Below are 116,163 nucleotides of genomic sequence, written 5' to 3' on the forward strand. Positions count from 1 at the left end.
CGTTGTTCTCCGCCTTGATTAGTCCCGAAATAAAATAGATGTAACCCATAAACCGTAAGAAATTGGTCAATCGATTATTCTTTTCAAATTCAACTACGATTGGTCCATTTCTTATGTCTTAAGGCTTAGGCTGCGGTTCGATTCACGCTCCAACGCTTTTGGCAGAGAGAAGATGCTTCTCTCTACTTTTGGAATACTTTCATCCTTGCCGTTAATCGAATATTAAATAAAGACAAATGATGATGGATTCCGTTGTGAGCCACGGACTGAGGTGGACGTCTGTGGCTCAGTACTCTGATAGTGTTGCATCATCTTTTGTCGCACAAATTTTTTGTTACTCAATCTTAAGCACAGGCTGTATCGTTTCTGGTGGAAACGGAAGCCTTTATTAGAAGAAGAAGAAGACAAATAATGATCACGAGCGCTGCAAGCGTAAATCGAACTGCAGCCCTATTGTGTTTCGAGAACTTACCATCGTTATTCTCGCTCACGCTCGCTATTAACGTCTCTAGAGAAATTTTTCGTCGTTGTCGACGTCGACGTCCCCTTTCTTCTTCTTCTTTTTCGTTTGGATGATCCTGGTCCTCTGTGCGCAGGGATATACTTGGCCGGTCTTTTGAATTTATTTGAATGACGCAATATTAAACCGTAAGTAGTGAGCAGAACAGTTGGCCACAAACGTCCACCTAATTCCGTAGCTCGCACACGAATCGTATCATCTAGAATTTTCCCGCGATGTAGCTGCGAGGGCGACTCGAGCTGGTTTCAGCGCCTCTGGAAAGTGGACATTGAACTACCATCTAGAGAGACCAATGAGAAGCACGTTTTTCGTCCTACGTGTGTTTCTCATTGGTCTCTCTAGTTTGTAGTTCAATGTGCACTTTCCAGCGGCGCTGAAACCAGTTCTAGTGCTACGTGTAATTCACGGTAGTCGCCGGCGCAAAATCCAAGAGTTTGCACTTTACACTTTTAGTCGGCGGTTAGTGGCATTTGGCGTCGTGTGCGGTGTGCGGCGCCGGTGAGTGTTGGTTAAAATTTTCAACGGTGAGACGTTGCACGCCAGGATGGGTCCCGTATTTTGCATCGTCTACGTCGCGCTGTTGTCCGCGTACACGAGCGCGAACGTGGACACGAGCACGCGGCGAACGAAAGGCGGTCAGGTGGTGCATCTGAACGAGGATAACTGGGATCGCATGCTCGTGGGAGAGTGGATGGTTAAGTTGTAAGTGCTGACACCGTGCACGTCGACATCGTGGTTGATGGCGTGTCAAAAAGTACACGAATTTGATTGTCGAATTTGACGAGGGTTAAAATTCCTGTCGAGGAAAACACAGGCAGGACGCGGAGAGTCACGCGAGTTAGATTCAACTCGACGAGATATACGTGTATTTTGTATTTCGATAGCATTGTGGAAAGCTTGTACATTTAAACCAAATTGTACAGTTTAACGATTATTATAACATATATGTTTTTTAAAAATTTGTTTTTAATGATATGATAATTTATTACAATTGAATGTATTGTGTTATTTATTAGTTATGCACCGTGGTGTCCGGCTTGTAAAGCACTTGAACCAGTCTGGGAGGATCTTGCATTATCCAAGAAGGATCTAAATATCAATGTTGGAAAGATAGATGTGACAGATTCTCCAGGTCTTAGTGGCAGATTTTTGGTTACAGCTTTGCCTACGATATATCAGTAAGTTTGCCATATTAATAGTTTATATTTTGTTGTACACATAAAATACATAATAAATACACAATTATTTTCTAAAATTTGCAAACCAAAGAAGAAATTTGTATTGAATAGCTACATATCTTAGAATTTATTTTTTGTTTTCCAGTGTCAACAATGGGATATTCAGACAGTATAAGAGCCCGAGAGATAAAGCCTCCTTGATTGAATTTGTATCCAAAAAAACATGGATGAAAGTGGATCCGATATCTAATTGGAAAAGTCCAACTTCATTCCACATGTCATTTTTAAGTCAATTTTTCAAACTGGCCCAAATGTTACGTGTAAGTATTTGTGTGTGTATGATATATATATATATATATATATATATATATATATGTGTGTGTAAAATAAAATTATATTTTTGTAACAAAAATTTCAATACAACATTGTTGTTTTCAGAATATCCACAATCAACTTTTGGAAGATATTGGAGTACCTGTATGGGGTAGTTACTTGATTTTTGCTGTTGCAACGGTTATTTTGGGCACAATATTAGGATTGGTAAGAATTATATGTTTTATGGATTAGATTAGAACATTTATTGATCCCTTTCAGATTACAAAGTCTTGAGTTTCTTTGCATCATATATCAACAATTGTTGTAATATAATCTGTTACTACTCTATTTTATAATTATCTGAATATTAACTTACATACTAACCACATTCTTCGCACTTAAAGGCTATCCTATCCTACTTATATACACATGCACGCCACTCGCTTTCTAATTACACTATCTTTTATCCTATCCTTGGGCTTCCGTTTCCCTCATCCTTCCATCTCTTTCTTTTTTTCTCCCTCATTTATCTCTCTAACTTTCTCATTTTCATTCTCACTCTTTTATTCCCATTCTCTCCTTTTTCTCCTTTCCTTTTTCTCAATTATTTTGTTCTCCTTTTCTTCATTACTTCCTCCAACTATTTTTCTCTCTCCCCTTCCTCTTCCAAAATCTTCCCAACCACCTCCTGCCATGTCTCCTTTTCCCCTTTCATTCTTTTTGTACATCTTTCCCATATATGTTCCCACGTTTCCTCCTCCATCCCGCATCTCCTGCATTTTCTCTTCTCTCTTGTTCAATACAATTCTTTTAATTTGTTTCCTATTCTACATATTATTATTCTTCTCCATCTTTCTTTCGTCCATCCCTTTTTTAAATATTCTGATCATTCTGATACTCCTTCCTTTTTAATCACCTTGTACCATTTATTGTATACCTCGACTCTCTTATTCTTTTTCATCTTTTTCTTCTCTGTCTCATTTTTCCATTACTTCATATACTACCAATCCTGCTCTCTCATTCTCCTCTCTCTTAAAAATTCCTTTTTATCTTGTTCCTGTCTTCCTATTACCCTCTCTTTTTCTCACCTTTCATTTCCCCCCAGTATTTTCTTGCAACCCCCCTCCCCTTCCCTCTTCCAACGTTTTTCCCATGTCCTTCTATCCACTCTTTCTCTCATCATCCATCTCTCCACCTTCTCTCTTACCATATAACCCAGCATCATCCTCCAATTTAACCCCATAGTCCACTTAATCTCTCATGCCCCTCCTCCACCTCTCTTCTTTCTATTCATCCCCACACTTCCGTTCCAATGATATGTTTTATATTATGTAATATATAAAATTTATATGGCTAAGGTGATTGTTAACTGTACTTGTAATTGTAGCTCATTGTGTGCGTGATCGACTTCCTCTTTCCACAAAAACCGTCGCAGCAACAAGGCAAGAAGAAGAAGACCGGTGGCGCAACGGATGGCGCTGGTCAGGAGAAAAATTCAGACGAGGATGAAATTGCCGAAAATATCGGGGACGATTTGATAGACGAAGAGGAGTCTGAAATGCCTCCAGAACTAGAACTGGAACAAGAGGAATCCGAGGCGAAGGAATCTGAAGCAAAGGGATCTGAAACGAAGGAAGCTGAGGCGAAGGAAGTAGAAGCGAGTGAGAAAGATAAAGATACCAAGGCTGATACCAGTAGTCCGAATGTTCGCAAGCGTAAGCCACGTAAGGCTGATTAGATATATTAAATTCGTTTAAATGTAAATATTCAAACTTGAATTAATTGCGACTAACCCTTGGTGGTGTACTCCCAAAGTCATTCCTGTGCATTGTAATGCGCCAAATGCGACATGATACTGTCTCGCATCTCAAAATATGGATAAGTGATGTGGATCGTCCAAGAGAATGATTGAAAGAAGTATAGGCGCCGCCTGCCGTCTCTTGGCTATGTTTAAAAATTTCAGTGAATGAAAATTTCAGATTGTCATTGCCTGTAAAACGTTTTCTTATCTACAAATACATTTTGAAAATATGGAAATGGGACACTTCAGGTATTATTCAGTAAAATTTTACAGTAGAATCTTGCAGGCGTTCCTGCTGTCGAATGTTCTCAGGGTGCTTAAACCTCTCGTTGAAGCAATGAGAAAATATAAACGTGTTAAAAGGACCCTATCAAGATCACGACAGATACATTTAACAGAGTAGCAAGTCGATTATACACGATAGTTGAAAGTCTTCGAAATGACTAAAAAAAACTTTTTTGAAGTTACGAAATTTACTTTTAGTGTGTGTTTTCTACAAAATATTTGTAAACTTTTTTTTTTGAAAGAATAGATCTAAAAGATACTTGATATTATTTTTTAAATTATTTATATTTCATATAGTGATGAAAGAAAGGCAGAAATGTTGAAGTCATATGTATGATAGTAACATCACATTTAAGTCTCTAATCTTTAGAAATTGGGAAAAGAGCTGTAATAGCATTTATTACCTTCTTTAAGGTTACACGTTGCAAGACCATTTATAAATCTATTAATTATAGTTGATATATAAAAATATTACGAAAGTCTATTTACAATTTTTTTTTTTTCAATCATTTTTGAATGAAATATTTTAAAATAGTAAAAAATGAATTGAAACCTACTTAAGAGTAATGATTACTTTTATAAGATTTATATATGCACACATATTTTTCAAATATAAATATATATATATAGGTATATATATATATATATTTATAGTATTTTGCAATTATAGTCATTTAACATAATCACGCATTTATTTATATAAAAAGGAAAATCATAAGTCTTTTCACTAATAGTCTAATTGAGATATTAATATATTAATAGCTGATGTTTATTATTGTCAGTTATTAGGGATTGTGGTCATTGCATGTATATTGTTTCTGGCAGCTTTTACACAAAATATTTTATATACTGATTTTCTGTGAATCTGATTGCTCTTTCTCGCTCTCTTAATAAATTATAGTATAATTATTAATGCTACTCATGAAAATTAATTAAATTAATTTAATTTGGAAAGTGAACAGTATTATCTTTCGCAATAAAACTTAAATTGCATTTTTATAAAGGCCTACTTTTAACTTGCTACGTTTGAGTTTAATTTTGCTGACATTTATATAATGTAAAAATAGATTGAATTAGAAAGAACATGACTATTTTAAAAAAATTTCTTCCATTTTATTGCAAGCACATGCTATACGTAGAATATGAATAAATGAAACCTTTGTCTTTAAAAGAGCATGATTATCCAATATTGTTTACATTTTCATTGTTTGTATATACATATATTTGAAGATGATTTTCAGTGAATTATTTATTTTTACTATACTGCAATGTCTTCCGCATATTATTTTTAATCATATAATACATCAGATTAAAATTTCCCTAATAACAATGACATTACATATATAAATACAGAACTCTCGTTATTTAATATTATTTTATTTTGATAATCTGATTAATGTAAAACTATTTTATAAACAACCTGTTCTATATTCAAGTCGATTTTTCTGCTTTACTGATACACGGTTTATATATTTAGGCTTTTAATTATTCCTCTGATAAATAGGATATTATCAATTATTAATATTAAGAAGAAATCAGCGTGAAGCTAATAAAAATAATAAACTCTGTAATATTTACTGCCTGATAAAGTTTTAATAAATACAATTTAAATCAATGATACACACAATTTTTATAGATCTTTTTATCCTTAATATCCTTATCGTATTTATACATTAAAACGTAATCGTGACTGTAATAGTAATGTAATTTAAATATTAAATAATATATGTGTGTTTATTGATATAAATTAAAAAGGAACGAATATTCCAATAAAATACATATATTTCGCAAATTCATATTATTAAATAAAAATAAAATATTAGAAATATTACACAATCTTTCCCAAAAGATTGTGATTTGTTTTAAAAAATTATTAAAATAGAAATTTAAATATATATACTTTTTTTATGTTTATTAATACCTTATGTATTCTTATAATAATACGTATACCTTATAATAATATTTCTCTTTTCGCAAAATATAAAAAAAATGAATTATATTTATTTTTGTTAAAAAAAAAATAATTTCATAATAAATGCTATATAACATTATTTGCGCTCGCGCACGCATGTCTAATGTGTTCCAAAAGTCATTGAAAAAAGAATTATAATTTTTGTGAGTGCATCCATGATATGAAGACAGAGAGAGAGAGAGAGAAATTCAAAGACAATTATGTACTGCATATTGCTCAGTTTGTGAACGCACATTTTGGTCAACTATCATTTGCACTACAAGGAGCATCATGCTTCTCGCGTCCCACGCTTAGCAGTGACATTTCTATATATGGTTAAGAAGTGCCTTGGATTGTGAATACGGATTGCGAAGTTAAAAAAATCAAGTTATCACCGAATTAAGAAACAAAATTTCCGTTCTTAACGCCGAACATTTAAAGTAGAAGAATAAAAATTCTAACAAATTGGTATTTTTTCATTATATTTATTTTGTATTTAATGTTAACGTTCACACTGTATGGCACATTCTCATTTTGCATTGTAACTTTTTGTACCTCTTTTATGACATACCGGTAAGAAAATAATGGATGCACAAAGTATTCACGAGTGTCTTTTCAATTGACAGCGATATGGAGTCTGTAATTCAACAGAAAGTCATAGAAGTTGCCAATCATGTTGAGCAGCAGTTAGACGCAGAATTGGAGAAGTTAGACAATTTGGATATCAACGATTATGAAAAGATACGCACACACAGACTGAATGAGCTCAAACGAATGCAAAAACAGAAGCAGGATTGGCTGGCTTCGGTAATGTGCCTCTGGCATGTTTATGCTTGCATTAGAATATTTAATACTAGAATTCTAAATATTGCATCAGGAACATGTATACAAATTTATGTCTGAAAATATTGTACAACTGTTGTACAAAGTATTGTATAACAACACACATTTTTTAATACATGTGTAACTGCATACTGCTACAGGGTCACGGAGAATATGCTGAGTTGTACGACGAGAAAGAATTCTTTGAAGTATCGAAAAAGTCTGAGAATATAGTTTGCTTATTCTACAAAGATGATTCTCCACGAAGTAAAATAGTGGATCATCATTTAAAGATTCTTGCGAAAAAACACATCGAAGCGAGATTCTGTAAGCTGAACGTCGAGAGATGTCCCTTTTTAACAGGTATTATTGCATGAGATGTCTTTCTCAAATATATTTTGATAGTGGCATACTTAAATTTGATAATATTTATTTGTGTATTACAGAACGATTACGGATCAGAGTTATACCTACAATTGCCTTAATTGTGAATGGTAAAACCAAGGATTATATTGTGGGTTTTACCGAATTAGGAAACTGTGATGATTTTTCCACACAAACATTGCAATGCCGTCTTGCACAATCTGGCGTGATCAATTATGACGATGATGTGCAATCGTCAGAAACTGGTAAAAAACCCTTTAATATATTTGGACCTTCGAAACCCAAGACCATCAAGGGACGTACCTCAGATGACTCTGATGACGACTGAGATTGCATCTAGATACAACAATTTATTTGTATATTCATTTTTCTCATGTATTAAATTTGAATTATATTCTTAGTCTCGTTTCATATTAGTGAGCTTTTTTACAATAAAGATATGATAAATTTTATATTTTAATACTTGGAATGTATCTAATTTTTTAGCATAATAGTTAAATTGTCTATACTAACATATTTTAAATTATATTTACATTAAAATATCAATAAATGCGTCTAATTGAAATTATAGAAATCGAAGAAAAATATTCTCGTAACATTTATATAATTTAAAATAAATTATATAGTAATATCGTAAAAATATATATTACCTTTCATAATTTGAGATAAATTATTTTCATGTGCTGAAAATAAATACACACATACATATAGGAAAGAAATAGAAGATTCATCTTATGCCTTGATAATCAATTTGTATATTTAAAATATTATAAAATAACATACACGGTCTGTCTCAAAAATTTCCGAATTTTCTTTAAAATTATTTCTTATATGTAATTTCATTTATTAATTATTCAAAGTACATTCCATCGAAAATAATTTTTAGAAGTCTTTCGCTAAATCTTTGTAGCAATTGTACATTTTTTTTGGAAATATCTCTGGTAATCTTTTTATAAGAAAAATAATCTCGATTAAAATTTTCTGTCATCATTTTCGAGATCGTTAAAATATTATACTTTATTTTTAACTTCGGTAGAAAATAATCAGAGAAAGCTGTATCAAATAAATAATAGATGGTAGATGACCAAGTATTAAGACATCTTTTGGAATCAATATATTCGGTTTGTTCCATTACTTTTCTCAAAAACGTACTTTCACTTTTGTCGTTACAGCAAATAAATAATACAACGTTGAGGAATACAGCTGTACAGAGTCAGAAATAAAGTTTCATAGAAAATAATTCCATACTATTTTAATAGATAACTTTATATAACTTATAGAAAAAAGTTCAGAAATTTTTGAAGCAGATTGTGTGTATAAGTCATAACATCCGTTTAATTTTAGTATATTTACAATAACAATTTCACACAAATGAGAGACAATACGACTTTTTGGATCTTATAATAGAAAGCAAAATGGAAATAACTTTATGGAGCTATACAATAAAATAGAGAAATAGTAACTCCGTGTATTGTGTATAAACTGTCATATATTTGCAATTGTATCATGAAACATGAGAGATTGCTGTACAAGTTATCAAGAATATCACAGTAGTAATGTAATGATAAGTCATACACAGTTGACTAATTTTAAAATATTCCGAAATATTTGTAGCATATTATATATAATAAAAAAAAAACTAACACACAATGGAAAAAGCATTATAAATTTTGGTTTACTTTAAAAGAAGGTATATGTATTCAAATATTATCATCTAAAACATAACAAAAATCTTTAATCTATTATCTTATATTTGAATGAGAAAAAAATAATCTAATTAAATTTTTTAAGTTTTGAAAAATTTATTAGTCATAAAAGACTTAGAAGTCAATAAATTAGACTTATTAGTCATAAAAGACTTAGAAGTCAGTTAAATCGTTGCATCGGGATATGTCGAATAATGTACAATAGTAAACTAAACATATTTGCAGTAATGTCATGTATGAACAGAATTAAAGTATCATTATAAAAAATGTTTTAATCTGTGATATCATGAACGTTACTTATGAAAATATCACAAGACACAAATATCTCGTTTACAATATATGTATTTCATAGTACTGCAAAATAACATACGGCATGACTATATTTACAAGAATTTTATATGAAATGTCATTATCTTTTGTGAGCACATATATGAGTGTACGTAAGAACTATATTAGATTTAAAGATGTTTCATCACTGCTTATCTAATACATGGAATCGAATTAGGCTAATATAATACTTATAGGGCAATGGTAAATTTATTAACAAAAATACTTGCGTTACAGCTATAATGCAAATTTATACTTTTCTGAAACAACAAAGTAATGTTTTGATAATTCAAAAAACTTAACTTGAATTTTTGCTTATTGAAACTTTAAAATTATGAATATATTTGAATATAATTCAAAAAAATAATCAATAGTGTAAATGTATATATTGACAGTATCATAAACATAAATATTAATTTATTTTTCTTATTGAAAATATAAATCCGATTAACTGAATGATGAAATGCATAAAATGCATGTGTTTCAGATCACTATACAGGTATTCATATCTGAGAAAATCACATAAGCATGTGTCGTCTACCTTTAATACGGTTAACTAAATTACAAATCTTAAGTGCTGGCCCGAGTTTTAGCCCCATATACTTCATCATCATGTCGCTATTGAGAAGAAGTAGAGCCTTGCCATCAATTTCCTAAAAATTGTCATTATTAATTTGATAATAAAACAAGTTAAATGTCTGTTTATATTTAACTCACATGTTTCCTAAACAAATCTGCATGTTGTCCCAATGCAGGGTCTGTAATAGCAATATAATTTATTACATCTTCAATAGTCCAATCCGCCGGCTCTGTCGAAGGAATACGATTTCCAGAGGTTTCAGATTGAGTAGTGGACGTTGCTGCTTCCAATTCTGTACATAAATGTCATAAATACGTTTCTTAATCAGCATGTCTGTTTAATTAGTAGGTTTATTTAATCATCAATTTATTTTATATATTCAAGCTTTGTAGAAATAGTGCAAAATTCTTTTACATGTTACATTATCCTGAGCAATAGAACAATAATTATATCCATATATTCTTAAGGAGATTCTTCAGTCTTTTCATATAATATAAAAATTTGATCAAAAATCCTTATGAGTTTTAAATAATTTTTTTATAAACAAAATATAAGAAAATTATAAATATTCTTGCAATTCGCAGTTTTACTTATACAAAATAAAGCTTTGTGAAAAATATGAAATATTTACCGGGAACAGATTTGCGAGCTTGCTTTGCAAGTGGAGGGGATGTCTCTGTAGGAGAATTATTTGTACTTTGCACAGTAGTTTGCGGTATTTGTTGTTGCTGAGTTAAATTTAAATTTCGTTGACTATCCGATGACCATCTTCGTTTCTCTCCTGCAGAATTATTCGCTTCTTCATTATTGGTGGATTGTGGTTGTTGTAACAATGGCGTATTAAGACATTTGCTGCAAGGTTCTTTCCTTCGGATTAGCATGTATTCACATGTACGGAGGTCCTCGAGTTGCTGCTTAATGTATGCATAGAAGTCTTCCTCTTCCAGGAAAACGGGTAACCTGACGACGGTAGGCTTCTTCAAAGTTCCCAAACTCAAATTTATGGTTTCGCCTTTGCCATTTCTCAGTAAAGTCAATATTTGCCTGGGATTCAGAGCAGCCATTAAAAATGCTTGGAAGATGTCTCTTGCAACAGTTGTCATAGGACCAGTGCCAAATTGCGCTGGCATCGCTTTCACCTTTCTATTATCAAAATATGGCCCACAGTGACATTTATGATTGACATAAAGCGTAACTGCAATGTAAAATCAAGTTGTCATTTAAAGTTTATTGTGTGAATCTTATTATATTTTGTAGAAGATACAGCACATCACTTGCGCTTTATGTAAAATTATAATTTACTGACCGTTTTCAAGTGGCTTGGTATTGGCTGTGCTAGTGTCAGGTTCTGTAGCTGGCTGTAATGATGAGTTGGAACCTGCGGGGCTTACTAATGCAACTGCACGTTCTGGAGTGTTCTCAGTTGTGCTGGTATTGTTTCCAGATACTGCCATCACTAACATAACATTACTGCCAGACCTGCCGGATCTAAATTTGTTGGAACCCGCTGTATAGATTAAAATTGAGAATGTTATTAAAATGTCGATTACACGTATTTAAATACTATATAACATTGATATATATATATATATATATATATATATATATATAATAAACCCCAAAAAATTGTCAAAGAGTGGATCGATGGATCATTGGACGGGGCCTTTGATGCAGAATATCAGGTTACTGGGAAGGATCAGACTGTGTAACTGACATCTCACATCTGCCGATCGATCCACTTTTCGACAATTTGTGTATATATATATATATACACTGATCTGCAACAACTATATGATTACTTTAGAAATTATAAAATAATTTTTGCATGTACATTTTTGTCTTGGCGGCTGTAATGGATGTCCACTTTTGAAGCACCATCCGGCAGGGAAAATATCTCGGGAGTCATAACGGCACCAGTAATCAAAAGCACCGCGCCAACCATCAAACGTAATGTGTATCATGTCGTCGTTAACTGCGCCGACGGTCGCGGTGCATATAAGTTGTGGATTCTTCTTATCAATTGCTTCTAACTTATGTCCGACCTCAAACAAATTAGAGCGCGGCGTCTTTGGTTCACGTTTGAATACTTTTGCCGGTGCCATTTCGGCGCCATTTAAAGTTTTTAGGAGGAACATTGGCCAACTTGAAGCATTCATTCGGAAGCCTAGCGGTGGCTGAAGCATCCCGCCTGATTTTTCACAGTGGCCTATCGGATGTATCTCGTTACTGTCGACCAATCGCCAAAAATCGTTCTTATTATCAGAGCCGTCTAATCTTAATCTTAACCGCGGTCCAAGAACACCTACTACCGTGGCGATACAAGTTGACGTCAAGTTTCGTGGGTCTAGCGCTTCCAATTTCATATTGATTTTAAATTCGTTCGTTGGCGGGACTTCATGCTGAAATAAAAATAATGCATGATACGCAATGTAAGATCAGTATCCTGCAAGCACTGAATCTATATGTACACTCTAGTAGGATTAAATAAAACTTGTATAATTGTACAACAGGCCAAATTATATATCGCACTGTACCTGTTTAAAGCACTCGTTTGGAGCCGCCGTGCTATTTGTTTCTTTTAAATAAAGATCCCAATCAAAGGTCTGATAGGTTTCGTACTGAAACGATCCGGTAGACGTTGACGGTGGATTGGATACAGTCGTGTGATTATTCGTGTTGGTGTAAGATTGTGTTGTCGATGGTACATTATTATTGCTTGGTAATCCAGACGGAGCTGGAGACGGAGCGGGAGACGGCGATGATGGATCCCTGTTGTCTACACAAATCAAACGTTTGTTCGAATTGCCACAAAAAGTTCGTACAGATCTATATAAAAATAAAAACTATACAATCAACTTACTCTTCTTCGTGTCCGCTTGCGTTTCCTTCTTCTGATACGCATTCAAGCAGAACGAGGAGCAGAAATCCTTTGTAGGAGCATCCTTCTGCTCCAATCTGAACGGCGTACCTCTGATCACGCTGTCGCACTGTACACAAGCGCCCCGTGCATACGTCTTGCGAGACTCGGACAGGCATGTCTCCGAGCAGAACTCCTTCTTGCCGTTCTGCGTGGGTAGGACATACTTCAGGGGTAGCTTGGTCTCGCCGCACCACGTACACGGGGAGTGCTTCACCTTCGGAGGTCGCCCTGGACCTGCAACACGCAAAAGGCATTGGCAATTCACCCGTTCTATTGCGACGACGTTTTCTGACAATATTCGTCGTCGAGAGGCATCACGACCGAGTGACAGAAATTCGCGGGAAGACGGGGGCGGCGATGACGAGGCGGGAAGATAGACGAGAGACGGCGTATTATTCTCTCAAGCTCGTATAAGGTTAATCCTGCGAATGTTTTCGCGTACCTCGCACTTTAATCTGCGTAGCCGACATCCCACCGTCGACCGGCGCGGGTAACTATCGACGTGAAATTGCCGCTAGCCGCCCAGCTAGCGCAACCGTACGATCGGGCCCATGGTTCGTGGCTCTGTGTGGAAATAATTTCGGCGCCACGAAACCGCCGCGGGGTTACGAGGTTGAACGTAGCCTCAATCGCGCGGCGGCGAAGCCGAATTGATCACTGAATTGTCCACTCGCGCGACGGAACGGCCGTTCGTGGAGCTTCCTCGCTTCAACCGCAATTCGTTCCGTCGGGGCAGCGCGCGGTGTAGCTCGACAGTCAAAATAATCTACATATCGCGCATTAAAAATTGTTGTGTCAATCCGCCATATTGCTTCAATTTCGCCGCGCGCCGCGCCGCGCAATTCGTGTATATACATACAAGCACAGTGTAGTATGTATGTATACACGTATACACAGTGACGCTACTCTGTTAGAACTTTTGATAGTTTGATGTAAAGCCCGTTCTGCGATGAAACTTAAGACTTAAGATTTTAAGCTTTTAAATCTTAAACCGTTAAGACTCAAGCCGTTACATCGTAGTGTCTGCAATTAATTAAACGTTGTAAGATTGTAACTTTAAGCTTTAACGACCAAGCAGCCAATCAGAAAGCAGAAGCGGCAATGGAAGGCAGTGCGATGATTGGTTCTTATATCGCGCTCGATTTTAAGCCGTTAACTTTTGGCATTGAAGTTTCGTCAATTCGCTTGAGAATTAAAGTTAAGGCTAAAGTAAAAGGCGGGAACGCCTTACGAACGGAAATGACATCACGAATTAACGCCCTAAAGCTTAAATCTTAAGTTTCATTGTAGAAATGGGCTTAAGAGAATCGAAAGTCTGTTCAATTTTTATACAGATAGATTAATTAATCTCTGTAAAAATAATCTTTTGTTCTCAGTTTTCTGATTAATATTTTTCATTAAACAATTAATGAACAGTTTTTACTGAACCTGAAAACTATATTCACTGAATACTTTGATTACTGAATACTTTTATTTATTAATAGCTTTAATAATCTAGGCTGCGTTCCGATATTCACTGCAAGTACTGAAAATCTATAATATACGTTACGTGCACTATAGATTTTCAGCACTGGCAGTGGCTAGTGAATATCGGAACGCAGCCTCTTAGTAACTTTAGTTCTGGTTATTTTTAGGTGACTCGATGCGCATGCGCTCTTCTTGTTTGCGCCAGTTATTAACACCTTTAAAGTCTGTTCAAATTTGCGCGGGCAGCGTAGCCAACGTGCGTACGAATGGGAAAATCAGCCAACCACGTGTCGGATAAACAGAATGCATGCTCGTGTGTCTCATGGCTGCAATTTTGAAGTTTGGGTTAGCGGTAGCGAGCGGCCGGCAAATTGCTTCGAGAGGTATTTAAAGACGATTACAACGCGTGACGTTACGTCGCGCGTAGAAGTACTTGAGATACGTTGATCCGCGTTATTTTGATTAGCGGACACGTCAAGTGTGTTATTGGCAACACGATGCGATACACGATGGATATAAATGGAAACGGTTCGCGTGTCAGGTTATGTTGTACATTGCTCGTTTGTTGCAGGCTTAAGAAGTACGTGTCAATTCACCGGGATGTCCCAGTTAGACAATGTGCCCGATGTGGATATCGACGGTCACGGGAGATTCAAGTATATCTTGATCGATGTGCAGGACGACGTCGGTAAAACGAGCAAGAAGATCGTCAGGGGATACGCGAGAGCGCAGTGGCACTGTGAGTCCGTAAATACGTTCATTATATACATATATTTTAGTTGCATCAACAAACAATTGTTGCACGTCAGGGATATGGGTGATGTTGAAAGTAAAATCGAGTAATTAATTTTAAAAAGTGTCCAGAAAAACGATGATAATAAAAATAATTCGTAATTTCTTTATAGCCATTTTAATAATTATAAACTTTAGCTATAAATATTATTGTGTATATATTATATAAAGTTTGAAAGTAATTTTGATCAAAATTTGATTAACGTAATCGGTGATTAATTTATAGCATAAATACTTGTTCCAAATTTTGATTTACATAGCTTATCGTTCTAAACTTAGTGTCTTTGCATGTATTAAACTATAAAAGATTCGTAGGTTCTATTTACGTTAACAGAATATTGTAGATATTTTTTAAGTTAACTATGATTAAGTTAATCAAAAATTAACTTTTTTTTTTAATTAGCACCCTCTTAACAGCTTATGCAACACTTATAGAGAACATTTGTTGAAAAACTCATATGAACTTTTCGGACAATCTAATACTTATATATGTATTTATTATTTACAATGCTAAAGATACAATCTGTACATCTTTACATATTTTCATTGTGGATAGAGAAGCGATTTGACATGTTAATATCTCATTTGGAAATGATTGCTATGATTTATTTTTTTATTAGTTGCATTGTAGTTTGTAATTTTTTGTGGGATTGGCCAGTCAATACAATAATTACTTGCAAACAAAAGAATAATAATTGTGCAAAGTGTTTCATTATCACTAATGATGCATTAATGATAAATGCGATGGATTTGAAGTTGTAAAGAGATATGAAAATAAAAAAATGTTTTCGATATAGCAGATAATGCTTAGATAAATGCTCAGATATGCATAGATAATTAATTTCTTTTAGTTAAGTTTTAATATACTTTCATTTCTCAATACATGTTTTAAAATATTTTATCTTGGTCATAGTTATAAGGTCAAAACTTGTTATTAAGAATCTTGATTAGGAATTCAAGATTCTTAAAAAGAAATTAAATTTACAATTATCGAGAGATATACAATTTAACTTTTATCTAGTGATAGTGGGATAATTTGTACATCGATTGTTATAATAAAAAATAGATCTTTATCTCACTCTGAAAAAATATCTTCGATATTTTTAATTCAGTACATATTACGTCTTTTTCATATAGATGGTTGTAGAGATAAGTTCTCAGTTTATGTACATACAAAAATGAAAAAATGTCTATCCTTTCATATGTTTTCGAAATGAACGCAGAGTCTGTTTGCAAGTGATTAAGGATGGCAGTAGGAGACTTTTCATATAGGTATTAAATGAGTAGGAAGATATAAACGCAAACAGTTTCAAGCGACTTCCATTCACGAAGCTTCAGATATATGTATAGTTAGCGATGACATTCTCGTAGCTTATATAAGAATATATTATATATTATATATGTATGTCTTAATATTATCCAACCGTGTAAATATACAGGAATATATATTTCTTGAGAGACTTTCTTCTTTTCACATGGTAAAAGTACTAGATGAAAAAATTTGTAAACAAATCATAATTTTTCAGTGAAATTTAATTTCTCCTTTCATGCCAAGAAATGATTTATGTATGATACATTGAGTTAGCAACTTTACACACTTGATTACAACAAAGACATTCATCAGAATGTACCTCTTTTCCTCGATAAAATCAAAATCCTGTTAGGATCTGTGCAATGTGCGATAATATGCGAATGCTTGGCGCACAATTTTTCGATCTCCCACGAAAATCCCACAATATCTTAATTAATCTCACTTCTATAAAATTTCCTCTACAAAATGAAAAGCGCAATATTTGTTCATTGTTTTCCCAAGATTGCATATAATTTGACCATTTCCGAATTTACATTTCATTTTCTTAAAAAAAAAAACAAAAAACCAGATATCCACATCTACGTGTACAACGATTCTAATGACAATTGACGACAGGGTTCACTATACATTATCTTATCCTCTTTTCTCTTATTTGATGTAGTCGCGTCACGAGATTTTTCTGTGAGAAAACAGTAAGGATCACAACGATGCAAAGTAAAATGTTATATCAAGTCAATTGTCACTGACTGCCACCAGATTTCCGTTCGTTTACTAAGACGCCCTTCTGAAACAGCACCAAGCACGTTGAATGCTGACGCTGAGTCTGCAGGTCTTGTGATTGGAATTCTTGATGGCCTTCGCATCGCTACTTTTCCTGACAGACGGCCGCGACACCGCGTCGCCTCGTTGCGCCCGCTCTCAGGTGCTGTCACTCTCCTCGCAGTGCTCTATCAGGTCCACGTCGGTCACCCTCGACTCCTTCTGCTCCTTAATAGCCTCCAGCTTGTTCTCCTTATTCCGATGACTGCTACCACTGTCGGATTTCTCCGTGATCTCGTTCGTGCTGTTTCCAAATTCCTTCGACGCCTCTCGGGTAGGGGACGGGAATCCCACGAGATCCATATCCGTGTTACTGTGCATCAGCGTGAATGGCAGCTTCAAAGATACTTCACCGCCCATCGCCGAGATGAACAATTTAACCTTAAAGAAAAAACGAAATCTTCATAAAACATTTTTTTAATATAATAACCTGTAGTAATCCCAGGCTACATCCCAAAACATTGCTTTCGAGGAAAATTTTATTAAAAACATAATTTAACGCAAATTATAGATTATAATTATTGCTTTTTAATAAATTTTCTTGAAAACAATGTTTTGAAATGTGCATCTAAATTAAATAGAGATAAATCAATGAAAAAAATATATATATCTTATTTGTTCTTAAAATAATATTGCATCAAATTTGACAATCTGTGTTGTCGAGAATGTACAAACTGTGCATTATCTATATTGATTTTTATCTGAAACGAAATATCAAATCAAAGAATTTTCTCTAGAATAATGTTTTTATATCGAAAGAATAGTCTTTTTGAATTTTTTCTACAATGGTTTCAAAAATTTAGTTTTCAAAAATAAGCATATCTGACGATCTTCATTATATTTCCTCCTTTTTTATATTTAAAAAATTACCTTCACGTAATAAGATACGTAAATTGTATAAACGTTTCTATCATCAGGCCCGTTCCGAGGGTTAGTAACCGTTGACGCCAGGCTCGCTCCGGTTTTCGTGTAGCTGTCCTCTAAGGCGATCCAATTTTTAGTCGTGCCCTTAACAAGCCTGAGAGTGTAAGTCTTTCTCAAATTACCACCTGGACCCAGAGGACAGTCCTCTTGCGACGACATAAGGGCCACAACGTTTTTGAATTTGCCGTTGCTGAACATACAAACGTCCACGTGTTGCACGACGAATACCTGTAAAGCAAACATTTCATCACATGCGGATAACTTTTAAATTATCTGTAACTGCGAACATAATTTATTTGATTTGATTTATCTGTAAAACATCAGTGGAGTTTTACTTCATAATTATATTATTACATATATATAAATTCACAAATGTAATATTTCATTTAAAAAATCAACTCTCAATTTTCCTCTTTATATCAAAATAAACTAGCAGTGATGTATATTAAAAAAACTATCTCTTGAAAAGATCGCGGCATCTTGCCGCTGTAATAAGAATATCTCTAAAAAGCACATGTGATTCTGCAAAATCACATACGTGTAAGCTAAAGCTTCGGAGGTGCTCTATAAAGTTGGTGATCAGAACATTTTAAAACGACAGTGTCAAAAAGATCATTCCTGTTTTTTTTTTTTTAGCGATTCTCTTTCCGATCATTTTGTCCAGTAGATTTATATGTACATGTAGATTATAGATACATCTTATCAAACATTAAAATCAATTGTTGTTTGGTTGATGTCCGTTATTGTATTCATGTATTGGCCACGAATTTAAATTTTACGAAATATAACTCATATAACTTATTGATGTATACATATAGATTGTAGATACAGCTTATCATTCACTAAAATCAATTGTTATTCGGTTGATGTCCGTTATATCCATATATTGACCATGAACTTCAATTTGATTACGAAATGTAACTCATATAACTTACAGGTGGTCAAGGAGTGTCGGTTTGTTTGCCTAACTGTTGGAACAGAGTTAACATGGGGTTGCGCCCGTCCTTTCTGGCTGGTGGGCAGAATATCGGTAGGGCGTACCGTGCTCCTATTTTCAAACAACGTTCTCCATTGCTGTTAATGAAGTAGAGTTCAAAAGCGCTTGATGCGAGCGCAATTTCCTGTCTCACGGCGTAACCTTTGGCATCCCAGGTTGATTTCTCCTCGAGAGAGATTTCTATTCGTTTTGCGAGCGTTGTCTCGCAAGGAGGGAATGTCGGACAGATCAACGCTGTCGGATTATCGTAGCCAGATTCAATGCCAGTATCGTCGCCTCTTTGTCCTTTGCCCCTTGCATGTGTGCGAAACAAATTGAATTATAGATTCAACGGCGCGACGTTCCTCCCCGTGGTTTTGCAAATAACATCATATGGAAATGGCTCCTGTCGATTTCTGTCCGTTACCGGGAAAATCGCCGATATTGTTTGTACGTTGTTGTCTTTATTTCATGAGATGGCAAGGTATGTACATTAAAGAATCGACAGAATATTGTTATTCATTTATCGACATCAATGTCATGATTACCCTCAATGGACATTTCGATTCAATAGAATCTCTGTTTAATTTATTTTGCTGCTCTTTTAACGTTTTGAGAGAAGAGAAATTAGCCACTCGAGGTTCTCAACATTTTGTTTTTCGAAAAAGTTAGCTTACAATTTTGTTCCTAATTCTCAGTTGTTTCATCTAGTTGAATTATGACGACGCTTATTGGCTTACTCATTCATGTATAGAATATTTAATTAGACATCGGATAGGATGCTATGAATTCTTGAGCGTGCAGTCAGACGCGTGTAACCACAATTCTCGTTACGCTTGCTAGACTTGTTTCTGCAGATGTAGCGCACGTTTTAGTAAAAAGAGTGATTTTTGCGAGAGTCTAAACTACCGTGTAGAAGAAGACAATAAGCTCAGCAGACGACGACGAGCAGATAACGACGATTACTTTGCGACATTTCAGAAGTAATTTTTACGTGGCAGTTCAAAGTATCGGTCTACGGCGTTTTAGTTCACCCTTGTCATCTGTAATACTCCTTACTAAATTTCTAAATTAACTTTGTTACGGTATATATTACTAATGCTTGTCTTCTGTTTTAATTGTTCGTTGATGCATATGTATACTGCTTATTATTGCCCGAGGGCAGCCGGTCTCCTTGAACTTCCCCTTCGAAATTGACAATTTGAATTAATCAATATTCTGCAGGCCAACAATTGCTACTTGAGCCTCCGCTTTCCTGACAGGCTTTTCCCTTAAGCCTCGATTAGCGACATGCGGTTTGTGTCAATTGTAGAATCTGCCGAATTATTTCATTGCGTCCTACGACCACGGATTTTTGTGACACTGCATTTTTTTTTCACTAGTAAATATATAAATGACAGAAATTTAAAAAAAAGCAACAGCAAAATTTGTATTGGCTGTGTACCTATTTTTTTAGGGCTCTATGTAAATATAAATTATATATTTTTATTTTTTTTGTAAAATATAAATATGTAGATTTGCGTATATAAGGGTAAATATTGTAAACGATGATACTAAATAAATCTCCGTATGAGATAAAATACGAGAAAATAAAACGTTTTTTTTTTAAACGATACTAGAATCGAATCATGCTTTAATCTCCATCCAAATCTAGATTCTGCATTTTTTTCCCTTTCTAAATAGATTAACGTGTACTAGGGCGAGTTGAACATAAAGCGGAATTACTGAGCGTTTCTGTTTCTCTCTAATATTAACCGTGGTTTTATTACACAAGTTCCACTTACGTAATCGTATTTGTATACTAAGAGAGCTGGATTAAGTTCGTTAATTTCGCTTTAAGGTGCGAAACTGCAGACACCTAGATCGCGGGGGAACCGTAAAAGGAGCCTGAAAGTGAAGCATTGAAACTGGAATATGTATGCTAGGGATTTGTCGAGTTCTCTTGCACAGAATATCTGCGAATTATTAAATATTTTTAAATTCAATACTCCCTTGCGAATCTTATTGAATAATTTAAGTAAGTTCGTAAATATATTTTATTCGTAAATAGAGTATACATCGCGTGCATAAAAAGAAATAATTGTTTGACAATTTTTTGTTACAAAACATTCTAACAGAATTATAAATATAAACCCATTTTTTTATATTTAGAAACGTATCAATCAAGAAAGCTGAAAGCAATTGTTATAACGATTTATTTAATTTTAGTATACTAAAATTTCATACAACTCTATGGTTCAGTTTATTTTCCGCAATTTTTTTCTACTGCAATAATCAGACCGAATTTCTTGAAATCGAAGGCAATAAAAAATTTGTTAATCGTTTATAATTCATAAAAGTATGAATTCAAATTCGGAATATTACCGTCATTCGAATAGAATCAAATTCGCATACAAGTGTAATGTTTATTTGTGCAATAATATTTTGCATACTTTCCCCTCGTGTGTCTCAACGAGACACATGTAAATTTTATGCTAAAACGCGGCTGCTGTGCAAATATTTACTCCCTTCAGAAATTAGATCGGTTACGAAGTTTCACTTTGTGGTAGCCCATCGCCGATGCACGTTAGTAGTTCAGTAGTTTAGCGTAAGTGCAAATGCTATACGAACGTAAAAGGCCAAGTAATCAAATAGTCATGACGTAAGAATATTAGATATAGAGTACAACGATTTCTACCTTGCTCTCCTTATTTCTACCTTACAAGGTAACAAAACACATAGTTTTATTTATTCAATAAACTGGTACTATAACTTGCGCGAGTCTGTGTAGAAGAATTTTTATTCATTTTTACTTAATTTTAATTTTATATTGACTGCTTTATTAATTTTTATATATTACAGCTTCTGTGTTAGAAAAACTTTTTTTTTTTACTAAATAAAGAACATTATAGCATTATTATTTAAAACAGAAAACTAAACTTTAAAAATTTTAGATAACGAAGAATTGAAAATAATGTAGCAATATTTTTTTAACAAACTTAGGTTTGTATAAAATTGATATTTGAAAAAATTAAAAATGTTGCTTGTCATTTTCCGAGATAAAATAGCGTTGAATTTACTGTACACCTTTCTCCATTGCTATTTTAGCTTACAATTTTCTTTTTATTCTTCCCGAATGATTTACCCTTGGTTGAGAATATTAACAAAGTTTGAGATGTCACTTTGTTTAAAAAAACCAAGTTTCTCTAATCAATTATGTTCTCTTTTAGTTTTTGCGTCGTAGCGAGGTAGAACTGCATTATATTATCGCATAGCGTTTAACTCTCCGGGAGATGATTCACGCTATTATAACAGCCACTAGATATTGAAAGAAATCCAGAAAATAAGAAGGCAGCAGAGAGAAAAAAATGTTTGACATTATTCAATTTAATTTGTTCTGTTTGGTGCATTTAAACTTGCTCGATAAATTATTATTACGAGAGTAAAGTAATTCGAGTAAGTTATTCGAGGGATTGCCGCGTAATATGATCGTAGTAATAAATATTACATTTATATCATTCTGATGATATCTTTGATTTTATGCATATCACATATGTTTTAAAAGAAAGAAGTTTGGGAAACAATTTTGTTATAATTTACACATAATTTATTGTTCGCAGATGCATAAGGCACTACTGAATTATCGAAAATTAATTCATTGAACATTGGATAGATTACTTTTTTTTAGATACTTTTTCTCGAAAAGTCGATTTGTTACGAAAAAGTTATTTATTTGTCATAAGTTTGAACATGTTACGCGAGTCACCAATGTTCTTATTAAGACGCTGAGGTAGTTTCATTGAGCCCGTGGGATATGAATGTTCTAACGAGCTTATTAAATTTACAGTCCAACGAAGGCGATAGTTAACTTGAAAGCTGGGAGTGGTACTACTATATATATCTCTCTGATAATTAATAAATGAGACCGTATAGCGGAGCCAAAAATATATCCATCTTATTAGACTTGTTCAAATTTAATTAATTAAAATTTGTAAACACATTTACAAATTAATGTTGCAATTTGGCGCGAAAGATTCGGACTAAAATGATATAGGTTCACAAGTTTTATGAGAATTTGAAAAAAAAAAAACAAGATGAAGAAGAATGCAAAAAAAATTAAGCAGGTAGAAGTTTGTAAAAATGACTGAATATTTTATTATGGTTCCTTTTCTTCAAGAGATTTTTATAGAAACTCGCGGCAGAACGTTCCACATGCATAAAGCAATTAAAAAATCTTCATTTTAAGATGTCTCTCGGTGAACTAATCTCGACTTTCTCCGGAACTTGACTTGTTGTAGTGTAGAATAAATTTTGGATTAAATAGGGAGAAAATAACTTCAGGACAATTTTTTATAATATCCTTCCTGTTTAAAGTTTCCGTCACGGTTCATCGCCGAGCGTAATGGAAACGCCACCGATTGATCCCTTTACGGGCGGTTAAGCCTATTTTCCTTCAGTTCCGTAACGCAGGAGATCGCGATCTATTTTTTTGCGAGCCGCTTATACTTTTGCATCCCGGCATCAGACGGTTGCGTGCACGGAAAGTCGCGGCAAGAAAAAAAGAACAAACGGAAAGAATAAATGGATGGGAAACACGTGTGTCTGATAGGAAGAGAGACCGATAGACGCTCCAGGTCATGAATACCCAAGTATGTGTATTTGGATCCCTAAGGAGCATTGGAAAAGGAATAATAATTGGTGGGATTCACGATCCGGTGCTCTTTGAAATGTCGATTGCTATATGTCGAATCACGAGTGGGAATTCGTTAACAACGGAAGTAGAGAGTACAATTTTCCATCTAATTCACGATCGCGTAGGTTGTTATAGACTATTGGTGGTCACGATCGCGTAGGTCGTTATAGACTATTGGTGGTCACATTATAGAGAGGCAAACGCTTTTCAGTTAAATCCTGACTGATTTAATTAAGAGTCAAGGATTGACTCACAGGATATTAATCCTTGATTATTTGCAAATAATTGAGTTTTTTTTAGTGAAAAATTTCGTGAACCAATTCTTCATGTGACGAATAATTCTTTTTTTTTTTTTCATATAGCTCAATATTGTTTCAATTGAAAAGGATTGTTTTTTTAAATATTTTTGTAGCTAAACAATTAAAGTTGTAAAGCGAAAAATAGTGCACGATTTTGAAAGTAGTGACAGAAAAATTCATTCTCTGATTTTTCTTTCAGTGTTACGCTTCTACATGCGTGTAATACCAAATTTTATCCTGAATTTTATCTCGAATCTAATCCGATTTGTACATGATATACATTTATCAAAAAATTATTTCTGTAGCGGTAATCTCTGTAGCGGTGAAATAGCTATAATATGAATTATTTTGCAATGAAAAGCAAACGGTAATGGAGACCCTCTTTATTAAAGTTGATAAAAAAACTCTCATTTTTATCGTTTCATATACCGCGATTAAATGAACGTTTTATAATTGCAGTATATTAAATCAATAAGATAGAAGTTTTTTTTTCATGTGCTCATATTTAATCGATTAAAAAATATTGAAATATAGAATATATTTTTTCTGTGTCACACTGCATTTAATTCCTTATTTAGAATAGCAGTTTTGATTAAATTCCCGTGAATTCCTAAAGCGTATAATATTGAAAATGAATATGACTGTGTATGTAGTAACAAGTATCGATTATATCCTTAATAGCATACATATACTATATATATAAGTTATACCTTTATTCTCCTTACTGATTTGTTGCTATTGTTGCTAACATTGACATGGACATTGATCGAGTCTCCATGTTCGTAGATCGCATGGTCTAATCTTGCTTCCAATCTGACGCGACCGTCACTTAATAAAAACGGCTTTTCTACTGCCGCATGTGGTCCCACGTTTTCTGCGAAAATAAGAGCGAAATCCTATATGTCATGTGTTCTGATTTGGGCTTCGTGACGAGATCCATTTACTGACTGACAGAATAAGATACTATCTTAGTAGCTCCTCATCAAACTCGAGATATGTGCTAATTCAAAAATTTCTGAAGTTAAACTCTATCTCATCTCGACGATTTCAATTTCGGATTACTGTGACATACAGTGTTGTAATGTCGCATTGAAAATCAGAGATTTACAGCACATTAAAGCACATTGAGAAACTTAGAAAATAACACAGCATATGTAGGTACAGATAGCAATAACTGTAGCTTAAAGCTTAATGACAAGTAAACTACGTTATTGTAACGCGTCGTAACGTGTTACGCTAATCGCGACCAACCATCATCCTCGATGATCTCATTTTCCGCTAACGCCACTCTTGCGTTGGATCCTTGAATTCTCGAGTCAGTCGATGGCTCTTGAGAGGGAGGCACACTGTACATAGTCGTCGAGGGTAAGGGCGGCTTCGTGGCTCGCTGGATCACTCGAATGCCCATCCTGACGGTGGTTTTACGGTGCAATCGTTCGTCCGCCCGTTCCGCTAAAATCCGCCGCACAAAATGTTAACGATGCATATAACGATGGCACATAAAGGTGAAAGCTAACGATGCTAAACACGAGTCGACTTATGAATTCATCGTTGCAAATAATCGAGTAAATCTTTCGGGAAAAAGATCTTGCTCTGTTGAATCTGATGCTTATACAAATTATCAAATTTTCATTTGTAAGAATATTTTTTTTTTTTTTTTTTAGATTCAAGAGCTATTTTCTTTCTCAGAATTATGCGATTGGCTTAAATTCCGACATTAATAAAGATTACTTTTTATTTTTGGACAGAAATTGCACGTAAATATGACGAACTTTAAAAATCTAATAACAAAATAAGAACTGTTTGAGCTGGCTTTATATAATGCTTGGAACAGAAATAGATTTTAAAATCTCTTATGGGGAATTTAAGTAAATATATGCTTATTTTTTCCATGCTTCAAATCTTACAATTGTAAGCAGAAAATATACATGTTATTCAATAGAGATCCTTTGAATTCTTATTCTTGCTTAAGCATATGTTTGAGAAATGAGAAAATACATTCATTCTTCTTTCGTAAATACATTCATTCTTACTTCGTTCACGAACGTTCGTAATTACATTTCGAGTTGCGGTGCACCATTGTCTTTCAAAGTGCATACACGTTGTCGGAACCGAGAAAATAAAGCCCAAGAAAATCGGCAAGCTTTTTCCACTCACCAACGTAAACTCTGACGTCGTAGCTGTTACCTATAGGCGGGCCATTGTATTCCTTAGCTGGTACCAGTTGCACGGATGGCGGGGCGATCGAGGGAATTTCTATAGTGAATGCGTGTGCGTTGGATCCTAGTCTTTTGATTAGTGCTTCCTGTAAAAAAAAAAAAAAAGATCTCGGCTTAATATATTTTAGTTTCTTTTGCTCCTTCCATTTTCTTCTTGCTTCTTCCAATATAGTCCATGGATAGTCGCTAGAAAAATTGAGTGGTGCTCCTTGACATGATAATTTTTATGGAGATTTTTCGTCGAGATAGAATCGATGGTAAGAAAATATTTTTACTCAATTTTACAGACATGAACAACCACCAACTGCTTAGAGAAATATTTTGATTACGCGTATCTGTTACGTTAAATGCACATAGGAAGAAAATTGTAGCAGAGAACTGTATGTATCCGTACTGTTATTGAAAAGAATTTTTATTTAAGTTACCAACGATTTTTTTTGGGAATGATTTTGACATACTTTATTTTAATAATCTTTTAATAAAGATAGGACTATTTCTCAAATCTTTGTTCGTGTATGTATTTATATTAAACATAGTTGTGGAGATTTATCGATAATCAGGAATTTTGAGACTTTGTGCGGAATATAGATTACATAATATATTGCATGTTCCATAATGTATGTTATATGAAAAGTTGAGCGAGAGGCGTATGCTACACATACATATATATAGCCAGTTTTCATTAAAAAAATTTTTAGTGAGAGTAAAAAGATATAAAAATAAAGCACCAAAAAAACTTTCAGCAAAGTATATATTTGAAGTAACACGCATGTGAGAAAATAAATATTGATATTTTTTTCTACATTGATATATATATATATATATATATATATATATATTCAATATAAATTTTATTAAATTTATACGAAATATCATGTACGCGATTTTCACGATGCGACGTACTGTCGCTTTCATTATTTTTTAATGAATGGAAAACTGAGTTTACATCGGAAATGTATACACAAACGTCGATTTAGTCTGCGGAATTATTATGAAAACTAAACATTATTGATTAGACATTTACGGAATATTTAATAAAAATGAATAATAATGCTGTCGGAAGCTTTTGCGGGTTTGTAAATGTGAACACTGTGGAATACTGTTTATACTTTAATATTTACTGAATTATAAAATGAGAAAAATCTGGAAATTGACAAGTCTTCAGCCATATAAAATTTTTGTTCATATTTTGAATAATATTTTTGCGAATCAGTTTCGGATAATAAAAAGTAAAACAACACTTTAAAAGTTTTGTATTTTTTGTATATGTTTATATAATATTTTAAATATACATTTTATTTTAAATTATATAATTAATTTTTACATAGAAGATGTATATATATGTACAAGATGAGCCAAAGAAACGGGAAAATTTTGAAGAGAAATAAAAACTTATAAATTTTATTTAATTAATTTTAATTATTTATTATTAAATATAGAACATAATATACCATTTACAAATTATACCAATACATTTTAGAAATGACATCCTTTAAATGACCGTTTCTTGAGTGCGTGACTTCCACAATCTCTCTCTGAAATTTCTCATGATTTTTTATAACTTCGAAATATTGATAAATTTAAAACAAATATTTTTAAAGAAATTGCGAACATTACAGTTAGAATGTTACAAGAAATGATGAGAGACTTCAGAGAGAGATTGTGAAAGTGCATGCACTCAAGAAGTTGTTATTTGAAGGATGTCATTTTCAAGATGTAATGATCATCAAGCGACGCGACAGTGTTGCAACACCAAGTCTATATAGTAAGTCTATATAATTTATAAATGGTATATTATATTCTATGTTTTAATATAATTAAAATTAATTGAATGAAGTTTCTCTTTTTTATTTTACTTCTTTAAATTTTCCCATTAAAAAAGGTTGAGATAATCAGTAATACTAAATATTTTTAGTTACAATTTACACATTTGAGCCTGAAAATTTCATTAATAAAATTTCAGATTTTGAATAATCTAAATGTTTTACAAACTAAATGTACATAACAATAAATTCTGTGTAGAAATCGAATGTACTGGTAAATTGGACACGACATAAATCCATAAATATATTGTTGCTGTTATAATGTTTGTTTCATATGGGATGATTAATTGAACATATCTAAGAGCGTAATCTGCTCGCTATAACATTACCATATTTTACTCTGGCAATTTTGATTTTATTAAATTGACACGAGGGACCTATAAATTTTATGAAGAACATGTTTTCTGGGATTTAATTGACGTAGAAGTAATCACTTTCAAGTGCCACGCGATAACAATTTCTTCTTTTTGTCGCTTCGATCGAGGAGTCTTACGTTTGTTCTTTCAATCCCTAAGGGATATCCATTAGCGCGAGTAATTACATAGTGCAAATTCCCAAGCGTAGCAATTACCAATATAATTAGTCTTTTTTTTTTTTGGAAAAGCGATAGGTATTTTGTAACTTTATCGTATGCTCATGGTAATTAAGAAATTTAAAGAGAAGATGTTCTATCGCATTCTTAAATTGCGTGTAACAGCAACGTATACTTAGAAGTTTGAAGTTGACTTTTTCTTAACAGAAATATTGAGGAGCACCAGTATTGAGTTTAAATAAATGTACGGAACGAATAAGAAAATAAACGTTTTCCAGGAATTACAAATAACCAATAAGACTTTAATCATTATTTTACCTGAAATAATTTCTACTTCAATAAACTCAGCTGTACTGAATACAGTTGTCAACACAGTAAAACTATTTAATGTTGACAATTGGCTATCTCTGATTTTTCCCGACCGTTTTGAGGAAACATCCGCTTTAAATTCGTCGTAGACTACTCCATTAACACGGTAACTATGAGCTATTGTACTGTCTCGCCTTCATATTCCTCGAATTACACGACTTGCGAAAATATATGTCGCGCACAGCATGTACATTTGTTTTCGCTTTAAATCCTTGGTTCAGTCTCTGTGTCCTTCGGTACACTGTGTGTTGTGGAGCATCTCAGGAGCACCTGTGCGCGCAAGGCTAATACCGAGCTGTCGGAATAGGAGGCGACCCCCACGGTACTTTCCTGTCCCATCGGCTCAAGGATTCACGGCGGTGAATCGGCGCTGTGTATGCGCACAGGCGCGTGAAAATAAAACGGGGGATACTGTTCTCCGCAAGGAGAGATGCGGGTCAGGGTCAATTCCCGTCGAGTTCCCTCATTTCGCCTGATTTTGCATTTGATAGAATTTAGGACCTTCTCGCCCCTCCTCATAATACTCTCATTTCGAGTTGAAACGCGAGACTGTGCTATTGTGAAGAAAACTCGATGTAAAAGTACGCGTATATACATATCAGGATCCTCAGAATACCAAAGGAAATATGAGCCATGAGATTTAGATTCGAGATTTCGAGAATCTGACTTTCTTCGGAAGAATGTAGGAATTCGGAATATTTGTCTTTATATTATTGGAGCAGAAATCTTTTTTATTGATTGTATTATTTTTGGAGAATTTTATGCGGGAAGGGAAGAAATATATGGATATAAATAATTTATATCGTCAATTATTTGAAAAGTCATTTCATAAGATTTTGCTACTGAATAAAATTCTTCTAGAAACATTTTAAGAATTATATTATCACTTGTAGTGGTGTAGAAAGTTGTGCGTTTGCTTTTTATGCCGACGATCCGGGTTTAAATCCGGATTTAATCCGACTGAGAACATCAGATTTTTATTCAATCGCTATACCTCTCGGAAGGCAATAGCAAACACAGCGTGTGTACCTTTGCTAATCATCATGGAGCATGCGTGAGCATGCATCAAATGGAAACCGCGATCTTCACTCTCGAAGGACTGACTAGAGAGAGAGAGAGAGAGAAAGAGAGAGAGAATTGTTATGAAAAGCGTTTTCAATTCCGGTTTACCATTTTCAAAATGTAAGAATATGCAATTTTTCTGCACATTGCAACAGATAATATGACTTCAAAAAAATGTCTAGATAAATAATAAATACAAGCAATAATACATATAAAAATATTTAGAGTTAATATATGATTAAATGCATGTTATAACTTTAGGAGGCGATTCTTTTGATCATTTGAAAGTCTAAAAGTCTTAATAAATAAAGATCCTAAAATTACTAGTTTCCAAGATGCAGGATATTGAAATTTATAAAAAAATCATATTTTCTATTTAAAAATATCTCAGGCATATTTGATTTAAAACCATAAAACTTGAATAAACGATTTATCTAGTGGATACATATTAGATATTATTAGATTTATCTAATGGATACTTATTATTCTGAGATTAAGAAAATGTGATTTATTTTTAAAAACTTCAACATTATGCATCTTGAAAACGAATGGTTTTAGAGAATCTATGTTTATTAAGATCTAGTTTATTATTTTTGAGTCTTAATGTAACTAAATCACCTCTTAAAATTATAAAACTTAAAATACATCCTATATCGCTATTACTCCAAATTGTTTACTGAAATAATATATTGTGAAGCATTTGTGAATGTTAATGTCGATATGTCCTGATGAATATTATACACTATATTAGCATAGGTAATTATATCGGGTTTGAATAGATTATGTCGTAGAATGATGTGTCGTTATGCGTAATTATACGTTACGGTGTACCGCGATACACGTGTTAATGCTTCCAGTAAATGCTGCTATTGAAATATTCGAGTCACGTACATTAATGAACATTGTACTTGGTCATGCGTTTTCCCTGATAGTCGAAATTCGAGCGATCCTCTTATATCATGACCTATTTCAACAGGAATTCCTCTCGCAGCATATGCATACAAGTCCACAATGCATATTGATTCGACGTATCTTTCCTCGTCGAGGAGTTTCGATTTTGTACCGTATAGAGATAGCCTCGCACAAGTTCTTTTCCGAAAGATCACGACCATTGTGTCAAAAGTCATGCACGCTTTATTAGAATGCGGAGTTAAAAATATCAGTAATTATTGATAATTTTGTGCGGCGTAACGTCTTTGTTATTTCATCATAATTATGAGAGCTCGAAACTCTTTTATGAAAGTAACGTAGAAATGAACGAAAGTAAGTGCTTGAAACACATAAACGTTTTACGAAATAGAATATTAATTATATTTTGTCTCACCGCTCTGAAAAATTGTTATTATTTCTCGCCGCGGCCGGTTATTGCGAAAATGTATTTGTCATTATATTTATATTTATTATTGCGATATTAATTTGTATTTTTTTCCTGTTGTATCTCGTTGGGATTCAGCCAGAGAACAGCATTCGATGATAAAAACGGGGAAAAAAATAGACGTTGACACGTACCGTATTTTTCACGAATATTTTTTTCTGTCGCAGAATGCGGCTAACTGCAATTTATTCCTTTGGCCTGCCGTCTGTCGTGCAGAGGGAAAAACGGTGATGTACACGTGAAACTCGTGGCACTTTGACGTTCAGCGTAACCCGAAAAGTTTTTTTCTCTCTTTTCTTAATTGAAATTCTATAAAACGCGCAACATTTGCACGCATCAGCACAATTTTATGCACAGCTTTCGAGTGCACTGACACGAGATATGTATGTATATAGCTTTCGTTCTCGATAAGCCTAACGCGATCAGTCCTTAAAACTCCATCTCGTTGATTGCCTCAGTGTAACGTGCGTGACAGCGTTTTCCATCAAGTGGCTGGAACACACTCGTGCGTATTTTCCGATATTTCGTGCACTTTTATTCCCGATGCATTTCTCGAGGCGGCAAGGCAATTTCCATGCACGTCGCGTTTATCTTCAAATCGATCCCGGAATTGAGATCGCGCTTATTGTCGAATGCTCACGTAGAAAGAGATGAGGGCGCGATAAATAATTTTCACATGACAGCCTGTGAAACCTCCTGTCGTTAGGTCAAGGCCGCGAGAATGATTTGTAGGTGTATTCGAGGAGCTTCGAGGAGGATTTCAGATTTTCCACGGCGAAACGCGTTTTCCACTCTCCTTCGAGAGCTCTTTAACGAAAATTCAATCGTAGCATTCTTTTGACATTATCGATCGACCCCTGATAATATGCAATTTTGTCACGGATTGCTTTTGTCCGTGAATAACCGTAAACCTTTTTAAAGAGTATATTGCGGAATATATTATGCTATATTTAGAGATTTTCGATTTTCCCTTGATGAGAAAATATCGAGGAAGATTGTCGACATCAGCATTTATTGCAGCTTTCCAATTTTTGACATCGTGTATTTTTGCAACCCCACGTCACTAATTCAGTTTCTTACTAATTAAAATATAAATTTTACTTTTATTGGAAGAACAATAGTTATCTATAAAAATATAACATAGTATTAAAAATAGCAGTGTTATATCGTATTTATATACGCATTGAAAATTGTATTATGGAAATTAGATATATGTATAGCTTTCGATTTGATCATTACCGAAATTTTGAAACTTTAACCGAGAACAAAAACAAAACGTCGATTTTATAGGTGCGATAAATATTACGTAAGATAAGAAATATATACGACACTAACAAGAAAATTACATATTTATGTGTATCTTATTTGTCAAAGTATTTCTCTTTACAATGTATTGCGTGGCCGATATTGTGAAGATAACTGTGATGATATCGTACTTTTTCTAAATATAACTTGAAATTTTCTCATGTTTTTGCCTATGGAAATACTGAGAAAAAATATATTTTTCAATATCTTGCGTTGCGTGACAGTTCACACGATTGCATACATCTCGTTTTACCAAAGCTTTTTATACCGTGTGTTTCTTTGTTTTTTGTTAATCGGATAATAATTTTAAACCAATTTATTCTGCGCGCATTTGTATCTGCACTTCAAACGATTTTCTCGTGTAAATGTGGAATATTATGAACATCGAATGATTAACGTGATCCGTCGAGGCGAACTTTTATTAAATTATTTTCACGGTGCATCGAAAATTAATTTGAAAATTATATAGAAAAAAAAATGAAAAAGAAATATATATTTATACGTGTGACGATTTTAATTTTTACAGTTGCGAGATTTTCTGACAGCATATTTGCGAATTTGTCTCTTATTGAATATCTGAATCATATTTTTACGAAGAGTACGAATATTTTTAGCTTGTTAATTACGCATTGTAACGGAGCGTATTAGAGGCGTAATTATTTTAATATGAAATAAGATTAGCTTAGATCTTTTAAAGAGGTACTTTAATTACGTCGTGTGATATTAATACATTTATAATGAAATATCTTTTTATATCTATTAAATTTATAGTTACCGGATTTTATTTTAGCATTGACGTTGTTTGCATATTTGCAGCAGTTACATAAGATTATTAAAATTTGATATTTATATCAAATATTAATTTTTCGATGATCATATTGCCGTTTGGCCTGAAATATAGAATTATTCAGTCAAATCTGATAGAAATCTGACTTTCTCTAATTTGACAAGAGAAATGTGTTACGTTTTTTAACGCCTTGATAAAAATCTGGAAAGAGATTTTCGCCGGTTGATCTTTTTTGGTTTCGCTCGTGAAAAGAATTTTTCACATGGCTCTGACATTGATTGCGTTATGGGTCTTTCAGTTTCACAAAGAATTTTTGGTCTCCTTCAACATCCTACCCTCGTCAAGATCCCCAGAAAGTATCTATGGAGTCGATACAAACGTGACACGTTTGCGATAGGTTCTTATTGATAAAGAGCAATCAAAGAACCTATTTTGTCGCACCGTATTACTTTGATATACCTATCGCTGTTGAGAGATGAAATGAAAGCCTTATCTCCTCTCTGTCCCTTTCATGCCGTATTAATATTAATTACTGCAAGACAATGAGACGCTTAAAGTTTGAATAGGGTTGCTTAATTGGGATAGTTTTCGTTTGAAAATGTAATTTAGATACAGATCAGAAATTCTACAATCACGTTTCTCGCTCCTTCTTCTTTATCATCGTCGAAATTTTTTGAAGGAGTTAAGAATTAATAAATTTTCAAAGATTAATTATGAGGATATTGTTAAAATCTCACTTGCGATTTGCTATATCAATATCACGTATTTTATCGACCCTACGATATATAAATCATTTAATACGATAATAATTTAATACGATGTTATTTATTAACCAGCGTTCAATAAATAATAAGTTTCGATTGTTTTAATATGTACTGAGTTTAGTTGTTAATTGTCTACCAGAAGAATTATGAAAATTAAATAGAGTTTTATTTCTATTTTTTTGCGCTTTAGAAATATTTGTTAAGAATCAATCAATGTGATTTCAAAAGGAATCTATTTGTTTTGACAACAAATAGATTGATGTTTGTGTCCTTTATTTTTCGTTTTGTCACTTTGTGCATTTTTTTTCAATCGAATTCTGCAACGATTGCTTGTTCAGACGTGTGCCGCGCTGTCGTAAGGTTAGTTTAAAAGCATAAAATTATTTTTGTTTCCCCGTGCGTTAAATCAGAATACATTGTAGAATAACATGGTGCAATCAGCGATGCCTTTGTATCCGTATCCAAAGTTTTATAATCGCGTAGCATTGATTCTCGCTCACTGGCCGGGGCTGGTGACGCGTACGATTTGTGTGCCTATAAAAATCAGACGCGGCGAGGAAATAAGTGACATAGCTTTTGAAGTTGGCAAGATTTAATAGACGGTTCGCAAAAATAGTTTTCCGTGCCCGATGCAGAGACGTGATTTACGCGGCTAAACATTCTGAATATATGTACATATATACTGTGACATATTCGATATTGTGTGTTTTAATTCGTTTGTAGTATTTACTGACATTTTTTCAGATACATAGTCAATTATTTATATATAATTTAGGTGTAATTTTTGATATAATTTGATAATAGGTTTTTTATTAAGTGTAATTTTGACGAATTAAATTTTTCATGATCTGCACAATAGATAGTACATTTACGTCTGTTATTTGCTGCCACGAATAGAAATATAAGAGTCTTTTTGCCATTTCAAGCTCCGAATATGTCAAAATCAAATCAATCAGATTTAATTTAGAACGCACGAAGGTAATTATTAGAGAGTTTTCATTTGCATGATGAAGTATGATGAAGATATAATGGGATTTGCATGGTCGGAAATTCATTTATCATTTCACCGTCTTCATCCTTCTTGCGAGGTGCTTAGAGAGATTATCAATATCTACTAATACCAAGACATCGCCTGATTGCGTCCAATGTCCTGCTCGAAATGCACCGCTTCGAGATTGCGGCGCGGCGCGTCGCAAAATGCAGGGTACTTGAAATTCTCGTGTAGCGAGTCGCGTGTTCGTGCATATTTCTTCATTGAGCGTACAGTCGACGTACAGTGTCGTTATATCGATATCGTAATTATTATATCGTTGGACGACCTAAACTAATTATAGAGTTCCACCAATCACAGTTTCTATACACGCGATAGGATACAGTTTAATCAAGAGAAGCATAAATTCCACTATAACCTAAATCCTTGAAGCATATTGGGTTATATTTCATGTCGTGCAGTTAAGACACGCTATGAATACATCTGTGCTCGTAACGATGATGCGAGAGTTTCAACACGTGTGTACGAATAGCGGACACTAAAATCGCACGAGAATTGTCGCAACTCACGTCGAGCTGGTATTGAAATTATTTTCTTTTTAATTATTGCCTCGCATTGACTAGCTCGCATCTTTAGGTGCGAGATCTTTCAAAATGATATATTGCGAAGTAAATGAAAAATGACGAATTTAAAAAAAAAGATTATTTTTGATATAATAAATATTTAACGAGAACGAGAGCGTAATTTTTTTAGAGTAATCTAGAGTATTTGTGGATATCATAATTTTATGATATCATAATCTATTTTATTATATCCGTTTATATTCATTTTATTATTTTGTACCAACCTGCAGTGGGCTTTTGCTCTCCAGATGATGAGCTCCCACGTAGGATGGATATAGCTGGGCCAGACACATCATCGCCTCGTTACAAAATTTTAGGCCCATTACTTCCTCATCTTCTCTTCCATAACGGAAAGTCAACGTCACCTGACCGAATACCTGTAAAAATAACAATTTAGTTTTTAGGATAATATATGTATCTTATACATTCTGATGGATTTACAATCTTGGTAATAACTTAAATGATTTTATTCTGGAAAAACTTTTACTTTACGTTCTGATTCAGACATTTTAATTGTTACATTAATGTTAAAACGTCATTGTGTATATAAAATAGATTTGAATGTATCGGGAATATTTAGAGATATATTGTCTCGTCAAAAAAGAGTAAGTGAGCTTGCCAAGATTTCGATAATAAATATAGTTTAGCTCGTAATTCCACTTTTTTCTTTTGACTGATTCCGAGAATTGGAATTGTATTCGTACTCCAGCTTTAATTTCCCATCGAACGATACGTCATTGAGAAACTTTCCAGTAGATTTAACACTATAAGCAAGGATTCTCTATGAGTTCAAAGATCTTATTTCGGTCACTGAACTTGATATTTCAAAAAATTCGATAGTCTTAGTTCGAGCAATTTCTTTCATAAATATGTATTGACGTTGTAAACGTTATACAGTTTTGAAAACAGTTTGTACAAAGTACACCAAATTTACAAATTCTGTAGGTGACTGTGTCTTTTCTTCAAAATAAAATGACATTTCTTAAGAATAAATATTTTATTATTATATTTTTAAGAATAAATTTTATATAATTTGTCTTGTTTCATCTTACCTTCTTATCGCGCACATAGTCGGGATCAACCAAAAGGACACCTAGAAGTTTGTTGTCGTTTTTGGCTTCACTGACGATAATATCTCTGCTGGCTAGATAAAGTGTCAACTTATTATTCGGCGAGGATTTCTTGTACACCCTGCAAGTCACAAAATATTCTATATTCTGTCAGAAAAAGATAAATTTGAAGGATAGAATATTAAAATTTATATAATTCTTTTATTTAATAAAAAAATCAGAAAGGGCTCAATGCTGCGATGGAGTATAAAACTTATTGTAAATGCAAATTTACTTATCGAATTCGTAGTTTGCACATTCAAAAACAAAAAAACATCTATATTTTCTTTTCTATCTAAACAATGTTTGATGACAGTTAATCCTTTCGCTATTGTGCTGATTGTGAGTGAACTGAATGTGAAGCTATATCGCTGTACGCACAGTTACGGCCACGACTAAAATGTACGAACGTTTTTTCGATGAAACAAATGCAAAATAATTGAGGACATTCCTGATAACGACAAAATATCGAGACACCGATTATATTTTCTATAAGAGCACAAAAAAAGAACTATTGAAATGACGTTTCGTCTTAAAGTATCATTTAGAGGAAAGCCATTATAGCAGCATGTATTGCCAGATGCCAGAGGATTACAAATTTATTTACGCTATGCAGTTTTTGTAAAATACAACGATCTAAAGTATAGATATAGCATTAGGAATGCAGAAAGGCTAACGCGATATTTTTGAGATAGACATTGTGATCCCTTAATCTACCGAAGCTTTCGGCAGAGAGATTCATCATACCCTAGTCTGTTGTCTCAGCATTGGAGTCTTTGCACCTGTCCGAGACAATTTATCAGTTAATTCATCTCTCGAAGTTGCTTCTGGCTCGGAGCAGTTACTAGCGATTACAATACGGATTGGTGTAGGTCCGATCCGCTTTATTCCATTTATCATTTATCAAGCGAGCTATCAATTCACCGGGATTTCGCTTGCCCTGCCTGCCTGCGTGTCGCTTGATATCAACTGCATTCATTTGTTACAATGGCACATCATCAAATGCGCGCTATGCGTTCGTGTAAGTTGAGTAAATATGCTTATTTAAATGCGATCGACTGTAATACTACATCAAGATACGTTTGTGTTTGATCCCGGCAACTTTTTCACGGAGATAATGTGACAAAGCGAACACACACGCACGCGTTATTGTCCTCTCATTATTTAATACGCGACGGCAATTAACAATGGCTCTACTGATCATCGGCCATTTATCCGCGAACAATCGTTCAAACGCAACAAGTAATTAAAATAAATGATCCGTACTCGTGGGAATTGTGCATCTGCATTTGTTTCGCATAATCAGAGTCGACTATTACGATATTCAACGACTTTTGTGCTGATTAGCAACATCGAATTGAATAACGATCATTGGCATTATGGCATTTCGGCCGGTTGATAATAGTTAGCTAAAACTCTTATCTCAAAGACCCTGACGACCTCGCGTTTGTGTCAATATGCATTCGAGAATGGCAACTAAAACCACAATCTCTCACGAGGCTTAATGAAATTTCTGCCATAATGCCGCGTGTGTATGCGTATATGTTTGATATTGGTAAAATTTATAGTGGTCCTTAGTTACTGATTAGATTGCGCAAAATCTTTAGCTTTTACCAATTTATTGTCAATCTTTCTTGATACACACAAAATAGAAAATGTTGAAAAAAAAATGAATTGGTAGAATTTAGCTTTAATTCTAAATTACAATTTGTGCTTAAAGTTCATATAATTGTTTAAACAGGGATTGACAGAAACGGGACGATTAACCATCAGCGATCGATACTCTACGATTGCATATGCGATCATTATCTTATGGTGCACGTATCATCAAGCGCCTCTGACTCTTTCTAACGAAGTGAGATGTTAATTATTGCAAATGTTCTTTAGAATGCGTCTTATGGTATCGGCAACGCTTTTTAATTAAACTTGACAACAGAATTCACTGCACTATGGTTGATCCCGTTGTTTCCGCGGAAACCTTGTTTTTAAATTAAACGCGAGGTCTGAAACCACCGCGTGCGTATTAATCAAACTCACGTTGCGATTATACGTATACTTATCGTAGAAGTGTTTGAAAGATGCTGTTACAGCGCATTAAAGCAGGATTTACGATGACCTAACTGTGTATCACGGAGATTCTGTTAGATGTTTTTTTTTTTTCAGTCAGAATTCTTTTTTATGCTTTTTTCTTGCATAAGCGTGGAATTGCTTTCCGCTAATATTATTTAATAAATAATGTTAAGCGACAGCAGAATTTACTATATTTCTAAAAGAAGATCGTAAATCATCTTTTAAATTTTTTAATTTAAAAAATATGTTCAATATTAAAATTAAAGTTTATATTAAATTTTAATAAAAATTTCTTTTAAAGTATTTTGTTACATTATTTTTTTATATCGGTATATTTAAGATTTTAAAATGAGAAATTTTTTTAAAATTAATATTAAATTCACAAAGTTTAGTTAAACATATTTTTAAATTAAAAAGACATACATAGGATTTAGCTCTGTGTCATCATTATATTGTCGATAACACTGAACGTACATAGAGAACAACGAAAAGGAAGATTTTTATTTCGTCTGTTTTAGATTGCTTTTTCACATGTGTTTCAATAGCACAATGACACGCAGTTGAAAAATAAAAACACGCTAAAAGCAAAATAAAATATGAACGAACAAGTTGTACGATTAAACAGTTAAATAATAAAAGCGTTTGAAAAGTATGATAAAATACAACTTCAAAATAATGTATATAATAAAGAAACAGCATAAAGATGAAATATATGAATATATGAAATAAAGAATCGAAAGTTTGCCTTGGATTCTCAGCTAAATATCTTTTTCTATTTTATTTAAAACAAAAGCCTATTTGCTTTGTATCGTTTACTTTCTGTACTATCAGTGTTTGTTTCGTCTGAAATGATAGTTCAATCTGAAAGATTTTAAAAGACAAAACTAAAGATTCAATATACAATGTATATTATACATATATTGTTACTGTCTTAGAAATGTAATATATTTAATAAATATAATAAGGTATTTTAATAAATATGAGGCAATTTGTTTCTAATACTTATTTATGTTTGATATGTGAGTGAAATATTATAACTTAATGATATGTCATATGTATAACATATGACATAAATATTTTTATCTATTTCTATTGGCGAGAATTATTTCAAGAAAATTCCCCTTTTCGTTACTGTGTAAATTTGAGGTATCATCCCTCTAGACTTTCTTAAGCGAATTATCCCGACCCTGAAGATCCAATAATACTTTTCCTTTTCCCACCGAGCAGACTACAAATACGTCCGGAATAATCGGATCAAGGATTTCTCACGACTTTAATTATTCAATTTTCCCGGTTCTAGTCATGTCGTATTACGCGATACATAAAGCGTGTTTTGACTTGCATTAAATTTATGTTAGAGTTATATTAATAATATTAAAACTAAATTATTAACTATCAAGTATTAACTATCAAGTATTATATTATCACAATGAATTTTTTAGGCACGATGTGAACTTGTTAAATAGCTTGCGCGTTATTTACTTCGTTATTTATAATAATTATATTTGAGAAATTTTCGTCACAATTTCGTCACTAAATTAAAATCTTAAACACTAATGTAAACGTCAGTTAAAGATGAGGTATTTTTTTTATTATATTTATAAATAAAGAAAAATTATATGAAGAATGTGTGTAAAACATATGATACAACAAATAATAGTATTTTTTTAATACTTTATATATATTTTGTTAGAAGCACAAAAATGAGACATAACATAAAAAAATTACGATACATATTTTGATAATTACGTTTGTATGACATTCTAATAACATATTACCTTTGGCTGCTGATTGCGGCATCCGATATGTGGTCCGGACTCGTATCGATTTTTCTGAAACACACACGAAACGAGTGGTGCTACTTATCGGAAGACTGCATTTATTTTTAGCACGGGCAAATGATACATATATGAGAGCTACGTAAAGTTGCGAAATATTTCTTGACAGAAAAGACATAAATTTAGTATCTAGACGCAATATGATTTATTTACCGTTCCAAATCACTGGCATTTACATCGGGGATTATGGGAAAGTAATCTCATTTGTTGACATTTCACTTGCCAACAATAGTATCGTGCCGGCTTGTTTATTCCTCCCACGTTTCTCGGTTGTTGGGAACTGGGAAAGTGCGGCACGTGCCATAGCGATCTACCACTACGTCACGTTTTTTTACAAGGGTATATTTATATTTGTGTTTGGATTTGTATTGCTGTTGGCGCAGACAGAAAGCAATTTATTTTAAATACTTTAAATTCAGTACGAAGAAATAATTTATGTAACATCTCGATTCACGTGGGAAAGAAACGTTTTCTTCTGGATCGGAAAGAATATTTTTCCAGTTTTTTTTTTGGTTGAGACTTTAACACTTATATAATTTCCTATGCGCTTTTTACTTCTGCAAAAGTTACAACTCCTTATATTGCTTCGAAAAGATCTAAACTAGTTTTATGTAGTTCAATCAAGCAGCTGACTTCTTAATTTTATATTTTTCGCAAAAACAGTTTCACGTGTGAAAATCGTTGAAAATCGTTGCGAAATTGTTTTAACGAGACAACGCATGCGTAATTTTAATTAATAAGTTAAAACGTGCGGTTACACCGTAAGCGAGTTATGCGGGTTTGTAATTTGTCGCCGTTTTAATTGTAGGTTGCCATGACAGTTTTGCGTCGTGCAAGATAGCTTCCCGGTTTTGTGCCGCTTTGCATGAAAACGAAATAAACATGCGCGGGTTTGTGCGTCGGGCGTGGAGGATTTGTTCTCAACAAAATTTTTATATTTATAGCTTAATCTCTTGGTTACACCGGTGAAAAATATAATCCAAGCGTAGTAGAAAAATTCGGTCAGTCAAATGTTATTGGAAATTATTTCAATAAATTTCTTATCAAACCCACAATTTTATTTGGTTAATTAAAATTTAAAAATATCTAATATATAATGAAAATATTCTTGGCATTTGGGAAATCAAATAAATTTAATATTTATAAAATTTTATTATAAAATATTTATTTAAAATTAATTAAATTTCACATTAATATTAATTTTTAAAGTTTAATCGTTGAGATCAACTCAAATAAAAAATTAGATGCCATGCGAGAAAAGAAATTTGCAATGGATTAACACGCTTCACTAAAAATATTCGGTCGTTAATGGTAGAGCTTCTTCTTTTCGCCAAAATGCTGCAATGTAAGCAATTTGTGAAGGATATACCTAAGTACCATCTGTTGATAGCTTTAGACGTTCTTAGATAACTTCGATCGCGTCGCAATTAAGTAGATCGCGGGGCGTGACGCTGATACTTCTACGTGATTGTAATTTATCGCAGCGGTAATTGCATTACAGGGAATTGTACACGATGTACTATACACATTATCCGACCTTGAGAATGATAGATTGCCTGTCAGCTGTAACATTCTTCGTTGCATCACTGTACTGATTTGCGCGACGCCGCTATCTTTTGCTGTTTAATAGGCATGTGCTAAAATTGATTTGCCATAAGATGTTATAAGAATCTAATTTTTTTAACAAAATCAAACTACATGTTTTTTACATTTCACCAACGAATACTTGTACACAGTAAAAAATATTTTAAAAAAATATATGTATATTTATGTTCAAAGGCAGTCCTGTTAAAATTTGTGTTGAATTTTTAATATACCCACGTACATGATCATTTGACATAATGTAATTGAGTTATTTGAACATTTCGTATTAAGTTGATGTTTTTTTATAATGCATTCTACGCGGGACAGACAAAGAGAATGCTTAAAAGGAGACTAAAAGAGCATTACGTTAGCAACATTAAACTGAATTTGTCCAGGCATACTGTTATTTCTCAACATATTTTAGGTCTCAATCATATTAGGTTTCGTTTGATTGGGGCAATGTTAGAGTTCTGGATTTCAAATCCAATTACCCTAAAAGATTAATTTCTGAAATGATACATATAAAAGAACAATCGAATGGATCTAACAAGGATACGGAACTGCTCGACGAATTGATATTTTGATATACTTGACAAATACAATACTTACTTAAGGGAAAGTTCTTTTTAGAGAAAGTTAAAATATTTTGTTTATCTCACATAACGATAGTTTATGAATATTTACCACCCACGCTATTATTCGGTTTTTGGACCGCTCACTTATGTTCGAAAAATCATACGAGAAGGAATATCGCGTATTGTTTCAGCGAGTTTGCTCTTCTTTATATCTGCAGTTCACAGCAAGTGTACATTTTTGGGAATTATTAATTTAAAAAGAACGCACAACCAATTTATTTTTCCGAGAATTTTTTTAGATAAACGAATTAGATTTTAACGGGATATATTTTGGTGAATAAAAATGGACCTGTACTTTTGAGTACATTTTATGTTAAATTAATACAAAATGAATTTTTGAATGGACTATTTAGGACACGTAAAATGTGTTCAATTTAATATAAATTTTTCAACTGTGTGCATTCGAATTATGAAGATTAATTAATCGCAGCAATTATCTATGTAATTATTTTGCAATATTGTTTTTTTATTGAAGCTAATTGGAACGTTGTACATAATTGATTGCACTTTGACAAAGAATAGCTGAGAGAAATTAAAATTGCAGAAATTACTTTTATAACATCTTTTTATTTAATAAATTTAACTGCGCGTGCAAGCCATATATGTGTGTGTGTGTGAGTATATATATATATATATGTATATGTATCTTTCCAATATGCTAAAGAATAAATATTCTATTCTATATGAGCAAGCCATATGTGTGTGTGTGTGTGTGTGTGTGAGTATATATATATATATATATGTATATGTATCTTTCCATTAACCCAATTAAAAATTTTATCTACATTTAGAAAAAATTTTTTACGTCCGATAAAATGTGAGACTCTTACAGTAATGTTGCTAAGCACATTACTATTAGCACATTAAATAATTCTCTCAGTAATCTCTCGCGCTTCAAAATATCGAAGCTGGAGCGCTTCGCAAAATCGTAACTGATTTTAACATATCCCATCTTGCATTCCTGTTATGTAAATGTTCGATTGGCCCCGAATAGCACAACAGCGCATAAAACAGCAGTGTGCAATGGAAAACACCGATTGAAATGCGCATATCGCGAACAATAAACAGAAAAAGCCGTAACCTGGCGTTAAGATCGCATAAATCGCCAGCATATAAACATTTAAAATGGCATACGTTGCAATCCGGCCCGGAAATGCATTTTCAATTCTGTTTTACGATGGATGTGCTACGAGTTAATTACGCAAAATTCAAACGCCGAGCTTCCCTTTCACGTAAAATGATAAACGCAGAGATTTTGATGGATGTTTGGTTTTAAACGAAACTAACGCGGATCTTAACAAACTGTTTTCGCTATCAAATACTTAATAAAATGTTGTTTGAAATACATCTGTTTAAAGTATATCACTGTTTTGTCAGATTCATAAGATCTATTATTATGGAATAAAGAAACGATTCCTCAACGTCAGTTCTTTTGTGCATTCCGAATTTTACGTAAACGCATCTTATTATCCATTTGTATTAATTATTATAATAATAATATAAATATAATGAGATTATAATGACAGTATTATAATAATAAAATTCGTTCTCTCGAATTCTTTTGGCTATGAAAGGAGATATTTTGATGATCATATCATATTATATTATATATTACAAGTACTATAATAAATATTCATAAATAATGCCTTTGCGAGCCGACGCGAGCCTCAATTTCTTTAAATTTATAATAAATGTGTTTCATAGTAATAATTAATAAATAAATATCTTTAAGTAATAAGTATTACTATATTATAATAAATATATAAAATATACATGTTATTATAATAAATTTTTTATCATTGATTAATATATTGCTTCGCGCGTTTAGCAAAAATGCATAGCAAGTAAGTACTTAGTACACCGTATTCGGTATGCGTATGTGCATACTCAAATTACCACAAGTTTCAACCTTATCAATCGTGGTGTTCGAATTGAATGCGAACCGCGTCAATCGCGGGGCACGATTGCACCGCACGTTCGAATTTCAGGATGCATCGAGACGTTAACGTTGGTCGTTTCGCACCGCGGTGCCCATTATTGAGCGTCGTTTTACGAGAACTGCGTGGCTTGACGTGCGTTGCAGTTCTCGCGGTCCAGGTGCTAGGCAAACGGAAACGAACGCCTCGTCGTATGCTATTGTGAGGGCTTGAAATCTAAAGCGGAGCGGACGGAATAAAATTTTTTCGTCGTCGTTGAAAGCGTGGCTTTGATGTCGCGGAGCCAGCGCGGGGTATGCACCAAATACTTATATGAATGACGCATCGATGAAGAAACACGGCTTTATATGCGCATGTCGAGTAAAATAAAATATGGATTTCAGTTGACTTACTTTTTATAATAATTAAATAAATTATTGACAATTTGTCAACAAATTTTTATGAAGTAATGACAAAAATTTGAAGAGATCTCTTGTGTCTCTATTCTTTTTGACACGTTACACAGAATGCATATTGCACGCGTTCAGCATGACAGACCGTTTAAAAACCACATCAATGCAGTTATACGTGGCAATGTCAATGTTACTTTTGCGCCTTGTCAAAAATAAATCTCATTGTTCTTCATCGTTGTACGTACATATATGTGCAAACGTGGAATGAATAGAAATTTCAAGAGGTCAAGGTTCAATTTTCGCGATGATGATACGATCTGAATCACGGTTGGCATGCCGGAAATGGGAAATAAATCCCATGAGCTGAAAGCTGCCCACGTCTCCCTGCGGGCCTGATCAAATGGCCGATATTCTTATCGCGTCCACGTGATATTTTGTTGATGCTCCGTTGGCCTCCGTGGATTACAGTTTATTTAAGCGCCGGCATGTAACGCGATGAGACCCAGCTAAGCTACCATCGCGTGGCACGGATAAGGTTCTCGGTTAAAGTGTTGGTTGCGATCTAGCGAGGCTGTTGCGAATGCGAGGCCCCAGACAGTCATCTATTTTGTTATTATAATGAAACGGTCTCTGGTTATCGCAGCGAGAAAATAATTTTCTTCAACCGGGAAAATAATTTTCCTCTGTTGCGAGTTTTCATCTCACGGCTCTCTTATTAAACGCACTTTGAAATTTTGTAAATTGCTCGATAAAACGAACAGGAAGGGTCGATGCTAGTAATACTTTTACTAGAATAATTATACTTCCAGAACAATCACCGTTAATATTTATTCATAGAGATTATCTTTTTGAAGAATCTCGATGTAATTAATCTTAGCCTTTCCTTGAAGATTTATAGAATCTTGACAAAAGCTATTAACACAAAATAATGAAAAATGAAAATTAAAAGTTGTAAAAACAATTTTAATTTTAAAATAAAAATTTTCTAACTTTTTTTGTGTATATTAAAATTTTTTTCACAGATCTGATGTTGTTTGATAGCACTTCTAGAGTTCTTCCATTAAGAAAAGTGTCATGATCGATCTTGATTAAAAAATAAAAAAAAAGACAAAGTTACTACCAATTTTCTTATGTGAAAACACAAAGTTTTTATCTTGTTATCAACCCATATCTTCGTCTTTATCTTTTAATTAGCGAAATTCCTTCTGGAACGTATCAGGAATTCTAAAACCCTCTGTGGAAGGAGAATTTTAGCTATTTAGAACTTGGTCGACTGTATCATCAGTATTCTGAAAATTCTGGACTGATAACTTTACAGAGGCAAATGTCCATGCACTGTCACTCGGGATTCATTGTTTCGCGTTCAAATGACGTGCAATCGTAACGCGAATCGATGAACGCATCACATTGAACCGCGGTGCATGGGACAATCTTCCTCGTAAATGGATCGGGCAGCGATGCACGTTACGATTCAACATCATCGAGAGGCTCGTATTGATATCTTGATACGCGTTACATACAAGCTCTATTGTGATATTATTTGCTCGATTAGTACGATCGTTTTGTGCCGTTTGCACTTTATGCGATTACAATTTCATATTGCATTTTTCTCAACGATTTGATTCGATCCTTAGAATAATAAAAAGTACGCATTCTGAAGCGTCTGATTCATCGCTCGATATTCAAACAAGCCATAATAGATAATAGAAATGTAATTGAAAGTATTCGACAAATTCCTTTGTAATGCATATTTTATAACGAATATAACGGATAATAAACGTAATGTATTTCCAAATCAATATATACGAGTACCGTGTCTCTTGATATTATATTATTGCTATATGTTAAAGGACGTTAATAAATTGGTGTAATATATTTATCTAAATACACTAATGGAAAACTATTTAGTATTTGTGACTATAATTACAAAATAAATAATTACAATTATAGTTATAAAATAATTTTAATAGTTAAGAGCTCTATACTTATATTATTAATGGAGAATTATATTATTAATTTAGTTATTAATACTATTAGTAATAATAACATGATATTTATAATTCTACCAATTATAAAAAAATTGTACTCTAAATAAATGATAATTTCAAATATTAATATATAATATACATTAGTAAAATATCAAGGATGATAACTGAGGAATAAATATAGGAAAGGTAAATAAAATAAAGATTAATAGATTTTTTAGATTTTTTCTTAACATTCGCTTAAGTAAAAAATATATAAAAGAAAAAATATAAAGAAACAATTATTTTCACGATATAGTGCATGAATGAATAAACTTGATAGGATTGTGATAATCGTATATGTTGAAGCAGCTATAATTTGCATAGTTAAAATAACTATAACTATACTTATATAGAGCACCGAAAATGACTAAAAATTGTAGTTAAATTATGAATAATAATTGCAATCATTTTTTTCTCTCAGTGTTATCGTAAATTAAAATTTACACAAAAACAGCATATAAATATAAGTTGTGGCTGGCTTAAATTTGAATTTATCGTTTCGCAATACATAAAATTAACGTAGCGCAAAATCACCTTGAACTAATCTTAAAATTAAACTAAATTAATTAAACTTACGGAAACGCGATATAAATGTTTGAGGAATTATGATCATATGCGATTTTGATTGTAAGCCACATTATGTCATTCTCAATCGGATTTAGTCCAAGTTTAAATCTCTTCAATTTTATTAAAGCTTACTCTTCTTAACAGTAAGGTACTCAGTAGAAAAAATTAGAAGGTAGTCCTCAGTTTTTATTCCGTTTGATCCTGTGCAATCATGAAATCCTTTTTATATTACGTTCAAAGCAGCTTTAAAAAAGCTTTCAATGACATAAGAAAATAATATTTAAAAAATTATCCGGTTACAAGATTGATGACGTAACACACTGAATTCACTTGTAAAAATCATTAACATTCCTATTTTATCTCTTTGCAAAAATTTTACAATCAATTTCTTGATGAAATACAAACCGTAATAATAAAAGCGGCAGGCTGTGAACTCTCAAACCTACGATTAGCTTCTTTGGAAGTTGATGAAGTATTGAAATATTGCCAGTAGATGAAAGCAATTTTAATGACTCGTGGAACACCTCAGGATATCACGAATATGCCAATCATCATAGCGCCCTTTCTGTTCTTCAAAAAATACCTCGGCATAACCTCCTATATTATATTATTCAGGTTAATGAAGTAGTAGACTGCTTGAAAATTAATTAGCTTGATAAAAGCTTTCAGCATCGGGAGGGAGTCTCAAGTTTCAATAACTCGTCAGGGTCTTAAATTTTACATTACTTTCTGCATTTCTGAAAAAAAAAAATTTTAAGCACAATATCTACGTGACTTATAAAAAATTTTATAATATTTATAAATTTTTATTGTTAGCTAATGTGACGTAATGCTAATTTCATAGATGTATAAATTTATAAAATTGAAAACAAAATAACCTTTTATTAATGCAAGTAGGATGTACATACGGCGTTTGATGCCGTGCGTACAAAGTTTTGAATAATTGTATAATCACACAAATAAATAATCGTGTTATTTGTTTTTTAATATGATTATTTAAGCGTTAACTTTAGTTGATGTCGAGTGTGCTTAAATAATATCAGAATTGATTTACTTTGAAATCTAGGCGTTAATTGTAATCGGAGCAAACCTTTCGTTATACAACATTTTTCAAAGGCTGTGCAAGAGTTTTGAATTGCAAATAATAAATTGAAATCCATTTTGAACGAGTTTCTGACAGTGTGCTATTTGATACGTTGAAACGCACATCGATATGCGACGTACGTTATTTCGTATTTCTTTGTCGCTCTCTTTCTCTCTTTGCCTATCCTCTTTTCGCTTTTTCAGTCTCATTGTTTTGTTTCGTTCGTCATAGTGTCGTAGTGCAAAATCGCTTATTGCATGGCCCCTATTATTTGTTTTTAATATAAACACGTATAGCAAAACAGTCAAAATTGATATATATATATATATATATATATACTCGTGGAATATGTTGTAAGTATATGAAAGAGAGTAAAGAGAGTAAAGAATAAACCGACCGCGAAGGAATGTCTGGCAAAATTCATTGAGTAAAAGCGGTGACATTGCCGAAGCAATTTTCTTTTGTGAATGTGATGGCGAGGCCGTTCTTTCTTCGTTGTTACGACTAAGGGAAGTGCTCGGTGGCTCAGACGTACTTTCGCCGAGCTTCGAATTTATTATGTACCTTTCTATAGCGCCGTCGTTGATGTAATTAAGATCTATGAGATCTCTCGATTATACACTCGCTTTCTCCGAATACTTGGAGAATACGCTTTTATACTAGAGTTACTGTTCATTTTATGCGTTCCTCTATATAACGGATATCCTAAGGAATATGGACAATGATAAAGCGATTTTTTAAATCAAATTTTAAAAGCACGATTTGTTAAAGCACGATTTATGAAACATATACACACTGTTAAATCTGTAGTGTCAAATTTAATCCTATTTAAGTTATTTACTTTATTTAAGTCGCCAATGCTTCTACTTAATATACAGTTATTTTTAACTAAAACAATATAGTTATTTTTGTAATAAAACTAATGGAATTTAATCCAAATTTGGGTTAAATTCCATCGTTTGAATTGTTTTGAATTATTCAACTCTTAAATAATTCTTAAATAAATAACTTAAATAAGGTTAAATTTGACACTATAGATTTAACAGTGCACACACACACACACACACACACATACACACACGCACGTACGGAAGCATCTACATTCTTAGTATAAAATTCTTAAAATAATCTTTGATTTTTATAAAATTAATATTAAATTTTGTTACTGCTTGTTCAACACGCTGCCTGAGTATGTTATTCAAAAATGCACTTCTTTATCTAGTTTGCATTCGACGGAGGAACACCCTGTTTTGTATTAACTCTCGCGATCTCGTAGAACGCGAAATGCATAATTCCAGCCGGTTGCCTTCTTTTTTTTAGAAAAAAATCGGCTTTATCTCACCTGCTGCATATGTTTTGCATACGTGTAGGGATAAAACTGGAATATTCGTGTTTACGTCTATGTTCGTTAGTCAACACGATAAAAAAAGTATATACATTAACACTTTATTGTCTGTGCAAAGCAGCGTACGTCAAACGCGCTCGTAGATGCTTTCATCAGTTTTTTTTTCAGTTCATTAAAAGTCATAATAGTACGTCAACAACTTCGTCCCTTGTCTTCTGTTTAAAAATGAATGACCGTAATTCTACGTTATTCGTTAAGTCAGTTTTTTAACTTTATATATTTTGAGAATTTATTAATTTATCGATGAGTTACGGGTAAATTGCAGTATTAAAGATACATCAGGATTGTGTAAACACTTGGCAGTTGATTGTTTAGCTGTGTAAGTGTGTGTATTGTCGCGTTATTTCCATACCGTGTAAATTCATACATAATTGAGGAAGATTGTTACGTCAAATATATCAGTTTTTAAGCTTTATATATTTTGAGAATTTATTAATTTATCGATAAGTTACGGATAAATTGCGATATTAAAGATACGAGTATATCAGGATTATATAAACACTTAGCAGTTGATTGTTTAGCTATGTGAGTGTGTGTTATTTCAGTATCGTGTAAATTTATATATAATTGAAGACTATTGTTACGTCGAACACACACAATTTTGTTTAGAATGGTGGTTTATTATAGGATCTTGTGCAGTATATAAGACAATTTAACCGATATTAATAAAGTTCCGCTCCTCATATTTAATTATGCACAGTTATTAAGTTTCATTAAGCGCATTGCATATCTTTGTACGTATAATATTTAGTGAATAAAGATAAAAATAAAAATACTTTATATATTTATGAATTTAATACGTGTTTTAAACAAGTTTAATAACTCTCCTGTGGATATACGGCAAATTTTCATTCTCGAGATATTATATTATTCTGTTAAAGTTGTTAAATTGTTAGAGTATTTTATAGGAAAATATTCGATATTTGAACACATTCATTTATTGCGCAATAAATAATGTCCTTCCGAATGTATCGGAAACGTTTTTCTTTCTGCATTTCTCATCTTATTATTTTTATTGATTACGACTGTCGACCGGCTGCACCAATCGTTGTCATTTGTTGTCAATTTTCGTAATTTACACGACATTCTGCACAGGAAGGAAAAAAAATACAACTCGTAATTTTTTACACATAGGTTATTTTCTTGAGATATTGCATTGCTATTCGACAAACACATGCACTATTTTATCCAATTTGTCCGTTATCCATTTTTTCTTTAAGCGACATATTATAAATAGCATTGCTAAAATATAATTATACGAAATAATACTTGCTATTATGTGACAACAATATAGTTTTATAAAACAGTGTATTTTTTCTCTGTTTATGAAATGATTTCTTGATTCAAAATGCAATTGCATTATACTACTTAATCAAATTTTCAGTTATATATTATTGCACGCTACGTGTTTGCAATAATATAATATGAAAGAATATGCTATAACAATACGCTTGAATATAACAATATTGTATTTGCTATTATTGATTTTTCTCTAAAATTATTTGCTCGATAGTCACGCCATTTTAATAAATAAATCTATTACATACATATACTATATTGATCTACAATTATTTTAGAAAGTTTTTGTTTTTGTAACGTATCTCAATAAATGATCAATAACTTACTAACTTTGTTGACGTATCTTCTATGGAATCTTATGACGGATCTTATGAAGATAGCAATTTCTTATTTATTACCTTCTGATATATGAACCTTTTTGATATATGAACCTCTTTTATATCGTAGCCGGTATCAAATTATTTTCATCTTCGTCAAATACAATTGTTGCGATAAAATAAAAGGATGAGAAGAAGATATTGGAAAAGATTGCAATACAAACGATCGATGTAGCCGCGTCTATTCACGAAGTGAGATTTGATGTTGTATATTTCTCTAGACATTATCCGGAGATCGGACGTAACGCGTTCCGTCGTGAATATATATCCATGGTGAATTGTACACATTCTAGCATCATTTGATAGCTTTAAATCTTGTGCGATCACTTCGCGTGTCCACTTTTATTTCGCGCATAACACATAATTTATTGTATAAAAAAAAATACCATATATTTATATGTGACATAATTATACGGCACGTTTGAAAAGAAGCCTTTTTCTCGATAAGTATAAAGATAAAGATACAGGGATAAAGCTACATTCTTGTGTAATTTACGAATACAGTATCTAGTAACTGCAAATGGTACAATATCGTGTTTCAAGCGTTGCTGGTGATGAGATTTTTCGTGAAAATAGAAGGATCTTATCGCCTTGACCGCGTGCTATTTCTTTTACAGCGCGTACAATTCTTGCGCTACATTTCTGTCGCCTGCAGCTTTTCCGCTGCCGACTGTTAAAACATTCCAAATAATTAGTTTTGCTACTGTTAAATAGAATTACACGCCGATGAACATATTTATAAATTCGAGAAAAATGCGAATTCTCCTTATAATTCCTAAACGATTCTTATGAGAATGTCGGATATTTCCTCTTTCAAAGTAAATATTTGTAATTAAGATGGCACGATGTTGCAACGTAAACATCATTTCATATTAATACAATTAACCACATAATAAATTAAGATAATACTCTTGAGATACGGATTATTATTATTATTTCGTGATTGTATAATATAATCGTATTACCCCTCCGCCCACGCGGATAGCAACATGGTAAACACTCCTCCGATTTGCGCCGCGGAGGATTGAAAATGCACAACCGTGGAGAGACGTGGGAAGAATTCTAAAGAGGGCTTTGAAGTTTCGATCTCAAATCGCGAGATAAAAAATGAACCCGTTACGGGTGTTGCCTTTGACCTCGCGTTACACGCCGTGGGCGTATCAAGCTCAACGTACTGTCGCATTAGTGTTCCGGATATTTTGCCGGTACACTTGCATTGCGCGCGAACACGTCACGCCGTAAATATCGACGCAGAAATCGGACGCGGTATATAAATACATAAGGGAGCGAGAGAAAGATGCGGGGAAAAAGTACACGGATAAAGGAACATCTCGAGGGGAGTTCCCTCGCTATTTCATATTTCACAAGCGCGAAGAGGAATTCGCATTGAAACGCTCTTACGATGTTTTCTCTTTCTCGAGCGGTGTTGATCTTGCAGATCTCGAGTTTCTAGCAAACACAGAAATTTGGTATTTTTCTTGGAACCGCTAATTATGCCCATTGCAGAGAGTAATTACGAACTTACGTCTGACGGACTTTTACGGCGCAGCTTTTCTTACGTCATATACCAGTTGCTGTCTGTCTTCAGAAGAAAAAGAGACGTGAGAGACGTGCGCGGAAAATTGTGTTCACGTACGAAAACGTACAATTTGTAACATTTTATATCTTTGCGTAACATTTTGCGTAATATAAAGATACATCTTGTGATTACTTGCATTCTAAGGGTGCGCATAAGAAAGAAGTCAGGAATTCACGTCAATAATACATTACGTGATGTTCCACGAATTTTCTTGCAATTTTCCGCGTCGCGTTTATTAAATTCTTTTCGTAACAGAGACGCGACTTTGCAGTATGATAATACAACATAGAAAAGAATAAGTGTATACATAACGAAAGTAAAGATACAATATGAATAATAGATATAGAATAATATATACAATGGTAAAGTTGTAGAAATTCAAGGTTGCAGTTGTTGTATCTTCTTACGCTCACATACAGGTATCTTTTGAAAACCTTGCCTTCCATTCGATTGCTCTTTCCGCCATCGTCAAATCTCCTAGCGGCAACGCTCGAGGTTCCACATGTACTTATACTTGTGTCGCGGTTTCTCATTTCAACCATCTCTTCGGATGCATGCACGCTCGAATTGTCGCAGGCATTTTAGATATTTCGCTCTTGCAAATAAAAGTTTGCGGTTACACACGATCTCATTTGACAGTTATTACGATGTTGCGAAAGATCGTTGATCCGAGTCGAAAGTACGGAATACTTTATCCCAAATACATATTTATGACTAGTAATAATGAAATTTGTGTCACATAAATTCAAAAATAAGGCATGAAAGATGTTCGATATCTCTAACGGCTCTTCTGCTTAGTGATATTTGAAAGATAATTCTGTTTCATTAAATATTCTTATTACTTGAATTCGCTTTTGATCATTAGCGTTTAAATATACTAACGTGTAAAGAAACTTGCTGTTATAAATTCCGATTTCCTCTTGTTCTATTAAGTAGTTAAAAATAGAATGCGTGTTTTTGTTAGCCGTAACGAGTTTTCTCTTTCAACCCCTGTGTTTTCTCCTTTATTAGTGATACTACTGTACTCGTCGGCGTCGGCGTTGAATTACGCGCAATGTATAAATCTGCATACATTTTGACGTTTGTTGTCGCCGCTTCATTTCAAGCGTTTAGCGTAAGACTAATGAAACTGGTGGGGGCTTCGTTAAATATTAAAATTAACGACTCGGTAATAAACAAATATTATTAGCAGTAATGATGTTGAGAACATTATTCAACTAACTTGTATATTCCACCGATAATTATTTCGCGCTTATTAATGCCGGCGTCAGTGATTGAATATGAATTCATCTCTCTGTATCTTTTAATATTAAAAGTATTACCTTCATTTATAAATGTACTAATATTAACTAATATTAACTCAGTGAGAATATTTCACAAAATTTTTAATGAAGATGTAGATCATAATAGCTTGTTTCCAGTATCGACATTAAAATTACGATGATATTATTTTATTTATTATTTTATTTTCTTTCGCGCTGTTATCGCTCTTCTGCTTTCAATAATTACATTCCATCAATGTTTTCTCTTAACGTTTACACGATACACCATAATGAAAATCTCGAGATTATAGTTAATTTTGTAATGTGTGGTGGATTACAGATTTATTAATATACCGCGAGACGAGGTAAATCTGATTTGACGTTGTGGCGTTAACGCCGTCGTGTTTGTCGCATACCAAGTTGAATTCCGTTTTATCGATTGCGTAAGCGATATCCATCTCTTCGAAACTAGAATTTTTGCAGATCCGTAAATCGTTCCGACGCTCCCAATTTAGATGCGTATTTCACTAGTTTCCCGTATTTATTACGCCGATATCACGGGATGTGCAGATATCGTCGACTCTTCCGATATAACTGTGGCTGATCGTTGACAGAAACGCGCGAAATTGCGTGCCGTTTCAGTACGTTCAACGCTTTAAATTTCAATTTATACTCGGCCAAAGCTTCATGCCGCGCATGAATTAATTAGCTTGTTATAATTAACTAACAGTTTATTCTATATTTCGAAAATACATTAAATAAACTCGCTAAAGGCAGTAAGTTGAACATTAATTTAACCCGTTTTGTTGGCAAAGTAATTCCGTTGGAGAAATGCGGATTTTATTGATACCTGCTTTCTACTTGCATACTACATATCCTGCATAATAATTTTTCTATTTATCATTTCTCTGTGAAATTGCAATAACACGTTTTATATTTTCCTTTCTTCATTTGATCAATGAGCAATAGTACTTGTAATTTTTCATCAGTCTTTTGTGGAAAATATTTATTTAATTTGATTATCTTGACCTGTCTTAATTTAACATTATTAAATAAAAAGAAATACACGATATATCATATTTAGTCAATCCAATGTCATTTCGAAAGGTAGACTGATTTTCACGAATATTGTAATACAACGATTTTATAATAATACACACATATACACACACACGTTAAACGTTCTCGTAATTATTTACTTCCTATAAATTAATTATTGTTAACTATACATTATATTTATTCCTCATTTCCATTTAGCTCGAGATCGAGTTTCGAGAGAGTTAAACAGTGATTATCTTTTTGTATTAAGACTCAACATGAATATATCTGCATGCGAGATACAATGAATGTGTTAATCCGGACGTTCGTATTCAGGACTTGCTGCCATTAAATACATTAAATTTGCAACTGACTAAATGAAAACATTATTTTACATTACTCGTTTTTGTCACTCTTTCTTCCTTACCTAATATTTGATAATCTTTATAAACATTTTATAATGAAGCGTATTGGAATAACAAATAGAATGCATAGAAAGTTCTTGAAGAAAAAATATTAAAAATTGAAAAAGAAATAAAATCGATAATTTATTTGTTGGTTGATTTCTTGATTTGTCCTGTATAAATATTGAACGAAGAGAATTTTTGTTTGTTAATATGTTTCTATGATAGAGATGTGATATTGCCATACGCGAGAGTCCATTAGTCTATTTCGGTCATTAAATCACGTAACGTTCTGCTTGGTAGCTGTAAATTTCGCGACTAAGACCATTGAACATTGAGAATTAATTAATCTGATAACACGCACTAGTACATAGGTACGTGAACGTATTAAGGATTTTCAGGCCCTGTAGACCTCACGCTGCGATACTATCTCCGAACCTCTCGAATTTCCCAAGATGACTATTAAATACAAAATCGCTTGTAGAATCTAGTAATGAAATTCGATCTTTATGATGTTTGAACATTATTGCTTTACACGGTAGAAATTCTATATTAATTTGAAGCAATTTTATATTTTTAGTAGATATTGCATTTCAAATTTTTCAGTATTAAATAATTTGATTTTTTATAAGATTTAGATATTAGTGTTTAGATATTACAATAGGTGATGTAACATATATATTTGTTTTTAAATGTACTAACTCTTTAAATTAAATTTTATGTATGCGATTTAAATCAACATTAATTACATTTTCATGCAGTTTGGATCATGTTTATTATCGATATTTATTTATAATATTAAATGATAAATATTTAACGAAATTAATTGTAATATAAATTGTTATCTAATGTAATTAGAATGATTGATATCTTTGTTACATTTAATTGAATATGAGTTGCGCATTATAGACTTAACGTGCCCTGAATTTGCGTGTAACTCGATCGCATCTAATTAGTCATATTGACATATTGCCGAGTTCTGTCAGTCCTATATTTGTACGATCGTATAACATGCCGTATCTCGAGAAGATTGACTGCTGTAATTTCCCAAAGTTTCGTCGTGGGAAAATATCGCTGTGTGGAGAAAGTTCGCGATGGCGCGTGTCTTTTTCTTAAAAGCTTTCTTTAGTCTGCTGTTTGTCGTGACGTTCTAATCAATCTAACATTCCACACACCCGACAAATAAATAATGCTGTGCTATTGAACAGATCATAGTCATTAAATTACCATGATTATTGAATCTTGGAAACTTTTTCGTTGTTTTAACATTCAGGAAATAAAAGATTTAAATGCGCTCGTCGTTTTCATTGACGAGGTAGTCCGTCAATAGTGCGATTAACATTAAGAAGCATCGAGACATTTCCGGTTTGGTCTGATATCATTGTCAATTCACTGAAGAATCGCGTGCTTACCTGTCAGCTCGCGTGTCAGTCTGCTGCATTTGCGGTTGCATCTGTATTTGTAATTCTTGCGCTTGATCCGATTTCGCCTCCACCCGATGATCATCCTCTTCTACCTTCTCGCTCGTCGTCCTCTCGTTTTTCGCGTCGCAGCTCTCCACCGCAATGTTCCTACGTTCCACCTGTGTAAGAAAATCCGAGAGAACATCGATAGAATTACTTCCCATTTAATTTCCTGACACGAGTACAGAATGTTAAGAAAATTAACTGAATTTGTGCTGACTTCTAATTTTAGACTTCCAATTTTAGACTCATGCCAAGTTTTAGCAATTGCAACATAATAAGTTTTTGAATACTTGTTACATATATAGGTATATGTTTTGTATACATAGAAAATACTTTTAAATAAATTTGCATTCTTTTATAAAATATTATTATAAAATTTAATTATAAAATTAAAAAAAAACAGAAATTTTTATTATTTTTGTCGACGATTTTTGAAGTTGTTTAAACGGTTATAGGAATTTATATTACTTCCGGATCTTAGTGATGGAAATGACGGAAAAGATTAGCAGAAGAGAAAACAAAAATACGAAACAGTCGTTATATTTTTTTAATATTAAATCTTTAATTTATAAGCTATACATTCAGTCCATTACTAAATTATTAAAATTTTATGCGACTTCCATGTTTATTTTTCATCTTGGCATCTCAGGCTTTCCCATTTTATTTCGTATTTTTGCCTTCCCCTTTAACGAATCTCGCGATATTGGTATTGACGCGATAACGTCGCATTTCTAACAGTCGTGATTTGCAATTTCCTCGTTATTTCATTTGCATTCACCGGCAGAATTAATTACAATACTTACCGTGTTGGGATACAGCTCCTTTCGTTGCTCCTCGTCGTTGGACTGAATCACGGTGGCTTCCGGTGTGACATGGCTGCCGTTTCCCGCCATCTCTTCGCCCTTTCTGGTTTCAGCGCGGCCACATCAGAGGCCCAGCAAGCAATACACGATCACACACACAACTCTCTTGATTTCGTTCACATGCACCACCCACACACGCTGCGGCTTTGACCGAAGCCTTACTGTTTGTGTTTTCGCTCAGACGGCGTGATACCGCATTTTTATCAGAATTGCCTTTCGCTGCTTTCACGGAGCATGGTTTCGTGCTGGCTCATTTCGTACGTTTTGAATTTCCTTCATGGAATTCGTTAGATTTGGGAGAAGATATCGGCGATCTTCGCATGGCAGGAAATAGGAATATCCTGGACACTCGAGTCGATGAAAGGGCATGTGTCAAGGTCCTATTAAGACTGATCGTTATGCACGCGTTCTGTTAAAGTTCCGTTACGTAAAGTCTGTGCAAGAAAGAGAGAGAAAGAGAGAGTATTGGATTGAATTAGATAATAGTGGGAAGATGCTCTTTCTAAGAAAAACCTATATTGCTTTCTCTTTTATCCAAGTATTATGCGAAATTTATGAAATATTTTAAAACTAATAATAAATTTCGAAATAGAATGACGGAAGAAATGAAAAATTGAAACCTTTATAAATATATTTTTGTCAATATATTTTAATCAATTTGTTTGCCAATAAAATCTAATTAATTGGACTTAAACATAGCAATTCTCTTTATTTCCACAATTACTCGTTGTAAAAATTTCTTTAGTATTTCATTATTTTTAGCTGAAACTAATTAAGCTGAAACTAATTAATACAATACATTTTTGCTCAACCAGTCACATTTATATAAGGATTTAAAATAATACAAAGAGTGACGAAATTAAAATCGAAAAGCAAATTAAAATTGTTAAATTTGATAAATTATTACTGTTTTATGAATATTGAAAGTTGACTATATATTTTCTGTATTATTTTTTGCCACATTACTTCATGTACACGTGAGAAACTGTATATTGAATCTTCATTTATATAACATTTTTATTAACGCCTGCTTTCAAGATGAATTAATTCTGATATAAAAATTAAAAACTAATGGTTGGTAGAACGCACGCCGCAAAGGCTATATAAAATTAGCCGATAGTATTCGAAACTTAAGAAAGTTGAGCGAAGAAATTTCTCGACTTTTAGTGACGGTTAATGGGAACTTCCTTTTCTTGTTCGAACAGTGGAGTAATGAGACTCCGCCGCAATTCTTTGCGCCCAATAATTCTCTTCGCAGATAAGTGCTGATGGAAGAATTCTAATATATTTATGCTATGCACTATATACGTCTTTTAGAGATTGTTCTACTGACTGTAATATTCGCAGATATGATTTTTTAAATTCTCTTTCTAAATATATGTACATATTTTTCGTTTATATAATTTTAATTTGTACTTAATTTTTAATTATATAAAAAAAGTTTTATTTATAATTCAGGACATTTTCAGAATTATTTTGCTAGTTATTATCTGTTACAAATTAATGATATCCGTTTTGATAATTTTCAGGAAGCAAATATAGCGCAATATATTGCTACAGTTATTGACATAAAAACGATAAGACATTTAATTATATTAATAAGGATGAATAACGTGTTGAAATCGAAAGGATCTCCGATGAATTATACTGCTATTCGATACATATTGATTAAAGATTTTCACGCGATAACCGACATCGGTCGACATTGAAACTCGTGTTCAGGTCGAGAAAATCCATTAGCATTCAGCGTCAGTGTTTGAAGATGTCTACTAATGATAATACTAACTACGAACTACACAGTGAAAAGTTTTCAACGAATTGAACTGCATGTAGAGTTACTTATACTAGATAAAGCTTCTAATTTTATCTAACTACCCCTTGTGACTTATCACCGTAATCTGTGTATTGATAGTAATTGAAGACACATGCCGTGGTTAATAGGATCGATAATAACGTAAGATAACGACAGCAATATGTCATGGCTTCGGTTAGCCATGGAAAATCAGATGCGCAATGATTATGATATTGCGCAGTTTGAATGATACTACAATAATGTCAAAATATATTCAATTAATAATATATATGCAATAGAAATTTAGCGTGCAACATGTATAAAAATATTAAAACATTTTTATTTTATAATGAAATAATAGCTGAAGAGAGAAAATAAAATAATATTTAGATTAAAAAGTATATTTTAAATTTACGTGTATAAAATATAATTAAAAAAAAACTGCTTGAAAATCATAAAATGCTAAAAAGACAACTTGTGGAAACTTATGAGAAAAAAATATATAAATGCGTAGTCTGTTATTTGAACGGTTTCGAAACAAAATGTAGTACTCGTGGAAAATGTATTAGAAAACTGATGGTGGCGACCAGTTCAGCGTGAAATTATTCAGACTGTTTTGAGAGCGAAATTAATTTTAATCCAGTTCAATTTGCAAAAGTAATATATAGAAATTACACAGCATATGAAATGAATAGTACATTTTGCAGCAAGTCGAACAAATGACGGGAAACTATAAGTAATGAGAAACTATTTTCTCATCGTGTAATTCATTTCCGTTTATTTTCTCGGCTCATCCATTTTAATGTATTTCGATATTTCGGTGGGAAACGCGCTGGAGACATTTTCTACTTTTATATTATTCATTTTTTTTTCCAGTAGCAAACGCGTTCTCCCTCTTTGCTTTTTATCACGCGTTCTGTATATACCTTCCTTCCCCTCATATGATTTATATCAGCATCTACGAGAAGTCGGAGAAGGAAAATTTGCGCGGTCGGCATAATACCCGAAGCCCGTGAAAGTCATGTGGAATAATTTGGCGCCTAGGTAGTACGTTACGACGAGTCTCGGCAGGTGTGAAATTGTGCCTTTGTACATATCCCTTTACATTAGGAATTCCGTCTGATCCGGATTTCGCGGTATTTCGCACTTAATACCCGAGTACAGTTTCGACAATTAGATTATTTCAATTGTATTTATCGTTTTTTTGGGAGAATCCTTTCATGTACGTAACATCTAATTGTAAATTTACGGAGAAATAAAAAAAAAAGATGCTTGCACGAAAGATGCGTCTTATATGAAGGTACACCGGCACGCTCATGTTGGTCTAGAGTTTATGAAAATTATCAGGTTACATTAAACACACAAAGTTTGTTTAATTAAAATCGTGCAATACCGCGATGGACGAGGATGAAATGTTATAGCTTTTGCAACGCTCGGCAAAAAGCCTTAAAGCCGATCGAGTTTCTCGAACTGCTTTTTAGCATTACTTGTCCTTTACAGCGTGTTTCAACAGTATTATTAGGAAACGAAACTGCGTAGTGCACAGTAGAGCACGGTAGAGAGGTTCTGTGAACTGAAAGGAATTAGCATTTTATTCACGTGATGAATGATTTCGACGTCGGGTTTTCATCACGCACATGCTTTTCGAAATAGGACGAAATATCCGAAAGAAACGTGACGGAAAGTATACCCGGTATACTATACACTCGAAGAAGTGGACTGGCCTGGCGATATCGGAGAAGCAATCGATCGATGCCAGTAATAATCCACTTCGTTCGAAATCGCATAAATAAATGGGCCCCTACAGGGGGGCGGGCGTTCGCGGGAGAGCTTGTTAGATTTGAGCTTTATACGAACTCTTTAATTTTGCGCTATATATCCACTCCGCGGGGACTGCACCGACCTTAATTACTAGTTTATTCATTAGCGACAGTTGTCGAGTTTCGACGAGCATGCGGATATAGTCGTCGCTCGTAGATCTCGCGCTCTGCTGCGAATAATGTCACGGCTGCGCCGCGGCGTTCGAGAGTTTCGAACTCGTTTAAACAACTTTTCCATTGTCGTGCCACACACCGGTGTGCGCGACGTGGAGCGCGGAAATATTTTTACGCGATTATAGCTTAGGTAGCTCGCGCGCCGGAGACGCGGCTGCCACTCAATATGATTGGTGCTTTGCGCGGCGAGCGACAACTTCTGCGGCAAAACAATCATGCGAATCGATTGTATTCGTGTCGATGTTTGCGGCTAACAATAAGCTGGTGAAACGACCGATCGAGAGAAGATAATAAATATTATATCCTGGGTAAGGAAGTCGCGCGAAAAGGGTATCTCTTTCGGGATAAGCGTGGTCGTCGTATAAAGGCCATCGAATTCGAAAAATAATAAGGGCTAAATAATGAAGTGACTCCGTGTGATTTCTTTTAAATTTTAGGGGTGTATTTTACGGGTGGTCAATTTTTTTGCGTTATCTGCAAGGTCGACGCTAATTAAATCTTTGATTGGCAAGAAAATGTCCTCTGGTATTCGTAAAAAAAAGTCTGCTCTTGAAATATCGAGGGAAAGTTTTATTGCTCGTTCACGTTCGCCGCGGAACTCCGTGCATTAAGTACCTACATCATTCCGACTACGCAATTGGACTCCATCGCAAAATCCATCTTCATCGTACCGGTTGCCCCTGGACGCATTATGGAGCGCCATTGACTTCGAAATAGCAGCAGTAAAAATAACGCGGCGTACGTTCGAGAACCGAGAGCTCCACGAACATGCGTATATTGTATTTCGAGAAAGACAAAACGTTTTCAGTTTCGATACCGAAAGGCATTAGAACTTGATTGTTTTGGTCGATCGGGGTTTACAAACGGGGAGACCAGTTTAGTTCAGAACAATGTATCATTACGAAATTTGAATAAATAAAATCTACGAAAATAGATAAGATGCAAGTTTCTCATTGTAAGATGTAAATTTTCTTTGTTCTTTATGAACAATTTTATTTGTTGTTTTATTCGACTACTACTCGAGCTGATTGATTCGATTGATTAATTGTCGATTAAAATTTATAAACGGAAACTACTTAGATTGTTAAGAAAAATGTATCTTTATGAGACATTTGAATTATTTGCATAAATTGAGCTTAGAAATATTATTAGATATAAATTTTTAAAGCTTGCTTTGTATGAGGGAGGAAAGTTTATTTGTTTTACACGTAACTGCTCGATTTGATCGATACGATATTAATTGTGTAATGAAAATGTTACCCTCTCGCTCCTCTCCATACCTAAGGTAAACAGCATGAATACGTTGTGGCAATACACAATGACCTAGATTAGAAATTCGTCGATCGGCACGATATACGGTCTCGAAAAGTATTTCTTTAAGTTTCCCAGGGGTTTACCAATGTCACGAGCGCATTACGAGATGGTTGCCGTGAACGATGATTTACGATCGCAATAAAGCAAGAAAATCGGCCGAGGTTGCGCCACAAGTGTATTGTTGAATTCGCCACGTTGATCAAGCTTAAAAGATTAAGTTGCACAAAGTTGTATTATATTCTGTTCCGATTATAGATCGAATTTGCGCGGAAATTGCGTGTTTTTCCACGTGTAAAACGAGGTAACTTTAATTCTTACCGTAAAATATTAATATTCAATATTCAGTATTCCGCAACGTTTATTTGGACAACCGATTATATATTATTTATGCAACGTATACGTTATTAAATGTATCGTATGCGATAGTTGCCAGTGTGAAATTCGTCGTTTATAATCGTCGTTAACAAGTGTATTAAAAAAAGTTAACATTGCCTCGTTAACTTTTCAATCACAATTGTGTAAATTTCCATAACGTTATTTAATACCTTCTTTTTATTGCGTAGTAAAAATAACAGCAGCGTTGTATTTTACTCAAAATTGAACTTGTTAAATGTGAAAGAGAGAAAGATTTTCAGAAGAGCGTACGTATTTACACCACGAGTGTAGATATGATTCCACAACAGCTTGCCAGGACAATTACGGACTATAAAAAGTGATTACTCATCAGCCTCATTATTTATGTAACAGGGTCAGTTTGGAGGGGTGACATTAGCAAAGCGCGTTCGTTATATTTTTCGCTTTATGTAAGAATGGAGCCAAGTGATAAAACCGGACGCAATGCGTAACAGAAATTCGATCAATATTTTCTCGTAATAACGGCAATCACGGCGTTTTCTTCGCATATGAACTACCGCAAGCGAAGTAACTTGCGCAGCGTATACAAACTCATATCCACATCGTTATTTACATTGTATAAACTAGTAATAGACGGGGTAAGGCACGTAATACGCTGATGGAAATAATAAAGTGAAGACGGTAAAAAAAAGTGGGACATCGTAGCGGCTTTGATGGCAGTGACACAAGGCAATGTCACGTTGCAATCAAGATGTTAAATATCTAATCCTAACATCGCAAAGGACACCCGATCCTATCGATCCTCGGTTAATTGCCGTTTCATCTACCTGTCCCAACAAGCGCTGCTTAATCACGAGCAAAAGATTTATTTTCTCTTCTCAGAGGGTTTCTACGAATGGAAATACAAGAAGTGTATCTACCGAAAGTTTCCCCTCCGCTTTCCCTTCGATATAATCCTTTCTTTTCTTGAAATAACTTCGAGACGAGAGCAAGAAGTTTCGCGGTAGAGATTTGCTATTCCCTTGTATGGCACACAGCACAAAAGAGACGGTTTTCATGGCTGACATTTGGTCGCCACGACGTAGGAAAGAACAATAAATCGGACTTCGAAGATCAGACAAAGGGCACGGGAACGGGACTATTGCTCGTTCACCGTCGGTGCGCCGTATGTGCGCACGTTCCACATACACAGCGTGTAATTCCGCTCGTGTAATCTGCTTCGTTCGATCGTATTATCCTTCCAGTGTGGACTATCGACTTTAAGATAACGGATCCACCCGAAGCCGAACTAATATTGTCTCATAATTTTTTCCTGCGTCGACTACGATCTATATTTTTATATTGTCCGAATTTACCGCAGGTAAACCAAGTGATACAATTTATAGATAAAGCTATACTGTATTTAAATAAACCTACATGAACGGGGAAATTTTTAATGAACATGTGTATGCAAACACGATTTTAATTAGCGCAATTGACTCGACGTAATCTTATGGACTATCTGACTATGTAATTTAATAAATATTTTTTTAATTATAAGTATGAAGAGATTTTATAGAGATTTGTACTAACAACGGATCACCTTTAACTCAAGTAGGGAGAAACTTTTGTTTTAGTTAACTGAAACTCACTTAAAACCTAATTAAAGAAAATTTCGTTTAAACTTTTGTGTAAACTATTTGTAATACGACAGCTTTCGATAGTTTTACGAAATGTTTAAAAAAAAACAAAGTTTTTTTGTGACAAAGTTTCCTTTCCGAGTTCCTTATATTTTCCTATATATATTATGCATTCCCGTACCGTAAGTGCTGCACTCGAAAATTTTGATATATTTTTTAAGTACATCCTAAACTCTACGCGCGAGTGCATTTTCCAATCTTCTGCTGTATCTAAAAACAGTAAGCGCTTTATCGCGGAGTGCTTTAACGCTTTAAAGCTTTGTTTACACCTGCACGACCTAGTCAGATTACGATGTTCCGCAATGTAAACTATACACGGTGCAACAGCCCGCATTGTTGATGGTGAGATTGACTTTATAATCTCCTGCGTTATCGCGTAATTATAGTAACTGTCGAGCGGTGAATTTATATAGCGGCATGCTGCGCCAAGAATCGGCTTGAAACGTCATTGATCGGAATAGTAGACGTTATTAATGATGCAAAACACACAGTATTTCCTACATTCTATACTATCGCATTCCGTGAACTCAGCCTTTGTACACAATTTTTTTTTATTTAATCGCTCGCGGTAAAATCGAGAGAAATTCAACTCCGACTCGAAAAACGCGACGAACGTGCGTTTGGATAGCGTTCGTGATAGCGTTCCTCTCGTCAATTGGCACATGAAATTGAGGAAGTTCGTGGAATGAGTTAAAATTAGGCTGGAATTAGATAAACCCAGCCCTTGGGAATTTATCGAGAAACGGACGACGTGCATACAACGTGAAATTAGCTTTGACCGTGTATTCAATTCGGTAAATAACGGCATCAGATTGCACAAACGAGACGCAAAGCGCGCACATCGTCCAGTCAAGCATCAAAGTGCACTTGCTCCAGCGGCGGTAATCATATATAAATTATACGAAATCATTATTATGCGTTCATTATTGCTGATCGACTGGTTATCCCTTGGTGACTGCAATATTAAAGGAAAATGTCTTCTCCGGAAATACACCCTTTTCGTAGTATCACAAATAGGTCAGATGAGCACGGCTATTTTGAATTTAGCTCCACTAAATCTACCTTCACATTAATTGAATAATTGTCTATATCACTTTGGAGAAACAAAGAGATATCGATAAATTTAACTGAAATTCTCGAGAGTACAAGGATCACGAACTTCTTGAGGTTCACAGGTTTAAGTATTGTGAGTATCATGTCTTCGCGTAAAAAATTAAACGAAAAAAACAGCGCTAAAATTTTTCTGACATGTGCGTGTTAGAGTTTTATTTGTTTGTTTCCTAATTATAATATCGATGGAAATATTACCCTTAATTTTAATAAATCGAAGATCATCACTAAAATGAATTTAACGTTTCGAACACGGAGCTTTGGATGGATAAAAGATACGACCACACGTCGTTCAATGCTAATCGCACGTACATACGTACGAGCTTTCGACTCGAATGCTATTGCTTTGCTGATTCACCGTTCTACAGTTACAAGTCGCTTTCCGAAGGTTTCGCCACGCTAAACGTTAACCGATTTAATTAAATTACTTGATACTTTGTTCGCGCGAAACGGGGGCTACTTATATAGCTCGCGATTAAGAATTAATTATAACATCACCGACCGCGTGGAAAGCGTCGTCCGTCCGACTGTCGCATGTACGAATGCTTAATGGCCATTCCATTTGAATAAAACCTATTTTCGTCCGTATATACGTTTCGTGGATGCGGTCGGGCAAAAATGGCGAATTAATGAGAAAATATGCGCCGTGTGTGATATATAGCGAGCGAATCAATTTCGATTATCCGCTCGGCGCCGATAATAACGCGCAGTATTATATGCGCGCGCGAGTTGTTTTTACTTACGAACACGGCCTACGACGTGAGCATCGAGGTATCACCTGCTATGACTGTCAACTCGGCGAATCACCGTACGTAGTGTACTAAAGACAGGCCATAAACGCGAAAACACCGTTTACGATCGTATCGATCTTCCCCGGGTTAAGAGGAGTCGGGATAAGCGGTCTTTCCCATTTACCTTCCTTCATTCGCGGTACCGCCTGAGATCCAGCAAATTGTTCCCGAAGCTCTTTAAGAATTCAAGTGCGTCACATGCCCACGCTTGAATCGCAGACTGACAGTTCGTTATATTCTCAGACAATCCTCTTCGGTATATACACCGTTCAACATATAATATCCAACGCGTTTCTGCGTTGTTTAAATGAGAATATCGATATAACCAGTTTAGAGCTTCGGCGCTATAAACCCGCAAAGCCGGTCTGTATATTTATTCAGGACGAAGGAAGAGCGAGGAGATCTTAGCGATAAGAGGCCTTTCTCCTTCTCCCGTATCTCTACAGCCCTGACAATAGCGGCTCTCACCCAGATATTATACCGGCTTCCCAATTCTCCCTGATACTTAAACTTTTCGCGATCAATTTTCTTCGTTTTCTCTCTCTCTCTCTCTCTTTCGAGGCGACGAGATCGTGGAAACGACGATCTTACCGCGCGCGCGAGAGATATCGTTCTCCGTTTCACTCGGGGATCATTACAAGCAGTGCGAAGCGAGGACCGTTTCGGAGTCGGCTTAGGCCGTGAGAGAAGTAGTAGAGCTCGACGCTACGCCCGACGTCCGTCGTGTAGCACGGCTCGCCGTTTACTGGCGCGCTTGACGCCAGGCGTCGCGACGCGTATAGGGCGCAACGCTAATCGGCGCCGCGTCTCTCCGCGATGTTGGCGGTTGACGGCGGCGGCGGCGATGCGTGGAAACGCGTAAACTTTTGCATGTATCCCGCCGATGGATTTATCATCGACGAAGCCACCGGAAGAACGCCGGAGCCCTGACTACGGTGCACCGTCGTCGTCGGACAAATGGATTCTCGTCAACCCCTCCCTCCCCCTCCCCCAACAGCCACGCCGGAACGATCACATTAGCGAGGTAGGCGCGTTTGTTGTGGCAGGTGATTAATTGTACATTGCTTTTCATCAATCCAACATCCCCCATATGCCGTGTGATTCCGCGTCGTTCATCCGTTATTGTAGCGATCTCTATTAAAAGAAATTTTGTTACATTTTAATTAATAAATGTAACGCTTATTCTTGCGCTACGACCATTGGAATATTAAATTCAATACGCAATTTCTCTATACATTTATTTCAGCGTGAAACATCACTGTACTGTTGGCTCGCGTGTTTAATATTTCATGAAGGAATATTAATTATTTTCGTTATAAATCACGTTTTGTTACAAATCATGGTCTATATGTGCGCTGTACCAACTAATTTTAGTTACATGTGAATAATACGATCATAAATAATGTATTGTTAATTGATGCATTATTAATGCGATATATGTATCGTTGCTAAAAACCTGCTAATAACTTTTTCCTATATTAGTATAAAAATGGTTCGTATATACATACGTACAATTTGAAATCAATATCAAGAAACAATTTTAAAAAATTTATATTGAAAGCAAAAAAATAATTTTACTGATCACTTGCGAATATTATGTATGTAAACATATATATGTAGAGTTAGAGCTCTGTATATACGTTCATTTTTCTGAAATAAAAATTTTTAAAATTTTATATTTATATAATAAATATAAATATTTTGAATATTTTGAAAAAAAAAACAATCCTTGAATATTTTGAATAAGTAATACTTTAAAAATAGTTTAGAAAAGAAGGAACCTTGAATATTTTGGATAAATAATCTTTTGCATAGCTTGAGAGCAAAAACTTAATTATATCTGTTTAAGATTTTTTCTATAATATATTTCAAAATTTTGCAACAAGAGAGAGAAAGAGAGAGAAAGAGTGTTTTAGTGATAAATTCTGAGATTTTTGGTTTCCAAAGTTACAGCCACGTGTAAAGTTCGAGGTCACGCATGGCGGATCGCGTGCCGAACAATAATATCACCGTTACAGTCGGAGAGTATCGTGTTAGCAGCAAATCGGATTTTCGGTTTTTCGAATTCTTTTCTGTATCAGTGAAGCGGAGTTATTTCTAGATACCTACGTATTTATTGATCCGTAAGAGCATTAAGTATTTTAGAGCTTTTGAGCCTTCCGTAAATGGAATATTTAAAAAGTATATTGTATGAGAATCTGTTGTATGTACTATTATGATAATGTGTATATTTTGAATATACCAGTATATTATGAACTTCTATCTTCTCTGATTGTGAGTTAAAAATTCTTTAATTTTCAATTTGAAGTTGACACCTTTTTTATTTTTGATTAAATCACCGATAGCGATTGCATTTAATTTTCAGTACGAAATATCACGATTTAATGAGTTTATTTAATGAGTTAATTGGCTGTGTTAAAACTCGAATTTATTAAATAAAATTTTAATTTAATTAAAATGGGCTAATAAATTCAAAAACACGATTTTGTATGTATTGAAACTCAGATTATACTTATTTTGCGAGAAATTTTTCAAATAAATTTGCCCATTTATTATCTTAATGTTTTAATATTTTCTTAGCATTATTTTTTCCACAAGATAAACTTTGAATTCGTCAGAGACAATTTCAAGGAGTTCCTTGTTCAATATTATTCCTGTGTTTCAAATGATACATTTATCACTGTTTATTGATTTTCATTAAAATTATTAAAAATTTTTAATATTTAAATATGAACAAAAAATATATGTTAAATATATCCTGTGTGCGTTTTTTATTAGTAATAATAGGATAAATATTTAAATTTTTACCGTTAATTAAACTTACTGCAATAATAACTTAAAATCATCAAGCGATTCAATAAAATCAAAAAACAATAATGTTTAATGAAATGTAAATGTAACGTTGTTGCTCAGCTTGCGAAAATTGTTTTTATTTTTCGTCGCGTGTAGCTAGCATAACAGTATTATTCCAGTGGTCTACTTCACGCTATACTAGCTATATTGAATACGGAAAATAAAGGAAGAACGAAACACCGCTATACAGACGATGTGCATCGTCAAAGGTCATCGATGAAAGAAGTCGTGCGTTTACACTGTATACATACATCCACTGTAAATAACTAGAGTAAGTGAGGCATAAAATTGGCACAATACAGATGCTCGGACATCGTAGCGATAAAGAAGAAGAATCTGACTCGGATGCTATTCACGTGTATGCATAAAACTTGCTCAAGAGCTTCTATTCTTGTTCTGCTCTTACTCGCGATCTGTGATAACGAAGATCCATGAATATAAATATTACATATGAAAAATCTAAACGAAGAAATTAAAGATGTTGGAATCACTTTAAGAATTAGCATATAACAATTAAAACTCGATCAATGCGTCGACGGCCCAAATTTGACACGTCGTGAATGCGTCTAAATAATGTATACGCAGCACCCCGCTCTCAGAATTGTGACATTGACATGAACGACGGTAGACACTGGTATCGGCGTTTCGAGCATACGTCGAACTATTAATCGATTATTGAGATACAAGGCGCAATGTCAGTTTCAAAGCAAGGCGTAGTTTGCTTATCAATTAGATGATGAAAATTATCACGATCACATGAGAAACATTTCGGCAGAAATTATTGAATTATTGAAGCATAAAATATTGAAAAATTATTTTGCAATTCATTTATCATCCAGAATTATTAAAAAAAAGTAATATGAGTCCTTGAAGGACGTTAAAACTGTTTGATAGTATCTAATTGTAATAGTCTGTTAATTTTTTGTGTATAAAGATTCAATATTTTCTTAATGTACATATAATTTCTGTAATATATGTATAATGTACACATAATTAGTCATTACTGCTTCTGTAATTTCTGTTAACCGACGAGTTCTATAACTCTCGCTCGCTTTCTAATTCACGAAATTCTGCCTCCGTGAAACTCTTCCATTAAGTAGCTTTTTTTTGTTACATCTTGAATTGGAATACTGCTTTAAAGTAGATAAGCCAATTTAGCGAAAGTTTCTAGCAACTCGCTAGACAGTCTTGTGAAACTTCAACACCTCTTTACGGTGAATTTATAGCTGTCAATGTCGAACGCTTTATGTCCCTTTGTGAATTTGATTATCACTATTTACATAAAGTTTGTTGAAAATATTATTATGTGACTTTGTGAGAAAATCGAGTGCAATATGGAAAGAGACGACTTCGGAAATTTGACAATTGGAATCTCCGTGCTTGTCGAGGACTGTGTTGTGAGATGATATATTATAGACGAGCGTTTGGAAAGTGGACTATATGTTTGTCGATTGCGCGACTAACTTGCGGAAGGACAAAGGTGGCGACTATCGATGGAACGTCAATCTTCGGTCGAATTTCACGGTTCTAGTTCACACTATCTTCCCGCAATTTAGAATTCGTTTCGTATCTTTCCTTTGAGACGAACATTTCACTGCGGGCCTCTCTATGCATTGGAAACCTCGAAACTTGCTGAGTCGATGGAGTTGAGCACATTTTCGTTCTATAGTAAAGTAACGAGCGCTTTGGGAATCTTCTTTTCTTTCTTCAGCTAGAAGACGTTTATTGCGGACCTTTTGACCCGTTCCTTTTTAGTTAGAAGATTTTTGATAATATAATTCGAATTAGCATATTTAATACTGAACTCGAGTTTTTGCAAATATTGGCGAGATTAAAGAAGTTTCTAAATGAATATTAGGATTGCGTGTGCACGTGCTCTTTTGATAAAGTTTTTTATATCGTATATCTCAGGCAGATATTCAATTATTAATGCATTTTATTAAACGAGGATAATAATATGATTTAATGAAACTTCGATTGGACATTAAAATATCTCGGAAAGAGCTTAAGTAAAAACTCGAAAAAGCTGAAAGTTTTCTCTGCTTTTTCCCCATGCTTACTGATTAGTATCGTACATTTGCCTTTTCTGAGATTCCGTGCTTCTTTGTCTCTGCAGTGCATTAGGAAATTGAAATCGGTATCTACTATTGAACGACTTGTATTCTTTATTACTGCGATTATGATAAGGCCAATCGCGATATTTTTCTTCTTTCATGGCTTCATATTGCAGCCGAATGAATAATGTCGACATTTTATGGCCCAGAAGTTTTCAATTAATTGCAGACTATGTTTCTGGTATCTTTTCACACGAATTCAACGAAAATCCATATCTGAATTGTGGCTTGCCGTATTGAGTGAATCATTTATTTGTAGTAAACATTTCAGTGAAATATAAATTATATATAAATGTTAAACATTATAATAACTACATTCAAAAAAATGTTTGCCTAGAATCAAACTAATGAACATACGATATATGACATTCAAATTCTTTAATAAATTACGATAAAAATCTAAGTTCAATTTAAATAATTTTTAAACTACATTTATTATATATCTTTTTAATTTTTTAAATTTATTTTAAGTGTCATATCCTTTTCATATGCTACTTTATAAAAAAAGAAAATATTTTTTCTTGAAATTGAAAATATATGATACTGATGATAAATAATATTGTTTTAAACTGTTTTAAAATTTTCCAATACGAAATTAATGGAAAAGTACATGTATATGCATGCACATGCAAATTTTTTTCTTTTTGTTGATTTCGTTACAATACAGTTATTTCCACCTGTATAACCTTGTCCGTTAGCATGTAGTCTCGATTATCGATTATCGATGGATGTATGAATAAAATCTAGCATCAATTTTCTCAATTTTATTATTTGTTTTTTTGTTTTTTAATCGCCTACGCCACCTCGACGATTGCTATTTATTATATTTACTGCACAATTTTGCATAGATATTGTATGGTCTTAATAACTGCATTAATACAATTTTTTTGCTTCATTGATTCAAACTTTATTATATTATAATTTATATGATGTGTTACATGATAAAGAAACTTATGGCATCTAATTAAAAAGATTGTGTAATTTGTGTAAAATACGATAAATGCTATTTTTAACAGTGCTCTTGAATTATTTCTGCTCGAAGATCAGTTGATAAATATTACAAAGAGTCTTAAAATATGTATAATATTCGCGATATCTTACGACAGAGATGAGCTTTAAAATATAATATTCGTGACATTTTAAGACGAAACTTGAGTGACATTATAAGTATAGAAGATGAGAGACAGGTTTTTTGTAAATCTTCTATTATCCTAATAAAATTGTCATCATACTCAGAAAAATTTTATTATATCTTGCAGAACACTTTTATCGCTACGTTCCCATTTTAAGCCCTGACAATCACGATAATTACTTTGTGAGTATTTGCATTGCAAATAACTGTCAAATACGTCGCGTCTCGTGAAGTTTATTAAATTTTTTGCAATGTATTTAAAATCATTCCCTAATAGATGAAAATGAGAAGGAATCGTGGTTATTATAAGCTACACCGCGTGATAGAATTTTACGCTGCGGCCAATTAATTTTTCCGTCGCGTCTGCGAGACATAATATACCGTTCTTGTGGTTTTAATCACCCGCTTTTTGCATTCTCATGTTTCCGCAGGAACTAACAAATGAGCACCTTCTAGATATATGAGCAAATCATATGGAATGTTGGAAATTTATTTTCGAGATTAATTGAGTTCTGTCAGCGCAATCAACATTTTTAAATCAAGTCTTTTCAGTTCAGATGAAGCGTGACCCCTCATATCATAATAGTACGTGAAATAGTTTTTTTTTTGCCAGAATATATAATCTTGACAATTCTTATCTCAATGAGAGATAATTTAAGAAAATTAGTGCGCATCATATATTTATCAAATGTTACTCAAATTTTCATTATTAATCTTTTTATTCTAATTGTGTTTTATTCTAATTGTGTTTTATTTTAAAGTGAATTGGAAACATAATTGATTTCAAATGAATTAAGAGTTTGAAGATAATTTCTCGCAATAATATAATTTTTTAATAAAATATAATTTACGAAAAAAATGTTTTAACCTTTAAATATTATTGTAATATTATGGAAAAATTGCATGTGTTTCATTTTTTGCTAAGAAATGGCATTAATATAAATTAAAAAAAAAACAGAACTGTTTTCTATTCAACCCAATAAATTTTTAATATTTATGTAATAGATTTATTTTAATTAAGATATATAAATTTCTAACATAACATTTATACAGATTTATTTAATTTTGGAGTCTTTCGAGAGCAATTAATAGCAGTACGCGACAATGAATATGCAGTTGGAATTCTAAATATTTCGTGGATTATACATATATAAATATTGATGAAAGATATAATTTCATTGCACGAACTTCGCGTATTGTTTTTATTCCGTTTTTATTTATTTATGCGCTTTCTTTTTTAATTGCCATTTTATTTTATCCTTCGCGAATAGTGGGCAGCACTAATTGCTTGTGTGTCGTTACTCGGCGTTTCACTAGGCTATGATTTACGATCGCGATTCACATTTTGCGGAGAGAGGCATGCATCATCGTCGATGATACGTCTTAATTTCTCGTGTCGGCGATTAGAACAGATCTGGCACAAAGTCATTTGTTCAGCTTACATGGAGTGGCCGGAAGGTCGTTGTTGCCTCAAATAATCGGCACTGTTTCAACGAAACTCTTTTCGGTACGAAAAGTTAATTCTATCGAATGTTAAATATTGGTTAAATGGGATGATTAGAGAAAACGTTTAAAATTTTTGAGTGCTGATTTATCTCGTACGAGTTTTATCAAGTAACGTGGCACGAGAGAATTTCTTATTTTTTTAATGATATCAATTCAAATACGGTAATTTGGAATGTAAACTCAACTGTAGGTAAACTCACTTATCTCTGATGAACTTTTACATCCTAGCCTTCAGTTAACTTCCTCATTAGACATTAATCATCAATTGTCAGCTTTACAGCGTAATTTCCAAATTCTAAAGATTAAAATCTCTAAATTTTTATATCTTTTGAACTCGTTTAAGTCTTAATTGTACAATTTATAGTTTATAATTATTATACAAGAATTGTGCTGAAGTAATAATACGCAACACGAATTGTGATCGCAAAATTGTTATTCTTAGGTAAGCCCGTGCTAATAATAAACTTTCCACGTCACGGCGCTGCATTAATCGCGTCACCGTTATCCTCTCGTTTGTTTTTATTACAAACTCCTACGATCGTATAGTATGGGGAGTCGCGTGTCTCGGACCTCTCGTTGCAATAACGAGCGCAAATCGGTGTCATAAATCTGCAGAGACGAGGCGTTAAAATTTGAATAACGAAATCGCCCTGCCTGATCCTTAGTAAATCACCCCTGTCGTCGATAATCATCATTTTAATATCTGATTTAAATTTTAGTGAGCCTGACAGCATCACTTTTTTCGTGATTCTATGAATTAATTACAGTTTCTTCTGTCTTTAAAAAATTTTTTTAGATTTTCTTAATTAACGTGTAATATATATTCCGATTTAATATTCCAGTTAAAAAAATTTTTTATGCAAATTTAATATTAAAAGTTTAAATTTATGGAAATCTTCTGTTTGATATATCATTGGTTTTACTTTTTTTATTCTTATCTTCTGAAACTTTGCAACGATTTTGCAAAATATTTTTAAATCGTCAGCATTAGCATTACTATTCGATTTCTCGGAGTTATTTGCAAACATTGCAATAACGTAAGTGTGAAATGTGATTATTTCAATAATCGCATTATGGCATGTGTAATAAGCATTTAAATACGTTTGGCTTATATACTGTAATATGTCTATTATAATTTTCATGTATGTGAAATTGTACAGTTGTTAGGGATTAGATCACATTGCAGAGGGGAGAGAGAGAGATAGATAGATAGAGAGATGGAGAGAGAGAGAGGGAGAGAGAGGGAGGAGGACAGAGAGTAATTAATTCGAGCTTTTTGACCTGTTTGCTTTTTCATGACACGCTACGTATCTTTTGGGAAAAACTACCTTCAAATATTCACGCTGGGATATTTTATGCACGATGCAACGGATATTTCTGCCAATCGCTCCACGCGTCGTTCTGTAGCCATAATCGGTGTAAACTGGCTCTCTGTGGCTCCAGAACTTTCCGCCAGAAATTCACTGCAAGCTGATTAACTCTACTGCTGTACAGGAAGTCCATACATTTCTCTTTCTCTCTCCCTCTCTCGTATGTTGTACGCATGTCGTATCAACCACATCCACATCGTATTTACTCTGCGTTATACCGTGTTTCGCACTTAGTGCGTTACCGGTTCATGCTTTTAGTACCTACTGAGGGGTACTGTGCTTTGTCATCGATTTCTATTAATCTCTAACGTGTACAAGAGGAACGTTCAGAGGCAAACCGAGAAAGGTGTGCAAAAACGTACAAATACATCTTCTTTAAACAAAAAATTGTATTCATGAAGTGGAAATTTTTTAATATACACATACAAAATTTTTGCAAATATATAAATTTCGCATTTCATGTATAACGTGAATACTTATTACGTCTATGATATATATATATATATATATATATATATATATATTTAATTAATAAAATAACGAAATAAATATCAAGATTTATTTTAAATAATTTCTTTCTTATTAAATTTCTTTATAGCATAACTAAAACATCGTTTCTAAAAAATTATTGACAGAAATGTTGAGCATGAGAGCGTTTAAAATGTGGTTTCATTTAAAGTTCGTTTTTGTTTATTTCTTGTCGACCTTGTCAAAATGGCAGCTTAACAAGAAATAAAATTATATGAACGTCGTTTACCACAGGATTGGTTTTTGTTCATCTGCAGTTGCGTCTCTTCTCCAACAAGCCTCGTACAAACTTGTCAAACTTCTCGACATCGCTAACGGCTAGTAGCCGACAAAAGCAGAGATCGAATGACGATAAACGAGTTTGATATAATATGCTTGACTAATTTAAAGTTGTATCTATTAAAGTTAATCCGCATTAAAATGACTGATTTTTTAAATGATTCATCGATACTAAAATACTTTACAGAATATTTCTGCACAGAAATTATTCTTAAACGTGGCGTGATAGCCTTGAAGCAAAAGTTGAGTAAACTCTAATAATTTATAAGTTTCTCTTTATAAAATAAATTTGGATCAATTAAGATAAAGATAGTGCGTTGAGTCTGCCATATGTACCAAGATACATTAATTTATAAGTAGCCTATGAATTTTTGACTAGTAAATATACTGAGTTCTTGTTTAATTATTCATTGTGTGATGAATAAAAGATACTCTTTACATATGTAAAATACATATGTTTCATTTTAATTTATTAAATTTTCAAACCTCTGTCTCATTAAATATTGATTACGGACACGTCTATGAAATAAATTATCATTTTTATGCTTCGATTTTTGAAATATTGATTAAACAATGTACGATCGTTTTGTGTTTATTATCGAGATGTTTCTCAGTCGATTTTTATTATTAGATTCGTTGTTTCTGTATTTATAAAGGTAAGTAACGTTTCTTAGATATACGCAGATAATAATTCTGAATTCAGATCTAGTGGCGACACGTCTCTATTTCGGGAATCCTTTCGGGCGTAACAATCAATGATTGTATTTTCCTTAGCGTCACAGGGATCAGTTTGGCGACCCGTCCAAATCAACATAGATATAGCAGTACTCTCCGTCTGCGTTCAAAGATGTTTCTCCATTTGTGCTGATTTCCGCATGTTAGTCTCCGACCGTTTCCCATTATCTCTCGTCGCCTTTACGCACGTCTCTGAGCAAGCTTCCTTGCGTACGCCCCTTTACCTTCACCTTTTGCTCTTGATTCTCGTTTTCTGTAGGGGGAGATAGAGAGGACTCTTAATGGGTAACACATAGACCCCGGAAAGACAAGATATATGCGCTTTTCCGTGGAAGTTGAAGGCTCATGAACATTGGGACGGGAAACGGGATGAAACTGCCTTCCAATCCTCCCTCGTCGACGGCTTTCTTTTTATCTCTTTTTTTTCCTTGTTCAGAAAGCACATCGCCTTTGTTTCCGCAAAGACCACGTTGTAGAGACTTGCTAATGATTCGCGACGGCTTTATGAATATTTTACAAAAGAGAACTTTGTTGTTTTAACTTGTGTAATTCATTCATTTAATTTTTACTTATCGCAGCTGTCAATAATAAATGAGAGAAGGAACTGTCGTTTTCGTATATTTTATTACACAGAATTTTTTATTTATTAGATTAGAAATAGTTATGATTTTAATATTATTTATTAGACTCTATTTATGATTTAACGAATACAGATCTCAATGAATAATTTATTTATTTAGAAGTCAAACGTGATTAAAATATTTTTAATAAATCAATTAGTGTAATAGTTTAATAATTATGTGATAATTATAAGAATTATGAAATAATTATAAAATGAAAGTATTTAAATACAATTCTTTTATTGCAAATATTGCTAAATAAAAAAGAAGAGAGCTGTGTTCATTAAAATGTCATTTATTCCACTGTGTTATGCTGTAAAAAAAGGGTAAGGGGATCGTGTGGATCGTGTAGAGTCTTTTTACTTCCACTTACCGTGGATCTCGGCTTTGGCTAGTTGAAAGTTGAGAATTCTTTTTTTATGGAAACGGGAGATCTTTTTATAGGTTTTGTATAGGATGTCTTATCCGGAATACTGCTTGTCTCCGGAGACAACAACGTGATCCAATCAGTTGGTACGTTACTTGTTGCGAAACATGCTCATTCGAGTAACGAGGGAACGTGAATTCTCCATTTACCAAAGCAAAATGAATAAGAGAGAAGGAATATTTGTGGAACGAAGAAAATATGATAAGTCACGCGTATTGTAATCTCATTAGATTCTGTGCATCAAGAAATAGTATTGAATCTGAATTAGTCACTATCCTTGAGAAAGTTAAGCTCTCCGAGGAGAAAATAAAGAAGAAAATTCAGAAGTCGTTTCTAAAAACTTTCCAATTTCTTGAATTCTATTCCAACTCTTTGTTTCCAATTCTTAAAATTTTACACATTTTCATCATTTTTCATGAGAGATGAAAAATGATTTTCGACTTTGTTATTTATGTCTTCCATAATATGTACGATTATATTTTCGAAACCGGCGTATTTTATGTATTCGAGATAAAAAGTGACATTTAGAAATAAAATACGAAATATATATATTTAAGATAAGATTATATATTTATAAAATATTATAATATATTTATATAATATATTATATAATTGTATACTAAATATACATTTTTTATACATATTTATATATAATTTTATATTAGATATATAAATTTTACTTTATTGTAAATGTCATTTTTTACATTATATGTATAATATTACATGTAATATTTATATTATATTGATGAATTTTATATTTAATATAAAATTGAAAAATAACTTCGCGCGGCGGAAGACCTACGGAAGCGAAGAATATGTTCCCTCTCGAAATATGCGTGAGGTGTGTCGATAAATTTAATAGAAATTCTTGTATTCGTATTGCGCTGTTATGCCGCGATGACAGCTTTTTATGCATTTTACGTGATGCATTTCGCGCTCTGTTTCGATTTTTTATTGGGAAAAATTCTCTTTTTATCGCCTGTCTCATCTCGCGCATGTGGAATGTTTATCGCGTTATAACGCGTATATAACGTTACAGCGCGCATTGTCAAAGAGCATTTCTTACACGTGGCATGCGCCACACGTACGGACACGCACGTGCTTTCCCCTATTTTTCCGCAAATCGATACTAAGTTCTTCCTTTCAACTTTTCCGTATTGGATGGACATACACCGGTGACGCACAATGGCGATTGATTGATACTTACCTATATACGCCCGGCGTACGTCCGGATTTTTGTCGCGGATCCGTATCGCGTTTCAGACGAGAAGCGCTCTTGTCTTCGCCGTCTCTCGTCATTTATCGAGGGACGTGCAATTTGCGATAATATCGCTCGTATAAGGCCATCCGGACAGGAGTCGCACTTCGTCTTCTTCTTCTTGTTGGGACAGGAATCGCGATTAAGCGTTCGTTCCCGCAGCTATTTATACGCGATCGGTACTTTGTATCCGGCGCGACAAGTTTCTGCAGCCTTTGAGAGAGAGAGAGTGAGGAGGTGAGGGGGTGGGGGGGGGGGAGCTGGGCGGAAAAAGCGGAAATCATGTCGTCTTTGCTTCTCTTCGAAATGGGAAGTAGTGTAGATAGACGACATACTGGTATAGACGATCGCGTTTCTATTTATTTCCTGCACGATTCACTGGATGTTCGTCAAATCTCCCCTTTGATACCCGCTCTTTAATAGTCCTTTGTCGCTTATATTCGAATCGGAAAAATTCATCGTTTTTTTTTGTTGAGCTATGCAAGATACTACTTGAGAAAATATATATTAAATATTTTTAAGGAATAATATCTTGAGGTTAACACATGTTATCTGCCACGAGTTTTATAGGTATGTCTTACACGTGTACGTCGTAATAAAATTTTTATTATCGTGAGCATACATGATAAAATATTGTATAATATGATTAACTAACAATAAGACTCATGAGTAGAGTGTAAAATTACGTATTTTTTACTTTGGGTTGTTATCTAGCTGTTTATGTGATTCAAAATTTCATATTAAATGGCATTCACTTTTTACAAGTGTTTAAAAAAATGTAATTATGATAATACAATCATCAATGTATTAATTGCGAAAGAATAAAAGCTGTAAAATTGGTCCAGTACATGTTAATGCTACATGTTAAATTACGCGCTCCACTTCATAATTAAATTCAACTGATTAATTCATATAAGCATTAAAATTATACACCGAATTCTGTTATCAAGCTTGTTATTTTATTTATGTTTCAGCTGATATATTCGACCAGGTAAACGAACAAATCAAGAAATACGCTGGTCTGCAGGCGAATTGCGTAGGCGGTGGAAGAATTGAGCATGACCCCGACGAGAAGACCATCAAAGTTTATGGATATTCGACTGTAAGTCTCGGAATTTATCCGAATATTAATTATTTCGCCCGTCCCTGATTCGACTGATGTAAAAATATTTTATTTTTCATGCGTGATTTTTTTGCGTTGAAAATGACGGGTTTCTCCTGTAGTATAGTGTTAATTCACTCCAGCCTGTCTTATACGTCACAAAATTATAGCTGTTTAGTTTTTCAATTGTCATCCTGTATACTTCTCCATTTCCCGATTAACTTTTATTTTATTATTTACTGTGGAGTATTGCGCGCTGCATGCGTATGCCATTCATTTTCCACATGTCCAACGGCCTTGTTAATCGGAATTATGTTTGCATCTATCGAAGTAAGATTGACAATCAGTCGACATGAATGTCCAGAGAGAAAGAGAGAGAAAGAGAACCGTGATATTGCCCAGTGTCATGTGATGGCTTCAAACGCGAGAAGAGGAATATGCGTTGCAGTACCTATGATTAACAGCGCATAAACATTTTCACCCCATACTGTTACTCGTGACGAGTTTACACGCCCACGCGGCATCATATGTCAAACTTCAGCAGATTAAATTTGTCTGTCCGAGAGAATTCGTTCCCCTGACGCGAACATAATCGAATAGAAAGTTACGTGTGTGTTTTATTTAGAAGTGTACGTGTGTAAAATAAGAGTTTTTTTCTTTTAAAACAGTACTTATCTCCAAGAAAGAAAGAAAGTATTTCTTATTATTATAGTACAATAAACACACGGAAGCGCAGTAAACAATAGGAAAAGAACGAGACGCTGCTGTCTATATCGTTTTTTAAATTTAAACTCAGGACATTTTCAAAAAGTATCTTTTCTTTTAATAAAGTCAATCGATATTAAAGCAGATATTTCGCATTCAACAATAAGAAGTACAAAAATTCCGCTATTTCATGCCATCCGCCACGAAACGCTTCGAAGCGTATAAATGCTATAAACCCTGAAGCTGGTCGATCGACCTCCAAGCGTAAAATTGCAATTGCATTTACGTAAACTCGGAAATGTTCGTCGACTTCCGTAACGCCGCTGGATTTTATCGGGCCGTATTACGGCATTTACGATAGTAGGGTATCTCGCGTAAATTGTATAAGGCAATTATTACGAGCGTGTTGCAAAAACTCGGGCGCGGTACCATTAGTTTTTATTTTTCACACGATATCATTTAATTTTATAACGTGCTTAGACGCGCTAGTTCAGTATATATTTTTATTTACAAATTCTATTACATTCTTGTTTGAAGCTGTATCTTCTTTTCTTTTTCTCATATAAATTTTATAAAGAATACCATATATTATTATATCAATATGATTATTATGGCGCACAGACATCTTGTATTGATCCGAATTCCATTTCTAGAATATTTGCTTTACTTATTCGACAAAAGAGAAGACAGAGTTTATTTTAATTAAAATGCTGTATTGCTTTAATCCTGTCATCCTTTGACAAAATTCTTGACGTCAGAGCTACTATAGTAACCTTACTCAATGTAAATATTAATACTGCGTTGAGTTTATATAGAGTTTATATGGAGTTCTATATAGTTGTCTATGTACAGTTGTATAATTTCAATTTGGTTGCAAGTCGCAATTCGTGAAAGTAAGAGCGCTATTGGGCTGTCGTTATCTTCAGTAAACAAACTTATAAGAAGTACGATACATATCGCGAAGCTGCGCGTTTCGTGAAATATGGATGCCTTAACACGATGCTACACATTCATCCTACTTCAGAGGAAATATCTCAGCAGCCTGTATATATGTAGATATCGTTATAAGGAATGAACGAGCCGATATATACATACATTAAAGTTGCGGAAGCGTTCCGGATCATTTATTCGAGAATTTAAATTGGAATTCGCAATCCGTTCTGGGAAACGAATAATTCATATTGCGCGACAGCCGCGCGAGATTGACAAGAAAATATTTTTTTAAAGCGCGAGATTGATAAGAAAATATTTTTTTTTCAAGCGCGAGATTTAAGGAAGAGAGAGATTTGAAGCGTATACATTAAAAAAACTGAAGATTATCCGACAGAAGTGTGCGAAGAAGATATCTGTAGATCGGAGACTTAAAGAGGGCGGCCCTCTTTAAATCTCTGACAACGCCCAGGGGAGAGTAATTTTAATATCGTTCTGGATATTCTGTTTTCATATCACCGGTCACAATTACAAACAAGGAGCGTATATTTTATTTAGCTTTCGACTTCTCGAAGGATTATTCCCGATCCCGTGGCAATGTGGCCAACATTAGCAATATTATTAAATTTACGTGAAAAGAGCGATATTATACCTGAGCTACATTCAAAAACGTTGCTTTCGAAGAAAATTTCACTAAAAAGCTATAGTTTACATAAAATGCAAACTATAACTTTTTAGTGAAATTTTCCTTCAAAGCAATGTTTTGAAATATAGCCCAGGTATATTATCACTTTTTCGACGTAAATTTTATGATATTGCTAATGCCCAGGTATAATATCGTCTTTTTCCAGGATTACATTCCAAAATATTGCTTTCGAGGAAAATTTTACTAAAAAGCTATAGTTTGCATTACGTAAACTAGCTTTTTAGTAAAATTTTCCTCGAAAGCAACGTTTTGGAATGTAATCCTGAAAAAAGACAATATTATACCTGAAATTGAAAAGTAACTATAAAAATTATTTTATCAGTATTTATAACTATTGCGTTTCGTCGCCCGTTCGCAGATTAGAAATTATAAAGTTAAATTATACTTTATGTAATCGTAATTCTTACTATGCAATGATTGATTAAAAATACATGACATTTTAACATGATTCATTATTGATATAACTTAGTATATACGATTGACAATGAGTCGGCTGTAATTAGTTTGCTATTTATACACAATTTTTTTTAATACACAACCTTACAAATACTTTCTAAAAATGTTAAAGTATAAATAAGAATCATTTAATAATTTTTTTTATATTCGTAAAAAAGTGATAAAAATTAATTGAAACACGAACGACCCATCGTGTATAATAAAGGAAAATCATCTATGTACTTATAAACATAAATATTATGATTGTTATAAGCAAATCTACTGATATATTAATTTGCGCTATTTGCTGCATTTATATTTATTTTTCTTCTATGTGACCTTAGAAATTTTTATCTATTTAAAGATCCTTTTTTTATTGTTACTTGCATTTAGCTTTTTTTAAAATGAATAAAACGATGCACTTTAATGTGCACTAGAATTTTATCTAAGAGAGATCTTATCCGGAAGCTTAATTTCCGCCTTCTTTACTTTTATTGTTTTTCCTTTTCTTTTTGCGCATTGTTGCAGTGCGCGACAACATTGACATCTCTGTGAAGATGTCAAGGGTACACTTCATATAAAATTGAAAATAATGCGAGATCTAGTCTCGTAATTGCTGCTGGATAATTCGTTGTAGCGACGAGTATGTTAATTGAGTGCATTAAAAAGTTTAACTTTAAACTTTAAAGACCATGTGAACGAAAGGACGCGACAGTATTAAAAATTTATTTTTAGAATTTATTTTTAGAGGAATATGATGAACGACTAATCATTTTTGATTATTAATTCGGTTCACAGGGTATTTGTTATGGTGACGAATATGTTAATTGAATGCATTAAAATGCTTAAACTTTCTAACTTTAAACTTTAAAGGTCATGAATGAAAGGACACGACAGTATTAAATTCTGAATTTATTTCCAGAGGAATGTGGTGAACGACTAATTATTTTCGACTATTAATTCGGTTCACAGGGTTTTGGCAAAGCTGATCATCAAGTATCGGTCGAGTTATTGAAGAAAAAATATCCCGCCTACAACATCACGTGGTCAGACGATGGCTACTAATCAGGCAGTACATGATGCGCTATCTTGACTTTTATCTTAACAAAATATATATGTATAGGATTGAATCTTGCTTTGTACGTTTATTATATTATTATTTACAGTTACTAATAAAATGTATGTGCGTATCGGAATGAAATTAGATGTATTCTAATTGTTAACTGTTCTAATTATCTAAATGCTTCATGAAACACTACATTATATGAAAATGTAAGCAATTTTGAAATTAAAAAAATTTATTTATATCCTTTAAAATTTCTTCTTTCTTTTAAGACGTATTACATTGTATAAAAATGTGAATAAAGGGAAATGGAATTTTCAGAGTAGTCAGAGTATGGGTGATGAAAAATTTTAGAATGTTAAATTTTGCTTCATTACTTTGCATAGCTGTATAAACTTGAGGGCGCGCGCGTTCTTTCACTACTTTATTAGGAACCAAAGCCAAATTTCGAAATAAATTATAATTATTAAATTCTTTGTGTGTAAAAATAACTCGCATCGATAAAGTTCATTGAAAACAGGAAACGAGCATTCTTCACACATATCTCATTATGTATTTGAGAAATAGATTTATAAAATTGTATTTAATAAAAAATTTTAAAATAGAAATATAGTATAAATAAAATGGTATGAATAAATAATTAATTTACTCATTTTCCACTTTTTCATATTTTATACTATAAAGTTAGATCACAGTAGGTTTGCCGTTTTAAAAAGTGAGTCGCAATCTATGTAAGTATGGGAAGTTTTCAATTAAGTAATTAAAATTAAAGAAATTAATCATTCATTTACATCTTTCTTTAAAATTTATTCTGTCTCTTTTATGGAATCCTATATTATAAAAGATACGTAAATTAGTAATAAAATGAAAGAAACTTTATTCATTTACCTGTTTTTATATTTATGTCCTTCCGGAAGTTTCTTCATGTATAAATTTTTATTAAAATAGTTTAATATATTTAAAATAGTTTTATATTTCTTATATTTTTACTTATATACATTTTCTCTCTCTCTCTCTCTCTCTCTCTCTACTTTGAATCAAAATATAAGCGTATTTATTCGTCCAAAAGAGTATACTTAAAAAGTATTTTATTTTTTAATATTTTTTAATAATTTTGCGCGTGCGCGCGTGTTTTCTAAGAATGATAAGATGGTAAATTGTATTTTAGACCGTGGTTAGAGAGGGAACTTGACGGTATTGCAATATCATTCAACGATAAATGGTTGTCGGTATTTCAGCGGACTAGTAGAGTAGTAATCGGTAACAAGAACAGTCATACTTTTTAAATACAGATTACCGCTGGTCTTCTTGAGTTTTCTTTTTGTTTTCTTGCTGATAACTAGATGACTCCATTATGCAGTACCTATACATAGAATACAAATATATATTAATTATATTGAATTTATTAATAATCGTATACGTATTATGTATAAAAATGTATACATATATGTTAATCTTTGCATTACGTTGAAAATATAATTATTTAAATTTTTTATGTCTAATTTTTAAATTACTAGTAAAAATTTTGTTATGAATCAATTTAATTTAATATTCTAGAGAATAAGAAATTTGATTTTGAAAGAGGAAATTTTTTTATCATTACAATTTTAGTCAAAATATTACTTTGGCAAATTTACTTTACGTAAGCATTTTCTAATTTCATTTATTCATATGTATATTTGTAATATTCGCATTAAGTATAAAATCGCATGATATCTTAATTTTGCCATGTATATTCGAACAGTTGAAATTGAAGAATCGATGTTTATTTTGTAACAAGCGCCGTGCTCAATCATTTTAGACATGTCGGACGTCCGATGAAGACGTTAAAATTTTTTAAGTCATTCTGATATACTAACCATGTTTTCCCGAGCCGCAAAATCAGTCGTGAACTCCCTTGGATCACGCCGGATTCACATTAGCGAAAAGAATTTCACAAAGGTATTCACAATTTAAACAATTTCCGACATACAAAAATTTTCATTTAGTAGTTTCACTTTGTACGGCTCTACCCAATTAATTATATATTTCTATAAATTATGTCGTCTATTTATTTATTTTTCTTCGTTAAATCTTGGTATAATTAAAAATGCTTATTTAGATTACTCTAATTGCCGGCGCTGGAAAAATCAGTCACAACCTATCCCAGTTATTAAGAAATAGTGCAAAATTGAATGCCCTAGCGTTATACGATGTGGCAGCTGTCAATAGACCTTTGCCGAATTACAATTTCTATGATGAACAGTCATTAAAACCTATCGTAAGTGATTCTATTATTCACAATTTGTTTAAGAAAACTTGTTATATGTAAATTGAACAAATTATCATAGTAATTAATAATCATATTCTGATCAAAGAAAGATATTTTAAGTAAAAAAATATTAATTAAATAGCCATTAGAAATGTTAACAATGGAGAAGAAATCTTGTTCGGGCGAAGATAGTCATTCAAATGCAGCAATTAATAATGCGACACAAGCAGACAATAATAATCATCAAGGAAATAATGGAAAGGTAAAGTATAAACTTATTTATTATTTATGCATATGCATTTAAGTATATCAGTATGTGCTAATTTTATTTAATGTATTAATGTAAAAAATTATGGTTTTTCAATAATTATATGCGAAAATGTTTTGCTAGTATTATTAAGTAATAAAATCGATTTTTATGAAATTATAGAAGTATTTTTTATAATTGTTAATACAAGTTAATGAATTTGTCGCCTTTTAAAATTATTTTTATTTATATTTATTATAAAATTAAGATTATTTTTTTGTTTAAAATATATACTTAAGTCCAAAATTAAATAAAGTGGTTGCATTTAAATATGTAAGATTAAATAATATATAAAAGGTTAATATAAAAAAATTTTATGATAAAATAATTGTTTTTTATGTAGAGTCAGACAGAGAAACTTGTAGAAGCTCTTTATCGTTTACCAATAGCTGAAGAAGCTCCAGCATTTAACAATCCATTGATATCTATTGAGGAATTAATGCCAAAGGTAAGGGAAAAATAAATTGTAATATTCATATTTTCAAATTTATAATTAAACTAAGAAATTATTTCAATCGCGTATGATTCACATTTTAATCAATATTAAAAATTTTCTTATACATAAAATTATTTGATAGAATTATTCACTTAAGGAATAAAGTTAAAGTTGAGCGATATTTAAAATTATTCTTATAATATAAATATTAATTAATTCTAGCTGTGGTAGGATGAATTAAATTTGTTGTATATTGAGTATATTAAGCATATGATCGTACGTATGCTCAATATATAGCACATTCTATACAAATTTATTGTATAATAAAAGGCAAATATTAGCTTTTTTATGCAATATTATTTTGTAGAATATTATCAAATAAAATAAAATTATTTTTTAATATCTGCATGTATAAGGTAAACATTATTAAATTTAAAAAAATTGAGAAAGAATCAGAGAATAAGATCAGAGAATAAGATTATATCTGTCATGTTTTTTAAAGTTATTTTATTTTTATTGTATTTTTATTATCTCTTTCTATCTCTCTTCCCCTCCCCCCCTCTCCCTCCCTCCCTCTGTCTATCTATAGATAGTGAAATATTGATTTCCGTATTCATTATTTTAATATCTCAATTTCGAAGAATGTTTTTATTTTAATAATTATCGCAACATAAATTTGTTAAGCTGTATTTCTAGTGTAGTATAATAAGAACCGCAGAATCCGCGTATTCGCATTTATGTGACATATTGTCTTGATATTGATTTCCGCTATTTCTGCAAGATATTGTGCATTGTTGAAGAAATTCTAGATTTCTTCATATTCATGCTTGTGAGATACTTTATTTAACAAGATTTGATTGGACGTTTAAAATTTTTTAAATCATTACATAAATAAAATGAGCAACTGTGGATGAGTGCCGCAGGTTCTAAAATATAATTGTTATAATATAAAGTTTCGAAATCTGATAATTGAAACCTGAAGATGCATGCACTGAAGATATATAAGACGACGCGCTCTCAGATTTTATAAAAAATAGCGAGATATAGACTGGGATATAAAGTTAGCTAATCTACGAATAAAGTTAATCGATGCTGAAGAACCAGCGGTCAAACGTAAATCTTTGAAAGGGCCTAGAGGAGAACTGATCTTGAAATCGTGTCTCCGTCTGTCCTCAGGCGGGCAACGCGTGCGGCAGGATGCGTCTTTATGCCAGAGTCCCGGGTGAGAGGAGTTCCAGCGACAACATGAAAACCTGGCAAAGAGATTACGCCGCCATCCCGATTAGCAAGTGGTTCTTCGACTTGACGTACCCGTCGTTTCGGAAGTACGACGTAAACTTCATTCCAGAAGCGAAAATCGCGCAGGAGCATCGATCGATTAAGAAAACGAGAGAGATCAGACGTCCATCCTGCGGTGCACTCGTTGCGAAAGAAAATAATCATCAATCGTTGCCGACGTCTTTGTTGAATCATGGCGAAAAGTCGGCAAGAAGATTGATGAAGAAATTTAACAACGTCGGTATACCTCCAAATAAAGAAGCACGCTGCGGAGCAGCGGAAAAATTGATCGACCGGGTGATATCGGTAGCGCTATCGAATAACAAATTGAGATTATTACATGAGATCCGCAGTCGCACTAAATTTCCTTTGTCTTCATTAAATTTTATAAGTTACAAACGTGAAAATAATCGCGACAGCGAAACAATGATGGACGATACGTTAAATGTCATTGAACAGGAAAATTGGATTCAGCGAACATGCTCCAAAATCAAATCCATGCTCCCAGGTCTGCACGCCAAAATCGCATCGGATTCGTATTGTTCAGAAAATATTTTCGTGGTGAACCAAGTGATCCGTGCGATTCCGTTTTCCGATATAATTTCCAACGGCGCGATTCTCTTTGCATCGAAGGATTGCGAAGATGATAAAGCGAAGCATAGAGCCGGCATTCGGAAAAAGATACAGGAGTTTTGCATGCAGAAAAGATCTAAAAAGATAAAGAAGAATAAAGACAAGAATGATATTTGTAAGAAAAGACAGAGATCGTGTAAAACGGAGACGGAAAGAAAATGTCAGAAGAAGGAAAAGATATGCGAGAGAAAGAGGATTGATTGTTCCGAGAGAAGAAAACAACGAACATGCAAAAGACAAGACGTAGTTCCTTGCAAGGAGAGAAAGAGCGTTAAAAAAGATGTTCGCGATTGCAGTAAAACTCGCGAGCGAAAGGAGAAGGTCCAAGAAGACCCGTGTAAACAGAAAAAGGATGACGTTACTAGAATAGAGGAAGATCCTTGCCGTGGACAACGTCTCGTGAAGCAAGAAGAAACTTTTTATGAACTGCATAACACAGATCCGTGTAGGCCAGACAAGAAAGAAGAAATCAAGATGAAAGAAGAAATAAAGAAGAAAGAGGAAATAAAGAAACCTGATTGTACAGAAATTAAAGAAATTAAAAAAGATTCATGTGAGAAGAAGCCATGTCCACCTGTAAAAAAGATTCCAGAGTGTTCTGAAGACAAAACAAAAAAAAAAGAATCTTGAAAATATTTTACTTTTATATTGTTTACGTACAAAATGTTTCCTGAAAAAACTCTTTTTATGTAAAGACATTATAGCAGATTGTAAAAAATTTTCAGTAAGTATTAATAACGAAATTTGTGTTAATTTCAAAGTGAATTATTTGGGAAAGAAATCTAATTTATTGCTGTATTTGAAATATACTTTAAAATAAAGAGAGAAAACATTATATTTATAATATCTATTTATAATATCATTATATTTATAATATCTCATCTGTAAAATATATAATACATTTTATTGTAAATTCTGTAAGTAATAATAAATATTATTTTACACAGCATTTTGTGTAGATTTTTCTTAATTATGGAGATTATTTAGTGTAAGTCTAATTAAACAACTATCTGACACGTGACACTTCTTATTTCAGTTACAATCAAAAGAAGAAAATTCTGCTAGGTTGAAAACTGCTAGGTTTCGAGAATCTGGAATAACAGCCGAAGTAAGCTTTATTAATATTTTTCGAAAGGATTTAATTAGTTTTCTTTTTTATTTGATAAATGAATTATAAAATTATAATAATATCTTGCGTATTTTCAGTATATTTTATTTATATTATTTTTGATAAAATTATACGTGATTAAACTAAAGAAATAAATATTCAAAAATACGTTGAAAAATCGCAAAAATTTTCTGTGACCGCTGTGGCTCCACCTCCCTTCTGCCTCTTTTCTCGTTGAATTGGCTACTTTAAGCTGTTCAAAATCTTGCAACGATTATATCTAAAAAAAAGGATATCTTATTCAAATAATGAGTTATTATAAATTTTATTTCTGATCGCTTTGGTCGTGCTCTCTCAGCAGAGAAGAGAGAGGCCAAGTTCATCGATGAAATCTGCGGTAGAAATAGCCGAAAGTGGAAAACCGATCGAATCCAATCAGATCCAAACCAACAGAGATTTTTTGTCGATCATCAATTCACGTAAACAGTTTACGGGAATCAATTTTGTCAAAGATTTCCAGCAAGATTCCAATTCAGCAGTTAATTACAAGGATCGTTCCGATTTTTCTGTTCTGCGTAAACATTTTGTCACTGATCCTCGTCAGTTTGAGAAATCGAAGTTGTCACACGATGACAAACTGGGCAACGACGATTACTTCCCTCAAGGTGAAGAATACGAAGAAGAGATCGGTACAGAGAACTATCAACTGAACAAAAAAGCCCCTAGTAAAAAACCGCCGCGTGTCGACGACAATGTCGACGACAATGTCGATAATTTCCAGCCGACGATGCTGATGTTTGAAAATAACAAAAACGTTAACGGAGGTCCATTAACGAGGTTCATCACGCGCGTACATTTTTCAAGTATCGAAGAACTGTCAGAGGCTGATCGAATAACGCTGATGTCAAAGAAAGTTTCTAACAAGGACGCCGTCGAAAAATTGCAAACTCTGATCGAGAGAGTAACGGAGTTCAAGCGCCGAGTATTTCAACCTAATAAACGCGAAGTATCGAAGACCGGGGGTCACGACAGACGGAAGGAAGGAAAAAGAGATCGTCAGCAACGAGAACAAGAGAAATGAATCGACGAATTGATCGGCATATTAAGCTAGATTATAGCTCCTCTAATTATATTCGTGAACGATATCCGCATTAAATCGTTACTTTCATTCCTTACCCATAAAAGAATACAAGCGCTTTGCTCTTTTGTCGTGTTAAACTCTCGAAAGGAGGGAGGTGGGCCAAGAGCGCTGGTCGGGACTACCGCGAGATTATTGAGGAGGCGCATCAAAATCCTCCACGATTTAATACGTAAAAAAACCAGCAGGCAGTTAGTGGCAGAGTATTGCGGCTAGGTGAGCCAGGATGTGGCGAGGATTCGCCTGGTAAACCAGAAAAGAATCCGTGCGATCCACCCGAGGGCCCCTGTCAGCCCGCCAAGCCACCGGGCTATCCCGCCAAGCCAAAGCCCAAAAGAAAGCCATTCTCCGTTAAATGCCCACCCAAGAAACCGTGCAAGGAAGAGAAATGCTGAATCGCGTCAGTAAGAGACAGAAGGTACGTGGAGGCGTCAGCGGCTGTTGTAAATACCGTTTGTTCGACGGAATCGGAGAGCTATTGTTATTTCTAGAAAAATATAGATATGTATATTTCTTTCTCTTCATCTCTTTTTATGAATCCCGTAGGCAGTCAAGAAGTTAATGTTCGTACAAATGAATGGTTTCCTGAAAAATCTACCGAGAACCTTCTTTGACACCGAGATCTTTGGAACAGGAGGATTAGGATTTAATCGATGGAACCATAAAATCTGTTCAATGAATATGCTCAACTCATGCTTGACTTGCATAAGAGATTTTAGTTCCTGCAAGAACGAGCCTGGAAACATCCTTTTAAGGCATAAAGCATTCGGTTCGATTCACGAAAAATTAAGAAAACCATTTTTAAAGCGTTCGTTCATGACAAAATGTAAACTACCGCTTCCAAGTAAACCAGCGTCAACAATGTCAGTCTACTATTCGACGGCCCTGCCCTTTAGTCTACCATCTTTCAAATCGTATTCATTTAATAAGAAATATGTTCTACCATCGCTGCCTTGTCATCACGAATCAATCAATTTGCTACGCTTCGATTTATATCTTAAATTCGTCAAGAAGCCGCCATTTCCAAAAATTCATCGTGAAAAAGATTCACGATTTCTGGAACATCCGAAAACCTTAAAGTCATTAACACCTTCTAAGTGTCTCAAATATCTATTAAAGCGAAAACTTCTACCTCCGAGATTTTGCAAACAATATTCTTCATCACCTCCTACGTCTTACTTATCTTGTCGCCACTCGCTTTCGCAAGATGTTTCCAAACGTATGCAGAAAGCATTCAAGAGGCTTTCAAAATTACAGGGAAGCAAAACACCTAAGACGTTCATTCATCGCGATCCCATTTTCTTGCATAGCGTTCACCGACGAGGATTTCACAGCTCTTTGTTCCCGCTCGCCAAATCAGACTCCACCAAGCCTCCCGCTTGCGAGAAGATGGATAAAATTTGCAAGACCGAGGTGACCGAGGTGAAGAAGACCGATGAGTGCGGTCGACCTTGCAAGAGAAAGAGCGACATTTGCAGCGAAAAGAGGGTCAAGTGCGATAAGTCGCAGCGAAACAACGAGAAGGCGAAACAAACACCGAAGACAGAAAATAAAATCGTGGATCCCGAGTGCAAGAAGACTTGCCTGCCGATAGGCAAATGCGTACTGCCGCACCTTGTCCCACCGCCGAAGATGGAGTACGCGAAGGTAACGTGTCCCCCGTTGAAGTTCGTGAAACCTAACCTGTGTCCGTTGATATCCTTCCCGAAGGATGATAAATCTCACGCGGAGATTAAACAGACCGTCACTCGAAAGAAGCAAATATGTGCTCCGCCACCGCTGCCGAAGCCACCGTACGCACCTATCGTGCTCTGTCCCTGTCCACCACCGCGCAAAGTACACCCCGGTGCGTGTCCGTGCTATGAGGCGAAGGTGGTCGCTAAGCGAGCCTCGAATCAACCGTGTCCGAAGAAGAAAAAATACCCCTGCCCCACTGGCGTGCACCTTTGTCCTCCGCAGGTGAAGCCGTGCAATCTAAAACGGGAGACTAGCTGTGAACGTAGGAAGGGGAAGAAGGCATCGGCATCTTGAAGAATCGCACAAGAAATATGGAGCACAACATTGGTTATTATTTTTTGGTTACATTATAGTCTAGAAAAATTTTTAACAGAAAAGTTAATCTATACATTGAAGGAGTTTCAAATGCCAAATAATTAAAAAAAATTGAATATTGTTTTGAATTATTTTACGAGAATAATTATTTTACGTACAAAATGTCGATCTATACATGTAAATTGCTTTTTGTCAAAGATGTCGGTATTTCCATGAAATAATGACTGATTATTGTTCAACTATGTATGGACATTGTGCGAATTTTGTTTTTATCAAGTAATGGAATGGTAAAAGGAACCGGTTTTATAGAAAAATCTTAAGGCGAAAATGAGCATAAATGTGCGCAACCGTGATTTCTGCGAGATCTATGAAATTAGAGATTCGGTCTCCTGGATCGATAATTGTCAACATTTAAGGCCGACTCGTTCATCTTCCGTCAGCTCTGCGATTAATAGTGTATCCATTTCTCCGTTCAATAATTTTATTTTATCTTACTTGTAATTTTTTTTTTTCAAGGAAGCACCACTGATCGCGAGAGTTTAGTGCAAGGTGAATAAACCGGCTGTCGATGCATGTTGCTTGTCGCGTGACTAACGGATTATCTATTCTAAAATTATATATGCTGATAATGCTAATGCGTGTGCATGTTTCAGCGTAACATAGAAAGATTATAACTATAAATGTTAGCTGCAATTCAATAAATGTGTGTAATATTTATGGAAAAATTAACTTAAAAATATAAACATCGTGCAATAACGTCCACATGTTATAAAATAAATTTGTCGTGGACGATTTGAAAATTGTTGTACATAAAATTTTAATTTACACATTTTTTATGAATTATATCAGCATAAAAAATGATTAATTTAAACGATTAATTTAATTAAAAGAGTTAAAAGAAAGATTTCTTTTGTTACTTTGAGTAGAAGTTTGTTGGTCATGCGGCATCCGATGTGCATTTTATTAATTTTTTTTAAAGAAAAGTTCAAGTCTAAATTTAAATAGATCTCGCAGCTAATTATACAAGCGAAATATATTGTTTACCCTTTGCACGCATTCCACGGATTAACATCCTAATGCTCTTGCGGAAAAGCGGATAAATATAGCCGACTAATCGATACGAATGAATCTGCCATTAAATTTATGGAACGAGCTTGAGAATTAGATTTATATCTTTTTCTATTATTCAGTATTTTTTTTAACATAAAACATAGATGTACAAGATGATAAATGCTAGTGAATAGTTAAAAAAAATATTTGTCAATAAAATTGAATTAGACTCAAATCTTTTTCTGTTATTTAGTTTCTCTCATATAAAACGTATACAAGCTGATAAATGCTTATGGAAGAATTAAAAAAAAATGTTTATCGATGAAATTGAAACAAATTTGTAATATAGAGACAGGCTTTTAGAGTTTATACATTATATACATGTAGAAACACTTCAACTGCACGTTTATCGATCGATTATGTATTCCCATTTCATCAGCAACCCACATTTTGTAAATAAAATCTTGTCTATTAATATTATTTAACACTGGCTTTTTTTCGAATGCAAGCATGCGACTTCAGCAGTTTTTATTTTTTCGGGAACTTGCGCGCAGAAGAGACGGTTATAGATTTCGATGAAAGCCTCGTTTCGCGAGTTCGACAACCATCTCTGCTCAACGATGGGTCATATCCATTGCTACGATGCGTTCTAACAGGGGATATGCGGGGTGAAAGGGGGAAAACGAACAGAGCGGATTGCCGTGAATAGAGAAAATCGATTTCTACCGCTGGTGATCGGTTCTAACGTTTGATTCGATTCCCGTCTGTGTACGCGATAATAATCGCGGCTGTACGTGCGACACCGTGCCGCTTCTGCCGGTTTCGAGCGTATATATCACGCGAGTGTGTGCGTACGGGCGAGCGCACGATACGAAATCGGCATCAAAAGCGTCTCGTTACAATAATATCGACATTTATATACGACGGGGGTTTCGGGCCGGGAGGAAGTTTGGCCGGGCGGCGGAAAGACGAAGGTCTTTATCATTTTATTATTGGGGGTGTGGGTGGGCAACCCTCGCCCCTTCTCGGAACGACGCTTTACTTTTACCTCCCATTGTCTGTCCCCCGAGTCGGGCCTCGACGCCCTCTTAAAGGCTTAAGCGCCGTTTCCAAGCGCCCAATAGGATAATCTAGCCTCTCCACCACGCTTCCTGTTTTTATTAAAATGAAAGTGGCGCCGGTCGTTTGACGTTCACGCCGTTCGTGCCACGTAAACGTTTAATTTTGTTAAAGTTTGTCATTTCAGAAAACTCTCTAATACAAATATAAATTATAAATAGAATTATATGTGTAGAAAGTTATACAAATAGCATTTTTTGTTCTCATCATGTGATTTGATAATAGACTACAAAACAAAAAAATATTTTGGTGACATATCGTTTGATGTAAGAAAGATTATCTAATTTTTATTAAGAGCAATACAGATTTCAATAAAAACGGGATATACATTCCGGTATAGTATTATATCAATTGCCGGGTATCCAAGAGAGCGGTCTCAGCCGAAATCGCTTTCGATGAGAGAGTTATCTCGCGCTCGCGGAAACTTCTCCCACGGCGTTCTCCTCGCGCCAGGTTTCACCGGTGCAAGATATCGCGAGCATTATCACGGGCGTTCACCGTGATTGGTCGGATTCGAGGGTATCGTCTCTTTTTCCACCCTCTCGCTCGACCAATAAGTGACGTTTCCAGCCGAGAAAGGGTGCGGAGGGAAGGGAGCTCGAAAGGGGGTGGCAATTCGGCGAGAGAGACGAGACGTGCAATGTTCCGAGGGGGTTGCGAAGGAGGGAGACGAGGAGGAAGTGAAGCGATAGGGGAAGAGGAGGAGGAAGAGGAGGAGGAGGAGGAGGTGGAGGAGGAGATGGAGGACGAGGAGACGGGAAGGGGAGAAAACTCTCTGCGTGGAAGAGAGCCGAGCGGGTCGGGCTTCTCGGTGGAAACAAGCGGGATGGATAAACTTCGGAGCGACTGTCCCCGAGGCTGATGCATAATTCAGGAATCGTCACCGGCGAGGATATTGCCAATTTGGCGTCGATGAAAATACGATCGGATTTGTGTCGGCTACCGCCCAGAATGGGGCTCGCTCGCCAGGATACACATCCAGTGAATTTAACACCTTCGCCCGACCGACCGACCGCCCACCCTGCCGTGCGTAATTGCATCGCGACCAATCGCGCGGGCTGCCGTACACACGATCGCCTCTCTAATAGCGTTCGCCGTTTTCACGCCGTTTCCGATATGGACGGGGAGTTAAGAGTTCTGTGACATTGCCGCCGGACAAATTACGGCATGGCGCGGTAGGTCTGCGCGGCGCTTTATCGCCGCGCAGCGTCGCGTCGTTTGCGCGGCGACCGTAACGAACGGTGAAACGCGATGAGATATAATATAGAAACGAAGCTCTACTAAGCACAGGAAATTTGTTTCAATCAATTTTGTTCCAATCAATTCAATGTATAATTTTCGAACCGCAAATATTCAGGCAACATTATATATAGGAAATTTATTTTTATAAAATAATTAATATTAAATACATTTAAGTTCTTTGATAATTTAATTATACCTTCAGAACATATTTTTATATATGCTTTAGATATTACACAAAACCGATTGCTTCGATAAAAAATCAATATTCGTTGTAATCTATATATCCTTTTATAAGGAACAGTAAACGTTACGGTGGATTTTAAATAAATCGATGTTTACTGTGAAATACTTTAACGTATTGATCAATACTGAATACGATTTCTTCTTTTAAATTTAAAGGCTTATATTGAATATTCTGTATACTTTTTTTTTTTCAAAACGGCGATGGTGCGATTCTGATACTGATTGATGAAAGATTATCGGTTTTCCATGGTTTTCGCCGCAAGAATTTTCGAGGGTGGCAGTCGAACAGCCCGTATAAAGAAGGATCGTCCGACGTTCGACGATTTTCCACGGATGTGGGGACAACGCGCGGCATGAAATATTTATAGGAAGGGGAAAGAGGAGGGGGGAACAAGAGATATATATCGGGGTACGATGAAAAGAATATATTCCGGATCGATTCAATTTGTCAACGCGCCGCTAATTGCGTTATTATGCCACTCCTTTGTGCCGGAAACGCCTCGATCATCAATAATCTATAAAAACTTGGCGTTGATAGCGATGAATTGGTGAGCGGAGAGAGGATTCACGGAGATTATGAGAGGATTATGATTTCCTAACGCAGCTTAGATTAATGAATGGAAGCGATGGCAGCGAGTTTTTTTGGTCACGGGGTAATTGAGTTGCTGGACGAAATAGCGTAAATTGTATTTTCTACATTAAGAAACCAAAGTATTTGTGAAAGTACAGAATCGACCATTAATTGATTAACGGCAATCGACCATTACTCCATTAAAAAAACTTTTGATACAAAAACGTTTTTAAATATAAATAACATTTTAGAATTTTAGAATTTTTTAACGAAAAAATTCAATATATTTAATTTCTTATAATTTATTAATAATGAGGATTTCATGCAGTTCATTTATGTTAAATTGGAAATATCGTTTTTTAAAGATTTTTTATAAAAAAATTATAAAAAAAAAAATAATGACGTGGGAGAGGAGCCAAGTTGAAAAAAAATGTGGCAGTCTTCTTGTAAATTTATTCGTTGGACGGACGAAGGGCTTGGTGACTTGGCCACTGGGTACCAGAAGGCGGGAAGAGTCGAAGATTTATGATACCGGATGCGCAAATACGGTGAAACTTCCCCGTATCCGGAGTGGCGAAAACTTTTGTCGGTGTACGCCTGGCGCCTTTCCTTTTTTTTTTCGATCCGCGATTGCTAAAGACACATTTTTACGCGAAGATATGAAGAATAACGACAAAATTCCATCGATGTTAATTTTTGAAATTAAATTGATTATGATTAATTAATCGTTCAAAGTGTAAGATATGATAACTATAATATTTTTAAATTAAATTAATTTGCACTCTTTAGGCTAAATTTAAATTGTCTTTTAATGTCTCTTAATTTTTACATTATCGGAAAGTGTCTTATAATGATATTGTCAAAGAATTTATTATATACTATATAAATATTTCTCCATATGTTTATTTTGTGTGTGTGTGTGTGTGTGTGTGTGTATGTGTATTACAATATATTTACAGTATATTATTTATATATTTTTAATTTAGAAAATATTTATTAAAATTGATCTCTCACTTTTTTAATAACGATGTCGGCCACTCTAGCCTGTGTCCCAAATGACACTGAAAATTCGAGTTGTTCAAGTTGTCAAAGTTCTTTCGGTTCGATTTGCGCGGGAGGATCCACGGGAATTTCAAGCGAACAGGGAGTCACGCTATCGGACCGGAGGTTAAATTAGATTTCGTACTTCCGGGACGTTGCAAGAACCTTAAAAGAGGAGGTAAGCGCGGGCAAACGTCCTCCTTTCCTGTGCCTCTCGACAATCTCGTTCGCTTGTTTCTTATTTGTTTCCCGCGGTCCTGTAGTCGAATCGGCTAACTTGTTTGTTCGAAGGCTTTGCCAGTTTTATGCAATATCTTCTCTACGACTTCGCAGATTTATGGCTGTGACGGAGAAAACGTGTAAGTCTTGCGTTTTGAAATCAAGGAAATACACTACTATTTTACCTTTGATATCTTTTAATGTTATTGATATAATTACTCATGTCATCATTTTCATTGTACTCTATTGTATTTTTTTTTTATTATCGTACATTTGTTGTATACTATTTTATTATATTTGATATTTTTATTATACTATTTTATGCTTTGATTACATTAAGCAAACATTCTTTCAACTGAGATTTTATATCACAGAATTGTTGTCACTTTTGTTTAATTTCGCCTTTATTAGTATTTATATCTGACAAGTTATAAATTTTTATTTTTTTTGAAAATGTGAAAAAAATATAAATGACACGACAATAAAAATATATGATGACGCCATTGAAACGATACGTGTAGTTTACATTATTGATGAACACGATCCTAAAGCGTGCTTCTCTAGAAATGGCGACTAGAGGGTTTAATACTCTTGAAACGTAGCCAGAGAAGTGTCGATTTCACGTGGTTCGTGGGACCGAGCTTTCGAGGACTTTGTTACGTGTCCGGAACGAAGAAAGGGTGCGCTCGCGAAGAAAATTTTAAGGACTCAATTCGCGTTATACTCTCGACACGGAGTAAAAGCAAGAGGTTACCGAAAAGTACCGTGCAGTAACAATAGACGATGTTCTTGATAATAAAACAGCAAGTACATGCTAGCAATAATATCTTGTTATTGTAATAAATATCTTACGTACGTAAATATCTTACAATATTTTAAATAATAGTAACGATTTTTATAAATCCTTAATTATTGCAATATTATTATTAAGAATTGTATTTCATATCAATTGCGTTCGTTGTTTAAATAGTATTTTGTTTATTCAATTTTTATGTAATTAACGTGTTACAATAAAATTAATTACAATTATAACTTTATTATTGAATTATATGCATTATCGCGTTAAAATGTAAATAACTTTTCTTTTAAAGAACAGTACATTCGTAAGAATTTGTAAGAATAATATAGTTTGGAACGAATTAACAGGAAAAAAAAGAACCGATAATATCCCCGCAAATAATATTTCTTTCTCGAGCTCATCCGTCTTGGGGGATTATCGATGACGTTTAAACTTCCAGTAACACGTGCGTTAGATCGTATAACACATCGATCGCGCTCGCCGCTTCATTGGTTCGCTATTAACCCCTTGATATTTAACCCCGTAATTACTGCAACGTCGCCCTCACGATGGTTCCCGGCGATCCCATGTGTAAACGCGCGATGCGCATTTAATGCATGTGAAAAACAAATCTAAACACAGAAGGAAAAGTACGATTCTTTTTTCGTGCACTATTTTATTACGCGATCTTTGAATTATTTAATTTATAAACGCAGGCGATAAATCTAATAAATTAATAGTCGCTAGTTAATTTTTGTTCTAACAATATTTTGACAATTTGATAAAAATGGTTCAGTTGAACAACAATGACAAAATTCTTATTTTAATGACACATATCTTCGTAGTATATAATAAAAATATAATAATATATCTTTATATAGCCTATAATATAATAATAATAATAATATAGTATAATAAAAGTCCTTAAAATAAAATCTTATCTTATCTTATGCAAATATTAATCAGTTTCAAGATTATGTATTCTAAGCTATGCAATAATGCACTATTTGTCGAAAATATCGCGTATATGATATTTTATTATACATATAAAATATAGAACAAAAGATATATTCAAGTACTTACCAATAAATATGATTTTCGCCAATTCGATTTTCATCAATTTCTCAGTCCCAGCTTTGTTTTCGCTCAGTTCCGGTTGATTTATTTTCAAACATTGCTTTCCTAATAGCAAAGTTCACGTCGTCCGGCAAAAAGGGTGACGTGTGAAAAGATCGGAGATGGCGGATACACGTTATGACACCAGTCCGACCCGGCGGACTCGCCCGAAACCCCTCCGCTGGGGGTTATCTCGCGCTGTGATTTCTTGATTAGCAGCGGGTCGACTGGTTGCGGTTAACCGTTGTTAGGTTGTCACTCGATTGGTATGCATGGGCTGGGATTCGTGCCCACCGTACCAACCCCCGAGCCCACCTAATCTTCTCCTACTCCATCGGCGGAGCCGCGAAACCAATCGAGGAGAAGCGAGGAGCATCTAAATTTATGATATTCGGAAACTCAAGTCTCTATTAATGAAAATTTAAGTTTCTTTCGCGCTAAGTAATTATCAATTGTGAAATTCTTTAGATCGAGTTGTAATTAATTAAATGTCTATGAAAAGTGTCAGTGTAAATGCCAGATCCGCTTTGGTTCTCCTTGGACTTTTGAAGGGTTGATCACCTCACGACGGGGACTACCATGGAGCGTCGAATTCTCCGCGACAAGTGGCGGCCATTTTTCAGCGGTTGACTCCACTCTGACAACGTGCCACTCGTCGACCCCTCCGTCGTAACTTGTGTTACACGATGGGCGCACGGAGGTGAGGAGGTTTACATAATGACCACCCTAAATCACCCTCTGCCACGGAGCAGCGCGAACGAGACGTCGAACGACAGACAGACGGAGAGAGGAGGTATATCGAGAGCGCGCGGTAGTCTGCATGAAAATATACATATCCTCCCCTCCTCGAGAACGGGAGGCAGAGTAAGAGAGATTGGGGGGTTACAATTTCCCATGGATAATGGCACTTTGATTACCCCGTGACGCCGTGCGTCCTGTCAAGTGGCACGCCGAGCCATAAATGGCTGACGTGGTATAAAAAAAAGGAGCAATAGTCTCACTGTGCGTTACAGGGTGATCCGCTTGAAATTCATTCCGGGAACACTAGTGGAGATATAATATATAAAGATAAAATATAAAGTTTTGTATAAACTTTGTATTGCAGCGACTTGTTATTCGTCATGTACGCGAAAAAAAATTTGTGTGTGTAATATAAAAGATAATAATAGCAAATGTTAATGAATGAACAGAATTATTTTTCTTCTATAATGCTCTTGTTCTTGTCTTGACATCGAAATTATTATATCAAAATAGAGCGTATTATAAAAAAATAATTTTTTCTCGTCTTTGTTCATATATAATAAATATCGGAAATACTTGCAGGAGGTAATTACATTTTTTTAAAAAGGAATATGAGGTTAATATATTATAACAAATCTATCTTAATAATGTAATTGAGTTTTTATGTTAAGTACCTTTTTAAATCTTTGTTTTGTATTATTTTATTTATAAACTCTGATTTTGTTTCTTCTTGTTACCCGGTATGTAGGACGAAAATGCACGCTCTTGAGCCGTCACATACTTGATCGTTAATACACTATCGAGTGGTTTTTTTTATTCGTGTATTTCGAGCGCGCGTACTCGACTTTCTTGATGATACTCAAACATCGCAACTGGTAGCGACCGATTTGTCGACTCCAGTGTTTCGCCAGGTCGAGGGTCCGCCGCGGAACTATAAAGGACCCGAAGTGGAAACAACAATGCCACAACTCCCTGTAAATTCGGTACGTCTGAAATGCGTTTGGCTGAACGTTAGCAGCGTGTTGCGTCGTTAACTTACTAAACTCTACAATGTAACGAGCGGATTAATTTACTAATATTTTATTTTGTTCAAAATTAGTGAAGAGGTTACGAATAATGCGTAAGATAGACACATTATCGATAGATAAATTATCAAAATACGATTTTGAACTTTTTTCAGGCATACAAATTTGAAAATTATATGTGTGATACTAATTGATGTTTTCTTATCAGATACAAATAAATCATAAAAAATATAAAATGAATTTAATTGATTTGAAATTTCATTAAAAAACAACATGTATTTAGATGCTCCTCTTAATATTTTCATATATTCTAGGAAAGCTACAGTCTCTAAAAATTGGCGAAACGTAGGAAGAAAAGTAACTGTAGTTTGTAATACGGAATGCAATTTAGGACGGAAGCAATTCTGCAATTTGAGGAAAGAAAAAAAGACGATGCCATCAGCGAGGAATAGCAAAGCTGTTTTCGCATAACGACACATTAGCTGCTAACGTAATGTAATATTTATGGAAAATATTCGCTGACTATCGCCGCGAGACTATCGCTGTGACCCACTGACGACGAAAAAAAGTCCGAGGAACTTCGCACGTATGTCCATGAAATGTTATGCATGCTTCCGCATTTCACCATGAAGTCCGTCGTTTCTATTTAATTTTAGCTATATTTAACAACTTCCCGATTGTCGTCCTGTAATAGCACAGTTTGTTGAATACAAATAATCTTAAAATGTATATCCGTGCGTGTAAAAAAATAAATATAAATACCGAATGTTGCAACAGTTCTTTCAAATCTTTACTCGCGACAGCTCTAATAAGTTTACCCGTTCGTGCACGAATTTTTTGACGTTCCGACCGCAATAAACGCGCCGCCATAGCGAACGGCGGCACGTGTTGTCACGTGTCGTTGATTACGGTCAAACCTCGATTTATACTCCGACAAGTCCACGTGTCCAAGTGAGCAACACTTTGAATAATATTCACGTTGTATTACGCGGGTTCGAAATCGAATCCCCACGAGTCACGCGGTGTCTCTATATTCTGTAATGCATAAATCAAGAACCGGGGAGGGAAATGGCAGGCATCCCTCCCCCGCGGTCGTGCATTACTATAACACCTCACTCACTCGGGTTTCTATCGAATATTGGATACGTGTTGAATCGACCGTCGCGCGATAATGACGGCATTGAGGCCGACAGCCATAGCGATACCGAGAGATACCGTTAACAAATTGCGATGTGTGAGAAGAGCGGGCTAGAGAAGCAAAAATACTAGAAACACGTACTAGAGATTTGTCGTACGAGGTGTGCAAATAAAAAACTTGCGTCTTTCAATTTATATTGAATTTGATTTGAGTATTGGTTGAATATATTAATCGAAGCATTAAGAGATTTTCTATAGAAATCGATTATTATAAGTTGAAGTTTTACAAATAGAAGTTTTCCATGTCTTTTCGATACTTTCGCGAAATTTTTATATCAATGTTTGGCTACTTTTTTCCCATTATTTAACTATCTATAATTCTTTGACCTATGCCGTTTCGGTATAGGATCATGACGGCAGCGTTTCCGCGACTTTCATGGCTCGTGCCTGCGAAGGGAGCCTTCGCGGCGCCAGATGAAATGACGTCGGTGGCTCGAAAGGGGGGATGCTTCGAGAGCCTAGGATGAGCTCAGTCGTTCGTCTGTCCGTGTTAACTATCCTATAACTGTATCCCACGTGCACTGCCCAACGAAGTCTCACCTCGAAGTCAGATTTTTTACCGTTTACGCTTTTATGAGCGCCGTACGACGAACACTGTCGAGCTGAATGCGGCTCCATGGCGGAAAAGGTGCTTTTTATTTGCGAGAAATTGTAATCAGGAGATAGAGAAATAGCGACCCCGCTACCGCGGTGACGACCGTGAGGTCTACGAGGATGCAGTAACGCGACAATGATGCTTTCTTGAATATATTATAGCACGACGCATTATTGTAACTCTGTTGGTAGCAATTAAAAATACGTTCAGATGAACACAGAGTTCTTATGGGGCTGAATATACTCCAGATTTTATATTCAAACAAGGACATAAAAAAATGTTGAAATCTTTGTAGTGTAGTCTTTGTCTTTGCATTTTTTCTTAATTCTTCTTGGACTTATATATGTATATAAATTATAGCTTTGAATTTATACTTAATTAGCTTTGATTTAAGAACAATACTAATGTAAATATATTTTCTTGTAATTTTTTTATTAGTTTTACCTACTTATTTATAAACTACTGGAAAAATTTTATGATTTTTCACAAATAATTTTTTAACTTTGTAAAGGCTTTATCCGTAAAAAAAAGATTTTTAAAAATCAATTGAATTATTAATATTACGTTGCAATCGTCACCGAACAGAGAGAACACTGCATCGGAGATCACCGAGGATTCATAGATCAACGCGATGTAACGATTCGTGCAGTATCAAAGAGGGTGATCGCGCGTTAACCGCGCCGACAGAAAAGAGGAGAGAGTTTGCGCTGATGGAGAAGAAAGACAGAGAGAGAGAGAGAGAGAGAGAGAGAGAGAGAAACAGAGAGACAGACAGACAGAGAGAGAGACAGAGAGAGAGGCAGTAGTTCAAGTAGTGAATTGCTATTCGAACGTTGGGTGTTAACTACAGAACGGTTTATGATGTGGCTCTTTCTTTCTCTCTTTCTCTCATTCTCTCTCTCTCTCTTTCTCTCTCTCATGTCTCTTATCCGACTACACGATTGTGAAAAAACGGTCATCCGCGCGGCTATCGACGTCGTATACCCGCCTGTCATCGACGTCGACGATGTCGTCGTCGCCGAAGAGACGTGAAACCGCACCCGCGTGAATGCCGGGTGTTAATTTTAAAAACGTACTAAAACCGCTGCTAAATCGTTGCAGACAGAAAACAAGAAATAGCCCGTACGCCGGCCACCGTAAAAACTTGCCTCCCCCCTTCTTTCCCTGGCGTTTCTCGGGAGAGAAACCCGGGGATGACGTCTTCGCGTTCCGTTGGGAATAGGGGTAAGTCAATTTTCGGTGGGTCACGAAGTGAATCGTCACGCGATTGATTTTTAATGATGTCGAGCTATCCGCTGAACATGCGATGAAAAACGATTTCCTTTGTCGATGCGAGACAATTTCTTAAAACACTTTCAATACTCTCGAGATAAAGTACATTGATTTCAAGCTCGATCTAAACAAAAATAAGAAACAAAACTTTGTTAACAACTTTAAAGCTTTATTTAGCTAAAATTTTATTTTCAAATTAATTATTTACAAAATTTATTATACCTAAAAAAGATTGTTATTTTTCTGGTTTCGTTTTTTAACAATGTAAAAATCACTCATGTGGAATTTTAAATATTTATTATTCATATTTGCACAGATATGTTTCAATTTAAAATGGATTACAATTTCGGAAGCGGATGTAGAATCGATCGCATTTTTATTGTATGTTCAAAAAATTTCATTGACGTTGTTGACGTTCTTGACAATCGTCCATGAATTGTCAAAGTGAAAAATGAGCTGCCGATGCAAAAAGCCGTTATACTTCTTTTGACATATTATCGCGAACATTTCCACGCGTATGTCGCGTAAACGCGTTATGCTCGTGACTAATCGTTCGTCTTTACCGTTAATTCCGCGGTCCGCGAGAAAAAGAAAGGAAGAATGGCAGCTCGAATAAATAGTTTTCCGTGGCATTCGTGCGTTCGGCGATATTTTGCATAAACTGCGTTATCTATGTCAGTCCGATGGCGATTGCCGTTGGCATATGAGGCCAAACGAAATCAATCATTTTATCGGACAGTAAGATACCGCACCGCTATATGCTGTTTTGCGACGATTCATCAAGGCGTTGTTGCAAAAACCTTCTGAGGAAACGAAGGTCTTACCGACACGTCAAAACAGTAAGGTGTTTTGACTTTTCAAATCTATTACAATCACAACGCTAGACTATTGTCGGAATTTCAATCAAATTGTATACATACATATATGTATATACATCTTAATTATATATACAGATTTGAGCCATCAAAGCTTTCTTCTTCTTAATTTTTATAATAATAATGTTTTTCCTCAGATCCCATAACCACATAAAATTTGATTGAAAATTCTGATAATAGCTTATTCATTTTTTTAATCAACAATATTCATTAATTTCTATGAATATAAGAGAATACATGTATACCTATGTTGTATATATACCTATATTAATACATGTATACCTATATTGTACACTCTTTTATGTTATAGAAATTAATGAACATTATTAATCGATAAAATAAACGGTTATCTAATAGGCATCCTCTGTTTTAACGCATGTTTCCGCGTCATGTTGGCGGAAGAGAGCTTGGAACTTCTTCGAAGAAAACAGTCGCAATCGGGGAATTCGATACTCTGATCTCCGGAAACCGATTCCGGCCGCACCTTACGAGAATCGTCAGAACGTGACTGCTGTGAGAGCCGAGTTCGGTCAGTCATGATATTCATGGCCTGAGACCTCTCCTTGGGGCTGGCACGGCGACCCGATACCCCGCGAGTTATTCGATCTGAGAACGGAAGATTTGAATATTTCGGAAAAAGAGCTTCATGTATATTTTATTCCTGTTTGTGTCCGCGTGCGCGAGGACGACCGCGAGATGCGAGATGCCGAGGGTCGCGGGGGAAAAAAGACCGGCCGCCGATTTCTGATTCTCGACGGGACACACCCACGGATCTCTATGATTCCTTTGCGAGAAGTAAAGGGGGATAAATTTATGCATTTATGCATTTCTTCACGTCGACATTGCGCCACATTGCAATCGTGGCGATGCGTGATTTTGTTAATGTTTTGTGGCGTCGGTGGCCTCATAGATTATCGAATAAAATGTTTGTAAAGAATTCTCTTGACGATGTGATATAGTTAATCCTTACAATTTTTCTGTTTGTATATTAAAAAATATAGAGTTTTGAAGCATAATTAGGAATTTTTTAATTTATTTCTTAAGCTTTAAGACATCTCCCATTTACTTTCTTGTCTATTATATGATACTATTACATTATTTAATAATTTAGCATATAAGAATATTCATTCTAAATATATATAATATTTATTATAAATAAAATTTATTTGTTAAATACAATATGTGTTATTTAAATCACAGTGTGTTTGTGTGTGTGTGTGTGTATGTGTGGGATAAATTTATTTCTATTTATTTTCCATGTATACATATTTAATTTTTCATTTCGTATCTATTTTTTTACTTTCGAAGAGATCACCTTTCGGAGATCCGACAGCGCGAGAGACATGGTTCTTGCTCTGACGCTACGTTAAAACTATTCGTCGTGCTTCCCCTAGCCCCGAGGCCGGCGCGGCCTGTTAATCTCATACAAAATTGCGAAACCACGAGTACGTTCGCGCTGTCTGACAGACGAAACGCGGCTGATTGAATCAAACGGAGGATCTACACGCTCCGAAGATCACCGGCGCAACGTCCATATGGCGTAACAATGCGTTGAAAATGGGTGCACACGCGTGCACTATTTTGCAAGGGTGTCGAGCGACGGAGAGGCGAAGCCGGGGCGAGGTGAGGATTTCGTGATCTCGGTTACGCCGGATTCGGCAGGTGCATAATGTCCGTTGCGGTTCTCGGCCACCATTGACAAGCCGATCTTTTCGCTCGAGTAACAGATTTCTTCGCGGGCGCGCTGGCGGCGAGGCGGCGATTAGGCATATGTTCGCTACGTGAGCTTCTTTTCCGCAAAAAAGAATAACAATGGATGCGCAGCGGAGGGCAAGGGCTACACGGCAATGAGAAGCACCGGCGCTCTTCCGAAAACACATGACGGCAAAACCGCAGATCGATTCCGGTCGCAACTGCCGCTAATTCGCGCCGGTTTTGTTCACCCCTTTTTGCACCGGTAGCACGCGATCGCCGTCACGGATCTCCACTGTCTGTGCGTTGTCTGGGCGTGTGTGAAAATTCGCGTACAAGATTTTGTAAGTAAGAATTTAGGCAGCGTTTAAATCTTTCGCGTAGCCTAGCTCGAGCCTATAGGCAATATTAATTAGGACTTTCCATCCTATTCGAATTAAGCACTACGGTTTAAATTTTAGACTGTATAAAATAAAGAAAAAAATTGCAATTAAACACTACTGCAGTTTAAAATTTAGACTGTGCTTAGCTACAACAAGATTCTTTCTTTATCTTAGATATCTTTCTTTATCTATACGTTAAAATAAAGAAAGGAAAGAAAAAAGGAAACGTCAGATTCATTGTGTTAACTTTACGTATCTGAATTGCCAGTTATGAGTTTCCGGGTAGGTGTATAATTTGTCTATAGGCGTGAAATATGTTCTAAGTTTCTACTACGAAGCTATAGCGGGACTCTAAGTGAAACGTGCGAACGCAACAGCCTCCGATGCGCGAACGGATAGGTCTCTCTCTCTCTCTCTCTCTCTCTCTCTCTCTCTCTCTCTCTTCTCTTCGGCGAACGTCAATGTCATTCACGGATATCGCCGAGGGCATCCGTGCCGTGCCCTCTTTACACGGCCATTTAAGGCTTTCTTCGCCCATTTCCTCACGTGCGCGTTCCCGACTAACAATTTTATGCCCTCTCGCGCGGTGGCATGGCATCCGTTTCTTTCTCTTCGAGCTCGCCTCTCGTTAGGTGACGCCGTCACGAACGGCGGTGATGCTTGATGGCGCGATGAAAGACCGAATTCGTTAGACAACTGCGTTCGCCGCCATTGTTGTTGGTTTTCTGCAGAGTCGGTTTCCTGAGTGCCATTCGCGCCCTAAACATCGACATCACGCGAGAGGCACATTGTACGTCCACGACGACAAGGGAATTTAGCTGCTAACGATTTGCTCCTGTTCTCATCCCGCGTCTGCAAAACTGCTGTCCGTCTGGCTTTCTCATCCGCAGTTTTTGGCTTTCGTATTTTTACGTTCGACCGATGCGCGATGACAAAAAAAGAAAGATGTTACATCCTTTACTTTAATTTATTATTTCATCGATTCCTCGTTTGAATGGAAACAGCAGCGTTAAAGAATTTGTAACTTTTAGTATAAATTATTTTTCTCCGGCCACGCTCACGAAAATTTTAATCAACGTAACGTCGTCGTCATTGTTCGATTAATCACAGAGAGAACTCTGCAAAACTTCGCGAATCTCCTTTGAATGGAGAGTTCAATCTCCGTCAAGTAACCATCGTCTTCGTGCCTCGCACGTCATACAAGTGTCGCCAATTTTAATATTAAAGCGCCTACATCAAACGATACGCGCTTGTTTCGGAGTACGCGTCGTGATTCACATTCGAAATCGTCTCCATAGAGTGGATGGATGTAACGACACTCGAGCGAGAGATTTAAGTTACTCGCGTAGAAAAAGTAATTTTTATATACGTAACTATACAATATTATGTGCACATGAATTACCAACAGTTGTAATAGTCATTGAAATTTTTTATGCAGGTGTTATATGCAGATTTCAAACGAGTCTGAGGATTAATTGATTAAATAAAGAGAGGCGATTGAAATAAAAATACAAATTTTTTTTTATCATGTCGAATAAATTGTACTCCGATAATACGAGTGTAACCGATTGCCTATCTCAAAGAGCCTGCTACTCTATTCTATAAATAGTTAAATCTGGGGAATATCGATTTATTTAAGAACGTCACTTCATCAGTTATTCGCTCTTTTAAACAAGTTTTTACGCGTGGTTCGAGTCGATCGCTGTCACCATACCTAGTTGCCGTGAGCACCGCTGATGGTCGTAAGATCTTCGTGTTGGAAAGTTTCCAGCGGGCGAAGGACGATCTCCTTCGGTCCTTCGCAGCATCCCCTTCGCGCATTTACGAAACTGCAGGAGTAAGACGAACGATGTTTCGACTCTGCGCGCACGCGCGCGCACGCCTGTGTTATGTATGTATGTATGTATGTGTATGTGTGTGTGTGTATGTGTGCAACATGTACGAGGAAGGGGTGGACTTTATTTGAAATTCATACAGCGTATGGCGAGCTCCGCTTGCTCAAAGTGAGCCGATATCAACAGCCTTGGCTGGCTCAAAGGCGCCAAAGCGCACTCACGACGATTGTTTCCACTCGGTACGCGATTTCGGACCACTCGGTACTCGAGGCACGGACTCGCGCCTAATTCGATACCAGGTGTGTACGTAGTTCTCGATTTCTACGGTTAATGTATTCCTGAAAACGCTGGCGTAAACCTCGAAAGCCGCAACGGGAAGAACGACGATTGTGCCAATGCTGGAGTATTATAAATTCGCAAAATATGTGCCTCTATGTATCTCAGTGGAAAAAACTTAAAAGGGTAAAGTTTTTTTTACGTGTGAATACATTATCGTGAATACATTAGGGTATGCGAAATTTTACCTTTTAATTATAATTTTTTATATATTTAAATGCATGTGATAAAAAAATTAAATACTTGCAAAGAATTGACAGTTTATGAATAATAAAATATATAGAATTATAGCATTAAAATATTAATGCCTTGTTTACTTAACTTTTCTTAAATAAAAATATTTATTTAACTTTTGTTAAGTTTTAAATTCGATTTTATCACGTTTTATTTTTTGAATGTATTTTACAACAACGAAGAGAAAGAGTAAACTATCTTTCAGTTTTTACATCGTATCGCTTTTTGTGCAACTGTAATCATCTTGTATGTCATTTTTTAAATTAATATGCTTGTCGGAGTTAACCTGGTATGTAAAAAAAATATATAATGTCTATTCGCGCCTAATGGAAGAGCTATCTTTCCCACACAGACGAACCTGGGATCTGGAACCAGCCGGCATTTATATTCCATTTCAGCTCAATTACATACCGTGGCGGTTCGATTATATCGACGGTAATGGAATGACTGTAGGAAATGATCTTACGATGAAAGAGTGACGAGGTGCGTTTCATGGAAACGTATTACATGCTGAGGACAACGATTACGGAGGCTGCAGTTATTCTCCAGGATTTTCACCGTGCGATAATCGCACGTCCTTGGACTCTCGCGCAGCTCGTTCTGTTAACTCTTATAATTTATCGGAGAGTATCATTCGTCCGCGAGAATGCGGAAATAATTTTTTTATTATATTTTTCTTGATTTTTTTTTCTCGATACCCAGCTAGTAACAAAAACGTTTGACGACGGCAACAAAGCTGTTCACTCGAAAAAAATATCAGTTTACCCATGTAATCGATCTTTACGTAACCTATATACCACGCTTATTTCACACGCTCGCAAAGACATTACCGCGTTAGCAATTAGCGAGGAAGTATAATAGTATAACCGGATCTTTTGCGTGTTGAAATCAGCTTGTCTTTATACACACGTATAACGTGTGTATGGGCGTGTATTTTCCGCGGGTATCGAGTCCGATATCGGGTCACGCGAAATCAAACCGCCGTAACTACCAAAGCACACACCACACGCAACGGCACCTGCCCGGTAATAACAACGATAACGCACGGCTGAAATGTTATTAATTTTAATGTTACGCTCGAATGACCGATCCGGAACCGGCCATGCAGGATCGTCATCGACGAGACTTCGACAAGTCTCGTCCGCTCCCCCACCCTTTTTTCTCCCATCTCCTTTATCGTGCCTCTTTCTCTTCCCTCCTTTTCTTCGATCTTTTCCTTTTGCTTAAATATATACGTACGTGTCTTTTCATCTTCCTTCCATCGTTTTATACACCCTCTTTATCCTCTCCCCTCTCGCGATCGACGCATCGCTACGCTAATGACGACTCGCCGCGATGCAATCGGTGCGATCGGTGCAATCATGATTTTGTTCATCGACTGCAACTTGCTAGGCTGCGCCTTCCTCAGGCTTGCCTTATTCACCGGCGTGAGTTATACCTCGATCGAAATGATAGGGCAATCGGTCGCTGTGGTTAAGGCAGGGACTCGCTTATGCCGTGGCACGCCGTTGCAGAAAGATGGATATGAAGATGAAGACCAAGCTCGAAGAGTAGCCATTAAGTTTTATCGGGCGTAACTGTGGATGAAATGATGACGGAATCGCAATCGATCTTTTGATATATCTCAAGCGCGTTGTCAAGGTACCGTTAATATTTATAGGAAACAAATGGGATTTGTGCGAGAAGTAGAATGGAACTTAATCAGCGGACGCTTAATTTTTATCAATTTTCTTACTTTTGATTACCTTGAATAAAACAAAAAAAAATTTCACGGATATTGGTTATCATATTGAAGATATACATATATAAAAATTAATTGCTATACATTTTGTTATAGCGAAACGCATTTTCGTGAAATATTGACGTTATTGTTAAAAGATGGAACTTGAAGTTGAATAGAGAAATGATGAAAGATTGAGAAATATGATAAATATATAATATTAATATTTTATGGTTAATATATATAAATTTTAGGTCTTTAAACAATTTTGTATAGTTATTATTTTACCATATTATCACGTGCATTCAAATATGCAAAAAAATTATCGCGCTGTTATCTCTTTCGTAGCAAAAGATTAATGTGCACGAAGAAACGGTTCGATAACGGAGATCGGCGTAGAGAGAGACTAAGCATCATTAATTCTCGTTATCAGAGATATTATTTAATGTCGCATCACTAATCAGATAGAAGTTGGGCATTTATTATGGATAGAGTAATACTCGTATTTTTGCAATACGAGAATCAGAAATCGTGCGCCAGCCTTCCCGGATGACGGTCAAGGAGATATACAAGGAACGGCGAAGGATGATATGAGTAATTGGTCTCTTCGTAACGATCATGAGGTATCGGTAGTGACGTTAATGATGGGATTATATAGGACTTCGGCAAGACGAGCGTTGCAATTTCCGCGGGATTGATAGTCAACGAGAGCGTCATTTTTCCAACTGCGTCAACTACAAAATGATCCTAATTAGTTGTTCAATGGATCGGGATATATCGAACGCTACGATGAATGCACCGGATGAAATGATGGAGAGATCAGTGACAAGACTTGATCGGAAACTTTAAGCGATTACAATTATATTATTACATTTGTAATTTAACAATAAAAATGTTTCAGTATGTTCGGACAATTATAATGAAATAATAAGTGTGATAAAAATAATTAATATTTTTAAATACACTTATTGCTTTAAAATAATAAAACGTGATTCTATTAATAAACATTTCTTAAGCAATGCAAATAATAATATAACAATTAATGGTTTTGTTCTTAATATGATTATATTAAGTGCGGGTGTGCTAATGATTTATTTATAATTTACTGTTACATACAGTAATGTCGTATAGACATTTATTTTTATTTTCTAATTTTATTATGTCGTATCTTGTTTAATTTTTTTGAATTCATTCTTTAGGACATGAGTAAACAACGAATATATTTGAGACTATGACATCTTGTCGAAATATTCAGATATTTAAATGTCAAAGTATCAGGATTTATTACTTGCGCTGCAACGAGACAATTTTTTTTATATCTTAAATACGTTCAACACAAGCTGTGATTATGTTATCCTCTGGAGAACCACTGCCTCCTACAAGCACGCCGTAAAGAAAGTGCCTGGAGGTGTCAGGAAGGCGTCCGGCTACAAATTTCGGTCGATTAAAGAGCCATAAACCAAACGCGACCGAGTTCAACACGTTTATCCTCTTAAAGAAATTCTCCGGTCTCGCGTAGATCTAAATAGAGCTATGATTAGCCGAGATTAAGGCGAGAGATTTTCGTACGAACGAATACCCGTATCCTGTTAAGATAAGAGACGAGTGCCACATATTAAGTACGACCCGTCCTGCGGAAGACAGAGCGATTTGGGCCTCCTGCTTTCGGTTGTTTGCTCGTCGTAAAAAAAGGAATGCGTCTACGAGGTACGAAAAGTCGAGTTAAGTTGTACAAAGATTAAAATGTTACTATACTGTTGTATATTACAGATTATATAGCATTTAAAACATTTTTTAATTATCTCGAATTACGTTTTCAATGTTTTTTCACAATAAAAAATATGTATAAAAAAGATTAGAAGATGAAACGTTTGTGTCTTTTAGAAGAGAAAAACGGAAGAAATCTTTTTTAAATTTATTAATTGGAGAACTGCAGAAAAGGTATGTTTTTTTTAAATCCATACACGGAGAGAATTTTTTTTTAAATTTACCCTGCAAATCATGTTAATTATGGGACTATATAGTATTTAGGCAAATTTTACT

General features: G+C 34.5%; 6 protein-coding genes across 12 annotated transcripts; 4 read left to right on the forward strand and 2 right to left on the reverse strand.

Annotated features, from left to right (window-relative positions):
* Window positions 1-943: 943 nt before the first annotated feature.
* Window positions 944-5,474, forward strand: LOC105462999 (thioredoxin-related transmembrane protein 1-like). The gene is made up of 5 exons (XM_011709982.1): window positions 944-1,222; window positions 1,537-1,698; window positions 1,844-2,018; window positions 2,137-2,238; window positions 3,401-5,474. The coding sequence occupies exons 1-5, from the start codon at window positions 1,065-1,067 to the stop codon at window positions 3,749-3,751; spliced, it is 948 nt and encodes a 315-aa protein (XP_011708284.1). The 5' UTR covers window positions 944-1,064; the 3' UTR covers window positions 3,752-5,474.
* An 828-nt stretch (window positions 5,475-6,302) lies between these two features.
* On the forward strand, window positions 6,303-7,802 carry LOC105463000 (thioredoxin domain-containing protein 9-like). The gene is made up of 4 exons (XM_011709983.1): window positions 6,303-6,518; window positions 6,677-6,857; window positions 7,034-7,235; window positions 7,319-7,802. Exons 2-4 carry the CDS (start codon window positions 6,681-6,683, stop codon window positions 7,582-7,584), a joined length of 645 nt encoding a protein of 214 aa, XP_011708285.1. The 5' UTR covers window positions 6,303-6,518; window positions 6,677-6,680; the 3' UTR covers window positions 7,585-7,802.
* Window positions 7,803-9,703: 1,901 nt separating this feature from the next.
* Window positions 9,704-13,619, reverse strand: LOC105463001 (polycomb protein Scm). Its single transcript, XM_011709984.1, has 8 exons — window positions 13,232-13,619; window positions 12,730-13,023; window positions 12,404-12,645; window positions 11,701-12,268; window positions 11,176-11,376; window positions 10,501-11,064; window positions 10,007-10,161; window positions 9,704-9,942 (listed from the first exon to the last, which is right to left on the reverse strand). Exons 1-8 carry the CDS (start codon window positions 13,257-13,259, stop codon window positions 9,808-9,810), a joined length of 2,187 nt encoding a protein of 728 aa, XP_011708286.1. The 5' UTR covers window positions 13,260-13,619; the 3' UTR covers window positions 9,704-9,807.
* A 911-nt stretch (window positions 13,620-14,530) lies between these two features.
* Window positions 14,531-85,887, forward strand: LOC105463006 (14 kDa phosphohistidine phosphatase-like). Of its 2 annotated transcripts, none has more exons than XM_011709994.1 (4): window positions 14,531-14,639; window positions 14,828-14,995; window positions 81,667-81,794; window positions 85,543-85,887. In XM_011709994.1, exons 1-4 carry the CDS (start codon window positions 14,564-14,566, stop codon window positions 85,633-85,635), a joined length of 465 nt encoding a protein of 154 aa, XP_011708296.1. In that variant the 5' UTR covers window positions 14,531-14,563; the 3' UTR covers window positions 85,636-85,887. The 2 variants fall into 2 exon arrangements, with proteins under 2 accessions (XP_011708296.1, XP_011708297.1); XM_011709995.1 differs by having other exon boundaries at window positions 14,537-14,642; window positions 14,831-14,995.
* On the reverse strand, window positions 16,174-68,610 carry LOC105463005 (phosrestin-2-like). Of its 3 annotated transcripts, XM_011709992.1 has the most exons (11): window positions 68,339-68,610; window positions 58,777-59,216; window positions 57,920-58,089; window positions 40,858-40,911; window positions 36,953-37,091; window positions 36,125-36,277; window positions 26,208-26,355; window positions 25,302-25,502; window positions 24,761-24,924; window positions 18,050-18,331; window positions 16,174-17,560 (listed from the first exon to the last, which is right to left on the reverse strand). In XM_011709992.1, exons 2-11 carry the CDS (start codon window positions 58,864-58,866, stop codon window positions 17,279-17,281), a joined length of 1,683 nt encoding a protein of 560 aa, XP_011708294.1. In that variant the 5' UTR covers window positions 58,867-59,216; window positions 68,339-68,610; the 3' UTR covers window positions 16,174-17,278. The 3 variants fall into 3 exon arrangements, with proteins under 3 accessions (XP_011708294.1, XP_011708293.1, XP_011708295.1); XM_011709991.1 differs by lacking the exon at window positions 68,339-68,610 and having other exon boundaries at window positions 58,777-59,260; XM_011709993.1 differs by lacking the exons at window positions 40,858-40,911; window positions 68,339-68,610 and having other exon boundaries at window positions 58,777-59,260.
* A 1,506-nt stretch (window positions 85,888-87,393) lies between the features above and the next one.
* LOC105463004 lies at window positions 87,394-96,371 on the forward strand. 4 transcript variants are annotated; one of them, XM_011709987.1, is made up of 6 exons: window positions 87,394-87,574; window positions 87,735-87,893; window positions 88,027-88,146; window positions 88,535-88,639; window positions 91,575-91,646; window positions 93,331-96,371. In XM_011709987.1, the coding sequence occupies exons 1-6, from the start codon at window positions 87,494-87,496 to the stop codon at window positions 94,813-94,815; spliced, it is 2,022 nt and encodes a 673-aa protein (XP_011708289.1). In that variant the 5' UTR covers window positions 87,394-87,493; the 3' UTR covers window positions 94,816-96,371. The 4 variants fall into 4 exon arrangements, with proteins under 4 accessions (XP_011708289.1, XP_011708291.1, XP_011708292.1 ...); XM_011709989.1 differs by lacking the exon at window positions 93,331-96,371 and adding an exon at window positions 92,005-92,960; XM_011709990.1 differs by lacking the exon at window positions 93,331-96,371 and adding an exon at window positions 92,008-92,960.
* The last annotated feature ends 19,792 nt before the right edge of the window (window positions 96,372-116,163 follow it).

Source organism: Wasmannia auropunctata, unplaced genomic scaffold (genome assembly GCF_000956235.1).
Source record: "Wasmannia auropunctata unplaced genomic scaffold, wasmannia.A_1.0 LD336092.1, whole genome shotgun sequence".
In the NCBI taxonomy this organism is placed as follows: domain Eukaryota; kingdom Metazoa; phylum Arthropoda; class Insecta; order Hymenoptera; family Formicidae; genus Wasmannia; species Wasmannia auropunctata.

Bases quoted from the DNA above. Each gene is read 5' to 3' on its own strand.
- LOC105462999 (XM_011709982.1), top strand. From the start codon at position 1,065: ATGGGTCCCGTATTTTGCATCGTCTACGTCGCGCTGTTGTCCGCGTAC. The intron at 1,699-1,843 runs GTAAGTTTGCCA...TTTGTTTTCCAG, and splicing joins GCTTTGCCTACGATATATCA to TGTCAACAATGGGATATTCA. The intron at 2,019-2,136 runs GTAAGTATTTGT...TGTTGTTTTCAG, and splicing joins AACTGGCCCAAATGTTACGT to AATATCCACAATCAACTTTT.
- LOC105463000 (XM_011709983.1), top strand. From the start codon at position 6,681: ATGGAGTCTGTAATTCAACAGAAAGTCATAGAAGTTGCCAATCATGTT. The intron at 6,858-7,033 runs GTAATGTGCCTC...ATACTGCTACAG, and splicing joins AGCAGGATTGGCTGGCTTCG to GGTCACGGAGAATATGCTGA. The intron at 7,236-7,318 runs GTATTATTGCAT...TGTGTATTACAG, and splicing joins GAGATGTCCCTTTTTAACAG to AACGATTACGGATCAGAGTT.
- LOC105463001 (XM_011709984.1), bottom strand. From the start codon at position 13,259: ATGTCGGCTACGCAGATTAAAGTGCGAG. The intron at 11,377-11,700 runs GTACATGCAAAA...TAATCTATACAG, and splicing joins ACAGCCGCCAAGACAAAAAT to CGGGTTCCAACAAATTTAGA. The intron at 10,162-10,500 runs GTAAATATTTCA...ATTTATGTACAG, and splicing joins AGCTCGCAAATCTGTTCCCG to AATTGGAAGCAGCAACGTCC.
- LOC105463006 (XM_011709994.1), top strand. From the start codon at position 14,564: ATGCTCGTGTGTCTCATGGCTGCAATTTTGAAGTTTGGGTTAGCGGTA. The intron at 14,640-14,827 runs GTATTTAAAGAC...CGTTTGTTGCAG, and splicing joins CCGGCAAATTGCTTCGAGAG to GCTTAAGAAGTACGTGTCAA. The intron at 14,996-81,666 runs GTGAGTCCGTAA...TTTATGTTTCAG, and splicing joins CGCGAGAGCGCAGTGGCACT to CTGATATATTCGACCAGGTA.
- LOC105463005 (XM_011709992.1), bottom strand. From the start codon at position 58,866: ATGGCGGGAAACGGCAGCCATGTCACACCGGAAGCCACCGTGATTCAG. The intron at 40,912-57,919 runs GTAAGCACGCGA...TGTGTGTTTCAG, and splicing joins ACTGACACGCGAGCTGACAG to AAAAATCGATACGAGTCCGG. The intron at 17,561-18,049 runs GTAATTTTTTAA...TTTTTCTTTAAG, and splicing joins ACGTATCTTATTACGTGAAG to GTTAAATTGTTCATCTCGGC.
- LOC105463004 (XM_011709987.1), top strand. From the start codon at position 87,494: ATGTTTTCCCGAGCCGCAAAATCAGTCGTGAACTCCCTTGGATCACGC. The intron at 88,640-91,574 runs GTAAGGGAAAAA...TTCTTATTTCAG, and splicing joins TTGAGGAATTAATGCCAAAG to TTACAATCAAAAGAAGAAAA. The intron at 91,647-93,330 runs GTAAGCTTTATT...TGAATCCCGTAG, and splicing joins AATCTGGAATAACAGCCGAA to GCAGTCAAGAAGTTAATGTT.